The sequence below is a fragment of the Silene latifolia genome, chromosome 7, assembly GCF_048544455.1.
Source record: "Silene latifolia isolate original U9 population chromosome 7, ASM4854445v1, whole genome shotgun sequence".
In the NCBI taxonomy this organism is placed as follows: Eukaryota; Viridiplantae; Streptophyta; class Magnoliopsida; order Caryophyllales; family Caryophyllaceae; genus Silene; species Silene latifolia.
This window is the reverse complement of record NC_133532.1, coordinates 119,007,871-119,152,049: the sequence shown is the minus strand read 5'-3', so window position 1 is coordinate 119,152,049 and position 144,179 is coordinate 119,007,871. Positions and strand designations below refer to the sequence as shown.

The window sequence follows — 144,179 nt, the reverse complement described above, 5'->3', positions numbered from 1 at the left end:
ATGGGCCTCATATTTGAGTCTAGACTACAAAGTCTTCTTAACACATATAAGCAAACCTCGAGTCCAGAATCAACACGTGTCATCAATCCCGTCAATAAGGTTAATCATATAAGGGTCACTCCGTCAAAGTCAACACTCGAGTCTAAATTATAGTCAAACACTGTGAATCCAAACACGAGAAGTCGCTCACGACATTTCACAAATTCACAAGTCAAGTCTAGATTTTTCATCTTATCCCTTCCTTTGTTGTTTGCCTTAGTATGCGTGATCCCATGTCGAATCGAGTTGTAATGCGCGTCATTTCTGTCAAGTAGGAATCCAACAAGTTCCGTCAATCAGCAAGGTCACGAAGCGGTTCAAGCCACAATCACCATGTCTCTCCAGGACGTTTATGCCGTGGTCCTACGAGTTCAAGCTGCAATGGAAGATTTGAGCATTCGCGTCCTCACCCTTGAAAATGGAATGGTGGAAAAGAACATCCCAATTAGAGAAACCTCTAGTCTAGGTCATCCAAAGCTTTCCACTTGCAATAACCATCGTCCTAGAAAGCCAAAAATAGCTGAAAGGAAACCTGGGAGGCATCAAAGGGTGCTTACTGATTTAGGCATGTCTTATGCCGATGCTTTGAAGAGACTCTCTGCCCAAGGTAAGCTACATCCAATAGGTCCGACTCCGGATCCACCTTTAGAGAAACAAGTGAACCTCTGGAAGGGCAACAAATACTGCTTATATCACCAAGGTAGAGGCCATGATATTGAAGAGTGTTTTCTCTTGAAACACACCATTCAGGATATGATCGAGGATGGCAAGCTTCCAACGCCACCATTTGTGGAGCAATTCGATGGGACCGACCCTCCTGGGTCTAATAGCACTAAATACAATGAAGGATCGTTCCTAGACATTTCTCATCTTCTCAATCCTCGTGATGACAAAGAAATCAAAGCACCAAAGCAGGACGATGTTCAAAGTGGAATGCTCATGCTTTCCAAGTTAGAGGGGGCCATCGATACTCTAAACTCTCGGCTTTCCCACATGGGGAATCAATTTACTGAAATGGATAAGAAGCTTGAGACCCAATCTTTCAAGATAAAGAATGTCCAGACAAACCCTCAATTTGACAGTCCTAAGGAGAAAGCAATAAGTAGACAATCTATTCTTAGTTCTTCTTATCCGGGAATCAAAATCAATAAAGGCATCCTCATGGATCCTTCGTCAAAGAAACCTAGCAACTCTTCAAGGTCATTTACAAAGGCTACCGAAAATAAAGGCACATCTCCTAGGGAATTTACCAACATTGGTATTAGATACGCCGATGCCCTTCAGAGACTCATGGAGCAACGAATGTTGAAGCCAATCGGTCCTACACCCGACCCAAAAGAAATCCAAGTTCGGGATGGGAATTCCTCTGCAAATACCATAGAGGCAAAGGGCATGATACGAGAAAATGTTACAAATTAAAACATGTCATTCAGGATATGATCGAAAGCAGGAGGTTGTCCCTCTCAACCTTTAACCCACAAGGTAGCTTAGGCAATCCTCATGGATATACCACTTATCAAGAAACTCTTCTTGATTGTTATCCTTCCAGTGTTCCCAATAATGAGGACGGGGTGCTCAAATGGGTGAATGCTCAAAGCCGGATGCCGAAGCCGATCATTGGAAGGGAAAATGTTCAAGCATGGGCCGATGATTACGAGTCTAGTTCTAGGATCGAGTCAAAGTCCGAGTCCGAGTCCGAGTTTTAGGCTTTCTATCTCATATTTGTTCTAGTAACTTTCGTCGTGTCCATTTCCATTCCTAGTGACAACTTGGGGCATCCCACGAGTCACATGTCTTCTCGAGTCTATGTTAAATACATTCATTATTCATTTCAATAAAAGCACACTTTTCAATCCACATATTCTATCATATCTCTTACCTTCTACCCTTTTCCTGTGACAACAAGAATTGGTTCGAGACATTTTTTTTAAAAAAAAATGACAACAACAACGCATGTCAGTCGATGTGAGTACACTTAGGTGATGTTCCGTTCAAAGTTGTAGAGGACCTGAAACTCCGTGTTCTTTTCTTTACCTATTCCATGTCTGGCAATAGAAACCACAATATAACCCTAGTTTAGGACGAGCCTATCTCAAGAGATTCTAGGACGAATCCAAACCGTCTCCCTTGTTAACAATCCATGACGGAAGGCAAGCCCATTCCCCACAATAAAAAACCGTGTTACTAAAGACCAACCCGTTTCACACAAAAGGTGCTAGTCTGACCCAAATCCATGGTAGCAAGCAAATCCAAGACGATACGAGCCATGATCAAAGACAAAGGCTCAATCAAGAGAAGTACCCAAAATCAATATTCAAAGCTGTAGTTATGCCTATAGCCCAAGACAAAAGAAAAAGGCTCAATCAAACAAGTTAATATCCAAAGTCAAAGTCATCCTCAAAAACTGAATCAAGAATCGACCAAGAATCCGAGTCCAATCAAGAACGAGCCTGAAATCAAGTGCTGAATGAAATAATGCCGAAGTCTATATAGAATCAAGACATCAATGAAGATGGTCAGCTAGCACCTTCACTTAGCCTTTTACACATCACACACCCTAAGTCCTTCTCGAGACCGTTACAGGGAGATAGTTAGGAATTTTGAGAATCCTCTCAAGCTCGTCAAATATACCCATCCTTTAGGGCCAGGCTATGGAAACTTGATCCTACATCATTTTAACCTACCCTTTATGTGCTCAGGCTACATCAAGCCAAGAGACTCCATTTCCAAGCCACATTACAAGCCATAATCCCATCGAGCCTTAACACCACAAAATCAAAACTCCAGAGATTTGTTCATCAAAGCCTCTTATTACCGAGCTCCACATTCCAAATATCCAATCCAGTTTTACCTTGACCCATACACGGAGTCTTCAAATACTTTGCTACCTAGAACGGGACATACCCATATCATCCTTAGGGTCCACTTTTAGGTGTACTCACATGACAAGGAAACTTTTACAAACCAAGTTATACCTCTTTGGTCTATGATCATAGGGAGTTATCTCAAATCAGTTCTTCGAGTCACCAAAGGAATATTACCCTTGTGACCCCTGCACTTTAAGGTCCTAACAACTTGGCTTAGGCACACACTTGAACTACGATCCGGTTTGATTTCACCTCCTCGGTGAATACGTAGGCGATCCTCGGGGACACAACCATCCCCACTTCTAACTTTCAATCTCAATTATCAACCACCTCAACCATCAACTTTCAACCTCTATTTCAACCTTCCAACTTTCAATCTCAATTAACATCCCTTCTATAATCAACACCTCTATCTTTGGGGCTCCTTATTGTCGCCCGATCTCCTTGTTTACCAAATTCCAAAGTCATCTTCTCATCCTGGGGGCTTCTCTTCCAAGATGCCACCCTTTCTTTATTCCTTTAAGTCTAGCTAGCACTCGGTCCGGACAATGACGAAGGTCTTAGATCAATTCTCCAAGTCATCGTGCCTCAAGAGGGGTCTCTTTTACAGCAAACGGTGGTGAAAGAAGTCCTAGTAGACAGCTGATCCATGGCTCATGCCTTGCTTTTATATGCCCCCATCATTCTTACAATTCTTATACCTTTGGAACCGATACGCATTGTCACCCGTGCTTGCTGGGGTTGCGCATACTTAAGCAAAGTCTATCAAGGTTATCCTTGTGTCGCGTCAAATCTAAGTTAGTGTCGTGTCAGTCAAACTTAAGTCTACATTTCACGTCACGTCCATATGAGGTCTGCGTCATGTCAAGTCATGTGTCTAAAGCCCATTTGAATATGCATAACGCATTACAAATGACAAACTTCTTTGAACAAGTTTTAAACGACTTTTAAAAAAAAAAAAAAAAACAAGTTTTGCAAAACCTATGTGTTTCCTCATTCGAGGTCCATGTGATAATTGCTTACGTGCACATATTAGATTGCATCCTTGTGTGGCTACTAACCATGCGGGTAAGTATCGAAGCGTGCTCGCTCTAATCTGGGGGGCTTCGCTCAAGTCTCCATTCTCCCAGTCTGCGGATATTTTGCGATTGCTCAAATTGTTATGTCCAGTAGCAATATATTTTGCGATATTGCTCAAATTATTATGTCCAAATATGAAAAAGATATTTTGCGATATTGCTCACCAAGGGTTCTTCCATGACGATCAAGATGTTCCTAATCGTCATTTCTCTCCAACAAGTAGACGGTATTTTGCGATATTGCTCACCCAACGAGAGTTTGCTTGAGGACGAGAGACAGCAGATTCCCCAAAGTCATCGTTTTATCACCCGGTGAGAGTTTGCTTGAGGACGGAGAGGCGATTCCCAAAGTCATCGTTTTATTCCCTAGTGAGAGTTTGCTTGAGGACGAGACAGGCGAGATTCCCCAAAGTCATCGTTTTATCACCCGGTGAGAGTTTGCTTGAGGACAGAGACAGGATTCCCAAAATCATCATTTCATTCCCCGTGAGAGTTTGCTTGAGGACGAGAGACAGTGATTCCCCCCGTTAGGTTCCCTTCCAATCCTTTAGAGAGAAGTATCCTTGACCTTCCCTTTAGAGTGAATTATCCTTCATCCTTCCTCCGGTGAGAGGTAGCCTTGAGTTTAGCCTTGAAGTGTTAAGAAGTTTCTTGAGAATCCCTGTGACCCCTAATGCCTTGGACACCAAGTTATCTTCGATCAAAGAGTTTCTTGCCGCGTCTTGATCCGTTTCACCCGGGGGTATCTCGGGTATGGTTTCTTCTTATGGCTGGCGAGCTTCCTTACGTAGTCTAATGGACTTTAAACGACCCTCCCGATAGTCGACAGACTCTAAAATGTTCCCGACGGCAGGTCCTTGGCTCGGACCCCTTGAGTCGCCTCGCGTCGCCATAGTCGTCAGGTTGTAATCTTCGATTGACTTGATGGCTATACTTTGACTTTCGCCTTGTCCAAGCCTCGGTCAAAGTGGGGCTCTGTAGACACCTCGTTTACGCACCTCCCGCAAACCACCCAGTGATGATTGGGCCGCATGTTTGATTCGCGGAACGATTTGTGACAATTCGTAAGATTATCGTCAAGTGATTGCTCAAAAATTAATGTCAACCTCTTAGTTGTCATCTACGCGCCGATACGGTCGTTTTGGCAGTAATTAGAGTACATTTGGAGTCCGGGTCAAAAACCGTCTTCATTTCCTAAAACCGTCAAAACCCGAGTCAAAGCAATGTCCTTGTCTACCTAAGGTTAGGATGTCATAAAATGTTGAGATTATATCTCATTTTGAGTCTCATGTCACTTTATTAGGCTAAACATAAAGTTTACATTACAAAATGTGCATTTCATTTAGCTAAAATGACAACCCGAACTTTAGGCCCGTTTTACGAGGTCATAACGATTTTTGTGGGTCAGGCCTATTTCACATAAAGTTCTAGATCTTTCTCTTAGCTTTCCAACGCCACCGAAATCACCTTATTCCGAGTCTTGTAGAGAAAGTTATGCCTAAAATACGACAGGCTGTCAAACGCGTTTTGTACGCGCAGAGGAACCTACCGGGAAAGGGCGCGGCGGTGTGCCGCGCCTCTTCCAAGGGACGCAGATTCGCTGCGCCTCTTCCCCAGGGTTTTCTTTTTGTCCAAGTTTCCGCGTTTAACCTAAGTCGGTTGTTTCCGGATCTTTCTTTCCGTGTCCTAGTCTTACCATAATTCCTCCGCGTGATTAGTATAAATAGGAGCCTTCGCTCCTCATATTTCTCACGCGAGTGTCCGCCCTTCTCTTCTCCCTTTGCATTCTAGACTTCGTTCTTACTAATTGGCGCCTACGTGCTTGAACATTCGACCACGTAAGCTCGGATCTTTCCGGGTACCAGCCTTTCCGTTGCATGACCGACCAATTTGACCACTACACTCAATCAATCTAATTAATCAATCTTGTTAAATCGTTTTCCTCTTTCGAGGGCACTCTTTCCTTGCATTCGCGTCGAGCATTCACTAATCGATATCTTAGTCCATCTCGTTCCGTCAACATGTAAGTCTGAGGGTGTATTAATATTCCTTTTATTTATTGTATTTTAATTATTGTATAACAATTGTAAGATTTATGTCGGAAACACCATTAAAATCGATTTCTAAAAACCGTCTTTAAAACCTGTTTTCGCGGATTTCCAGTAGACAGACGTCGAGAAAAGACGCAGCAACTGCTGCGCCTCTTCGAAGGAGCGCAGCACCTGCTGCGCCTCTTCGTGAGGCCGCCAGATTCTCGCTTCTTTTCTTCTTCCTCCGTCCTCTCGTAATTCGTATCAAAATTGTTTCTTTTGTTTTGTTAAATCATCTGTTAATTCTTCGTCTTTATGTCATGATAATCCATATGTATATTATTCATTCATCTTTAATATGCTTAATTCATCATTGTTCCGACTTAAATCCTAGATAATCAATATTTGCGGGTTTTCGTCATTAATATTCAAACCCGGATTTTAGAGCTTCAATTCGTTCATATCGAGTCTCTGGAATTCGTTGTTGATAAATTTGCATCTGTTTATTTATTGTTCATCACTAATTCGTCGTCATCCATCGTGTTTAATCTAATTAATTGTTTGTTAGTTTAATTGATCGTTCATTAACATCGACCCTTCACATAATTAATCCGTTTAAATCAGTCTCATCCATGTTCTCTTGTTTTATGACCATATTCATATGTAAATAATCCATTAATCACTTTCATCCGAGTAAAAATAATAATCAAATCCATTAATTTATCAATCAACGTTAACAATCTGCGATTAGCTCTTCGGCCCGAACTCACCCTTGAAACAGACGCAAAGAATCGCTGCGCCTCTTCAAAGGGCGCGATGTCTCTTCGCGCTGTTCGGGTGATTTCTGCCTCTGAACTCCTTTTCTGCCTTGACCTAGTTTGTTTAGATTACGTGTTAATTAACTAATAATCGTATTATCACCTTCTGACTTGTTCGTATTTAATTCTTTTATTCTTTTATTCCTTTTTCTCAAATTATCCGTTTTAAAGGTATTTTCGACATAAATCGCCTATTCCAATGTAATTAATGTAATCTTCCTTATTGTAATTTTATATTTATTGTATTGCTTTTATTATTTGTATGTTTCCACATGTAAATTGACATTAAATCCTACTTCGACATTAATTGTATGCTAACTAATTGTCAACCGACTTAGCCTAATTCTCACATGTTAGGATTAATCAATGGATGTTGCATCGCATGCATATAGCCGACGATATATCGAGTACGAATAACTTCCCTAATCATTAGTAGAGGCCGCTATCGAGGCGGGCGGGATTAGGTGTTCGATCAAAAGAGCTTCCTAATACGTACCCTCACCCCTTACTCCAGATCTCCGTGAGCACCCGTGTTCATTGGCATCCACGAGAGTCATTCTAGACATAGAATGCTAAGGGTAACGATTGCTTAGTGTTCATGTCACTACTTTATGTCTTGACATGACATGAGGTATTCGAACGGTTCCAATTTCCCATAAAAATTGGTGGCGACTCCATACAAAATGCAAACGCTTGTTTTCGAGCCCCTTCGTCCAAGCGCCCCCGTGGGCGGCCCGCTGTCCACAACTATGACTCAATTGTTATCTAAATCTATTTTGAGTAATACACCCAAAAAGGAAAAAGATAACAACTGACCGAGACGGATGGCGTATGACTGAAATGTGGATATTTATCTATTTTGAGTAGTACACCGAAAAAGGAAATAGATAACAATTGACCGAGACGGATGGAGTATTACTCAAATATTATCTAAATCTATTTTGAGTAATACAATAAAAAAGGAAATAGATAACAATTGACCGAGACAGATGGAGTATGACTCAAATGTTATCTAAATCTATTTTGAGTAATAGAAGAAAAAAGGAAATAGATAACAATTGACCGAGACGGATGGAGTATTAATCAACTATTATCTAAATCTATTTTGAGTAATACAAGAAAAAAGGAAATAGATAACAATTGATCGAGACAGATGGAGTATGACTCAAATGTTATCTAAATCTATTTTTAGTAATACAAGAAAAAAGAAAATAGATAACAATTGACCGAGACCGAGACAGATGGAGTATGCCTCAAATGTTATCTAAATCTAGTTTTAGTAATAACATTTCAGTAATGAACCCAAAAACGAAATAGATATCAACAAACAGACAAATTTATAGTATCACTCAATAGTTATATTATGATAATTTTAGTAATATTTGAGTAATACACCCAAAAAGGAAATTTAGATATCAATTGACAGACAAATATGGACTATGACTCAATAGTTATCAAAATCTATTTTTAGTAAATAACATTTGAGTAATACATCCAAAAAGGTAATTTACATATCAATTGACAGAGAAATAGGTACATAAACCTAAGATCGAGACGAAATGAGTGAACCTTTTTTAAAAACAAACCCTAAAATAAACCTACCCTAGTAAAAAAACCCTACAAACCCTTTTTAAAACCATACCCTAAAATAAACCCAACCCTAAAACCACCAAAACCAACCCTAAAATAAACGTGACGTAGAAATAATTATACTTAACAAACACTAAATACAACCCCAACCAACCCTAAAACACTAGAAACCCTAAAACAACCAACCCTAAAATAAACCAAATCTAGAAACAAAGCGCCATAAGTTAGACCTACTACTTCGTACAAAAAATAGTTGATCAATTAAGTTGTATAAACGAACATTGTCTAGTAATGTTCACTTAAAATAGATATCATAATATTATATTTGGTATCTTCTCAAATAACTTAGTTTCATGTAACCTTTCATTATCTGCTACATTCTTCAAATAAACAGTTGTGTATTTAAGGCCACAGACCCATTACGGTCACGCATCTTAAATAAATACCTTATGCTTCCAACCTAAAAGACTATCTCAAGTTAAATTAAACATAATTTAACATAAAAAAATATTCAAATATGAGAATTGTTGACTGTCGATTTCATTCAATCAATAGATTGGAAGAGGACAAACAATTGTTCAAAGAAGAATATATCCCCAACAAAAAGCGCTCCATGCAAATGGATTTCGATGTTGAATATAGTGTTGAAAGAAACCGCGGAACGGGTTCACCTATTACCGAAGTCCTCGGCAATGTGGATATTATGAGTACTCATATATTCAATAGGTTGGCCACAAAATGATAAGAAGAATGTAGCAGAGGTATGCAAAGCTTGGGCTAAATGGTTTCTTCTTGGAGACCATGAACCATCATTTATAAGAGATTACCGTCTGTCCTTACGCCGAGAGGTGAAGTTTGGTATCCTTACTATAAGAAGAGGGACTAATTTAGTCAAGAAATATTGTCTATGCCAGGGGATAAGAGACCCAGTAACAAAAGATTTGTTTCATCTTGACCAAAGGCTTCCCATAATAGAGGATAGGGTTGCAAGAATTTTATCAAGGGTGGATCAAAGAGTTTACTAAATAATTTTCATGGATCCTTTTAATTTCAAGTAGATTCATAGTCTCGTTTCGATTTTAGATGGTTGAATTTGTTATGTTCCTATTTTCAATTCAGTATTAAGTCTTATCTACCAGTTCGATTTTACGTTTCAAATCCTTGCACTCTTTAATTTACCTTCAAATGTGCTAAATTAAAGTATTTAAAAATTATGCCAATTTCAATTATTTATATAATTTCAATCAAAATACAGCAATGGTACGCCAACAGTCACCAACTTATTTTTTTATATTTAATAGAGCAATGGTGAAGCAACGGTAATTAAAAAGTAATTTTAAATTAAATTTATATTAATTTAATTTAATTTAATTAATTTCTTTGATGTCATGGTAGTAGAACAGTCACCAACTTAATTATAAATAGTGGGGAGCTAGCACAAAGTAGCCATTCTAAAACATAACTATTCCTCTCTTTCTAAACCTTTTATCTTCTCTCTAAATAAATCAACTAAAATTTTTAGAATGAGAAACCTTAATGAATTGTTAATTGAATCGTTGCTATTTTTAGAAGAACAAGTTTCCAATCTTCGTGAACTCGAGTTCAAAGCAATGAAGGTGGTTGTCGGGGCGATTGAAACTCGTAACGATTGTTATTTAAGGGGCCTTAAGGAAACAGAAAAGGACGCGGATGATTTCATCAAATACGTGTTGGGTACGTATGAAAAATTTAACAATCTTAGAAAAGGGTTTGAAGAGGATATTGACGCTCTAAAGTTCATTATTAATAAGGATTAGGAGACCTTATTTTATTCCTGTTTGATATTTAGTTATATAATTACGTTGTACTTTTTTTAAAGTTTATCCTGGTATTATTTCTAAATTAGTTAACATTGTTGGGTTTTCTCTACTTCTACCTCTTACATTAGGTGTATCATTCATTTGATTTCTATGCAAGTGGCCATTGTTTTCAAGGTAAATGAAATTGGCAATCACCAACAGTCATAATTTATGAACCAATTTGTCAAAAATAAAAATAAAAATAAAAACGCAAGTGGCAATTTTTTTTAACTATTCAACGCACGGTTCTCCAAAGGTCATAAATTCAATTATAAATATTAAGTGGTTAACATCATTCTAAAAGAAAACAATTTAAAATAACAATAGTTATCTCTTTCTTCTCACTAAAACTACAAAAGATTTCAAATGACAAACCTAAGTGGTATGTCAATGGGTTTGATCGCCAATTTGGAAAAAAAACATTCAAACGGTACTTGAACAAGAGTTGAGAACGATGAAGATGATTGTTGGTGCGATTGAAACTCGGAACTATTGTTATGTACAGGGCGTTAAGGAGATTGAAAAGGAAGCGGATGATCTCATACAATCCTTGTTTGTTTCTTATGGAAAATGCATCGACCTTAGGAAAGAACTTGAGGATGATCTAAAGGCTTTAAAATCCTTAAATTAGTAAGGATTAAAAGAAGTCCTTAATTAGATATTCATGTATTTAATTTCCAATTAATATCTATGCATGTTTTATTTTTATAATATTATTATGTTGTACTTTTCTTATTTAAGTTTATCTTAATATTACTTCATTTTAGTACTATCATTGCTGGGTTTTCTCTTCTACCCCTTTTATATTTTGTTCGATTTTGAATGTTAACTATGTAACGTCATTTTAATTTCGTACTTGAACAAGAGTTGATAAATAAATATCGGTTTTAAATACTCGGAATTATATTAATTACGTAAGATTTATTAAAATACAATTCATTGTACCGGAAGATTAAAAGACAAGTTGTCATTTCCTATAAACATATTAATTTTAATTCAACTTCCACTTGTTAATTTTAATTTATAATTAAAAATCCTCCTGTGTGGCATATGAAAAGACACGGCCCACACTTTATTTATATATATGATACATATATTCAGTAAATCCTAACCACATCTACTACCCAAGCCATTATCTAATTTGATTTGTCTATCAATATTTCAAACCCTAAACCTTTAAAACCTAAACTGAAAACTCCCTTCAAAATAATGGATCGGAACATTACCAAAACATTGATTACAATCGAGTACAACAAATGTTTCATAAATCGCTTAGAGGAAATCGAAAGGAAGAACAACCTATTCCTTGTTAATGTTCGGATCCCACTCAAGGTGGCCAAAGATCGTGGCTTTATGCTGGGAGTTGAAGAAGATGCGGCGGATATTGCATCATGCTAACGAGACCTCAAACTAGCAAAGGAGGTGAAGATCAAAATCAGGGAAGAGAATGCCTCCCTAAGAGCCTCTATTTCTCGTTTAAGTTCTATTTAATTTAGTGGGCATGCATGATGTCACTTATATTAAGTATGTAAATTTTAAATGTGGGTTTTTAATATTTTCCATTTGAATCAGTTTTATTATCATTGATTTTCTTTGGTTTCGATATAACATATGAATATCTATTAATAGTTAAAAATGTGGATTGATTTGATTATTTTGATTTGACTAAACACAACACAAAAAGAATTACAATTGATTTGATTTGATTATGTGTGTCGTGTAAGCAAGCAACGAAACGGCAGAAATCTAGCATGCATGCATGTTGATTTGACTTCCAATTGACAGGATTTAAACACATCATCACTAATAAGAAAAATAAAAAAAATTGTCTTTCTCCCCATTATAAAAGGAAAATGGCACTATTTTACATTCCTCTACAAAAATAAAACTACCTTTAGATCTCATATATATACTTGTAAGGAGGACTCCAAACTTGTTCACAACTCTTGTGTTACTAATTCATTCATCAAGGTATTTAACCATCCATTCCTTTAAATTAAATCGTTTGTATAGTTTACAATTTTTGCATGTATGCGACAATCAATTTAATAAGTCCTCAATCATAATTATATTTTAATTGAATATAAACGGTTTATGTGATATGAAAGGTTGTTATATTTGTTTCTTTTTACATAACGCTTTAATTTTTTTAATTGAATATAGACGGTTTTAAACATCACTAATTACAAAAATTAAAAAATTGTCTTTCTCCCCATTATAGAAGGAATATGGCAGTATTTTACATTCATCTACAAAAATAAAACTCCCTTTACAACACAAACCCTAGATCTCATATATACTTGTAAGGAGGACTCCAAACTTGTTCACAACTCTTGTTACTAATTGTTTGATCATTCATCAAGGTATTTTAACCATTCTTTCTTTTTCTTTGCTCATTTCATCAAGATATTTAACCATTCTTTCTTTTAAATGAAATCGTTTGTATAAGTTTAAAACCGTAAACGATTTTTGCATGTATGTGACAATCAATTTAATAACTCGTCAATTATAACTTTTTTTTGATTGAATATAAACGGTTTATGTCCATATTGGCGATGGGATATGAATGGTAGTTGTCATCCAATTTTCCTTTTACATAACGTTTTATTTTTAATTTAATTAACTAGTATGAATTTCGAGATGGTTAGACAGGTTCATTCCTATATTAGTACAATACACTATCAATCGCGAGAATCAAACTAGCTCGGTTGCGAGAGATTGACACTCGATTGGCGATCTAATAGACCGGCGGAGGTGATAAGGCAGCGGGCAATAAGTAGAGGGATGAAGGACGTGCAGGAAAATATGGAAGCTCTTATACATGAAGTGAAAGCTAATCGTGAACAAGGGGTGATTGAAATCCAGAAAATTGAGTTGGAGCTTCATCAACTTGAACTTCTTGGTTTTTAGTTAGGTTAAATATGGTTTATATAGTACGTATTTTGTAAGGATTAAAAGGTTGGTTTATATTTTCCAATGGATCTATGATTATCAACTACCCATTTTCCTTTTCAAATTCCTGTTATTTTTTTTTTAATTACTATCATACGTTCTTCGTTAAAAAAATACCCGTAATTTTACCAATGTGTGATGACTAATTTTAATCCAAAATAAATCCGGCACATGAGGAGAACACGGCCAAGCGAGTAACAAACGCCACAACGAGATCTTATGCTGCTACAAATAATTATGCAATTTAACTTGGTAGGACTGACCATTATTCACTTGGGCCATTAATATTCATTTTCCATGTTTCTATGTTAAAACCAGACCATTAGGAATGTAGCCCCAACAGGGAAAAAGCCCAATCAAAATATAGGTCTTATATAACAATTTGGGCTCATTCTATTTATCAACTAACTTACTTGGGCCTTCGGTAATAACTAGACCCATTATTACTTCCTTAATTGGGCCATTTTCATCGATTACTTTTCGTCGACCCATTTACATCCTCAATTGGGCCATTTTCATCCATTTTTTCTCGTCGACCCATTTACTTCCTCAATTGGGCCATTTTCATCCATTCATTTACTTGGGACGTCAGTAAGTAGATGTCATTTGCAATTTGCAAAGTTAACACATTACAAATTAAATGTTTTTCTTTTTTGCAATTGATTCATTTTAAGTTTTTAAAACCTTACAGTAATAATCAAGCATAACAAACCAAGACCGAAATTATTTTTGATCGACAACGAATAATGGACAACTATCGTCAAAATACAAATTTAGATCAACAATCAATAACAAATTAAAGCTTCTTCTCTTATTTATTTATTTATGTAGTATTATCACAATAGAAATTGATAATAATAATACAAATACAATCCATGAATAATACAATAACCGACGAGCTAACTTTTCTGATTTAGTAGCACGTAACTTCTGAGATTTCAATTTAATATTTTCCGATGTCAATTGTCGTAACCTATCCTCCAAAGAGTTGTTTAGATCAATCAACCTGTTCATGTTCCGATCAACCTCCACGCATTCATCTCATACGAAGTAACCACAATCTTCAGTCTAAAGATGCATTAAAAATTAATTAGAGCAATAAACATAGATATTATACTAATTATATTATTTTGAGCTATAAACATAAATATACGTTCCATAAGGGACAACGATAAAAAAACCTTCCTTTGTTAGGTCCATTTTTCTTCACGAGTTGACGGATTGGAACCAAGTTATGATAACAATGTGAATCGCAAGAACAAGATTGATTAAAACTCATATTTGAAAGATGATGGTGGTGTCGATACAATTGAAATATAGTATGAGATTTTAATAATTAAATATGATTATTAGATTTGGAAACAAAATATACTTATTTTTTTAACGAATTATTAGATTTGGGAAAAAAATATCTTGATTTTTTTTATGGATTATTAGATTTGGGGAAAAAAATATCTTGATTTTTTAAGTGAGAGAAACGATTTTTTTTAGTTAGAAAAAGGAGGTTAAAATAAATAAGAACATAAAATAAATATAAGAAACAAAAAATAATTAGTATAGAGATTAGTATAAAAAAATTAGATTAATATTGCTAATGATCTTTGGAAAGTGTAGCAATTAATAGGTTGTCTCTTTTTGAATTTGAAATTCAAAATTTTCAAATTTATCCCTCTAAAAACTCATTTGAAAAAGATTCCATATGGTCCCTACCAAACTCCACTTGGCGTGCTCTCACTGGCCTGTGTACCAAGGCCCTTGTACACCCCGTGTACTTGTAGCCTTTCGCTTTACCATATAATACTCCTCTCCCTTAATTTTCGTGCCCTCCATGAAAAGGGAGGGTTATTAAGAGCATCCGCAAAGGTGTAGAACTACCTTCCCATATGCACTTTTTCTCCTCATATGGGGAACCTCACTAATGCACCAACCTCCCCATAATTTGAGGCTCCACCATTAATAGGGAGGGTTCCCAAAAAAAAGCAAGGGTAAATTATGTTCCTTTTGGGGAGGTTCCCAATTTTTTATAGGTAAATGGGTAAATTATGTTCCTTTTGGGGAGGTTCCCAATTCTTAATAAGTATCATCAAAATTAGACGATTTATCTAGAATTCATCATTGTTTAGGTTCTCGCCATGATTAACTATTACCATCAAATAACATAATCAATAATATGAGATTCACTACCAAGAAATTGAAAGAGAAAAACTGATCTTAACCTTCTAAATATCATCAAAACCAAACAATTTATCTAGAATTAGACTTCCGAGAGGCGTAATAGCACAAATTAAATTACTAATTTCAAAGACAAAGATGATGATTGATGAATAAAGAGAGAATTACCTGTAAAAGTAGTAGTTCAAGGGGCGGTGAACGACGCCGGAAGTGGTGACTGGTGACCTGCAGGAGTGATTGGGCCGGTGGTCAACTTGGTGCGTCGGTAGAGTATTTTATTTTATCCTATATATATATATAAAACTGGGTTAGGAAAATTGTGGATTGACACGTGTCATTGAAAAAAATATAAAAAATAAAATAAAAGTTGAAGTTACTAAACGAGGTTGACAACGCAATTACTCCGTACATACCTAATCAATCAATATATCTATCTATATTATTAAAGGAAGCTTTTTTCGAGCGATTATAGAGACTCCAACTTTTACAAATCACGTATGAGAATAATAATAATAACATACAATAAAAGATTGTTGAAATAAAAAAAAAAATCTATAAAATATAAAATATAAAATTTAATCTAAAAGAATCTTAATCAATTATATTATGAACGTCGTAGATCTTAGCTCACGTATTCCTTATACACTGTGTTTTACTTTGAAGCAATCTCAAACTGCAAAGTCAAACTAAGGATTAGTTACCTCAATGATAATGATAAATTTTAATTATAATAGGATTCATACTATATGTGTATATATATTGGTTTTTAGCTACCAAAACTCAAAATACCAAATTTTCAAACCTGAGATTGTCATGGTTTCCCCTTCCCTTTACAATTTTTTTTTATATTGGGAACGCAACTTTATATAGGGTAGATTTAAGATTTTTAATATCTCTCTCTTATTTTTTGTGATTTTTACTTGCTAACAAATACTCTTTCCCCTTTTGTCATTTTGTGCAGTACAATATAGTCCGATACGGTAATATTTGGCATGCTTAAGGTACTCATACTTTTTCCTCCTTCGATGGCATATTTATTGACGTTATTTGCAACTCTCATGTTCCCACCATTTATCCTTATACAAAAAAACTGCTTATTATGTTTTATTGTACACAAATACTACCGTCTCTCAATAACTTATTAAGAGATCTATTATTTATTATTTGTTTGCAGATATTATAATTGTGGATCAGTATGAAGATTGATCGCGATGAAACAACACATAAACACTTTGGGCTACCATTAAGGAACCAGTATATAAATACCATATATTTATGTCCATTTAATTATATTAGATTTATGTCATACGGATTATTGTTTTAATGGTATTACATGTAGGCAATATTTTTGTTCGATGGTGCTTTAGACGAGGAATACGGCATTTTTTTTTTTTGCATATTTATTCATAATTACGAGTATAATAATAATAATAATGTTCTTTGTTTTGGGAGTTGGGACAATGTAGCTTAATACTATAATTGACTAATAGGGCAAGTGAAGGTCTAGGACTCTAGGAGGATATGAAACTAATAGGATTTTTAACGCATGCTTCCTTCAACTTAGATCTATCTCGACACTTCCCTAAGTTAATAAACCGTTTTATATGATGAAAAATTGAGAATTGGTAAATGAATTGGGCACATGTTAACTTAACTAAAAAAGAAAGTTTAAAGAGAATATCATAGAAAGTGCATACAAAATCACATGTTCAAATTCGTATGAGATATCTATTGTCGATTTTCCTTTTTAAGTTACTAAGTTAATAAACATGTACCACAAGGTCAAATGTTGGAAAAATCGCTAATCTATAACCAATTTCTTTATCTCTTTTACGAAGGATAATCTAACTTATCTATGCTTTTATTAGATTGAATAATGAATAACTGAATAAAGTAATTCAAATAATACTTCTCATTATAAAAAAAAATTAAACGTAATACATAGTACTCATGTTTTTAAAGCATCACCAAAGTTGTAAACCTTATAATTAATAAGAATATTTATAATAGTTGGGTCTCAACCATCACCTTATCAATAATTTGGTTACGGTGGGCAGAAAAATAATGCACAAACTCAAAAGTTTTTGAATCGTGGTTAGTGTGTCAAACAAAGAATTTTAGTACTTTAGTTAAACCAATTGTTACATTTGTCACTATAAGTTGTTGATATTTTTAGGAAAAAGAAATATAAAATTTCAAAGAAAAGAAGGGAGAATATATCTATTTAAGAAAAAAGTTAATAATAAATAGATTTTTACAAGAATTTTAGATAATACATAATACACTTTATTATTTCTTTAGTCTTCATGCATGTTTGTTGTTCTTTCTATTCTTATTTTTGTTCTTTCATTACGTAACAATCCCTACATATACATAACTAAGAGATGTAAATTAAATGCATATATATAGACCCAAGACATGCAGTTAGTCTCCCTAAGATGAAAGTATTTGTCTTAATATTAAACGGGTAATATATTATCCCACTTGAGCATCTAAGATCATTTTTTTTTTTTGCATTTTCTTATATATACATTAGGTCTTTTCAGGATGGATGAACATATTGATTTAACATTCCCAATATTTGTATTACACGAATGTTTAGAAGAAAAAACCCCTACCAACTTTACGAAAAAGAGGAATAAAACTAATCTGTGCATACAACTATACAAGGTTTGATCTCTCTAAATCATGTCATCATAAGTATAACCAAATCATATATCACATGAGAGCAATACGCGTTAATATTTGATTTTTGGTAACAGAACATAACCAAATCATATATCATATGAAAGCAATAAGCGTTAATATTCGATTTTGATAACAGAACATGGCCTACTTGCAATAGACGTGTACTATTAAGTTATTGCAAATGAAAGTTTAGTATAGTACGAAGTTATACGTAGGCTACTATCAAGTTATTGCAAATGTGTAGGATGAGTAACTTAGTCAGTTTGAAGTTGAAGTTGAAGTTTTGTTAGGATATGTCGAATCGGCATACCCTAACAAGTTTGCATCGAGTTGAGCCTCTTTGTAAACGAGAGTTGACAGTTGTTGGGGTTATTTTATAACTTCACATTCAATTATAGTTCAAGAGAGATAAGGAGTATATTGAGTATATTGTATAGGGGATATATTCTTTGTAAGAATCTCATGTAATCCTCTTTTTTGGAAATATATGAGAAATAACATTCTTAAAAAAAAAAAAAAAAAAAAAAAAAGATCAAGAGACAGAATATTACAAGTGGCCCGTGCATCGCACGGGCATTAAATCTAGTATATATATAAAAGAGGCTTTTTTTCAGGCAATTCTAGAGACTCCAAGTTTTTTAAAACACTCTAATTAAAATAATAATATTAGTCGTAGAAAAAAACAGAATTTGTAAATATTAATCTTAATCTAAAAAGATAAGTACCATATTAATAAATACCAAAAATAAATCTTAATCTTAAAAGATAAAATAAAAGATAATATATTTGATTACCAGCATAAAAATAATCCTCCGTAAATAATTGAGATCAAACCAAACACTACAATTTTTTTTTTGATAAAAAATGGGTTAAACCCAAGACCTACAGCGAGTAGGGTCTAAAAAACGAACGCAAAACAAACAAACAAGGAACAAACTAACAAAACCAGAACAAAGAAAAAGGCTACACATAGCCAAACAACCAGCAACATAAATGAAAATAAAGTGATCATCAAAGCGCAATCCTATTCTTCTTCCAAGCTCTTATCGATTCCCAATTGTTTAGCCAATCCTCCAAAGAATATGGTAACCTTTCCTTCCAAGCTTTAGACCAAACACCAATCCTGAGAAAAACTTTGTTCGTAATATCACTCCAAACGGGCTGTTTTTTCTCAAAGATGGCCTCATTCCTCAATTCCCAGATCATGGTAACAATTGCAATAAAGAACGCAATCCAAAGACGATTCTCAAAGCCAACATAGGGAGACTCCACCCACAAAATAAAAGCATCATCAATCTCATTGGGGCAAACCCACGTCACACCCCAGGTGCCGCAAATATCCGCCCAAATACGCCAAGAAAATTTACAATGCAAGAGCAAATGGCTGACCGTCTCCAAACAATCACGACAAAATATACACGTCATCTCTTCACGACTCAAGCACTTCCATTTCAAAATTCTATCCCTTGTATTTAGTTTTTTCCATAGTATAGCCCACAGAAGAATTTCATAACGTGGAGGCGCAATTCCTAACCAGACATGCTTGAACCAAGGTTTCCCGTCTTCCTGATTGTATTTGAAATTGTAATAGGCATCAACGAAAGAATGAGATGTGAATTTACCTGATTTGTCAAGGGACCAAATAAGGCGGTCGTCTTCATCCCTCAAAGGTTTGAAACCATCAATGATCGAGTTTAGATTGTCCAGTAACGATAGTTCCCATTGAAACATACTCCGCCTCCAAAGAAGCTGCCAGCTCCAAACATCACCATTCCAGGTACCCATCTCAGCCACACTACAACACTTCTGTAGCGACAATGTAAAAAGCCTCGGGAATGCTTGTTTTAAGGACAAATTATCAATCCAGACATCCTCCCAAAATTTAACTGTATTGCCACAACCCACTTGTATCTTAATGCCTTTTTTCGAGACCTCACAAATATGGAGGTTCCACCCATTAACAGAGCAAATCGACTTCCATAACCCATATTTGGCCACCTTCTCCTCCCTTCTAAATATACCATCAGGGTTTAGCTCATGAATGGAACAAATGACCTTCTTCCAAAGAGTTTGATGTTCCTGAGAAAAGCGCCACCACCATTTAAACAGCAAGCTTGCGTTTTTAACTTGCAAATCACCAATTCCCAAGCCACCCATCTCCTTTGGCAGTTGAATGACGTCCCATTTTATTAACGGCACAACATTGCTCCTATCAGTATGTCCCCAATAAAATCGTCTTTGAAGATTGATAATCTTTTTCAAGACTCCGCTAGGAATCCGGAAAATTGACATGAAATAGAGAGGCAGCGAGTTAAGAACCGACTTAATAAGAACCACTCTTCCTGCTTTCGAAATTAACCCAATTTTCCAACTAGCTAATCTGCTCTTCACCTTCGCGATCACAGGCTCCCATGTCGAAATTCTATTTGGACTCGCCCCCAAAGGAATACCAAGGTACTTTACAGGTAGATGTAGTAATTGGCACCCCAACTTGTGGGCATTCGCCAAGCCCCACTGTTCGTCCTTACCAAAAATAATAAGAGCAGATTTCTTGAAATTGATACCGAGACCGGAACACCGACGGAAATTATCAAGTACTCTCCACAAATTTGTCAAAATCTGAGATTTAGCGGGGCAAAAAATGAGTGTGTCATCAGCAAATTGCAAATGGCTCAACAGAACTTTGTCCTTCCCCACCTCCAAACCTTCAATTAAACCCAACCTTAGCCCTTTAAGCATGACCTGATTGAAAGCCTCAGCTACTAAGAGGAAAAGAAAAGGAGATATGGGGTCTCCTTGACGAAGCCCTCTTTCCATCTTGAATGGTCTAGAGGGAGAGCCATTAATAAGGATGGAGATAGACGCCGTAGAGAGGCAAAGATAGATCCATTTTCTCCACTGTAACCCAAAACCCATAGCCTTAAGAATAAACATAATGACCTCCCAATTAATTGAATCATAAGCCTTGTGGAAGTCTAACTTGATTAAAACGCCTGGTTGCTTACGCTTCTTTAACCAATTCACCACTTCATTTGCAATTAAACCTCCATCTAAGATTTGTCTATCGTGCACAAAAGCGCTTTGAGTTTCTCCAATTAGACCCGGTAATAAGCTCCTTAATCTTTCTGCTAGGATTTTCGAAATGACTTTGTACACACAGCCAACCATACTAATCGGTCTGAAATCAGAAATCTCCACCGCAACCTCCACCTTTGGAATCAATGTTAGCCAGGTTATATTTATCTCTTCCGATAAATCATTATTCTCAAAAAAATTCCTCACACACCTAATAAACTCCTCACCAATAGTTTCCCAATATATTGTTATATAAACTCCATCTACCCAACATCTTTAATAAAGGGAAATTTTTTTTCTTATGTGCATCGTTAGGGTTATTCTCACACTCGCCACACAATTCATCACTTCCACCACCTTCATCAAACCCTAATCGAAGAGGAAACCCTAATTCCTCTCTCGCTCTTCAGTTACTCGACCAAACCTCTCGCCGAATCGATAATCGGAGAAGCGTCGGCGAAAGTGAAAGCGGCGCCAATACAATTAATGATGTCGAAGAAGATGAAGATGTTGACGGGGTTGAGTTTCGGATATTAGGACACCCTATGTGCTTGAAACGACGTCGTGATAGGGAGGATTCTGTATCGTCATCGTCAACAGCTATAGCGAAGCGGGTGATGGTTGAATCGAGTGTCGAATCGCGTAATTGTGTGGTTAAGGCGTGGGGGAATCAGTCTTTACTGGTGGGTCGACCCGCAAATCTTCGACATTATCGAAAAGGAGACGCAAAGGCAGTATAAAGGGATTGAATTAATCGCTTCGGAGAATTTCGTGTGTAGAGCGGTAATGGAAGACTTAGGGAGTCATTTAACGAATAAATATTCGGAGGGAATGCCGGGACAAAGGTATTATGGAGGTAATCAGTATATAGACGAGATCGAATCGCTTTGTTGTCAACGAGCATTGGCGGCATTTGACTTGAGTTCCGATAATTGGGGTGTGAATGTTCAGCCATATTCGTGTACCTCTGCGAATTTCGCGGTTTATACAGGGCTTTTGTTGCTTGGGAATCGGATTATGGGGGTTGGATACGCTTTCAGGAGAGATACAAGATAATATTGAAGAGTATTTTCTTAATTGATTCCATCTCTTAGTTATTTGAGAAATATGAATATAATTGTAAAATGAAATTCCGATACGAAAGTGTGTGATTAGCTCAAAAATTTCATTTGTGGCGAACTTTTGAAAATCTTCACTGCCTGAATTTTCCAAGCATAACCCCTCCGCTACAGAGAACAATCACAATTAATAGATGAGCGAGCTCACAAAAGTATCATAAGAAACAAGTATCATAAGAAACAAGTATTAACACGGAGACATTGGAAATTACCTATACAAAAGAATTTCCAGTAGATGAAAATTAGGGTTTCTGTTGTTTTGTGAGGGAGATGAGAGAGATTGAAGTTTATTATATACATAGAATCAAACATGTCATCTACAACATGTATTTCCAAGGTTGACGATTGATAATATTATGAGTCTAACTATTCTAAACTACTAGGTTTGAAAATATTACAATATAAATTCTATTAAGTAAATTAATTAGTTATATAATGAGTTTATTAAAATTTGATAAGATTGTATGAATACACGCACAAATAATCTATATCCCATATTTTCTCTTTGATGTTATCATTCTTCTCAATTATTGAGAAAAATTCTATTACTATAAAAATGGTACCAAAGTAATACGAGTAATATGTTAGCTCTTTCCCTTTAACTCCTACTAATTTAATATGGATGCATAAAATGTGAAATGGTATACTTAGAATATATAGTGTTGAGAAAGACCATTTATTTGTGGGCATTAATCCTACTGCCCTTATTCATATTAGTATAATTACCCACGTGTTAGTTAATTACCCACGTAAGAATTGTAGTATGATTCTAATTTCATAAACCATGCAAATTAATACACATTGATTGTCGCGATATCCGTCACAAGCTTGTGACGGATACCGTTTTCTCTAACAAAATACCAATTGAGAGTGGGGAAGCACATGGGGGATGCCCCACCTTATCTCCTCTCCCTTTTTGTGAGAGGTCTTTGTTATTAATTTGATATGGAGATAAATAATGTAAAATTAATCTCAATAAAAGAGCCCTCTCATAAAAGAAATTATCATTTTATTATTGTTCCGGGTGTAATTCCAGAGCAAGTATCGTTACCACCCGTGGCTTGTAGAGTAATGTCTTTGGTTGGATTCTTCTCGTCCTTATCGTTCCTCTCGGCCTCTCCTGCAACAATGAACGAACTGAGGGCTTGGCTTTGTGCCAAGCGTACTCACTCCGACGCTCAAGTCGATGAAACTCAAAGGATTAAGTTGTGTTACTTGGCTAGATATGTATTGTAGAGAGATAAGGGAGATATTACCAGATGAATAGTGTATTTAGGTTAAGTTGTGAGATCCTTTCCTCAATGAAGGTTGAGGAGTATTTATAGGCTTTCACCTTTTGTCACGTAGTGGCCAAGTGGCCAAGTGGCTTATCAGGTGGAAAGACCGTTCTACCCTCGGCCGATGGACCTACGGCGGGCCGTAGAGGGTCTTGGATGTGAGTACGCGGATATGTGCCCATTTGGCGGGTTGCCATGCCGATACCCAAGCTAGCAGGCCGATGGGTTTGCATCGGCTAAGCGATCTAAGTCGTTGACTTCTTTGTGGATATCTTTGACCTTGCTCGGTGTGTTGACTTGGTCGGTGGTGCGAATATGCCCCATCAATTTGCCCCCAGCGTAGTCTATGCCGTGGTATGGGCTCCGATGTATCTTGAGCGTATATTCTGCGAAAGAAATTTGAAAATCTTTCAGATCGGTGTCTTCTTATGTACCAGCGTGGCTCTTGCTAGGCCGTACCATATACCATATCCCCCCTCCACATGGATGCGTAAAGGGTATCCGATGTGGAAAAGAACATGACGCTGGCCGAGACCAGGGCTGAGAGCGCCGGTTGAATTTGATTGCCCCCGGCCGGTGCTTCCTGGCTTGGTTGATTGGTAGCCGGCGGAGACTAGGTACCTAGGAATTTGTTTGAAGGAGATGAACAGTCGAAAAGATGTGAATAGGCGTGTTGAAGACGCTTGGTCACTGTTGCATTGATTGACATTCAACTGTTGCGACGATTGACATTCCGCGGTTGCATGCTTGACACGTGTGTGTTCGCCGATTGGTTGACGCTTCATGGGTCAGTGCCCGATTGGTCCTTCTTCATGGGCTTCCCTCTATAAATAGGGTAGTTATTAAAGTGATTTTGGCCTCCATTTTATTTTCGAAAATTTTTCTCTAAAATCTTCATCTCTCCAAACTTTCAAGGGTTTTCTTCTTCTTAATCTTCGGAGTATTTGATCCGGCGAGTGTTTTTCTTTAAGGTAAACAAGCAAACTTTTCATTTTCCTTGCTAATAATTTGTTGTGAATCATGTCTTCTGCGATCTTGGACCTAGTAAACTGCGTCGGGGGCCCTAGGTCTCCTTCTCTCAAGTTGATCCTCAAATTCTGGAGGAATGGGAGGATTCTGACTCTTTTGGTGATCTTGGTGATGATGCGGAAAGGTCTCGTCTCGTCTAGTGAGGGGAGACGAAGACGTCATGGATCACGGCTACGTCTGTAAGATCCACCTTGATCGTGCTTGGTCCCGTAAGCTTGCCCGTTGTTCCGGAAACTTCTCGAGGATCATTTTTTTTTTGGTAGGGGGTAGTACGAAATTGTTATCCCCGAGGAGGGTCGGGCCGTATGTTGTCCTCCGTCGGTCAGATCTTTGCGTATACCTCCTGGATTTGGAGTACGGGCTCCGGTTTCCGCTGAATGGGTACGTTGTGGCCATAATTAGAGCCATGAACGTTCTTTGTTGCCCAACCGCACCCGCTACCGCCATGAGGACCATAATTGGTTTTGTCTGGCTTTGTCTTTTTAAGGAGAGGCTCGACGGTGGATTTATTCCGCCGGCTTCATCATCTCAAACCGTCACTTTACGGCCGTGTTGGATGGTACAAAGATATAAAACGGAGCGAGGTTATGTTTCGATGACAAACCCTCTTCTTGCAAGGACGGCAAGGTCGGTGGGTGTATGTTAAAGTGCTTGGGAGGACTATCCGCCGCCCGCTCCTTCCAAAGATCGGTTAATTTGCGGTGTGAGACTAGGGCGGAGCATGACAGATGGGTCACTCGGAGGCATCTTAAAATGGATGCTAGCAGGGTCCTTCTTAAGGAGGATGAGAGGTTGGCAATGAGGCTCTTTGAAGTGGACAAGAGGGGGATGCCGAAAAGATGGATTCCCCCGACGCAGATCATTCTTCAGGATGAGCCGCTTTGCTATGTCGGCCTCATACCGGCCCTAGCACGGGGTGAGTGGGGTCGGTGTGAGGCCCACCGCCGCTCTTGATGTTTCTTTATTTTCGAACTTCGATTCATTTCTTCTGCTTGACTCTTGCTTTGTTTCTTTTGTAGACCACTTTGGACCGGACCTATCCGAGGATCTTCTTCGGAGAATGGGGCTGCACAAAGATAAAACCGTTGACTTGCATCCCAAGGCTCTAGCCCATGATCGCGAGGATGTCGCCGAACGATCTCATGGAACAATGCCAAAGTCTTGAGCAAAGAGGAGGCGCAGCGAGGTTGTTAGCGGCGTGGTGCGTCGGACGCGGAAAACAAGGCCCTTGGTGGCAGCGGCGTCGACACCGGCTTCAACTCCCATCCCCTCCCTTAAGAAGATGGAGATTGTTGAGATTCCCGATGAGGGGATTCGACGCAGGGGATCTCCCCTTATCCGTAAGAGGAAAGGGACAACTTCTACCGCCGGCAAGGAAGTGCCTTCTCCGGTCAAGAAGGCCAAACATGGTACCTATCTAGCTCGTGGCTTAAATTCACCGTGCCACTAGGTATTTCGATGGGTCGATACGATCATCGATGTTTTAACCGAATTTGCAGATCGGCCGCGATCGGCTATTGCTCACGTTTAGCGGCGGGCGGTGGGGTCCTCTCGCACAGTTGGTGGTCAAGGCACCACCGTCAACCCTTCATCCCGAAGGCTTTCGTCTCCCGGCCCGCAGGCTGGTGGCCGTTGCCACCACCGTCCCTTCATCCCAGAAGGCTTCCGTCTCCGAGCTTATAGAGGAGGGTACGAAGCTTATTAGGGAGCCGGCGAGGTGGAACGTGGCTACCGCCGCTCGTCTCGGGGAGCAAGAGAAGGCCGTGGCTCGGGGCCGTTCATGAGCGTAATGCCACTAAGCGGTGGTCGCATCGGCGGCCGGGTCTCCTCAATGAGCGAGAGGCTTAGGGAAGAAGGCGAGAAGGCGCTCTTGGCGAGAGAAAACTCGGGAGGACGCCGAAAAGGAGGTCCTTCACGAGAGGGCTAAAGCCGAGATGCGGCCGCCAAGCCGCTGAATCTGGCGAGGAAATGTGAGCTCGCTCGGGGCGCGCCGACCTCTACCTCAAGCGAGGAACGAGTCCCGGACCTGTTTAAGGCTCGGGCGGAGGTGGTTCGGGCGGAGATGCCATCATCAAGCAAAAGGAGGCGGACATCGAGATGCCGCAAACCGACCCCTTCCCAAGTCCGTGCGCCGAGTTCCGGGATTTGGCCGAAGATCTTTGCTAGGGAAGTTATCGGGGAGCTTTTCCCTCTTGATGGTTCCTTCCCGTGGGGCAGGTTCGACGTGCTGCTTGATGACAAGCTTGAGGCTAAGGTGAATGCCGCGGCGGAGAAGGCCAAGGAGGCGGTGAAGGCGAAGATGGAGAGGGAGGCGGCCGCGGAAAAGGCAGCTCTTGCTGAGAAGGCTAGGGTAGCTAAAGAAGAAGCCGAAAGGATGAGGGCAGCTGAGGATGCTTTGAGGCCAAGGCCGAGGCCGCTAGAAAAGCTTTCTTTGGGTTGCTGTTGAAGAAGATGCGGCTTGATGAGAACAAGTTTACAAAGAGATCTGTTTCGACTCCTCACATGCTACCACGTCTGCTTGATGAGAACAAGTTTACAGCAGATCTGTTTCAGCTGTCCGGGGGCCAATTACTCAGCCCTTCCTCTCCGCTGTCTCTTGATACATGAACATAGCGCTAGTTTTTTTTTTTTGCCTCTTTTTGTACAACCTCGGTAGATTATGTTTCGGCGTGTCCCTATGGGGACGGCCGTCGTCTGTATTCTTTTCACTTGTAATTTTGTAACTTCTAATAATAATTTGTTTCCCTCGCCCTCGGCGTGGCCGAGGTCTTTGTCTCATCTTCGTCAGAGTTGTCTTCCTGTATTCCTAATTGAGTCCCCTCCTCTCTTTTTTTTTTTTTTTGGATTGGCTTGGCTGGGGCCGTTTTAGAGTGCGTATCTCAACTGTGTTTCAACGCTTCCAAGACACTTCGTCTGTTTTTGCGAGTGTAGTGTGCGATGACCGCTACTGTCGTGGTATCCGCCTTACGAGGGTGACTGCCGCTCTTGTCGGGTTGACAGTGTGAGCCGGCGTCCATTTCTCGATAGCGTGTTACGTGGCGTCTACCACTTGGAGTGACTGCGACGGCATCAAACCTCTTGGGGTGACTGCCGTGGCGTCTACTACTTGGGGTGACTGCGACGGCGCTAGGCTCTTGATGGAGACTGCCGCTCTTGTCGGTATGACAGTGTGAGCCGGCGTCTGTTTCTCGATAGCGTGTTACGTGGCGTCTACCACTTGGAGTGACTGCGACGGCATCAAACCTCTTGGGGTGATCTGCAGTGGCGTCTACTACTTGGGGTGATGCGCGACGCTAGACTCTTGATGGAGGCTAGCTCTTGTCGGTATGACAGTGTGGCGAGCGTACGTTTCTCGATAGCGTGTTACGTGGCGTCTACCATTTGGAGTAGCTGCGACGGCATCAAACCTCTTGGGGTGATCGCTAGTGGCGTCTACTACTTGGGGTGATGCGACGGCGCTAGACTCTTGATGGAGACTGCTCTTGTCGGTATGACGGTGTGAGCGGCGTACATTTCTCGATAGCGTGTTACGTGGCGTCTACCACTTGGAGTGACGTGTGGACGGCATCAAACCTCTTGGGGTGGCTAGCCGTGGCGTCTACTACTTGGGGTGATTGCGACGGCGCTAGACTCTTGATGGAGATCGCTGCCGCTCTTGTCGGTATGACAGTGTGAGCCGGCGTCTGTTTCTCGATAGCGTGTTACGTGGCGTCTACCACTTGGAGTGATCTGCGACGGCATCAAACCTCTTGGGGTGATCGCTAGTGGCGTCTACTACTGGGGTGACTGCGACGGCGCTAGACTCTTGATGGAGACCGCCGCTCTTGTCGGTATGACGGTGTGAGCGGCGTCATTTTCTCGATAGCGTGTTACGTGGCGTCTACCACTTGGAGTGACTGCGACGGCATCAAACCTCTTGGGGTGACTGCCGTGGCGTCTACTACTTGGGGTGACTGCGACGGCGCTAGACTCTTGATGGAGACTGCCGCTCTTGTCGGTATGACAGTGTGAGCCGACGTCTATTTCTTGATGTGGACCGCCGCTCTTGTCGGTATGACAGTGTGAGCCGGCGTCTATTTCTTGATAAATAACTGATGGGAAAATTTTGTTTTGATGGAAGGCGCGGGTGGTTTTTCACTAGGTAAAAACATGCGTTGGGGTGTCCACAGCTATCTTGGACACCTCCGTAGCTACATAAATTTTACAAGATTACCAATGCCCTAACGGCTCATCACAGCACATCCCCCCCAATCGCCCACTAGTCGTATCCATGAGGTCGCCTCCCTGCTGTAAGGACGGGCTTTTTCCTTTTTCGGACTTCTTCGCCTCTTTGAGGGATTGCATGTTGCAGCCTCGGGCAGCTATCTGGACGTTGACCACCTCATCCTTCTCGTCTTTGGAGACGAGCTTATGCGCTTCCCCGGTCCGAGACATACATCGTGTTAGGGCCGGATGGACATCATGCGTCGGCCTCGCTCGGGTGACTCGGCCTATGAGAACGTTGTAGGCGGACGAGCCGTCAATGACGACGAACTCAGCTAGGATGTTTTTAGCCGCGTTCTTCTCGCCGAACGTCACCGGAGTTTAATTGATCCCGGTACCCGGCCCGGCCCCGGAGAAGTCAGAGAGGGGTTGGTGCGGGGCTTAAGTCCTTGATCTTTAGGCCGAGGCCGAGAAAGCACTCTCTAAACATGATGTTCGTGTATGCACTGTGTCAATCGTGCACCTCTTGACCAGGTGGTTGGATATGTCCAAATTGACTACAAGCGGGTCGCCGTGAGGGGCGATGACCCCTTCGTAGTCCTTTTTCCGATAGTTATATCGGGATGCTTCGAGGGGATCCTCGAGTTGGGCACAAAGTTGATGGCCTGATATAGCTCGTTTAGGTGCCGCTTGTGCCCATGAGCGGACCCTCCGTTCTCGTTGCCCCCGATGATAACATGAATCACGCCTATCCGCTCGAAGACGGACTTCCTATCTGAACCGCGGCGTCGGTTTTTGGCCTTTTGCAACGTACTTGCGAGGCTTCCCTTCCGGATCGCTCCTCCTATAGCATTCTTCGGTGGCGGCGGTCGTTGGTTAAATGGCCGGTGTGGCCGTGGTACTCAAAGATCGGCTCGTGTCACCGTCACTTTTTGGCTTGGGGTCTCTCCCACTTCCCGCCTCGCTTTGCTCGGGCGAAGACTTCGGCGGGCGATACGACGAGAGGGGTTTTTCACTATACCGCCTCGGTGGTACGTTCTCGAATTCCACCCGGCACCTGCCGAGTCTTGCTTCCGGTCGGATCTGTCCGATCGTGATCTGTTATTCTCACGGCGTCGACCGTCGGACCGCGAGCCGTTGTTGTCGCGGCCTTCCTTCGTCCCGACCGTCCCGCTGTGACTCTTCTTTTCGATTGCTCGGCTTGGCGAGGGGATCTTCCCGTGTCTTGTGGTAGTCTTCCACCTTGATGGCTTGGTCGGCCAACTCTGGCGGCGTCCGGGCCCGGGCCTCCGCTCTTGATGAGCTCGTTTTTAAGGCTCCCCTTGGGAGGCCCTTCATCGATGCGAAGGCCGCCCGGCTCGGGGTTAATTTCTCGAATCTGCTGGACCTTTCCATCGAACCTCTTCACATAGCTCCGGAGAGACTCGCCCCCTCTGTCGATAGTCGGGAGGTCGGATGTCTCTACGGCCCTTCTCTTTATTGCGGAGTATCTTGGGCTAGGAAAGCGCCCTTCAGGTCGGCGTAATAGTACACCGAGCCATCGGGAAGCCCTTTGTACCGCTCTCGAGCCATCCCATGCAAAGTTGTTGGGAAAATTCGGCACCGCACCTCGTCGGGCTGCTCCCATACCGACATGTAAGACTCGAAGGCCTCGGCGTGGTCGATGGATCACCATCCCCCTTGTATGACGGGGGTGGCGGCTTGAGCTTATTTGGCACCGGGACTTCTAGGACGTAGGCGTTAAGGGGCTGCCTGACCATGTGTCGAACGACACGCGGCGATCGGCTCCTTGCATCCCTAACCTGGCTCCTCCCCCGTAGCGGGAGGGGCTCCTTCTTCGACTCGGACTTCTTCTCCAACTCTGCCGAGTCGGACTCCTCCGCTCCTTCGGGGTGAACCTCGTTCGTGCGGCGGGACGCCGTCCTCCCACGAGTGCGGGAAGGACTTAGGTCTACCGCGCCCACTTTGGGCTCCCCGCGACTTGGCTGGGTCGGGCTTCTCCTAGTGCTCCGTTCAAATTTCTCGAGTCACATTTTGGGCCCTGGTCTCCCGGACGCTTTCCGCCGCTCTTGTCGGGCGTGATGTGTGAGCAGCGTACTGCGATTAGGTCTAGGAGCATTTTCGGTTTTGCTATGTCAACCACATGTCCCATGATGGTGACCTGTTTGGTCGGCGGCGTGTCGGGTATTGATGGCATCCCGAACTCCGGTTGGACTACACCGCGGTGGAGGGCCGTATGACTCGCACTGTTGAAAGTATCATCTTGGTAAAATGCGCTTTAGTCGATTCTGATGCATCTTAATGTTTCGACATTTTCTTAGCTTTTTGGGTGGGTTTTTGTTGGTTTTTTTTTTTTGTTTGGGAATGAATGTGACTAGCTTCTAGTGTCTATCCCCACAGACGGCGCCAATTGTTCCGGGTGTAATTCCAGAGCAAGTATCGTTACCACCCGTGGCTTGTAGAGTAATGTCTTTGGTTGGATTCTTCTCGTCCTTATCGTTCCTCTCGGCCTCTCCTGCAACAATGAACGAACTGAGGGCTTGGCTTTGTGCCAAGCGTACTCACTCCGACGCTCAAGTCAGTAAACTCAAAGGATTAAGTTGTGTTACTTGGCTAGATATGTATTGTAGAGAGATAAGGGAGATATTACCAGATGAATAGTGTATTTAGGTTAAGTTGTGAGATCCTTTCCTCAATGAAGGTTGAGGAGTATTTATAGGCTTTCACCTTTTGTCACGTAGTGGCCAAGTGGCCAAGTGGCTTATCAGGTGGAAAGACCGTTCTACCCTCGGCCGATGGACCTACGGCAGCCGTAGAGGGTCTTGGATGTGAGTACGCGGATATGTGCCCCGGTCGGGTTGCCATGCCGATACCGACTAGCGAGGCCGATGGGCTGCATCGGCTAGGCAGTCTAAGTCGTTGACTTGCTGTGGATATCTTTGACCTTGCTCAGTGTGTTGACTTGGTCAGCGGTGCAGAATATGCCCCATCAATTATCATTTTTTTTTTTAGATTTTTCCTTGAACACAATTAGTGTAATATTTTATTGTGTTTTTCCATTTATCTAAAAAACAGATAAACTGAACTTAATAGAGCTTATCATAAATGAAATGAGCTGAAATTAAGCGAGAAAGAACTTATAGCGAACTGATTAAAAATTTAACACCCCTGCAAACTTTCAATTCGGAATTAAAATGAATATCAGAATATGTACAAGATTACAGTTAATAAGTTAGAACTATGTTCATAAAGGCAATGTTAGCAAATGCAAAAAAACAGCAAGAAACTTTCTAATTAAGACCAGTCCCGGGTTTTTGGGTTGATACTATCCGAACCTAATTAAAGAATTTGAACTAATATCGTAAAACCTGAACTGAAACTAAACGGAACTAAACTAAATTTAACTCTAGCTCGAACTGAATTAAACTAAATTAATTTTTTTTATTTTTGTAAATAGGATAGAACTACATTATTAGATGAAGCTATTCCCCTTAATTTGATATTTCTACGGTTCTACCGTTCTAATGCTCCTTAATTAACCAAAAAGTCCAAAGAAATTGCTAAACAGCTACGAGTTTTGAGGGGTTTGTACATTTATTATTTGATATGGAGATAAACAATGGGGATAAACAACTTGCAGTTTTGAGGAGTTTACATTGTATAATGAGGTGATAACAATCGCTGAGCTAAGTATTTGGGTGATACGCAAAGTATTCAATGAAAGTTTCATTTACTATAACTATGTGATGTTTTACGTACGCATAAATAACTTAATTTACAAATTACTAAATTATATTCCATTAAAAAATTTATCTATAAATTTGAAAAGTGAAAACTTAAAGGATAAAACTTTAAAATAATTTGTAATTATTCTCTTATTCTAACAAATTGTAATTCTTATTCCTAGAATCCTTACATAAATGTAATTCTTAATCTTAAATAAAATTAATAAGATAAATTTTTGAAAAGAAAGAAACTTTATTGAAAGGTGCTCAAATTAATAGAATAGGAAGATTTATACGGAGTATCTTATTTGAGTAATTGAAATACAACTTTTACGTATAATTCAAAATGATATTAAAAAGTCTAAACAATTAGAGGAAGGACAAATTTGAAATCCGTGCAACGCACGGGCACAAAATCTAGTATATTAATGATCGTAGGTTTTCTATAAAGTCAAGTCTAATGAAATCAAGTCTAATACTACAAATTAAAGTGGCACATACATGCACATGCAAAAAAAAAAATTGGCACATACATGAATATGCAAACCAAAAAAATATCGCACATATATTCAACGGATTATCATAAATAACATATGACTAATAATACTCCGTATTTGGCACACAAGTTTTCTCTCTAAGAGCTGATTATAAATACTCATAAGACATTTTTCGTTCTCATCAAAAATGCTTAGTCTTTTCTCTATGGCATTCTTTTCATATTTTCATCACTGACAAGTATGCGAACTCTATAGGAGAAGATTAGTTCTTTCATATTCGTTTTCAATCGGGCAACAATACACAACGGTTTTATAGATCCTACGAGTGTTCATCTTTGTTCATAGCATTTACGGAATACATGTATGTCGAAGTTAGAAACCGACAAACCGTAACCTGCTCACCGTTGTAGGATGAGTTTTAAACTTTTATTTGGGATATGTATTTTGATAGTGTATTTGTATATATGTAAGGCTATAATTTTATTATGGTCTTTTGAATTTTTTCAAGGTCAGTACTCATTAGTATGCTCTATTTGTTTTCTTACTTATTGGCTTTTTGAGGTTTTGTATTTTTAAGTTCAAAAACAAATAAATAAACTGGGTTGAGAATTCTGAAATTCTTTAATTTTTTTCTGCCTACCTAATTAACGCCTTTATTAGATATTATTACAGAAAATTATCTTTGTTTGTAACATTGACGGGGTACATATAAACTATAGCTTTTTGCATTGAACAATCCAAAGGTGGTAACAAATAAACCAACAATAATATTATGAGTAGTGAGTTTGAGAAAGTGGCATGCAAAATCCCAACATCTTTCTCGAATTTATTAAAGATTGTGTTTGATAAACTTTTTTTTTTTAAAGATGGTGTTAAAAAAAATTTTTATAAGGTTGTGTTTGACATTAAAAAAAACATTAAATAAATTATAATGCATTTACATTTAAGATTATAGTATCTTATATAAGTTCCAATCAATTGAATATGGTAAGTATTTATAATATTATAACCATGAAAATGAAGATTCAAGAGCCATTGTATATGCTAATAAAGTAGCTTACCACTTTCAAAATTCTATGAAATTCTTATTTTATCGACAATTACTAAGGCCGATTATTGGCATGAATGGGAAAATGTAAAGTCAATAAAGAAACGTTACCACAAGAAAAACACAAATAATAGTCAAATTTAGATAGTGTAAAATAAACAACGGAAGAAAGTTATAAATTGTTTAAAGACATAGTTCAGTTAAATGAACTAAATATACACACTGACCGTTCGGATCGCCCATGTGGCGTTCTAACCTTGATTATAATCATTAACTACAACTAATCATTAAATATGGGCACATGAAAATAACGCATAAATCTCAAAAAATATTAATTATAATTTAACAAATATTACGGTATTTACTAAATTACATTAAATAACCTTTGGTATTTGAATTTAATTTTATTATAAGAATATTTTGATAAAAGTTCTAAAATGTAAATAATTTCGTTTATTGCAAAAACTACTTTCAATTGAGTATAATTTCCGTTATAATAGACATTTTGTAAGAAAATACGTGAGAAAGAGAGAAAAGATGCTTTTTTTTATTATTATCCTTAAAAAATTATTGTATACTTATTTATAAAACATTGATCATGCATAACTAACTAAGGCCTATCACTTATGACACATATGTATTTTATTTGAAAGCTTTGAAGTTAAACCTAAAAAACAAATATTTGAAAAAAATTAATCTATTTCTATTTATAATGAAAAATATTAAAAGTCATATATCAATTATAATATTTTTCTTCAATTATAACAATAAAATAATATTTTACTTCAATTATAATAATAAAATATTCAAACAGGCCGCGCGAAGCGCGGAATACTACCTAGTTTTATTTTATTTTTGAGGGAAATGTATTTGACTATTTACTTTTCTAAATAAACTTGTGTAGTACTGTAGTTATGGCCTTGTGGGTAACTCAGCCACTCAGGTAAGGGTGTGTAAAATTCGGTCTGGACAGGAAAAATGGATCGATTTGAACCGGAATTCATTGGTTCGGAATCAAAATTAAAAGTTACGGTTTGGTCTCCGGTTCAACATATCTAAGATTTTGGGAACTATTTTTTCCAATTTAGAACGAAATTATCATTATTTGATTTTTCTCTTAAAATTATATTTTAACCCGGTCAATCAATCGACCGAAATTTTTGAACCAAATTGGAAAGAGTGGACATATAATCACATAATCTAGTGCAACCGGTTCGTCTTGGACCGGAATGTTTCCTAACAGGACCGGTTCTAATCCAACTTTTTGTCGATTTCTATTTCGGTACCGGTTTTGGACCGGTGCACAACACTATATGAGACATCCATAAGGCTAAATCTGCGCCTGGTGATTTTTTTTGGGTCTAACGGAGCGTGTATTTAGTGACAGTACAATAGAGAGCAGGGCTATTGTCTACAATATCTTTGTCTTAACCATTAGACTAAGACATTTTCGATAATCTACCCCTGAATTGATGACTGATGAGAGGAAATAATTATCAGTTTGTACAATCAGTTTTTTTTCTACATTATGATACAGTTAAATGTTTGTAATTGTAAGATCATAGATCCATATTAGACTCTCTAATAAAATTAATTTATCTTCATAAATTGTTATTTAGGTGATCTATGTAACATGCATGTTAATATAAAAGCATAATAAGAAAGTATAAGGAAAAACAATTTCCTTACATTGATTTTGTGGTAAAAAGGGCACAAACTAGTTCACCTTACTAGCTTGTTCTTGAGCTTAAACCAAATGGAAGATCCTCCTTGCAAATCTTCAAAAAAGAAGATCTCCCTTCTTGTTGCACCCAAGAACTTACCCAAAAACCTTACTAATATTAACTAGATATTAAGTAAGATTACCCTTGATAATATGTACCAACTTTGTTCATATGCAAAAAACACTAATGAAGTAGTATACAAAAATGAACAACAATTTGGAGTATATATGGAGGAAGTGGCGGGTGGAGTAGGAAAAATGGTGGAGTGCATAATGTACCACTAATTAGTGCACAATGCACCATAAATTTAGTGCACAATGCACCACCTTAATGCATAATATCATAGTTGTGTTTTGTGCACACAACCATATACACAATTTACACGGTCCGTATTACCAATTTATGGGTCCATTTTGGTTCTTATATTTGTCACACAAATACGTGTAAATTTTATTTAAACATCGTTTTATGTTTAAATGCTTCCCGATTAATATTGTCAAACAAACACTCCGTAAATATATGTGTACAGCTACAAATATATTTTACGTACCAATACTAATCTCATTAGTCAATTAGTACCTATCTTAAAAATTAACTGCTTAATTATTAATTCCCGTCTCATATAATTTATTATTCAATTATCGCATAATTAAATAATAATTTCCGCGCCTCGAGTTCACAACTCAATATCTCTCTATATCGACTAACTTTTCAGTCTATTTATCAAGGGACTAAATACATTGTATCTCATACAATTAATTAGTAGTCAATTGGGTTCCGTTCCTTTAGGTGTGACCGAAAGGGGTCAGTTGATCACCGCCGTCTCACGACAATAACGTCAAACTCTAGTCAGCCAACTGCTATCGATTTTACGTTAATCAACTGGCGAGTATCAAATAATTAAATATCCGATGATATTCCATTAATGAGATTTAATATGTTAACGCACTATTGTGCGTGGAGGACACTAACTCCAACAGTAATATGTATGTTTTTCTCGCTCGTCGTATCATTATTGTTGAATTATAAACAATAATGATAAAAGAGAAAATCTATTCGAACAAAATTTAACAAAATAAAGTGTGCGAATAATAATATTGTTATGACCCATTCTAGCACGACACATGATTCGCACGGCCCAACACGGACACGACACGACATGGGTCGTCCTTAGGCTGCAAATTGAGAAAATAGGTCGTGCCTGGACCACGATTCTTGACTCTAACTCAATCCAAAATTCGTATAATTCCGACCAGTACGAACTCAAAGAGATCTGAGACGTAAAGAATCCAAAATAAGCGAACCCAAAACCTGCTCTCTTGACCCGTTGGACATGTCTAGGTAGGAAGTATCAAATACGAAATACTCTTATTAACATGAATTACCTTATTTAACTCGAATTAGGAGGAGTGTCCGTGTTACCTAGGTGGGTTTACTAGGTTAAATGTTCGACACGAGGAGGCCGATTAAAAGAAGTGTCCGTACTTGCTTAATCATGACTCCGTATATATTTTTCCTAATTACCACACCGACATCCCACCATCCGAGTTATCAGAGTGAACCACCCTCTACCAATTGATTAATGTGTGTCAGATGGCACATGGACCTCGGCCGTTTTGAAAAAAAGAGAGTGTCCACTTTAATTTCAACGAGATTATATCCTAAAACCAATCGACAATGAATAAAATAACTCTTTTAACTTACAAAGTATATTGCATCTCTCTTTTTGACGATTTTCACGCTAATATTGTTCCATCTTAAATTCTTAATGCCATTTGAGTAGATTGTAACCAAAAAAAAAAAAAAAAAAAAAAACTTCAATCAAAAGCATATGCAGAAGATGATGAGCCAAACCCTTAGATCTATCCCTCGTTCACACTTTTTAATTCCTTCAACAAAGATACACAAATTCTGCGCCCACAATTTTAAAATCTGGGTAATGATAATTACCTGATTTTGATGATTTAAAATAGACAATTTAGAAAATCAACTGGGTTTGAAGGAAACAGAAGATGAGCAAATCAAGTTTGGGTAATGATGATCGACGCGGTTGATTGAAACGACGCCCTTAAATCCGGGAAAAATTATGGGTAAGGATGGTTCATTGTCTCTATCTCTTTTTTTTTTTTTTGTTTTTTTGGAAGTTGATTCGTTTAACGCCAATTAATTTAAATTGTTTAGATTAATTAAAATTTAGTTTAAGAAAACCGTCTAAAAAATTCTTCCAACCAATTGTTTGAAGTAATTATTAACATTGTTTCTACTTTATTAGAATTGTGAAGATTCCTAAATTTGGCCCCATTCCAAACGTTAGTGTAATTACAGTCTTACAGTAGACAATTGCAAGCTCATTGACGTTGAAGTTGATGTGAACACTCTTTTTGACAATTTGACACTACAAGTTTTATGTCGGCATACACCAAAAGACAATTTTCCAACTATAGGCTAGGACCCAGGACCACTACCAGTAATATTTCGTTTAGGAAAATTCCTGTCTCTTTCGGGATGGAGTACGGTACTCTTTACACCTAAGTCATTAAAATATTTCATTTAGTGGATTGGCTTGAGGGTAAGGAGTACCGTACTCACGGACACGAGAATTTTTCTTTCGTTTATAAATTTTCATAAATTGTAAAATGAGACTGTTTCATTCAGTTAAATGGCCTAAAAGTTTGTTTTTTAATGATCGATAGTCCCACCGAATCATTACTGATAAATTTTAACTTAGACCTCTTAGATGTTCCTTGTATTTTCCCCTTTATTTTATTTGAATGTAGCCTTAAATAAGGACGGCCTTAAACTAAAAATGATGAAATAAATTCCACAAATTCTTATTAGTAACGAGCATATTCGTTTGAGTCAAATATCACCTACATAGAGAGTATAACGATAAATCACTCGTCACTTCCTGGCCACTCTTATTTTTGTGACGGATATAGTGTACTTGCCATACTGTACAATTACCGAAGAAATTTAATGTCCGACTTTTCTTCATTGATTTTTTACATGTTTTTTTAAAGAATTCTACTACTAAATATCCAACTCTTATCTTTTACTCTTTCTGTGCTCTGTACTTCTTTCTATTCCCAACCCATCCCATAAACCATCAATATTGAAAAGCTTGTGTTTACTTGAACCTTATTAATACATTGTGATGGCTGAAAAGGCGGCCCTCAGCTTGGCGACTGATGCCGCTAAGGCCATAGGTCAGCTGTTAATGGATCGAACCATAGAAGAGATGCAGTTGATGTGGGGTCTCAAGGATGAGCTTGAAAAGCTTAAGACCAAATTCTCAAACCTCCAGCTCTTTCTCAAGGACATAGAGAGTGCCAAACATGCTGATAAGAGAGGTCAGGTCAATGATTGGGTTCTGAGAGTCAAGGATGCGGCTTATGTTGCTGATGATATCATTGATGATTACGACTATGAAATCATCCGCAGGGAACACGAGCAGAAAGAGCGATTTGTGAAACAGTTCAAAGACTTTTTCACTCGTAACAACTCCATCGTATTTCGCATTAGGATGTCTCGCAGGGTTCGTGATGCCCTAGCCATGTTTGATGAACTCGACAAGAACGCCCAAAACATGGGTCTCAAACAGTTGCAGATCACAGCAGGCGGGATCGCAGGGACATCTGCAAACAATGACGAAGGTAGCGACATATTGAGTCAAGCTCGACGACATGCATCTGCTAGTGCCGCTGAATTTGTGGGAAGGGAGGAAGAGATGAAGAAATTGATAGAAATAATGTGCCGCCCAAGTAATGAGGAAGCTCACATTTCTACGGTTGCCATCCGCGGAATAGGAGGTAAACTTACTATATGACTTCAAACTTCAATTATTTGTACTGTCTTCCATTTTTGTATGCCAAATCATGTCGTATTAATCATCTGTCATTACCATGAGTCTTGACAACATGTAATCATGTATGGTCAAGTTATCAAAAGACAAAAGCTACCATTACTGCATTTTGAGGTTATATTGAGTGCATATTGGGGCTAGAGTAGGCAACGGGCCGTGCTGGGCCGTTCTGCGTGCCGGTCCGTCGTGCCTTCCCCCAAAATTGGCCGGGCTTAGGCACGGATTTCCGAAGAAAATTGCGTCGGAGCCCGTCTCAAGCCCAGTCATGCCCTTGCCCGTGTTTCCTCGATTTTCTCGTCGGGCCATGCTCTAGGCCGTGCTGCCTACCAGCCCGCGACCCTTTATGCCAACTCTAATTGGGCTGGTCAAACGTACGGGTGGGCTTGGGTTGAGCCTGGCTAGCCGAACCCGCACACGGCCCGAGGTAGGAAGCGGGACGGGCTACTGGCCCGGCGTAGCATTAAACTACCCTAATGACCGAACATAAAGATCGATTAAATCCAATGATAATCACCTCGATCAATTTGTGCAATCTCTTACTCGAATCAAAATCATAATTCACGGAAACAAATCACCATCGATATTTATCTTAACATGGTAAATTCTTTTTCAACAATTATGATCTATTATGGGCGAAATCAATGTCTAGTGTTAACTATTCGAAAATTATCATGAATTCACTCTTAGGATCACTTGCCTAGTTGCCTGCCATCTCATTAGTTTTTATTATGCTCACCATCTTCAAAGAGAGAAGAAAAAGGGTACTTTTATACGGGCCGGCCGGGAGATTGCAAGGCCCGATACCAAATATAATATGGGCAACACTCAAAATAGCACTCTTATATTTCCTTACTTACAATCCAATAAATTCACAAATCACAATTACAAAACTTCTAGAAAGGGAAGCGTTTCTTTTAGGGTATTGCTCTTTCATGCACATGATTTACTCAATTACTAGCATTGATCCCGCGAGAATGCGTGGTTTTTTAGATAGGCATATTAGAGAAACTAATAATAATTACTAATAGTATTAACTTCAATTGAAATCTAGTTATAAATTTTACTATTAATAATGTTTTGTATTAAGAGATAGAAAATAGAAGGTTCAATACTTTTAATTCTTGTCGCTTTTTATCAAAAAAATAACATTTTATGTAATTTTTTTTATAACAAATCTATATATAATAATAAAATTTTAAAACAGGCCGCTCGAAGCGCAGATACTACCTAGTGTAAAATATAAACGACTTATAATATGAAATTGAGGGAGTATAGTATAATACGGAATATTAATAAATTGGCGGACTAACTACTAAAAGGCGCAAATGCCGCAAATTTTAAGGCACTAAATGAACATCTTTTATTTCAAAAGTTTCATGCTAAACTAAATTTTGTAATGACAAAACAATTATCTATTAAACTACTTGTGAATTGACGAAAAAGAAAATAAGAAAGGTTATTAAGAATCGGAGGGAGTATTTCTTTTGATAATCAATCTACAACTTTTAAGAAGAGTGTTCTTTTCGGCTGCCAAAAAAAAAAAAACTTTTAAGAAGAGTGAAAATTTAGTGGAATAGAAAATTATGGAAGTTTAATACGGAGTATTTTGTTGGGGAAGATACGATTGAGGATGGCTAAAAATAAAGAAATTTTTAATAGGGTAAATTTATATCTTATACCTAGAATACCAGTTGCTTGTTTACGTTTTTTTTATTTAGATGTCTTAGGTATTTTAGATTATGTATTTTCTGTTGTGAAGTTGATTCTTCTCATTCCATGAATACTTTTCACTTTTCTGTAGTTTATATTACGTCTCTCATTTCTTTAATCTTGCTTTGTGCCAAAACTTTTGGTATGTGATTCAAATATTATCCTGATGATATTTTACTCAAACTTCTAAAAATCAAAATCTATTACGTATGGAAAGACTATTTCTTTCAAACGAATGACGGTGGTGTTTAGCTTTCGTAAACTTGAAATTATAATTGACACGCAGTATTTTGGTTTTTTAGTAATTTTAGCTTTATTATTACTCCCACCGTTCCGGTTATTTGTTTTCCTATTCCATTTTGTGTGTTCTGTCAATTATTTGCCTTTCTATTTTAGAAATATCTTTGATAGGCAATTGGATCCTTCACACTCAATTTAGGACACTCAATTTAGCCTAATGCACTTGACATCTAATGATTGTCTCCCTCCTATTTCCTTGGTTTTTGTACCAAATCAAGGCAACAAATAACCGGAACAGAATACTATATACTACACTATTAAGAGATTCTCATGTACAAATAAAATACTCATCTTCAAAGTCATCAATCAATACTATATATTAATTCCAGAAATCAAGGGACTTCAATGTAATTAAAGAAAGTTATACAAATTAATTATACTATATAGTTTTAAATCAATAACACCGTGTGATGGACCCGATTAAGGGATCTCAATGCAAATATTATATAGGTTGGGTTAAAATTAAATTATATAAGAGCTTGGTAATTTTCTTAAACATGGTCAATTTCCTTAAAATAAAATAATTAAATAATTAATTAATTTTCCTTAATATTTATAGAAGACTAGAAGATGGTAATTTCCTTAAAATAAAATAATTAATTAGTATAAACATGCACACTTATGGTATTAATTATTATCATCATAAAATTATATATTAAATTTAAAATCTATGCAACTTTATTAAACTTTATAGTTTATTAGATGTATAGAGATGTTAATTATTTAACATACAAAAATATAATAAGTAGGTTATAAATAATTCAATTTAGATTCCATAATATATAATAGGGTTATTTGATATGAATAATCCAACCTATGCTTGTCCTTCTCATAATAATCCATACTTAAGTTTAACCGAAAAAAATCCGAATTATCGCATCATTTAACTTCGGTTGAACTTGTGGATAGGAGACCTAGTGTACCGGTTCCCTTAACTTCTTAAGCATAGATCACCCCTTCCTACCTCGCTTAAACAAAGGAAACCCAAAAATTAAAAGAAAAACTCTACCAGTTTAGTTGACCCTTAATTATAATGCTACCCTTAATTATAAATTTATAATTACCCCTTCATCCCTTCACAAGCTCACAGAACCCACCCCTTATCCCTCACCATATCACCACCGCCACAACCACCCACGACACTTATGCCCACTTCACGGCCCATCTGCATCTACTCGAACACCAATACCCCACTACTCTGTAAACTATGCCACCCATCAGCGGCTTCCATTTTTATCTTTTCCGACCACCACTAAATGCATCATCACCATCAATACAGAACCCTTCCTCAGATCTATTTTTTTACCCCCTTATCCTCGCCGTCAACTGCCTCGCTTACCGCTTACCGATGGTGGTGTTTAAGTGAGGGTGTGAGTGCGGTGGTTACTGGTTAGCTTGGTGGTTGTAGTGGGGACGAGATGTTGGATGGTTGTCGAATAAATGGAATTAATGGATATGATTGTCAAATAAGTGGAATTATGTGTTGTGTTTAGGACGGGAAGGATGTTTCTTGGGTTTACTTGTTTTTGGCTGAGAGTGATTGAATTTCAGGAAAATTTAAAATAAAGGAGGAAAGTGGAAGAATGGAAGATTGACAAAATGAGGAAGAATGGAGGAAAAAGATGGGCGGACAAACCAGGAGAATTAAGAAGAAAAAAATGGGACCACACCAAATGACCTGATAGGATAACTGTTACAACAGGTCAAAATTTGGCCAAGTTCAATAGAAGTTAAATGACGCATTAATTCGGATTTTTCTCAGTTAAATTGAAGTATGGATTAATATAAGAAGGTTAGACATAGATTGGATTATTCCTATCAAATAACCCTATATAATATTGCATAATTCTTTCGATTTGACTTAATGCATATATGTAATATATTTATATAAATATATAATCCTCTTAAAATTACATGCCTAAGTAGTAAAAGTAATTTCGTCAGTAAAGAAAAGAATTGTAGTAACATTGAATATAGTTATATGATAGTAATCACTCATTTGAATAGTAAAAGTAACAATATTATCAACGAGATTAGTGAGGGTGGTAGAAACAACAACGGGAGTAGTGAAATAATCAATATTAATGCGACAATAGTGAAAGTAACAATAATTACGGCGGGAGTAGTGAAATTATCAATATTAATGCGGCAGTAGTGACAATAACAATAATTACGGCGGGAGTAGTGAAAGTAACAATGATTACGGGCAAGTAGTGAAACGTTATTACTATTGTTTCATTAATAAGAGTAAAATATTAATAGCGGGAGTACTGAATTTGTCTCAAAATTTATTTCATCGTAATTTTAGGATATGATAAAAAATATATTAATGATAAATTTATGGGTTATGCAATTTTAAGTAATTTTATTTAATGAAAAAAAAAATTAATGGTAAGTAGAGGTAGCCCGGGAACGAGAGTAGTGAAATAATCAATATTAATGCAGCAGTAGTGAAAGTAACAATAATTACGAATGCGGCAGTTGTGACAGTAACAATAATTACGGCGGGAGTAGTAAAAGTAACAATGATTACGGACAAGTAGTGAAATGTTATTACTATTGTTTCATTAATAAGAGTAAAATATTAATAGCGGGAGTAGTGAATTTGTCTCAAAATTTATTCCATCGTAATTTTATGCTATGTTATAAAAAATATATAAATAATAAATTTATGTGTTATGCAACTTTAAGTAATTTTATTTAAAAAAAAATTTAATGGCAAGTAGAGTAGCCCGGGCGAAGCCGGGCACCAATACTAGTATAGTGTAATCTTTGTACCATAGTAATAATTAGTAATATTAGTAATAGTTTGTAGTTAAGTAAGACCATCTAACTATAATTAGTGTAATCTTTAACCCTTCTATTATCGTTTCATCTAACTATAAGTTGACTAATGATCATAAAATTGTGAGAACGTGTTATCTAACATTAATTTTTACATCTACGGAGTATATTATTATATTTTATCATGCACTTCTTGAATGATTTATACGTGTATATTGCAGCAATTGTAAAATAAAAGTATATAACGAATGTAACAAACTCATAATCTCAGGTGTGTTTGCTAGGTGTGTTTGGTAGAACTAAAAAGGTAGCTAAAACCTTAAAAAGATAGCTAAAACCTTAAAAGATAGCTGAAAACTGAAAAACTAACTGAAATCTGAAAAGGTAACTGATAAGGTAGCTGAAAAGTAGGGACTGATAAAGTAGCTGATAATGGTGCTGTTTGGCATTGCTTGTGTAAAATAGCTTTTCATTTTTAGAAGGAGCTCATTCACAAGCTACTTTTGGAAAAAGTTTTGGTTGTTTAGCCATATTTTTGTAAAAGTGTTTTCTTATAAAATTTATATGTTTGGCCTTACATGTGTGTGAGTACTATTACTTTCACTTCTCCCGCCGTCATTATTTATTCTTTTACTACTCTCGCATTTATTATTGTTAATTTCACTACTCCCGTTACTGCTAGTATGACTTTCATTACTTCCGTTGCTATATATTATTGTTGTTTTTATTACTATCATAATAGTTGATTATCTAGCTGTATTAAAGTTATAAATTTAAATAAATCCGAAATATTAGATTAGAATATTATTTAAGAGCAATCATTATTATTACTAATTAAATTACAGATCTAATGAATTATGAAATATTATATTTTTTGGAAATCTGAATTGATTTACTTACCTTTTAATAGTTTCCAAAATATAACATATAATTATATTATATTTATGTATGTTACATAATTAACATATTTATACTAATTAATACCATAAGTGGGACCTATTTATTTAAGGAAACTCGCCATATTCTAATATTCTCTAAATTTATACTTTTAACCAAAACTAAATAATATTTACATTGAAGTCCCTTGTTCAGGTTCATCACATGGCGCTAGCGATTTAAAACTATATAGTATAATTAATGTGTATAGATTTATTTAATTACATGGAAGTCCATTGGTTTCTGGAATTATATTTAGAGCATGTTTGGTCTTGATTCTCAAAAATGAGTTTTTGTTTTTCAAGTTTAATTTTTCTAAAGCAAAAACAACAAATAGCTGCTTCTATTTCTATGAACAAAAATATGAATTTTTAGGTTTTGATAATTTTTTTTAAACTTTTAGAAAACCATGTGTTTGGCCAAAAAGTATTTTTGAGTTCAAAAACACTTTTACAAACTAGGCCAAACACACACTTAGTATTGATAGTCATTTGCATTTTTATTTTTGGTGAAAGAGAAGCGGGATTGACACCATTGTTCCTTAACTTATTCATGAAGCAAATTGACACCATTGTTCCTCACTGTGTAATCAACCTCACATGATCATATCTGTCTCTAATACTTTGTTTGAGAGTTAATTTTTGAGTGTTAGTATATCTCTCTGTATTCCGACAAGACGTATCAAAGTACAAATATGTCTCTATAAAATGAAAAGCACAAATTGTTATTTAAGACGGATTGAGAGTTAGTATATCTCACTTTGTAATCGACAAAACGTATCAAAATACAAATATGTCTCCATATAACGAAAAGTTGAAGATAATTTTTGAGAGTTAGTAAATATTTAGATACTTTGTTTGACTGACTATTTGGTTTGATCCTATACGCGTTAATAGGTCTTGGCAAGACGACCTTCGCAAGATGCCTATATGACAGCAAGGATATTGAAGCTCATTTTGAGAAAAAGCTTTGGATAACCGTGTCCGACAATTTTACCATCCTGAGAATCCTGAATGAGATGCTTGAATACGTTACATCAAATAAAGGAAATTTGTCCAACATAGATGCAATCATAAACAAACTTCAAGAAAATTTGAAGAATAAAAAGTATTTGCTTGTCCTTGATGATGTATGGTGCGACAATCAAGAGCTATGGAGTTCCCTGAAAAATGCATTGGAGAGGATCGGGGGACTTCCGGGATGTCTGATTTTAATCACCACTCGTCTCAAAGAAGTCACAACGGGATCCCAAGCTGTATACACACACTCGTTAAGAGAACTATCACAAGGGGAAGGTTGGGCTCTTTTAAAGCAGAGAGCTTTGGTAGGTGTGACGTATCCAAATATATCTGAATTTGAGGAAATTGGAAAAAGGATTGTTGAAAAGTGTAAAGGCGTCCCTTTAGCCATAAAAGCAATCGGAGGTATACTTATATCGAAGCGGATTCCAAGTGACTGGGAATCAATAGAAAAAAGTGAGATATGGGATTTGCCACAAAATGATGAAAACCAGATCCTCCCATCACTAAGATTAACCTTCGACCATTTACCATCTCCTGCTATAAAGCAATGTTTTGCTTACTGTCCTGCTTTTTGTCATAAAGGCAGGTGGATGCAAAAAGATAAGTTGGTGGATATCTGGTTGGCTCAGGGTTTCCTTCATGGATCTGAAATTAAAAACTTGACAATGGAGGAAATTGGCAAGAAGTATCTAATGGTTTTGCTGAATTATTCATTGCTAGATGAAGTAAAGGGTGTAGAACAGGTATATATGATGCACGATTTAGTTTACGATCTTGCCGTGGATGTTTCTGGGAAAGATTTGTTGTTCTGGAAACCAAACGATCATCAGCAAATTGACAGTTGTCGCCATTTAGTTATTGATACAAAAGATGTTGAAGCTCTATCCAACATTCCTATAACAAAGACACTAATAAAGCTGAGAACAATTTCTTATGGACTCCCACACAATGTGTTAATCCATGCAAAGTACCTGCGTACTCTATCAGTCGATGGATGCGACATAAAAGAGCTGCCTTCTTCCATTGGTTTGCTTAAACATCTTAGATTCCTCAGTCTTTCAGGTAATCCAATCGAAACATTGCCAGATTCAATCGGGAAACTTTACCTTTTACAAACACTCAGACTTCTTGGTTGTGACTCTATGAAGGTCCTACCAAAAGTATTGTATAGGTTGACCAACTTAATTCATATCCCAACAACTACTCCCATGATCGCATCTCAAGGATTACGAGAGTTAACTAACCTCCACACCTTACCTCATCTTGCTTTGGGTGATGATGAAGATGGATGGTCTATTGACGAACTCGGGGGTCTGCATAAGCTTATGGGCGAGATCCATATCTCTGGTCTAGAACATGTGAAAACTAAGGAGAATGCAAGGAAAGCTGACCTTGCTGGAAAAGCTAAGGTTTCAAATATAACCCTAGCTTGGTCCAGGTACAGAGAGGAAATTAGCGGTGGGAGCTATGATGAAGATGTTCTGGATGGCCTTCAACCTCACCCAAACATAACATCTCTGGAACTTCAAAACTTCTTTGGTCTGAAGTTTCCTTCTTGGATGGCGAGGATGGCAGTTGTGTCAGAGGGTGGTTCCCCCTTGCCGCTTAAAAATCTGACATCTTTGAAGCTACTGAATTGCAGTAGATGCGAGAGGCTCCTTACACTAGGACATCTACCTTGTCTGAAATATCTGGTTTTGCGTAGACTCAAAGTGGAAAGCATAGGAATCGATTTCTATGGTGCTCCTCTGAACGAGAGCAATAACAAGGTTAATCGTGTGTCATTCCTATCTCTGACAGAGCTTGAGATATCCGATTTCAAATCACTGAAGACATGGGTCTTGCCATCCACAGGAGAAGAAACAATTGTATTTCCTCTTCTTGATGTTATTAAACTTGAAGATTGTCCTGAGCTAGAAACAATTCCCGCCTTGGATTATTTCCAATCCCTTAAAACACTACAACTTTCAAATGTTGGCATCCAATCGTTGGAGATTACCAAACAAAATCCCTCGTCTATGTTGTCACCTGAAGTGAACTTGAAGCTTCAGACACTGGAGATAGATGAATGTGAGAATCTTATGTCTTTACCTAGTGAGCTGCAGTTCGCTGGATCTCTCCAGACAATGATTGTGAGAGATTGCCCTGCCCTTACTTCCCTGAGCAACCTCTTTATTGGTAGATGTGAAAAACGCGCTTCTTTAGCAACGTTCACGATAGAGGGTCGAACACCAGATTTCAGCAATAGCAGTGTCAATCATGTATCATTTCCATCTCTGATAGAGCTTCAGATTACTGGTTGCAAAGCGTTGAAGACATGTGTCCTGCCACCCTCAGCAGATGCAACAAATGTTTTTCCTCGTCTTGAGGTTCTTGAAGTTATAAATTGTCCTGAGCTGGAAACATTGCCTACACTGAATTCCCAATCCCTCAAGAAAGTAGAGATAAAGAATCTTGGTATCCGATCCTTTTCAATAGCGTCACCAACTGCGAACATGAAGCTTGAGATTCTGGAGATTTATAAATGTGAGAAGCTTGTGTCTTTACCCAGTGAGCTGCAGTTCGCTGCATCTCTCAAGACAATGAAAGTGAGATCTTGTCCTGCTCTTACTTCTCTTCCAAATAATCTTTTCAACGGACTCGCTTCCCTAAGCGACCTCCGTATTTCCAGATGTAAAGCACTAAGTAATATCCCTTCCAGCTTGGAAAAATGCACGTCTTTGGCGATGCTCATGATAGGTGACTGTCCATCTATAAAAGATCCAACGCCAGATTTCAGCAAGTTGAAGGGTCTAAAAGAGCTATCTAAAAGTGGAAATCCCATAAAGTTGATGATTTCCATGTTCAAGGCGGTTGAACATCTTCCTAACCTAACGAATTTGACAACCGGCGGGTTCAGTGACGAAGAGGAACAAGAATTATACTTCTCTGATGTGTCTCCCATTCTACAAAATCAATCTCTCCGTAAATTAATTTTGAAAGGAAGCCCAAATATCAAGTCTCTACCTGAACAGCTTCAACTTCTCACTCAGATTAAATATTTGTGGATATGGGACTTTGATGACTTGGAAGAACTTCCAGAATGGGTGGGTCGTCTTTCATCTCTTGAGGTATTATGGTTGATACAATGCAAGAAATTGAAAGATATACCATCAAAGGAGGTTTTCTTACAGATGACACGATTAAGGGAACTGGATATTTCGGATTGTCCAATCCTAGCTGAAAGTTGTGACAAAGATAATGGCTCTGATTGGACCAAGATCTCGCATATCCCCTCTATTGAGATTCTATAAATTTAGAGGCAATTCAAAACATCAAGTGAATCGTAAGTATATTGACTATTTACTTTCTAGACTTGTGTAGTTGTGTCTTGTGTGTAGAGCCTTAGAGGTTGGCAAAATTTGTTCCAGACCGGAATTAAAAATCCACAGCAGTTTACGGTTTTGATTTTTTTCTTAAAGATTATATTTTACGGAAAATTTACGTGATAATCTCGAACTTTGCCATTTTAGATGTGTTATCCAACTTTTTAAGTTTGTGTACATAATACCCTCTATATTTAATTTTCATGCACAACATGCCCTTTTTATCGCTATAAAAAAACTCAATTGCGCATAACTCCTAGACTTGAATTTGGAATCGACCAATTTTTTTTTTTCCTAAAATGATTATTTCTTCATAATGTACAATTTGAGAAAAACAATTGTCGACTGACATTTTATAGTGTTTTTTTAAAGAAAATCTCAAATCAACCATATCTTCGATCTTAAATTTCTGAATGACCATTTTTGTTTTATCAATTTATAGATCCCAAAGAGGTAATTATTAGAGAATATTAGGTAGAATATTATATTAGGAATATTAGGAAAATCTATTATGGTTGAGATAATATATTTGTTAGGATATTATCCATGTGGAATATCTTTGGATTATTCTACAAGGCAGTCTACTATATATTGTAATCGTCTAAGTCAATAATGATCACCTCATTCAGTTATAATCTCTATTATATTATTAACATGGTATCAGCTTAATCGATCCTCTAACAAATCCTTCCGTGCTTAATCCGCCGGCCGGAGATAGCGTTCTTATACCATCTCCGGCGGGTATTCCTCTACGTAAAACAGTAGGAGCCGTTTTCTTTCATTGTTCAATGAATAAAAGCAGTAGTATTATTATTTTTTAATAAACAATAAATTAAAGGCCCTTTTCCCTAGCCTTTCGTCTCCCTCAACTATACTCCACCAACCCTTACCACTCACCCACCAAACACGGCCAACCGCGCCACCTTACCTGACCACAAATCCCGCACCAATACACCCTAGCCAAACCCCATAACCCTACCGCACTCACAACCCCACCCTTCATCCGCCACACGATCTGACCAACACATCGCCTCAGCCACGATTTCTGGAACATTGAACTTATCTAAGTCTATGTTGAACTCAGGTTTAATTATTCTTACGGGTACATCTTCCTGCAGTACCACGACTTAAAGTCTCCTTTCCAAAAAAAAAAAAATATGTAAACCACGATTAGTTTTTTTTTTGTTTGGTTGCCTTGTTCAGCTGTGCCTGATTTCTAGTCTGAACTGAGCACTGTTTCTTTTATGGCTACCAATGGTTAGGTTACGGAAGGAGGGGAGAACTTTAGTGTTGGACAAAGACAACTGTTAAGTCTTTCTCGAGCCTTGCTCCGTAAGTCCAAGATTCTTATTCTTGATGAAGCAACAGCTTCTGTGGATGTTGGAACTGATGCTTTAATTCAGAAGACAATAAGAGAAGAATTCAGATGCTGCTCAATGCTCACTATTGCTCATCGACTCAACACCATCATTGATTCTGACAGGATTCTAGTGCTTGATGCTGGTCAGGTAATTTGCAGATTTTTAGTCTTCCATGTTTCAGAAACTTGTGGTGGAAAGGGCTGTTAACTCATGCTAGGCACATTAATTTGGGATGGCGACGGTATTTTTATCAAGCAAAATGGTTGTTTCATGGCACTTGATTTTCTGGTATCCTTTAAAGACACTCTTGTTTTATCGTCAGGTTGCTGAATTTGATACTCCAGAGAATCTATTGCTAGATGAGAACAGCACTTTCTATGACATGGTTCAGAGAACTGGCAGTGCCAACGCTCAGTATTTGCGCAATCTAGTACTTGGAGGTGGAGGGGAAGACAACTCATCCATTTGAAGTAGCCGCATAATGCGAGAAGGATGCAGCTACGACTCTCCAAGAAGTTCTGGAGGGAAGGCATGTGAAACCATTGATGAAATTTCGATATCAGCTCGATCTGCACTAAATCCAGAATCTCTTTTGAAGCTCCATTTACTTTAGTGACTAGCAACAACTTAATTATGGCAAGTCTTGATTCTCATTCTTCATTATTTAGAAAAATATTGGAATTTGCACATTAATGGTACGGAAAACTGGTCTCTCAATAACTTATTAAAAGACCGTCTCTGCTAAGTTTTAGTGTAAATAAATATTGGGTGTTGAAAAAAGCAATATCCTATAATAATGCATACGGAAAAATAAAGAGAGATTTTACGGAAAAAAAATCAGATTGTACTACAATAATATGAAATCAAATTCGAGATCAATGATCAAGCATCGGGGAAAGCAATTCACTCGATAACGTTTTTCCTCAAATTATTTACTAGCTCCAATATCTCTGTTCTCATTGTCGATTCGATGGACTGATGAACATCTGTCGCTACTACTGAAGGCACATCAGTAGTGTTGCTATCGCTTCCATCTCCGAAGCAATCAATAATGGCCTTGACAATGGCTAATACATAGATTCCACAGTCGATTGTGTTTGTCTGCTGAGGGGTCTCCGCCTCCTTGAAGACGGGCAAACCATCAGGTGCAGCAGCATTAGCAACAACTTGACAAGGCTTGGAGACAGGTTGGCTGACAGCGCTCGCTTTTTTGTTTTTATTCTTCTGTTTCTTCATCAGGGCTGCTGATGGAACTTGACCACCTACACCGATATATTTCTTGACTGCCTCGTACAGCTTCTCTGCAGGAAGGTTATTCGTTCCTGCAATGCTATCAAAGTGCAGAAACGCATTCATAGACCTAGAGTACACCAAGACGCTCCAATGACTTCCACGGTCACCCTCACTAAAATCGTAGCAGTCATTTACAGGAAAAACGACGAGTCTCTTGGTTGACAGTTTTTCATTCTCAGCGAACGTACTCACACCGTTATCATCCTCGTAGTTTGCAAGCGAAAACGACTCAGACGGTAGAAGAAGCATGATATCATCAGTTTTACAGAGAGACGATAGATACCTGAAGTAGAATGCTATAATGTCTTCAGTCAGGAAGCATGATTTGTTTTTTAGGGGGTCGAGATCCGATTCTCGAAGAATATCCTTGTACTTGAACACCTCTCCGTTACTCATGTCTGTAACAAAACAACCGTGTCGGTAACAGGAACCGAAAAAACTCCGTATATAGTTATTTGAGTTATGCCTATGTTGCTAGTTAGGTTTTTCTTTGCTTTTATACTTTTATTTTTTTCCTAATTCTGCCCTATTTCCATAACACGTTTTTATTTTCTTAGTCAAATTATGATTTAGATAAAACTCCTTATATAGTTATTTGAGTTGGGTTCGTGTCTGTAATATTCAACCCTAACAAGATCAAATTAACTACTTTCGTGTCATGTTCAGGGTAACTTAATTATGTAAAAGATAGTGATAAAGCGTCACCCGGTAGTATTGAAATTCGGTACCACCTTAATTTAGGGAAAAAGGAAAAAAAAATCTACTGTTATTGTGCGACAGTCTTATAGGAGAATTAGTGATCATCCAATTAAACTATTGACATTGTTCTGCAACAATATACGATGTACGCAAAACAGAAGCTGATACAAATATTAACTGATATCCAATTCCAGAAAGTCAGCTAACTAATTAAAACAAATGATTTATTACAGACTAAATTACAAACTCCGTATATAGTCATTGATCGGGAAATTAGATAGGTCGTCTAAGGTGTTCTCTCAAGTTGTAAGTTAATCCATCAAGGCCAATCGACGAGAAGAACTTAATGGCAAATCGGGTGTTCCTGGGGTGATCTTTAGGGAAAACAGACTGAAACGAATGTGTCATGGATGGATCACTGAGGCGTTGACAGAGTAACGAGATACCCATGTGTTCTGCCAACTCCTGGAAAAGGAACTTGATGAAGATGCGGGATGAAGAAGTCGTATCCTCCTCTGTCAGCCTGATGTAACTTAATATGTACCACGGAAGAGCATCAGTCGCTAGCAAATGAGCAAACAAGCTGGCCACATTACGTATCTTGTTTGTCTCTAGACGATGAATCATCGAATATTGTTTCGCAAAACATTTCTCAAAATTCTCCTGGTAGACTTTATTGATCATACAGAATCTCTGAGCCAGAAGTCCGTAAAGTCGAACACAAGTCTTTTCTTGGCTGCAGCATTCCAATATCATCATACACAGCTCGATTTCTTGCCCCGCTTCCAGCTTTATTTTCAATAGCTTATGTCCGACTTCTTCAAATTGAGCACCAGACATAATTGTCAGATATATAGTTCTGCGGAGTTCTACAAGGTTTGTATTTGTAGCATCTTCAATATCATCAACTTCATCAGAATCACACGAACCACTGTCAGTATCATCTTCCACATCCTGATCCAAGTCGTCTCCTAGCATCGACGTCTTAATCTTTTCATATTTCCTTTCACCTTCCATGAAATCTGAACCATGCCTGAAAACATCGAGATAGGTCTCTGGATCAATCTCATCATTCAGGGATATCTCATGAGTAAACTGATTTTCTGAGTCGACCAGATCTAATTCAGGCTGAACTGCAGGAAAATCGCTAAAACTCGCTCTTCTGACAGCGAATAAATCCTCGATCATAAACTGAACCCTCTTGTCAATTTCTCCTTCGTGCAAGATCCCTCTAAAGCGATCAAACACAGCGTGCGTACCCTTAGGACAAACGTCTTCAAGAATGGAACCACATTCTTTGAAGTGAACAAAAAGAAGCGACAAAAAATTAGAGAACTACAAAAAAACTTATTAGGTTCAACAGTACAATAAAACTTACTTCTAGTTTTTTACACAAAAAATAGGATTCAAGTCTCCATGTGCTTCAACATTTTTCTTCCTCTTCTTAGCCATAACAATCGAAACGGAATTCATGTCTATGTTCTCTTTATCCGGACAAGTTGTGATATTGTGGCCCGACTTTTTGCACAATTAGTAGATTATACAACTGGTTGTATGTAGTTTATGTACAACCTTTTCAATGTTGTCGAGTTTTGTTATAAAGTTGTCGAGCTTTACTAACAAAATTGTCGAGTTACAATACAAAGTTATTGAGCTTAAGAGGAATAATTATTAAACTCAATAACTTTTTAAATTAACTCAATAACTTATAAAATTGCTCGACAACTTTGGGTAAATAACTCGACAACTTTGAAGCGGTTGTACAATACTAATATATAACTGGTTGTAAGATAGTATTTGTGCTTTTCGCACAAGGTGCAACTCCTGACTTGCTTTTGTGCAGCTTCTTTCCCTCCTATTTCTCGTCTAGATTTTGGACGACCTTTGGTTTTTGAAATCGGAGGATTACTAATATTAATGATACCATCATCAACTTCACCATTTACAATTTCTTGGTCGGTCACTGAAATAATTTTCTCATGAAATTCATCACGACACCAGCGTAGCGGTAAGTACCTCATTGGAATTTTAAAACAATCCTTATGCATGAAAACAGATACAACATGTCGGCAAATAATACCCCAGAACTCGAATAGCTTGCAAGTGCAACTAATCGTTTCACCGCTCCAAGTGACCTTGTGCTTTTGTGTACGGGGATCTTTATAGTGTTGCACAACAAAAACCACATTACCTGCCTCACATATCGTGTATTGAGTAGCCCTTCTAAACCACATTACCTGCCTCACATATCGTTTCACCGCTCCAAGTGACCTTGGGCACATTATAGAAAAACCGTATTTTAATATGCAATCAAAAATAATTCTAATCTTCGATCCTTCCTTCTTGCTGAAGGCTAAATCCTACGTTCCTTGTACGTAGGCATCGTGATCTTCTTTATTTTTCTTGTTTATACGGTCTGTGCTAGGGTTTGTTTTGCTGGTTCTCTTGCGAATTCTCGTAGTACGGTTTCTGTTTTGTAATAGGGTTTCATTGTTTTTCGCTTTCTTGGTGTGGTTGGTGCGTGATACCTGGATTGTGAATGGAGAGGGGGGGTTGTAGTACGGGGAAGGGTGTGATGGGGGTGACTGATGGCGAGGGTGCGGGCGTGTGGTTGGTGCGTGATACCTGGTTTTTCGATTTCTACTAATAAAGTCATTTGTTTAAACAAGCTAGGATGAAGAAGTCAATTGACATTACTGTTGGTGATTTAAGTGTCATCGTGCCGTTTAAGTATAATTGGATATCGTGGTAGAATCATACGGAAACTCGTAACGTTACAATATGAATCGGGAGTGTGGAGTACACGTTCATATATAAACAATTATTGAGTTAACGGATGTACGGAAGAAGCGGAAAAAGAAATAAATGGTTATAGAATTGGTCAATGCACCAATTAATGAACAAATGGTTGAATTCAATGAATGTTTATTAAATTCAATGAATGTTTATTTAATTCAATGAATCTTTCGAAAATGTCAAACAGTGGCAATTCGAAATATGAGCATTTATTTAATTCATTGAATGTTTTCCGCACCAAAAGTTGTCGGTCTTGAATAGGTACGTGCCTTTTCATAGATACTCCGTATCATGTATATTGCCCCTTATAAATATAAGGAGTTTGTGAAAGAAAAACATATACAACAAAAATTTCAGATTTCTACTCTCTACAAATCAAACAAAAACATTAAAGTTCTTCTTTGTTTTTAGCCTAAAAATCAAAGGGACTTTGTAGTTTTATCCTACGATTGATTTCGCGGTCTCCCTAAGGCAAGTAAGGGGCGAAATACTTTCTAAGGAGAGCAGTCACTTGCGACTCTACAATTATCCAAGCACTAATTTCTTTCATACACAAAACTATTGTTTCATACATTATTATCCGACCGTCTCAATCTAACATTCTTAGAAAGTATTTGTGAAAATAGTGTGTGTATGCCATGGATGATATGAAGGGAAAAAGCAAGTTTGAAATACTAGAGAAATTTGAAGGAATTGATTTTCGTAGATGGCAGAAAAAGATGCACTTCAAACTTTCCCATCTAAAAGTAGCATATGTAATTACTACTCCGTGTCCACCGGAACCGGAAGATGATCAGGCTATCGATGCACTCCGTAGGAAGGCAAAATGGGAAAATGACGATTATATATGTCGAGGACATATATTGAATGGGATGTCAAACGCTCTTTTTGATATGTATCAACATGTTGAATCTTCTACTCTACTTTGGGATCAATTGGAAAAAAGGCATATGGATGAAGATGCCACAAGTAGCAAGTTTTTGGTAAGTCGTTTTATGAATTATAAGATGACTGATTCCCGTTCCGTGTTGGAACAATTTAATGAATTAATTCATATAATTAATCGATTTTCTCAATATGATATGCCTATGAATGAGAATATGTCAGTGTCTAGTATTATTGAGAAATTGCCACCGACATGGAAAAATTTTAAACATGAATTGAAACACAAAAAGGAAGTCATGACTTTGGGTGAACTTGGACGAAGTCTCCAAGTCGAGGAAGGCCTTAGGGTGAAGAAAATGAAAAATCTCAGGAAAGGTAGATGCTAAGGGTTCCTCCATTAATTTGGTGGAACAAGGGGAAAGTTCTAAATGGAAGGACAAGGACAAAGGCAAAGGCAAGAAACGACCTTATAATGATACTAATAATGAACCGAACAAGAAACCAAAAAGTGCTTGTTGAATATGCGGTAAAACCGGACACTTTAAGGCGGATTGCCGAGTAAGGAAAAAGAAAATGAAAACTTCGGGGAAAAGCACCGGACAAGGGTCTAAGGACCATGGTGCTTCTACTAGCCAAGGTAATATTTTAACTTGTATTAAAAATAATTCTAGTATGAATTATGTTACATCTATTGATGAGGCAAATTATGTCAAGGATGATGAAATAATTTGGTGGATTGATTCGGGTGCAACAAGACATGTTTGCAAAAATCGTTCTTGGTTCAAAAATTTTGTACCGGTAGAAGACGGTTCCATTCTTCACATGGGCAACGAATCAACCGCAAAAATACAAGGTCGTGGAAATATTACTTTAGTATTTAGTTCCGGAAAATCCGTAGTATTAAAAGATGTATTATATGTACCCGATATAAGGAAAAACTTAGTATCGGGAGGATTATTAAATAAATCCGGTTATAAACAAGTCATAGAATCGGATAAGTATGTATTATCAAAATCCGGAATATTTATAGGTTTCGGTTATTATTGTAATGGTATGTTTATGTTAAATATAAATAAAATAGATGATTGTGTGTATATGGTTTCTACATCTACATCTCCGTCTAATTTATGGCATGCAAGGCTTGAACATGTTCATTATAAGCGACTTCTTCTTATGTCTAAACATGACTTAATTCCACCATTTGATTTACAAACTCGTAAATGTGATACATGTATGCTTACTAAAATTACTAGACAACCTTTTAAAAACATCATAAGTACATCACAAATGCTAGATTTAATACATAGTGATTTATGTGACTTGCATTCTACTCCATCTTTAGGAAATAAAAGGTATTTGGGAACTTTTATCGATGATTATTCCCGGTTTTGTTATGTCTATTTAATGCATACTAAAGATGAGGCTCTTGATAAATTTATCACTTATAAAAATGAAGTAGAATTGCAAAAATCTAGCAAGATTAAAAGACTTGAACCGATCGAGGTGTGGTGAGTACTTGGATCCTAAGTACTTTGCAAATTGTGGAATTATACATGAAATTACTCCTCCATACACACCACAATTAAATGGTGTAGCGGAAAGGAAAAATCGAACTCTAAAAGAGATGATGAATTCCATGCTATCATACTCGGGTTTGAGTGAAGGTTTTTGGGGTGAAGCCGTGTTAACCGCATGTTATCTATTAAATAGAGTGCCAAACAAGCGGAATGAAATAACCCCATATGAACTTTGGTACAAAAAGAAGCCGAATCTAAGTTATCTTAGGGTTTGGGGATGTCGGGCCGTTGTAAGACTACCCGATCCTAAAAGGAAAACTTTGGGAGAAAAAGGAATAGATTGTATATTCATTGGTTATGCTATGCATTCAAAAGCATATAGATTCTATGTAATAGAACCTAATAATTCAATTGCGATTCATTCCGTGATTGAATCAAGGGATGCAATTTTCGATGAAGAAAGATTTACATCGATGAAAAGGCCTAAAGACTTAGTGCCAAATATTAATAATAATACTAACAACTTGTCACAAAGTTCGGTCAACCCCTCCCAAGTGGTCGAGCTTCGGAGAAGTAAAAGAGCTAGAAAAGCAAAAGACTTCGGTCCGGACTTCCAAACTTATTTAGTGGAAGGGTCTAGGAATGAACTAGGACTTCAATATGCTTATTGTTACAACATAGATGAAGATCCTAAGACATTTAAAGAGGCAATGACATCACAAGATGTTGTTTTTTGGAAAGAAGCCATCAATGATGAAATGGATTCCATAATGGGAAACAATACATGGGTTCTTTCTGATTTACCAAAAGGATGTAAACCCTTAGGTTGTAGATGGATCTTTAAGAAAAAGATGCATGTTGATGGCTCCATCGACAAGTTCAAAGCTCGATTAGTTATTCAAGGCTTTAGACAAAAAGAAGGAATAGACTATTTCGATACTTATGCACCGGTTGCTAGAATTTCTACTATAAGGTTATTAATAGCAATTGCTTCCATATATAATTTGGTAATACATCAAATGGATGTGAAAACAGCGTTTTTACATGGTGAATTGGAAGAAGAAATTTACATGAAACAACCGGAAGGTTTTATTATGCCCGGACAAGAGCATAAGGTTTGCAAGTTAGTGAAGTCCTTATACGGACTTAAACAAGCACCAAAGCAATGGCATCATAAATTTGATGAAGTTGTCTTATCTAATGGTTATAAACTTAATCAATCGGACAAATGTGTATATAGCAAATTTGATAACTCCTATTAATGGTGTCATCATTTGTTTATATGTTGATGATATGTTAATTTTTGGTACGGATCAAAAGCAAGTTGATCTTACTAAGGCATTTTTATCATCAAGTTTTGCTATGAAGGACATGGGCATATCGGATGTGATTCTCGGAATTAAGATTAAAAGAACTAATCTTGGCATATCCTTGTCACAATCTCATTACATTGAGAAAGTACTTAAAAAGTTTAATTGTGAGAATAGCAATCTTTGCTTATTCACCAATGGAGGCAAACATAAAATTAATGCCTAATACGGGATTACCATTGTCACAATTGAAGTATTCTCAAGTCATAGGATGTTTAATGTATGCTATGACAAGTACTCGACCGGATATTGCATATGCAGTTGGAAGGTTAAGTAGATACACAAGTAATCCAAGTAGTCATCATTGGAGCGCGGTAATGCGTGTTTTAAAGTATCTTAAGAGTACAAAAGAATTTGCATTAACCTATAGTGGGAATCCTTCGGTGTTAGAAGGCTACTCGGATGCAAGTTGGATCACCAATATTGAAGATCATTCTTCAACTAGTGGTTGGGTCTTTTTGCTTGGGGGAGGTGCCATTTCTTGGGCTTCCAAGAAGCAAACATGTATCACGACATCCACTATGGAGTCGAAATTTGTAGCCTTGGCAAGAAAGGAAAAGAGGCGGAATGGCTTAAGAATTTGGTATATGAAATACCTCTATGGCCCAAACCGATATCTCCAATATCAATCCATTGTGATAGTGCAGCAACTTTGGCTAAAGCTTATAGTCAAATATATAATGGGAAATCGAGGCATCTCGGAGTAAGACATAGCGCTGTTTTCGAGAATTAATTTCCAATGGAGTTATTTCGGTAGACTTTGTAAGATCTCAACAAAATCTTGCGGATCATTTAACTAAAAGTTTGGCAAAACATTTAGTTGAAAGATCGGTTCTAGGGATGGGTTTGAAGTCCATTAAACCTTAAGTATTGGGATACCCAATTCCCCTCTAATACAATGTTAGAGGTAGAATTCAATGTGGAAGGCCTTTTATTTAAGATTGAAGTACATCGAAGTTTTGTCCCGAAAGGTATGTACTTGGACTGCTTTGTGGGTTAAGGATGAAGTGTTATCTTCTTAATGAATTCTTTGGAAAAATGTACTTGCAGGTGCATGATAAAAGAATTCACCTATGTGAGACGTGAAGTATAGCCGACTTCGGAAGCTTTTGGACTCAAGCTTTTATACGCTCATGAGAGGATTAGGATACTAGGCTTGTAATAAGTATCAGTATATAACTTTATTGTTTAAATGGAATTTGTGTGTATTTTGCCTTCATGTATTCAAAATGTTCAAGGGTTCGATCCTTAGAGACACCCTTTTTACTAGAGTATATGGAACGTGCATTTTACTATGTGAAAATTCAATCTTCGTGACATTTTCATTTATGCGCAAATTTGATGATTGGTAGGTATTAAAACGAATCAAGGATTACACTTAAATGGGGGAGGAATGTTGGTGATTTAAGTGTCATCGTGCCGTTTAAGTATAATTGGATATCGTGGTACAATCATACGGAAACTCGTAACGTTACAATATGAATCGGGAGTGTGGAGTACACGTTCATATATAAACAATTATTGAGTTAACGGGATGTACGGAAGAAGCGGAAAAAGAAATAAATGGTTATAGAATTGGTCAATGCACCAATTAATGAACAAATGGTTGAATTCAATGAATGTTTATTAAATTCAATGAATGTTTATTTAATTCAATGAATCTTTCGAAAATGTCAAACAGTGGCAATTCGAAATATGAGCATTTATTTAATTCATTGAATGTTTTCCGCACCAAAAGTTGTCGGTCTTGAATAGGTACGTGCCTTTTCATAGATACTCCGTATCATGTATATTGCCCCTTATAAATATAAGGAGTTTGTGAAAGAAAAACATATACAACAAAAATTTCAGATTTCTACTCTCTACAAATCAAACAAAAACATTAAAGTTCTTCTTTGTTTTTAGCCTAAAAATCAAAGGGACTTTGTAGTTTTATCCTACGATTGATTTCGCGGTCTCCCTAAGGCAAGTAAGGGGCGAAATACTTTCTAAGGAGAACAGTCACTTGCGACTCTACAATTATCCAAGCACTAATTTCTTTCATACACAAAACTATTGTTTCATACATTATTATCCGACCGTCTCAATCTAACAATTACCTCCCATAGTCCTTATAAGTATGGATCTGATGACCCTCTAGGCTCTATCCTCTGTCTTTCAATTAGGAAGGGTAGAGTCTTCTCGAATAAGGATCTTCTCCATTTCCTCAAAAGAAATGGAGGTCCATTACCTTTCAAGGGTCCGACTCTAATTCTGGATAGATTGGGTGGCGTTTGTAAAATACATTTGAGTACACTTACAAGACGTACTCCATAGTTTGTCAATTACCTACTGTATACATATTAATGGTAATTAGAGAAGTATGTACATCAAAATCAATTGATTTTGTAATTTCATCAAAGCTCTACTGGAACTCTTAAGCCGTCATAAGCTAGTTGAACTGGTACTCCTTCCCTGAAACATTAAACGGGAAAATGGACATCAGTTCTAACAATTCCGCCCAGAGTTATTCCTCTTTCTGAAGACTCCCAAAATTCCGGTACCTACCTGCATAGTCATTTTGGAGTTAAATTACCTTTGAGACCAGTCCACAAGTGACGCATTGATCCGATCATGATCATAGGCATGATTCATACCAATTAGAAATGCATTCTTTGGCCGAATCTTCTTTATCGCGTCTAGGGCCTATACAAGGACCAACTTGATTAGTCATACACTACTCTAGTCGTCTCTCGTTGGTCTAGGAACGAGATGTTCTTCTTTGATGAACCATAGAGAAAGTTGCATCATGAAATATACATTTTGAAAAATGCAGGATAACTCATAAAGAAAGACACAGGTTTATAATGTAGAAAAACGTTTACAATTTCAACTTTTCGGGATTTATTTCACATTGCTTCATCGTTACACCAAAGCAAAAGAGTTGCGAGTTTTTAACTATTAGAAATGGTGAACCTAAAAGAATGAATATATATATATATTCTGAAAGCATGCATGAAGCTCACCTTAGGAAAGCAGAAGTGAGTACTCGGGCCTTCTATCTGAAATCGGACAAAGAAAAAATTAGTACAGATGTTACCAGTGATGCAAGGTCAAGTGACATTTCTTTTGTAAATTTATCGACTATAGGACTCTCCCAATATAGAGAGTCCTAACATTTTTCAGAGAGGTCTTAATCTAGTAATTGGCAAAGTAATCGGTAATATGATAGCCTTTAGTGAGAATCAAGGAAATGCAAGTATATATGTTACCAAATGAATAGTGTTTGTATCCAAAATAAGAAGGTCCAGCTGCCCACCTCCACTCTCAGAGATAACTGCAAAATGACATCTTTATGGAACGATATATAGAAGCGACATCAATATTCTCTTTCTTTTCAGGATTCTGCAGACAGTGAATGTTCTGAATAAACATGTAATGCAGCAATATGCAAGAATGCTCACCAGATTCTGTGCTGGAAGGAAATCGCGAAACATCAGATACATATGCTACTTTACATTTGTCACCAAACAAATAACCTAGTGAAACATAGTCTTCACCATGCATAACCTGTGAAAACATTTAGAAATCAATCAAAGTGATTAGCGAAGAACACGGCCAACATTCAAAATACAATCATATGATCATTTTACCGGCAAAGGGTTAAATTGCAGGCCTGAAGCAACGAATGGGATCTCGTATTGGGCTTGAATTATTCTCCAATCAACCTGTGGTGACTCTTGTCTTTGAACTCGACCTTTTTTATGTGCGTCCATGGATAGATTGGGAAATCGTGATAGAACACTAGCCCAAGAAAGGACACACAGTTACAGTTCTATAAGCTTGAGGAAATCTCGATAGAACCTCCAATAATGGAGTAACATAGTTGAAACGGTAATACCTATCAACACACTCCCGTGTGGCGTAAATTGGAAGTGGACTAACACTGTTGGTGACTCCAAATTGGTTAACAGAATGAATATCATCCAACCCATGGACTGCATCAGCATGCTCATGAGTCAATACCACCTGCAAATTATCAACTAATAAAACTCGATGTGCCTGTCATGTTATTTTCTTGAGCCGTGACCCAGAGAGTCGTTTGCCAATAAGATGAAAAGAATTAACTCACGGAATCAAGACGAGGAATTTTGTATAAAGTGAACCATCGTAGTAGTTGCTCCCGGAAGGTCTTACCCATATCGATCAATATATACCTGTGTTCACCATTTTTCTGACAGTAGTCAATCAGAAGAGATGTGTTGCACCTGTACGTTGTACAACTAAAATCGATCATATCAAATTTCCTTAAGACGATACCAGTAAGTGGATTATACATCTGATGTACTACCACCACTTTTGTAGTCTTTTTGGCATTATAATAAAGTTTCCGAGTTTTTTTTTTTAAGTTTTACTATCAAGTTTCTGAGTTCATTTACTTAAACATTAAGCTCAAAAAATTACAATATAACTCAGTTAAATTTGAGTTTTGAAGGCAAAAAAAATGTAACTTATAAACTTTAAAAAGCTCAGAAAAAGTACACATAAGATCAATAACAAATGAAAGTTTGAGGTACTACAATCCGATGTAGGTTCCTATTTCTCCATTACTTGAGTACGTGAACAGCTAAAATGGATAATATCAAATTTCCCTAAGACGATAATGTTACGTGAGTAGGTGAACAGCTAAAATCGATCATATCAAATTTCATCTCAAACAATAATTAATCATATTTCGTAATAAAGCAAAAAGAATTTGGATTTGACATATGAAGTGGTGAGGAAGAGAGGACTGGACCTGTAATTAGGATTAAAGTGAGGTGGAATTGACAAAGACTGAGAGCAAACAGGGCAGGGGGGATGAGAAGGCTGGATCAAACACCTCAGGCTTGGCACGCCACCCGAACAGCCGGTACCCATGAATATGAGGGCTGATTGATTCTCGGGTTGTGGCCGAAGCCTGGTGTTTGTCTCCATTTCTGTCAAGTGAGAGAGATCAAATCTCAAAGTCCTTGAATATTAGTTAAGAATGACTAGCGCCAGTCAACTATATTTTGAATTTTTTATTTGTACACCAACTACCTAGTAGACTAGTAGTTGAATGACGATAAAATTGGAAGGATATAGGTAGTTCAATGACTTGGAAAAAACCGTAGGGAAAAGGCCAAGGGTGCAACATTTTTTGTGGACCACTTGGTTACCACAACTTCAATTGGTCTCCCTTGTGACGGGTTACCATTTGTGACGGATATTTTGTGAGATAAAATGGTAACAAAATGGGTTAGTGGAGAAAGGGGACCACATGAATAGTGTTGCAGAGAGAGAAAAAGTGGGTACATTGTGAGGTAAAATGGTATCCGTCACAAGCTTGTGACGGATATGTCATGTCTTCAATGAGAATTTGTGCCACAACTTGGGGTTGGGCATTGTTAACGACTCGTTTATGATGGTGGAGTCTGGCGGTTAAAATCTTCTTGAGAAATGCCGGGATTTTAGGTTTGAATCTTTGCAATAGTAATTTTGTTGCGATTGTTAACTTCGAGCAGATGACCCTTGAAAGGCGCTGTTGTTTTTGGCTGAAAAGAGCTGAACTGAACTAAATGGAGCTAAACTGAATTGAACTAAACTAAAATATGAAGCTAAACTGAATTGAACTAAACTAAAATGAGCTGAAATTAAGATAAAAAAACAGGGCCTAAAATGATACTTGTAGTTGATCTTATATGTGTGATTTGCAGGCTATCATGTATTTTTGGAGGTCTATCTAAAATGCACCAAGTAAAAAAGGTAACCGGTGCGAGTTTTCTTGTTATCAGAGGAAAAAAAATCACAAATTGTTGTGTAAGACCACTTTATCTATAAGACTAGCCTAATAACTAAAAGCCCAAATAAATTAGTTAATAAACTTGTAGAAAATTATTTTATTTTGAGAACCTAAAATTTTATATTGGATAAATTATATACTCCGTATTTAGATTTGTTAGTTTTCATCATAAAATGTCGGGCCGTTAAAAATAAAATTAAACTATAAATAAATTTAATTGTTTTGTTTGAGCTTCTCTTCTTTTGGGTCAGTCATATGCTATAGCACGGTCCTATAGGAGAGTTGCTGAAAAAAATAGACGTTTACATTTAGAGGCACGGAAAACAAGCAAGACGGATGGCTTTATTGGTTCACTGTGGGCCTTGTCTTCTTATTTCCTGTCATATATGGTGTAGAACTATGGGCTTTATAAAGCTATAAATGGTTTTGGGCAGCGTCATTTTGGATGTCATGGTCTTGTTCCATGATCCAGTTGAAGGCCAACTTTTTTTCGACAGCAGTAAATTTTCATAAATAAAAACTAGTACAAATCGTTCATTTAAAATACAAACAAAGGGGGATTGAAAACCCCCGAACCACCTAGTATTACCGAAGAAAAGGTACATGTACTGTTAACGAAAGAGAAAAGACGAGTTTTCTTAAAGGAGGATGAAAGTAAGTGTCAAATTCGATGGAGTGAATCTCCTTTCGCTTGGTTCTTGTAACGATAGTTATAGAGTGAGGTAATCTACCCAAAGAGGTTGAAACGTTGATCGAAACCAAAGATCGTTTCCTCGAAGTATCAAAAACTGAACCTTGTCGACATTGACCTTGTCGACTTTTACGCTGTGGACGGCCCCCATTACGTCGCCCTTTGTTGCCTAACTCATCTGCTGCCGCTGCAAATTTAAACATTGTCAATGATACGTTACTAACAAGAGAGAAATCAGTAGATACCGTGTCTTCTTAGTCGCTTGGAAAAAGCCATCTTCTTGAACCAACTCAACACATTCGCTTTCAGCCTGCTTGTCCTCACATCTTGTATGAAGGCTCTTCGACATAGGAGAGGCATTGGGAACTTCTGCTGTCCCTGAAATATCTTCCAGGGAAGTTCCCGTCTGGATGGTTTTTGAGATGAGGGGACATACCCTCATGGTAGACATGGATCTTGGGTGAAAGAACTCTAAATTTTTTTCCTTGCATTAAACTTTCATAGTCTTGAGATGAGAGATTTAGTTTATTATGCGGCTTCGTCTTGTTGGTAAAATTGAGTTGAGATGAATTTAAGGAGGCTGAGGAGATGGTGTCAGTTGCAGGCTCATTCACAACCTTGCAAGACACAGAACCACTCTCGGAATCCATACACTACTACAAATCCAAGCAACTACAACGACCCTTTAACAACGTTTATGCACGAAAATCACAATAGACGTTGTAGAATGTATGGCGCGATTTTTACTAAACTTAATTACAACGGGTATAGTTATATAACCGTTGTTATACGTTTTAACAACGGGTCAAATTTGCACAACCGTTGTTAATAATTTGGAGCAAAATTGGCGCAATGTTAGTGAAAAGTAATCACAACGGGTATTTTTAAACCCGTTGTTAATAAGTATTTGACAACGGTTATTTATTTACAACCGTTGTTAAAACTTATTTGACAACGGTTGTTGTTGAACAACCGTTGTCAATACTTTCAATACTATAAACCACACAAACACAGATCAGCTACAGCCACAAAACACATACATAACCTAACACAAACACAAACACAAACACAAACACAAACACAAACACAAACACAAACACAGACAAACACAAACACAGCAAACACACTTTCTCATCGTCTCTTTCTCTCTTTCTCATCGTCTCTTTCTCTCTTTCTCATCGCCGCTTTATCATCTCGCCGTCACTGTTGTTTTCATCGTCTCTTACTTTCTCTGGCAAAACCGTGCTCCTACCGGCAAAACCGTGCAAGGATTTAAAATGTCTGGCATCCGTGTTTTGCGGTGGGCATTCTTGCCCTCACGGCAAAACACCTTCTTCAGGACTTCTTCTTCTTTGTTGATGTGTGAAATGCCGGTTGACCGGCTGCCGGTGTTCCTACCGGCAGTGAGGTCAAGCTTGTTTTTCACCAAATTCTTCAATTAATTCCACTTGTTTGTGCTTTTTACCGGTGGGCGGTTCTTGTCACGCCCGCCGGCAAAACACGATCTTCAACTTTTCTTCAAAAACTTGAGGGATTCTGCGGGTGTGTTTTGCCGGTGGCTAGACCCATTTCTTGCACGGTCTGCAAAACAAAAACACACAGTCTTCATTTCTTCACCTCTTCTTCATGTAAAGGCAATTGGGTGCCTTTCTTGCCCCAATTTCTCCATACTTGGATCGTTTCCTACAAAAGGATACACAAGGTAACAAGTACGGGCATTGGGCACAAAATGCAAGGAAAAACGCCCGAAACCGACTCGATACGAGTCGGTATGCATAAAAGAAAGAGGGAATTAGAAGTAAATTAATCGTATATCAGCTTTAACGTTTGAAGGATCAACCAACAATATCAAAGAGCAATACCAACAAACTTGTTCATAGTCAGGGGTTTTCAGATCATAAGCTGCCAAATTTAGGAAGATAGAGAGGGCAAGAGTAGTGGCAGAAGATTCGTCATAAATAGCTGGGGTACCCATAAGCAAGAGAAATTTAAGAGCAATTTTGTAGTGAAAGAAAGCCAGTGGTATGATGCCCATTTTAAAAAACGTGTTACCCTTATCTTTGAGGATGCCAACACTTTGAAGCGACGGATCCCCACATTTCATAATAGCTGGACGAATGAGTTCATCCATCTTGGAACAATCATCTCCACGAAACATGTCTTCGAGACCGATTAAAATTATTTGATACGCCATAAGTAAACAAAAGAGTGAAGAAAGTAAAAACTAACGGGGTGTTTGGTTCGGGGGCTTTAAGAAAGGGAAAGAGAATGAAAATGGTCGATTCCTTTTCTTGTTGTTTGTTTGACACAAACAAAGGGTAACCCATACCCTCCATTATCCCCAAAACCATTCTCATCCATACCCACTCACCCCCCCCCCCCGCGCGCGGTAACCCCATAACCCCTTTTCCCAGTTTCCCTCCTACTCCCTATTACCACTACTACATCCGTACATCCACCGTCAAACACTACCACCAACACCCACCACAGCCTCCCACACCGACACAACCACCACCAGCGATGCCGGCGGTCCCTTATTCCGGCCCACTCACCGGCCCACTCATCGCCTCTCCACGCCACCCTTGCTTTCCATTTGCACCCCACATCCCCAACCACTAAACACCACACCAACACCTTCAATAACTCTCCCACCCCACCGAAACTCCCTCCCTCGCCGGTAATCTCTCTTCCCCAACACCACACCAACACCAAATCTTGTGTTTATTAGGGTGAGGAAACGACGGTTTCGTGGGTGGTGGCTTATTTTTAATTGTTTGTGGGGCTTTGGGTTTTGATGTCCGACAAGGGAGAGGGGAATGGCGAGGTGGTTGTCGGTGAGGAAACGATGGTGTGCCGTCGGCGACGCTACTGTTGGTGGTATCGGTGTGGATAGTGGTAACAGGTGGTGCGTGATGGCGGTGGCAGGTGGTGGAGTTAGTTCTAATCATGACGATTCCCTTTCTCTTTAATATCCAACCAAACAATAAAGGATATTAGGGGTGATCTCATACCTTTCCCCTTCTTACCCTTTCTTGATCTCATTCCCTTACCCTTTTCTCGTACCAAACGCCTAAGGATAAAGAAATGGAGAAAGGGTAAGGATGCTGAAACAGAGAAAAGGCACAGAAGAAACCCTCTGCCCCCAATTTATTCACCGCCGTTACCAGGCCCAAAACACCACCTCCAAAAAGATCTTAATCACAGAAAGACAAAGACCGATAAGCCACCACCATAAACCAGGCGAAGACGAAGATCGCCAAAAGTCGCAAACCATTTGTGAAAACATTCAATAAACTAAATAAAACCAACTCCATCAACAAAGAAAGCATGACATAAACTCAATAAAAGCAGCAAACACAAACCAAAAGAGAAGTAAAGACAAATGAGATCGGAGTAAGACCTAGACACAGCCAAATAAATTCGATATTGAGGTGAGTTGACGTCAAAGATTGAGCAAATCATAATTTAAGAGCTATGAAAAAGACAACCGCCGCTTGAATTAAAGTCATAGTTAAGAGAAGAAAGGAGGACGAGCAAAGCTATGAAACTGATAAAAGGTTCTATAAATCAGACAATAAGAAGAGCGGCGGTGTAAACATCTGCGATGAACCCAAATAAAAACGCATCTGACGAATTACAAGGAAAGAACATACAACGAGTTGACGGAGACGTACAAGACCGGTGGCTTAAGCGGCAAAGAAGAAACCATGATCAAGCATCTGGACCACCAGAGACCGGCCAAGGAACGGCCGAATCTCTGGTGGAGTCGAAGGGGGTTAGGAGTGGTAGGGACGGAGAGGATGAAGGCAAGGAAGAGGTTTCTTCAAGAGGAGGGAAAAGGAAAAGAGGCGGTTTATTAGAGAGGATTTTATCTCTCTAGCCTTTTATCTCTAGTCGTGTCACATCACATTAACTTTTGCCAACTTGGGAAAAGAAAGGAGGTAAATAGAGCGGGTATAAGTAGGTACGGTATTGTACCGCCTTAGTTTCAACTTTTCAGGACTTGTTCCATAGTACTTCCTCTATCTCGGTCATTTGTTGTCCTTTTTCATTTTGGGTGTCTCAGTCAATTGTTGTCCTTTCTATTTTAGGAATGCATTTGATGAATAATTTGGTCATTCACACTAAATTTGTTCCACATGTCATTTAATAATTGACCCTCTCCTTTTTCCTTGGTCTTTGTGTCAAAACCAAAGGACAACAAATGACCGGGACGGAAGGAGTATTATCAAAGAGGTCTTAATTTAGTGATTGACGCAATAAAATGAATAATGCGAGAGAGATCCAAAGAAAGGCAGGTATATTACCAAATGAATAGTGTTTGTATTCATGATAAGAGGTAACTCCCATCATATAATAAATTGCTGATTTGGATCGGGTATTAAATTGGTTGTTTTAGGGACGAAGTCATAAATACCCTTATATTAAATTTAAGTAAGTTTTTTTTCTAATAGATATTATGCTAATCTGTTTTATTGTGTAAATAATCATAATATCTCATTTAGTTAGGATAATATTATAGAGTCAATATTCTCCCTAACTAAATGAGATATTATGATTATTTACACAATAAAACAGATTAGCATAATATCTATTAGTTTCATTTCGAGATGTTTGTACACATTCTAATGGAATCCCCTTACCTTACGTAGAGCTTGAAGAAGTTTTACATTTATCAATATGTTATCTTGTTAGACACTCATGTTGTGAAGCTGCAGGCCAAACATTCGAAAAAGTAAGAACCAAAATAAAATCACAAACAAATCAAAATCTAAATATTTTATGATGATATACAACTTTTAGTTCCTGGATATAAGTTGTATAACCTATTTTAATAGTTTTTGGCCGGATCACCAACCATGTCTCTTAGCACGACCAACACAAAGAGTAGATAATGAAGGAGTAGGCTACATGTTTGGATGCTTGCCTTGTTTATGAGTCATTAATTTTGATTAATACCACTACCTCACATATATTCCCCCGTTCCGATTATTTGTATATCTATTTCATATTTTCATTTTGGAGTGTTTTAGTCAATTGTTTACTGTTCTATTTTAGGAATGTCTTTGATGAGCAATGTGATCCTGCACACTCAATTAAGTCCACGTAAATCGTAATTGTTATGTAATAATTGGCCTATTCCTCTTTTAATTCCCTTGGCAAAATCAAAGGTAAACAAATGACGGAAACAAGGAAATGAGCCGTACCAACCGTACCCAAGCTCACTTAATATATATAACACATTTAAACTGATGAGCCAAGTTAACTCTACCAGTGAGAGTTTACAGTGGTAGTATTTTAAGATTGCCTACCAACGAGGATATATTTCACTAACACTATGGAAACGAACCCTAACTTCGATCAAAGTCAAAAGCTGAACTCTGTACTATTCTATTAAGATTACAATCACAAAGAAATAAAAGAAATGATATATTTTAGGAGGTAAGAGCTGGGTGCAAGCTAAGCTAGTATATGTAATTTTAATGCCACAAGCCGGCTAGCTGAATATATAGTCTCTATACCAATAGTAGTATATAAAGGGGATGCATGAGTGCATTATATACCATCCTCTTTGTATCAACTCTTACATACCTTAAAATATTCCATATATTTCTAAAGCACTTATAATATAGTAATAGCAAAGAAGATGATGAAGATGAGTAAGTACTCATGCGCATTGTGGTTGGCTATAGCCGCGATTCTGGTGACAGTGGCTTTCTCGGTTGAGCCTATCGTTAAAGGGAAAGTAACACTGCCGGCCGGTGTTGGAACGCTTCAAGGCACCTCAAATAATCCATCTACTCTTTGCGGTAAGTCCTCCGCCCTTGATGCTAAGGGGTGTGGAACTTTGGATGATCCAAACCCGAAGGGCGACCTCAAAGTCGGAGACACTAAGATTTCCGGAAACCTTGATGCAAACCCGGATGGCAAACTCAAAGTTGGAGACACTGCTAAGATAACCGGAACCATTGCTCCTTAATACGGAATACCTAACAACACCACATTTCTACGAGTTAGACTTGTGTCAAGCGGTTTTACACACTAATATAATTGTAAAACAGATCCGAATTAAACACAACCCTATTAGTGGGGTAGAAGTGTTTATTTAAAGAATCTCGTTTTATGATAAATTTGGGTAAAACCGTCTTAATTACACAAGTATTTACATTTCCGACAATTTCTTCGTTATGTTAATTATTTTGATACCATCTTCGTTCCTTGGTGTAAAAGAACTTTCCTTACTTTATCAATCTAGTTTGTTCCTCGTTCGTTGCTTGTTATATATACTTCTAATATACACAAATATTTAATGAATAATCATTATTTTTAAAGATTAATGCGTTTGTAACTAGTATAAAACACGTGCAATGTTTAGTAATGAATAATCATTACGATTCCTTATAACATAGTAATTCAAGCTCGCAAAGATGAAATTCAGTAGTTAAAACTTGAGTGAAAGGTCTTTTAAATCGACCTAACCCGAATGTCCCGTTCCTAATAATAAACCGACCCGACACCCAAACTCAAGTTCCGAGTTTCACACAAACCCGAATTGACCGAACTAATATATATATATATATATCCGGATATTTATTGGTACAAACCGATTATTATCAATCAATAATTTAATAATAGTCAATCTGGAAATGAGTTGGTCCGGCCTGACCCGACCCTACTCTTGTAAACCCGAAATTGTCCCGACCCGAACTAACCGGACACCCGGTTGAACTGTTTGCCAAGTTGTTAGCAAAAGCAATCGTGTGAGAGTTATTTATGGCCTCAGACTATACATTCTAGATTTTCAGTCTATCACCCTGATAAAAAGGGTAGTTAACTTGATATACGTGGTTTGCATGTTATTGTCGTCTCGTGTAGGCAAGAGATAGTGCCTTTGCTTCAAGTTTTCTGCCATACGCCCATACATGGCATAGAACTATGGGCCTTGTTATAGCCTTATAGGCAATAACTGGACTTGGGCAGCATCATTTTGGGGTCTAGACCCCAGACAGACAACATATCATGATCCATTTTAAAGCAATCTTTCTTCAGAAAAAGGCAGGCTATCCCTTGTTTAAGCACTCGTGTTATGCATGGTTAACATGAGTTCAACATCGTCCAGAAGGACCTCTTTAAAGATACGACTATAATATAATTTGTATACATTCGTATCTTCAAAGAGATCCTGATCTCTCAGGCACTTTTATATATTAGCTACGACGGGTAAAGTGAGTCGAGCCTTACACAAGCCCTCGAAAATAGATAGAGGCTATTAGTTTGAATATACACGCTCACTGTAATACGCAAATACATGATACATGAGGTCATTAATCAATTCATTGAGTAGTAACACAATATGCTCGGACGTATAATGCAAGTGACTTTTTAAGATAGACGAATCTTGAAGAATTTTCAACGTGTCTAAACTTTGAGAGGTATTCTAATACAGGGTACATAATATTCGTATTATTAGTTCTCCAGCTCCGACAACTCCGAGTCCCTAGATATAAACCAGCCAGTAGATTCATTATATTCACACCTCATCTACTTTGATTTTTTATTTTCTTCAAGATAAGACACAAAAGCCTCGATATACCCATCATTTAACTTATTATCCCCAAAAACACTTGTCATATTCCTACATTTAATCCTCACTTCTTCCCCCTCTTTCTCAACCATTGCTAACCGCACTGCCTTAATCACACTCTCCGATCTCAATGCCCCATCTTTCTCACCACGCTCAATCTCCACACCGAGTCCTTGACCGACCAACAACCTCGCAACGAGTCCTTGATCATTCATCACAGGTAGCAACACCAACACCCTACCTAGTCCAAGTCCCTCTATCACCGAGTTCCACCCGCAATGACTCAAAAATCCTCTAATCGCCTGATGCCTTAGAATCTTCACTTGTGGGGCCCAACCTCGATGGACTAATCCTCGACCCGCTACCCGGCCCACAAACCCTTCCGGTAGCATATCAATTACATTTTTATCGGACCCAGGTGGGTCCTGGAGTATTAAAACAAACGGCACACCTGAATGCTCCAATCCAAAGCCCAATTCATACACTTCCTCTTGGGTCAAACTAGACTCACTTCCAAATGCAACATATAAAACCGAACCCGGTTCATGCCGGTCCAACCACTCCTTAAAAAAAGCCCAATTATCACAATTTAAATCTTCATTATCATCATTATTACAATCCGGGAAAAGGAACCCAATTGGAAGAACAATTTTCCCATATAATTTCTCAAGGAGATTAATCCATATCGGTTCGAATTCGGGAGAGGTTCGAATCCCTACAAAATCACATCCTGCTATAGAGTTACCAAACCGGACCGTATCTGAGGTAGCTATCCTTGCATCTACCGAATGTTCAAACTTGACAACCTCATACGGTCGATAAGCAATATCAGACTCAAAAGGAATCCAACAAGGCACAACAGTATAATCGTCTAGCGACGAGCGAACATTTCCTAACAACGCAGACGGAGGTCCTATGAACGAGAGCGAAGCAGCATTAAACAATGCTATGTACGCACAAGAAACACCCATCTTAGCTGCCATAGTAGGGATCCAATACGAAGTGAAATCGTATAGGATCCAATCGGGTTGGACCTCTTCTAGGAAGGCAGAGATGGGTGATTCGAGCAAGTCAAATCGCATTTTAAGCAAGGGTTGGAGTATGCTTGGTACGTCCATGGAAGACTCGGCTTGGTCGGGTACACCGTCTAGGTGAGGTAAAGGGATGCTTACTAAGGTTATAGAAGATGTTAAGTTTGGTGGGAGTTTCGGGAGTCTAGCGATGTTGTTTGGGGTTGTTACGAAATATACTTGTAGACCGTTTTTGGCTAAGGACTTTGAGAGCTCTAAGAATGGTGTTAGGTGACCCATGGCTAACCATGGTACCATAACCACCTTGAGAGACTTGCTAGCTTTCATTGTTTTGAAAGTTCGGATATCAGGATTTGGGGAAAAATGAAGATGATGATGAATTCATGGATATGCTTTAAAAAAAGTGAAAAAGCAATTTACAATTCTGAAAGAATATTGTCAACTTTTCCTGTTTAAAATGAAAACGTAAATAAATAAATGAGACACTCAAAAAAGGAAAACGTTAAGGAAATTATATTGAAGAATATGAATGAAAGCATAGCCGTCTATACCTTTGGCTACTTGTATATTCAATCTTGGATGTCATAGTCTTATACGGAATACTTCTTGTTGTTTATTGCAAATTGCAGATCACAGGAAACAGGAAATACCAAATGATATATTTGTTTATTTGGTTGGTCCAAATGAATTCCTGTCTATATGTCAGCCAGAGGATAAAATTACTGCTAACACAAATTCTCATTATAGACGGACACTATCCGTCTATACGTATAGACGGATACCATTTCCCCTCACAAAATACCCATTTGTCATACTGCTAATGGCCTAATGTCACAGGGTAATCATTTTAACCATGGATCATTAATTATAAAGAGCGCGAGACGCGCGACCCCATGGCAGTATATTCCTACTAATCATACTATAGGGAAGAAAAAGAAAAAGAAGAAAAGGAAGAAGCATTGGTCATTCCGTCATTGATATGAAAGGGTAATAAAACCTACAAGGGCTTTCAGAGAGCTTGTAAGGCCAAAGTAGCAACTGAAAATATGACAGCATTACAAAACATTGCTTCAGGTAACAGACATATAATCCATTTGACCATACTCGTCTAAGTGATGATTATTCTATTGAGCAAACCAGATCATTCTTCCGGTAATTTCTCCAGCATTTCCACAGCTTTCCCTACACGAAACTAAAAACAAAAACTGAACAGTCATGTGGGTTAACTATAGTTATTAAAATTATGCGGAAGAAATTTTGAAAAATGTAGGAGTTCAGTTGAATGGAAGGAGTTTACAGTTAAATGGAAATTTAGTAATTAGTATGCAAAAGTAGTCGAGAAGGGTGCTAATAGAATATCGTAAATATGTTAATTATTTGCTAAATGATTTCGTGTATATCTTTTGCATATTCTCTAGGATATTAGGGGTCGTTTGGTTCAAACATGTGGTATGGAATGGAATGAATTCTAACTCCAAGGAGGTATGGAGTTAGAACCCCATACATGTTTAAAGTTGTTTGGTTCAATCCGGGAATGAGAATAATAATGTGTTGGGTGGAATGGAGTTGGAAACTTGGGGGGAGATGTGGGTATGGGATTCCAGGGGTTGGAATGGAGTTAGAATCCATCAGGTATCTAACTCCATTCCAAAATGCTCCAACCAAACATTGGAATGGACTGAATCCATTCCAATCCATTCCAAAAGGTCCAACCAAACACCCCCTTAGTTCCTTATTTATCGCTACCTAACTTGTACATATACTGAGTTTTGATATCAATACAATTCAAGCAATTATATTCTAATATGGTATCAGCTTCCTAGGGCACGATTCTCAAAATCGCTTCCGCTAAACCCTAGTGTCGATCTCCTCCTTCGACATCTCTCTCTCTCTCTCTCTAATCTCCGACCTCACGTCAAATCATCATGGCTCCTGATGCAAAGTCCTCTTTTCATCCTGCACTTGCCGTTAACAACATCAAGAACCACATCGCTGTCACACTCGGTATGGACAACGATCAGTATCCACTTTGGGTTGCTCTCTTCACCAACCACGCGAAATCCAATCGCGTTCTCCACCACATCATCAAGCCTAAGGCCCCCTCTGCCAAGAGTCCCATGACGGCTGATGAGAAGGAACTCTGGGAGACTTTGGATGCTACAGTTCTTCAGTGGATTTATTCCACTGTCACCACCGAACTGTTGGAAACAATTGTCGAGGAAGACTCCACAGCCATGGACGCGTGGGATCGTCTTGCAAACATCTTCCAAGACAATAAAAACTCTCGAGCCGTCACACTCGAACAAGAGTTTTCCCACATCTCAATGGGGGATTTTCCATCTGCTTCCGCTTACTGTCAACGCCTTAAGTCGCTGGCGGATCAATTAAAAAATGTTGGCTCTCCCGTGTCTAATAGTCGTCTTGTATTACAGTTAGTCTCGGGTCTTACCGAAGCCTATCATGGCGTCGGCACCATCATTCGTCAAGCAGATCCGCTACCAGCTTTCTATCGAGCCCGTTCCATGCTTACGCTCGAAGAGGCAGGCTTAGCGAAACAGGCTGCCACGGGTTCATCTTCTGCTAACTATGCTCGTGGATCAAGTGACAGTGACAGCGGTGGACCTTCGTCCAAACCCGCGTCTGGTAACTCTGGCAAGGGGAATAAAGGCGGCAAAAAGAAGGGTAACGGATCCAAGGGAGGTAAAGGTCAGGGTAATTCTTCCAAAACCGCATCCTCTTCTCAAGGTACGACACCTCTTCTGCCGACTCAGGGCACGGGACAGCCACAATGGCCCGGTGGTTATGGTCCTTGGTCGTGGACCCCTGCTCCTTGGGGATACCCGCCTTGCCCATATCCTACCGCTCCTTGGTTTCGACCAGGGATGTCTCCTCGCTCTCAGCCTGGTATCTTAGGACCTCGGCCTGCCCAAGCATACGCCGCTGCCGGGTCTGCCCCATCTCAGACAGATATTGAGGCAGCTATGTACACTCTTGGGTTGACGCCTCCAGAGCCTTGGTACATGGACACAGACGCGACATCTCACATGACGGCGGATCAAGGTAATCTTAAGTCTTTCATTAATTCGAGCAAACGAAATGGTATAATTGTTGGTAATGGTCAATCGATTCCAATTTCCGGTTACGGCAGTACCCACTTACCAAAACCGCACCCTCCCCTTATTCTGAAAAATGTCCTACATGCTCCTAAACTAGTCAAAAATTTAGTCTCAGTACGAAAATTTACAACCGACAATTCCGTTAGTGTTGAATTTGACCCTTTTGGTTTTTGTGTGAAGGACCTACGGACGGGGACACAACTAATGAGATGTGAGAGTCGGGGCGCACTTTATCCCATTTCCGCTGCTAGCAATAAAGCCTTACCTGCCTCGTCGTTTGCTGCTCTGGCCTCATCGCTTTGGCATGATCGACTGGGTCATCCCGGTGCTCCTGTGTTAGCTTCTCTTAAACAGCATAATTTAATTGATTGTAGTTTGAACTCTTCTAAACTCGTTTGTCAATCTTGCTCTCTTGGAAAGCATATTCGTTTACCTTTTACCATGTCAACATCTCATATTGTTTTGCCTTTTGATATTTTACATTGTGATTTATGGACTTCGCCAATTTTAAGTTCATCGGGTCACAAGTATTATCTTCTTATTTTGGATGACTATAGCAATTTTTTATGGACATTCCCTATTGCAAAAAAATCACAGGTGAGTTCTGTCCTACTAAATTTTCATGCCTATATCCAAACCCAATTTGAGCGTAAAATAAAATCCCTACAATGTGACAATGGAACCGAATTTATCAATAACCTTTTTCGAAAATTCTGTGATGCGCATGGACTCGTTTTTCGATTATCTTGCCCTCACACCTCTTCTCAAAATGGAAAGGCTGAGCGTAAAATCCGTTCCGTAAATAACATTGTTCGTACCTTATTATTTCATGCTTCAATTCCCGTCTCTTTTTGGCATCACGCCCTTGACATGGCCACTTATCTAATGAACATACTTCCAAGTAAGCCTATAGCCTATCAAACACCGCTCCAAGTCCTTTATTGTCGTCAACCGACTTATAATCACTTACGCGTGTTCGGCTGTCTATGCTATCCTCTTATTCCCGCAACCACCATTCACAAATTGCAACCTCGGTCCACTCCGTGTGTGTTTCTTGGGTACCCTAAGAATCATCGTGGTTTTAAGTGCTTTGATATTTCGCAAAATAAACTAATTGTTTGTCGACATGTAATTTTCGATGAATCAATTTTTCCTTTTTCCCGAACTCATCGCTCCGACAATCACACCTATGACTTCTTAGATGACGGCTTCTCTTCGTATGTTCTTCGCCATATGATACCATCCCCGTCCACTCCTGCACACACCGACCCCGGTTCACCGTCCCCTGGTGTACACGACCAGACCCCTGACCACCATCAGCCACTTATCACACCAAACCCATCCACCCGTGTGTCACCTCCTCCCTCGTCCTCCATGTCACAGCCTCCACAAAACGAACCTGCCCGGATTTCTAAGCCCGTTACACGCGTTGATCGTGGCATTTTTAAACCCAATCCCAAGTATGTCAAGCCTACCCAACCTCACAATCTCAGTCACACCGAGCCCATATCCCCGATACCTCGTGATCCCATATCGGCCCTCCGTGACCATAATTGGAAGTTGGCTATGAACGACGAATATGCTGCTCTTATTAATAATAAGACTTGAGACTTGGTTCCTCGTCCTCCGGATGTTAATGTCATACGCTCAATGTGGATTTTTCGGCATAAAATAAATTCTGACGGTTCTTTCGAGCGATACAAGGCTCGTCTTGTAGGTGACGGAAAAACACAACAAGTTGGTGTCGATTGTGGAGAAACCTTTAGCCCCGTGGTTAAGCCCCCCACCATACGTACGGTTCTTTGCCTTGCACTCTCCAAATCTTGGTCCATCAACCAGTTAAATAACAAATTTTTACCTAAACGTTTGTCTCACGAAATAGACTAATATTTCCATCTATTAATAATAGAAGGGAATTTCATCATCTGAGTAATCAGCATATTGATCATAAGAACCCCAATAATCAACATATTGATCATAAGCACACAAATAATCCGCACCATTATTTTCATCGTCTGAATTAATTTCACCACAATAATCATCAAGAAAATCTATAATAAAATGGTCATAATCCACAGCTGAGCCACACGGATAAAACTGCAAATCCTTGATTTGTTCCAACAATCTCTTCCGTAAATTTTTTGTAGGTTTCAAGTGGAAACATGCTCGTATTTCAAGGGATTGAAGATGAGGACAGGCATCAAGGATTGCCGTTAGACCGACTATTGTTATGCTATTTTCAATAAGCTGCAAGTGGCGCAATTCAGGCATGCTTCTTGCAATTGCCAATGCCTCCTCATTACACGGCTTACGGGTATATATGCTGTTGGCCAGCTTGTTGAATTTGAAAGTGGTTAGGGAGGGACAAGCATTAATAATAGGGATTGGTTTTTTATTTTGAAAAGAACAGAAATTAAGTTCAAGTTCCTCCAAATAAGATAGCTTTTCAAGCGCTTCTATCAAAGCATTATCAGATATGTTTAGGTAGTGTGAAAACCGAAGGCGTTTAAGTTGAGTCGATCTGCGATCATCCAGTAATAATGTGGTTAGTTTTATCCTGCTAATGGACATAAATAACACACAGAAAAGGAAAGAATCCACAAATGTACATAGCATGTTTTAAAATGGAGAATCCAATGAAAGAATCCACAAATGCTCATCACGTTCATTCTTAAAATAAAAAAGACAACAATTGACTGACAAATTCAAAACTAGACAGAGGGAGTATTTTTTAGAAAAACTATTTTTTTTCATTATCTAAATTAAATCAGGTCTCTTAATAGGTTACGGAAAGAGAGAGGAATCGAGAGGTCTACATACACCTCTCATTTAGGTTATTTTTTGTATAGACCATCCGGTTGAGTCCGGATCAAGACAGGTAGGACTACTAGTGCGGACGACGGCAAAGTTCACTCATGAGTTTTAACAATGTTGTAGTCTCAAAGCTCAAACACAAGATCTTTGATTAAGATCAACCCCTTATCTAAGTGCTCATGGTACATCTATTAATTAGTAATCCGTATGTCTCACACTATTTGGAAAACTTGCTCCAACACGAATAGACTGATAAAAAAAAGCTATTTAGTTGTAGTAAGTCTCCCATTAAGACGGATAGTCTTACGATCAAACGGATCAAATATACACTCAATTGTATACATAGGACAAACATTTTGTTATTATTCTATGCATTATTCTTTTGTCTTACTAAATAAGAATTTATGCATTGGTTAACCGAAAGTGATGCGAAAATATGACCAGTATATATAGTTAGGCCATGTTCTTTTGGACTGAAATTATCTGCACTGAAGTGAATTTAATGGAGCTAAACTGAATTGAACTGAAGTAAAAGTATAATTTCGAGCGCATTTTAATCATGAGTAAATAAATGATTAAGACAGGATTAAACATACCGAGATGCAATGTAGGAACAAATCTCATTGGAACCAAATCCCACGATATGGAGATCGGTTAAACGACCATCACTACGATCAATAGCATTGAACAACATCTTCTCATACTTAATCTCCCTATTAAGACGAACCTGGTTGCGGATATAGATATGGATAGTGCGCCAAATGGAGGGCTCTTTGCACAAAATGTACCACATTTTGCACACAAATTGAACCGATTCAAGTATTTCCAAAGACCCTAGTTTCATAAAAATCATCAGAGATACGTCGAACGGTAAATTGGACCAGTTTCGGTAATTTTTCATAGGTGATTCGGAGGATTTAACTTCATTTGGGATTGAATTAGACGACATGATTTGAATGTTGAAGAAGTTTGACGAAAAAAATTGGCATTTTTATAGTAGTAGTCGAATTCTAGTCTCTTGTGCATGCCGCCCTTGGGAAGTGTTTATCGGTTACACTTTTTACAGGAAAAAATTACTCGTACGGAGTACTACCTTTGCTCGGAAATTAGAGTGTCAAAACTTCAATTCGGTAACACAATTGACTTCTTGTAAGTTGTAATGCCTCGAAAAATACGGGGGGAAAAAACAAAATTACGAGTACAAGGACACAAGGTTACCCTATTAACTAGACCTGACTATGGATAAGCGATTAGAAAAAAATTCATCGTAAACGGACATTTGAGTGGAATATTTTGACCATTAAAAGTTATTTTGTTCTTTTTTTTTTTTGTTTAAGGGAGGGGGGTTAAGTATATTAGAATTAAAAAATTTTATGTGTTACATCTCAACATATATATTTGTACACAAAATAGCATCCTAAACTAGTTCAGTTGCAATTGTTGAAACTAGTTTTGATCACGAAGCTGACAATTGCTGCCTCAAATAAACTGCACTATTCAGAATCTCTGCTACCCATGGTACCCTCGAACTTTGGCAGATTACACATGGTACCCTCCTTTTAACTTTCTACATATGGTACCCTGTATTTACGTTTTTCTTTTCCAGAATGCCCCTAGTCAAACTTCCGTCATCACTCCGTTAGTTTTTTTACTAATGACCTTTTTTTTTGTTATTTAATTCACTAATTATACATAAATCACAAACTCACTTGTTTTGTCTCTTTCGTTATGCTGCAAACTCAATCAACAATTTCCATACTTCAATCTAATAGCCAGTTAATCCACCATGAAATCCCATGTTATCACCTCCAGTTTCAGTTCTCATTTAACGAAACACCATTGCCATATTCTTCGTCTGAAAACCCGACATCAGAACCGAGTCAACAAGCAACCAACTTTTCACCATCGTCACTATCATTCAACCACCAGCTACTCCTCTGTTTCCGTCTCCATCCAACGCGGCCTCGAAATCAAGCCACCAAGACTCGTGCCCATCAACAAGCACCAGCAATCAACAACTTCGCCACCACCGCATCACTATCAATCATCATTACCGTCAATTACCAACCACCTCCTTCTAATTCCAGATCCCGACCACCATCAACGACCAATTCAACCATTCACCTCAATTCATCACCTGCTCCACGCACCTCTGTCTACAACAATGAGCAGCCCAGAAATGAACCCAAATCGAGTCGCCATGACTCGATTGAGGCATCGAAATCCGAGTTGAATTTGCAGTCGATGCTTTTAAGGAAGGAGGAAGAAGGAAATCAAGAAGGAAATCAGATCTGAAAAAAATTTCACCAAAAAAAATAGAAAGACGACGACATCACCAACCGCCATTTCTCCACCAGCCACACCGTCAACCACCTTCCCCCCTCCAACCACCAACAATCGTCAGATCTATTGTTTTTAATAAAAGAATGTCGGCCGCAGTCGGTGATGGGGTGCGTGAGTGGTGGCGATATTCAGAGGGTTGTGCGGTGGTGGATGTGTGGTGGCGTCGGCGTGGTGGTCGTCGAAGGCATGACAAGTGGTGGGAGCTATGAAGATTATGATGGTGATTGGTATGGTGGTGGGTGAAAGAGGAGGATGTTTGGGGTGATTTTGAAGATGATGATGATAAGGGTGGTTTGGGGATTTAGTTATTAAAATTAGTTTATTGTATAAATTAAGGAGTTATGTATTATTAGTGTATTAAATAAACAAAAAAAATGGGTCATTACTAAAAAAAAACTAACGGAGTGATGACAGATGTTTGGCTAGGGGCATTTTAGGAAAGAAAAGTGTAAATACAGGGGTACCATATGTAGAAAGTTAAAAGGAGGGGTATCATGTGTAATCTGCCAAAGTTCGAAGGTACCATGGGAAAAAACCGTTAAAAAAATTCTCTCCTTTCCCTCCCCCAAAACCTAACCAATTAAACAATTATGGATCTTAATTTGAACAAATAACAAGTAATTTGACCGTTTTATCAACAAATCTATTAACACACATCGTTTAATCGATTGAAATGGCTGTTTTTTTTCTTAAAAGATGGAATTTTACAATTAGGGTTTGGATTTTGGGTTGTTGAACGAGCGGTTGTTGGTTGTCGAATTGGTCGGGGTAGGATGGTCAGAGAAGGGTCGACGTTATGGGGAAGGCACAGTGAGTAGGCGCTTGTTGCGGTTGCGGTGGCTGTTTAAGAAGAGTATTGTGGTGACAAGATTATTTGAAGTGAAGATGCACAAATTGTTATGAATTATTATCTTCATATTATGAAATTTGAAGAAATCAACGACTCCTATTAATCGAAGGCACCTATAAAGTTGGTCAAATACGAAGATAGCTTTTCCAAGATCGAGAAACTTTGCTACATCATGAGCTACATTGACATTAATTCAAGCGATGTAACCATCAGGGGGAGTGTGCACGCGCTGTACTATTTTTCCTTATCCATGGTTTTGTCCCACTGGGTTTTCCATAGAAAGGTTTTAACGAGGCAGCTGATTATGCATATATGAAGATTATTGTAGTCTTTTCCTTCACTAGTGTTTTTCCAACCGAGGTTTTCTAGGAAGGTTTTTTAACGAGGCATGTTATTCGGTAATATACATCCAAGGGAGAGTGTTATGAAATGTCTTATGTGGATGTCCATTGGCTTTGTGGTCCATTATAATACTGATGTAATTAGGTTTCTCTCTTGAGATGTACTATATATATGCCCCTATTGAGATGAATAAGATGACCGCTATTGAATCTTCTCCTTCTATTATCTCTCTACAATTTCCTCTATTTCTTATTCTCTAACAGTTTTATTATATATTGTATATATTCAATTATTATTACTTGTTATGATGTCAATAAACTCGGTAAGGCTGGCTTGAGACATGAAAGTGACCCGAAATCCGAATTGACCTGGCCCGCCCTTGACCCGGCTCGAACCTTGTCCGACCCAATGTTGACCCGACTCGAGATGATATGGCCCGAAAGACCCGACTTATAATTGTACCGATCCAAAATGATTTGAAATGACTCAAAATGACTTGAAACAACAAATACTAAGTTATATTAATATTATGTATATCAAAATAAAATTTCATTGGTTACACCATTCTCTAATTGATAGTTCAACTTGTAAAATAGTATTAATTAAGTGTTTAGCCATTAAATTGAAAAAGTCCCAAAATAACCCATACCCTAAAGTGACCAGAAACCCAAAATGCCCCGTTTTAACCCAACCCGATCAAAAACGTGTGACACATCCGAACCGACCGACCCAAACTAACCCTACCTATACGGCTCTACCCAATTCAAGTGACCCATTTACCACCTCGAGTCAGGCCGTCACAACTCACAAGTAGGGATGTCAATTTCCCCCGCACCCGATCAAAATTCGATCCACCTGATCCTAAAAAACGGACGAAAACCCGACCTAAATGGATGATGGATGAAACGGATGACGGATGGGTTATTTCACCCGTCATCCATCCACCACCCGATTTTATTATTTTTGATTTTGAAAAAAATATATGTATTTCATTTTTAAGATACAAAATATTCAGTTTCTCTTATTTTTCTACCCTCATTATACATATTTTGTGAAAATACACACTAAAAAGTTACATTAAAATGATTATATAACTTAATTTTTGTAAAGAATAAAAAGTCTTATCATATTTTTAGTCTTAAGCATACATATACACTGTCACCCGTTTATCACCCGATCCACCTGTTTCATGCATGGATGATGGATGGATGGATGACGGATGATAATTTTAATGAATGACGGGTGGGTTAGATGAGATTTTAATGTGACGGATGAATAACGGATGAGGCTTCACTCGAGCTGAACCCGATCCATTCACATCCCTACCCACAAGTCAGTGAGTAACTTAGGAGGTCCGTCTCCTCCAAGTTTGAAGGTAAATGGGGCGTGTCTACTGTCTAGTAGCAATTATAATGAGCGCACAGAAACCAGAAAAGGAAATGCCAGAGAGAAAAAAAGGCATCAAAACCCTAAAACAGTGAACAAGGAAAGCAATCAATATGTGAGAAACACCAGAATCAATCAACAACGGGTATACTTTCTTAATTCTCTCCTTTTTCAACTTTAATTGTTGTTTTCAACTATTTTTTGATTCCAATTGCACCTCTCTTCCCCTGTGTTATTGTTCAATTGAAACCATACTGGAATATGATGGTTGAATTTGATTACTTTTGTTTCGGTTTCGGCTCGTGGCGGTGGTTGAACCTCTTCTGATATACTGCAGTTTATTTGAGGCAGCAATTATTCCGTAAAACCTACAAAATAGTTGGTGATCATCAATGTGGAGTCTAGGGAAGGATATTATTTTCGGAGAAATTCTGCCAAAATTACCTCCCAAATCATTAATTCGTTTAAAATGCGTCTCTAAATCCTTACAAACCCTAATTTCATCTCGAGAATTCATCCAATTGTATTTCTGCTACCACTCGCGCTCCTCTGATGATGATGATCTCCTTATTATCCATAAAAACGGCAGCGTTCTCTGCTACCGTCTTGATTCCTCCACCCCCGTCGCTACCTTCACTTGGCACGACCAAGGTTCAATGTACATCATTGGCTCCTGCAATGGTGTTTTGTGTACCGATCCCCCTAATGTCTACACCTACTGCCTACTCAATCCCACTACCCGAGTTTACTGTGATATGACACGCAGCGTAAATCCTAACGATGGCTTTGCCTTTGATCCTGTTAACCACGATTTCAAAGTCGTGGGTTTCACTGATGAACGTAACCATGAAGGTATTGATACCCGGATTACCAAGGTTTATAGCTTGAATGCTAATTCTTGTACGACACTGGATACCCAATTTCCCTCTGATTCAGTGGAAGGATGGCACAGACACGGGGTTGTAATTAATTACTGTTTGGTGCATTGGATGTTCTGGAGCCCGTCTTTGCGTAAACGTAGGATTGGTTGCTTTGATGTTTGTAAGATGAAATGGACAGATGATGTGCTATTGCCTCGCTATTATTACGACCCAACTCGCAGGAACTACCTCCTTGATTTCGGGGTACTTGATGGTCTTTTGTGTTCCTCGTTTGAAAATAAAATCGATTCTTGCTTTGATGTGTGGGTAATGATGGAATATGGGGTTCAAGATTCGTGGTTCAAGTTGTTTAGCATTCCTATTTCCAATAATTTACAAGAGGGGGTCATACCGGTTGCCAGTCGCAATAGGTCCGCTGAAGTTTTAATCCGCCAGCGTCATACTTCTAAGTTTTACTGGTACGATAGGGCGGATGGTCGAATGAGTGACGCAAAATTTGATGGAGTTCCGATTTCTTCGTACTTTGAAACTTATATGTGCAGCAGGAGCATGGTTGAACTTCCTGGTGGCAGACTATTTGACGATCGTTAGGAAGATTGAGGAAGTATATGATGTCTGTTTTGGTAAGATTGAAGGGATGACATTGTGGGAATGAAGTTTGATGCTTTGTTAAAATTGATTAGACTAAGATTTGATGTAGTAATTCTAAAAGCATGTTCTCTGAAAACCCAATGTTGATAATAAGATTGTAGAAATGAAATTGCGGTGATGAAGTTTGATGTTTTGTAGAAACTATGTTGCTCGCATCTTCAATATTACCTTGCGTACCTGTATATGAATATGCCACCTTATCCCTATGTCAAAAAAAAAAAATTGACTATTTTCGGACGATCAACAATGAAAATTGTCACAAGATACATGCACATCATGCCACTTCACGATACAAGAAGCAGACGGAGACTAACAAATCATCTTTCGGGCACAAAAAATACAAGACGGCCACTATTAGTCGCAAGGGAGCCTTTACTATATCTTCTGCCAGGAGCCTTGAGCCTTGACTATTATGAAATTGTGGTGATGAAGTATGCTTATGATTTCTAATAATCATGCCGTAGATAAGAAGATGAGGAAGAAACAATGGTCATTCTGTCATCAATACAGACCTGGTAGTCCTACTGAACAAAACAGAAACATGCATGTATGCAAATCGGAAAGTAGCAACTGAATATTCAACGACATTATAAATTTTGCTACAGAAAACAGACTACTAAGCCAATTAGTCTAATACATGCTGATTATCACCAGAAATACAGTCCATGTAGATGATCGCTATATTCGTCTAACTGGTAACCCGTAATACTACTGAGCAAAACAGATCATTCTTCATGTCTTATTTCTAGCATTTCCATAGCCTTCCCTACAGGAGCTCGAAAACAAAAACTGAAGAGCGTCAATAGATATTCAAAATACGCAAAACAAAGTTCCAAAAATGCCAAAATTTCAAATGAATGGAGTACAGTTTAAATGAAAATGACAAATTTTACCTAACCGTTTGTTTTGGAAATAGACTAATATTTATTTCTGTAATAGTCTGCAATTTCATCATCTGAATATTCAAAATCATCATGACCGCCTAAATAATCAATGTCACTATATTCATCTGAATCACTTGATGAATACTGTAAATCCTTGATCTCTTCGGATAATCTCTTCCTTAAACTTGGTGTAAGATGCAACTCATAACACTCTCGTAGTTCGAGGGATTGAAGATGAGGACAGGCATCAAGGATTGCCGTTAAACCAACACTTGTCATGTTATTTTCAATAAGCTGCAGGTGTCGTAATTCAGGCATGCGTCCTGCAATTGCCAATGCCTCCTCATCACACGCCTCATAGGAACCTTCAAAGCCGCCGAGCTTGTTGAATTTGAAAGTGGTGAGGGAGGGACAAGCATTAATAATAGCAACCGTTTTTGCAACTTGAAAACGGCAGAAACTAAGTTCAACTTCTTCCAAACAAGAGAGCTTTTCAAGTGCTTGTATCACAGCATCAGCAGATATGTTTCGGCAGCGTGTAAGCCGGAGGCGTTTAAGTTGACTCGATCTGCCGTGATCAAATAATAATATCGTTAGTTTGTTACTTAATTATACATTGGTCGCCCCGTAGCCAGATATGAACTCATAGTTTCAGCTATGGGTACGAGTATTACTTGTAGAATACGAGTCAAGATCCTCTTCATTTCCCATTTATGCCCTATGGCCTATTTACTCCTAATGGTTAAGAATTAAGATAACATTGGTAAATATTATCAGTCTATTCGGATAATCAGGTTACATGTTAAACATAATTTCGAGTATATTTTAATTATTACAGGTAAATAAATGATTAAGACAGGTATACGGGATTGAACATACCGAGAAGAAACATAGGAACAAAGCTCATCGGAACCAAATCTATTGATATCGAGATCAATTAAACGACCATCACTACGATCAATAGCATTGAACAACATCTTCTCATGATTAATCTCCCGTCTTGCTCGAGCGAGGTTGTGGATACGGATAGTGCGCCATAAAGAGGGTTCTTTGCACAAAATGTACCACATTTTGCACACAAATTGAACCGATTCAAGTATTTCCACTGCCCCTAATTTCATCAGAATCATCAGAGTTACATCCAACGGTAAATTAGACCAGTTTCGATAAATCTCCGAGGGTGAATCGGGATTATCCATGGATTTAACTTCATTAAGGTGAAAATTAGACGACATGATTTGTACATTGAAGAAATTTGACGACAAAGTTGGCACATTTTTATAGTTTGGAACTTTCAAGCGTACAGTATTCAAGATTTCTAGGCTGTTGTGCATGCGCGCCTTGGAAAGGAGTTAATCAGTTACGCTTTTATATGGCGTATTTATTTACCCTTTATTTATTCCCTTTTCTCGTTAATTGGAGTCAATTAAGAGACAATACGGCTTACGAACTGCCTGTTCCTCTCCTAAGGAGTACAACTGTACAAGTGTACAACGACCATTTTTTCCGTGATTTTTTTGGCAAATTAATATCACTTTTTTTTTGTAAATAGTAATCTTTTTCTTTTTTTGGATTAAGACGAACTTAGGTAAATAAATGTACAAAAGTCGATTACATCAAGGCGGCCGATCAGGAGTTAATGGCGTATTTGCCAATACAAAGTCACTCGTACGTACAAAGATCTATTACAAAGGGTGGGGCAAAATGCCACTCAAAAGAACCATTAAATATGCTAGCATTCGAAACAGAGTTCGGCAAAATCCTACTCAATCATCATTAGACGGTTTATTATGTCCGTTCCTAACCCTTTTGTAGGAGTAGGTAGCCTAGTTGAGCGATAACTTTAGGAGTTGGTTGAAATGATCAACAAGAGACCAGGGATGTCACACATTGGTGACCCATTTGTGTAGAAAAGAAGAACGGCTCTTTAGCCGGTTTATGTGATTTACATGGACCCGCCAAGACTAGTTCGTGTAAAGCACATGAACTGATCTGGTCAATTAACTTTTTTTCTTAGTAGCGTTCGTTTTGTCAGGTTAAGCGATTTGAAAAAAAAAACATCGAAAACGGGAACTAGAGCACAACATTATGAATTACAATCATTTAAAGTTTTTTTTTTTCATTTATAATCGTCATAATTTTTTGTCCAAATTTATATCGTTGTCGTAATTAAATCGTGGTTTGATATTATATAGAACTTACTTAACGGGTCATTCGGTTCGGTTTCAAAGAGTGAGGGTTGGGTTTGGGAGTTAGGCCCTGTTCTTTTGGACTGAAATTGTCTGAACTGAACTTAATAGAGCTGAACTGAACTGAACTGAACTTAATGGAGCTTAACTGAACTGAACTGAACTAATCTGAACTGGACTGGACTGAACTGAACTGAACTGAAATAATAATAAAAATATTATATTAATAATAATAATAATAATAATAATAATACTAATAATAAATATTATAATAAAAATAATACCAATAATAATAATAATAATAAATATTATTATAATATTATTCATTAATAATAATAATATATAAATATAATCTAATAATAATAATCTCATAAGATATATAAAAAATAAAATAGTAATATAATAATAAATATAGTAATAATAATAATAATAATATATTAGTAATATAAATGATAAAATTATTAATAATAATATAATATATTAATAATAATAACTACTAAATAAATAATAATAAAAGGTCTAATATAATAACTTATTAATATAATAATAATAATAAATATGTGATTAATAATATTAATAATAATGAGTATATTAATAAAATAATAAATATAATATAATAACTTATTAATATAATAATAATAATAATAATAATAATAAATATTTTATGAATAATATTAATAATAATGAATTTATTAATAAAATAATAAATATAATATAATAATAATAATGATGATAATAATAATAATAATAAAATATTAAATATAATAATATAAACAATACAAATTAATTATTAATAAATATAATAGTAATATCATAAATAAAAAAATAACATAATAATAATAATAATAATAATAATAATAATAATAAATATAGTAAATACATTAATATTAAAATAATAATAATGATATCAATAAAAATAATAATAGTAATGTTGAAATAAACTAATATGAACTGAACTGAACTGATCTGATCTGAACTGAACTGAACTGAACTTAATGGAGCTGAACTGAACTGAACTGAACTGAATGGAGCTGAACTGAACTTATTAGAACTGAAATTAAGTCCAAAAGAATAGGGCCTTAGGCTTTGAAATTGAATGGGGGTGAAAGAGTGACGGGATTGTGAAGTGTTTGGTGATAATGTCATAGTATTATGTTATTAATACACTAGTTGAGATCCTGTGCTAAAGCACGATATTTGTGAGGGCTAAATTAATTGAGCTTTAATTTTTACATAAATGGGTTGTTGTTATAATAGTATGTATGCTATTTAAAAAGGCAAAATTTATTTATACATCAAAATTTATTTATACATCATAAGATTTTGGAGATTTTATTTGTATTAATTATACTCTATAATCTATATTATATTTTATACAAACACTATAATGTTTGGAGCTAGAACTTTTCTGTGTATAGAAATATAGGATACTGAATATTTTACTTGTGATAAAGATTGCACAAATAAGTATGGAAATTCTATTAGTATTAAATAAGGTAATATTAATATGAAATATCAATGTTTGGGGCCCACCGAGTTTCTTGTTTTACAGACAAAATTATACTTACCCATTGAATTTTTCGTTGGCCCACTAATGTATTGAATGGTAGTGAATTAAGATGACAAAAAAAAAATAAGCCACTTATAGGAGAATGCATTTAGGCGGGAAAAACATTGAGTTTTCTTATTCTTTTAGTTTAGTGGGGATGCGACGGAATATCCGTCACAATTCCTTACTTTTCATTTTTTTTTCTGACGGAATATTCGTCACAAATCCTAACTTTCCATAGACAACTGACGGAAATTCCAATAGAAACCCGTCAAATTGAATTAGCGCCACTGTCATTGATCAACGTGCCAAGTTTGTCTGACGGATAATCCGTCAGAAATCCAATCTGTCAGTTAATCCGTCAATTTTCCTTGTTAACTGACGGACTATTTTTTCGTCATAATTGTCCGTCACATTACCGATATTTTAGTAGTGGTGTAAAATCAGCTCGGTAAAATCGGGTTCATCTTTATTTCGGTTTCAGTTCGAATTCGATCGGGGTGTGACCTGACCACTGTGAGAAGTAGTAAAGAAAATTTACAAATTCTTGTTTTAGACGCAACTATCAGTCTTAAGAGGACGGGCTTAAGTTGACTCATATTACTTATAAACTAGGTAGCACCAAAACGGACATGGACACGTGACACGACATCCCATGAAATTTAGGACACGGGACACGTTATTTAAATTTAATAAAAAATATATTTTTTAGTTATAAACGTTCGATTTTATTTTTGTATAAGTATTTGATATTAAATTTAAATAAATGAAAGTAAAACTTGCCTTGATTTGAACTCGTTTGCATTTCCCAGCCAAACCCGTATTCTAATTAATCTCTTTCAGCCACTCATTTCTTCTTTAAAAAACATCATTCACCCCAAATGATGTCCAAATACCAAGGACACGCGTCGTACACGTGCCAAAATACCATGGACACGCGTCGGACACGTGCCCTTGATTTCGGGGTACTTGATGGTCTTTTGTGTTACTCGTTTGAAAATAAAGTCGATTCTTGCTTCGATGTGTGGGTAATGATGGAATATGGGGTTCAAGATTCATGGTTCAAGTTGTTTAGCATTCCCATTTCCAATAATTTACATGAGGGGGTGATCCCAGTTGCCAGTCGGAATAGGTCAGCTGAGGTTTTAATCCGCCAGTGTCATACTTCTAAGTTTTACTGGTATGATAGGGCGGATGGTCGAATGAGTGAGGCAAAATTTGATGGAGTTCCGATTTCTTCGTACTTTGAAACGTATATGTGCAGCATGAGCATGGTTGAACTTCCTTGTGGCAGATTATTTGACAATCGTTAGGAAATTCAGTTTGTAGAAATGAAATTGTGGTAATAAAAGTTTTATGTTTTGCGGAAGTTATGTTGCTCGGACTCTTTAATATTTCCTTGCGTACCTGTATATGAATATGCCACCTTATCCCTATGTCAAAAAACAGATTGACTATTTTCGGATGATTAACAATGAAAATTGTCACAAGAAGATACATGCACATTAAGCCACTTCGCAATACAAGAAGCAGACCGAGACTAACAAATCATAATAGCGCCACTCTAAAATTTACCGAGTAAAATAAAGGGTGTGGCAGAGTATTTCTTAAAGTCTAATGCAATATAATGTTGCTCGCTCTACTCCTCTAATCTTCGTCATAATCCTAGGTGAACTCATATGGAAGACACTGTATAATCCTTGATCTGGTCGTATACTCTCTTCCTTAAATTTTCTGCGCTAAGATTCTGTTAGGAATTTATGCCTTGAATTTGTGTTGAAGACGGTCTAAATTAAGGTAAGAACTAAAAGCGAGGACTGGGAAACAGAAGTAGCCACAATATGCGCGAGTATCACATATTGGTCTACAGGTCGCGTGAGTAGCTGATTAATTCAGCTTATCTAACGCATACTTAGCAATTTAGCTTTGGAAACTTAGTGGGTGTGGGTCCCACTAGAGATTTCCTAATTGTTTTGTGCGTGAGTTTTGTGCGTGAGTTTCCGATGGATTAGGAAATTATTTAATAATTTCCTATTAGTTTATTTCTTAATTAGACTAGATATTTTATCTTGGGTGGAATAAATATATAAAGACCCAAGTTTTATTCTAGGTTAATTAAGAGAGAGATTTGAGAGCACAATAAAGAGGGTCGATTTGTGAGGTTCCTTCTGAAGAAGAAAACTCAATTTGTTCCGGGCTCTATTATTGGTGTTCGTCTGTCTTTGAAGATCGGAGGAGTTTGTTCAGATCTTGGTAGGCCTCAAGATTATTTGTCCTTCGTCTTATTGGGGTAGTCTCTTTTGTTCCTTTGAGACTACTATATTTGTTGGTAGAATAAGGTATACTTTTGGCTCATATTGAGCGCGTGTGTACCTGGTCTCATCTTTGTACTATTTTCTCCACTATAGTGAAATTTGATCTCCTCGCAGGTGGACGTAGCGCTTATTTTACTTGGTGAACCACGTAAATCTTTGTGTCAACTTTATTTACATTCGTTATTTATTGTTCTTATCGCCTTATCAATTAACTGTTTAGGTAACGGGACGCCTCCGTTACAACAATTGGCACCAGAGCTAGAGTTCTGATTTGGGATCTGCTTCCGCTGTAATTGTCTTTTAGGCGTTATTTGGGTTTCTTGATTTTCAGGTGAAAAGATGTCGGCTACGAATGTTTTGAATGTTGAAAAGTTCACCGGGAGAAATAGTTTTGGGTGTGGCGATTAAAGATGAGAGCTTTGCTTAGACAAAGAAAGGCGTCTGTCCGTTATCTCAAAGGCAAATTCAAAGCAGTAGTTCGTCGATGCAAAGAAAGACAAAAAAGACAGATGCAGATGTAGTCTTGGAGGAGAAGGCTCATTCTTTAATTCTGTTATGTTTATCTGATCACGTTATGGTTGAGGTTGCCGATGAGGAAACTGCTATAGGTTTGTGGTTGAAGTTGGAATCTTTGTATATGACAAAGACGCTAACCAACAAGTTGCTTCTTAAGCAGCGTTTGTTTGGTCTTCGTATGCAAGAAGGTACGTCTCTCAAGGACCATCTAGACCGTCTTAACTCTATTTTACTTGATCTTCGTAATTTAGATGTTAAGGTAGATGATGAGGATGCCGCCTTAATTTTGGTAGTTTCTTTGCCAAATTCGTTTGAGACTTTTGTGGAGTCGTTTGTTGTTGGTAAAGATTCTTTGACCCTAGAGGAAGTGAGGTCAGCGCTTCACACTAGGGATTTGCGCCGAGTAGCGTCAGGTGGTGTTGTAGACAGTAGTCCTGTAGGGCTTATTGTGAATTCAGAGGGTTCTAGTAAGGGTAAAGCCAAGTCTAAGGGTCCTCGTAAGAATGTCTGCAATTACTGCAAGGAACCCGGTCATTGGAAAAATCAATGTCCTAAGTTGAAGGAAGCTGGTGTTTCTGCTGTTGCACAAAAGGTTGCTAAATACGATTCTGAGGAAGATTATGCTCTCGTTGTTGATGTTGTTCCACGTTCTTCGGATAGTTGGATTTTGGATACGGGATGCGTTTATCATATATGTCCTTTTAGAGAATGGTTTACTTCTTATGAAGCTTCACATGGGGTCAATGTTGCCATGGGTGATGGGTCTATTTGTGAGGTGCTTGGAGTTGGTACTATTCGGGTTAGGACATGTGATGGTGTTGTTATCTTCCTAGAAGGTGTTAGGCATGTTCCACGTTTGAAGAGAAATCTTGTTTCACTTGGAATGTTAGTTGATCAGGGCTACAGTTTTCAAGGTGATGGTGGATCATTGTGCGTTGGTAAGGGTTCTTTTGTTACTTGGAGAGGTGTTAAGGAAGGAACTGTTTATGTCCTTCAAGGCAGTGTGCTGACTGTTGGAGCATCAGGTAATCATTCTTCTGTCTCTCTCGAGTCTAAGTTGGGGCATATGCAACTTGGATATGTAAATGATACTTTGAAGCACATCCAGTTTGGGTCACTTGGTGATATTCTGGATAATTCGGGTTTGGATAGCTTTAGTGAGAATGGTAGTGTTGACAGTAAGGTGGAGTCTATTCCGGTACACGTCAAGCTACAGGGTTCTCAAGACAAGCTATCTACTTTTGTCTCTGCGTCTCAATGAGGCGGTCTGCGCCCCAAGAGGTGGGGCGGTTTCGGGCTCCAGGTGGAGCCATTTGTGGCTCTTGAAAGAGAGCCGTTTGGGACCTCGTAAGGGGTCATTTTGAAACTTCGACGGGAGTTTATTCTTTGGAGCTTTTGGGTTGGACTATCTCGTCTAACAATTTGTACCTTTGATGGAGGTAATTTGTGCTCGCTTAGAATGTTTGTTTTGTTTTGGTTTCGACTTGAGTTTTGTTGCCTTGGTGTAGGCATTTTTGTGGTGGTCATGACACCTAGTATACTCAAGTGAGACATTTGTTTTGTTCGTGGCGTTTGTGTTCTTTTTGGGACAGTTTGGTACGACGGTACATTTAGCCATGTAGTTTTGGAGGAGATTTTGTTTTGGAGATCATGTGTGTGTTGTTTTGGTACACCGTTCCATCATAGTGACATTTGGTATCTCATATATTTGTGTTGGCGTTTGGTAGCTTTTGCCCTCTTCGGAGTTTGCTACGTTTGGCCTTCCTGCTGGTATGAAGATATGTTGGATACTTAGTACAATTGGTAGTTTTCAGCTTACTACATTGGGTACTTCGTATATTGGTCACATTTGTTGCACACTTGATTCGTTTGTCCGTTTTGTGAGTTATGTTCAAGTCAAAGTGGAGACTACTGGGACAGGTAGTGACTTGAGGATCGACTCTGTTGAAGCTGGTTGGGTTTGGTTCTTCTATATTGGGTTCGTGTTTGAATAATTCAAGTCAAGGTGGAGATTTGTTAGGAATTTATGCCTTGAATTTGTGTTGAAGACGGTCTAAATTAAGGTAAGAACTAAAAGCGAGGACTGGGAAACAGAAGTAGCCACAATATGCGCGAGTATCACATATTGGTCTACAGGTCGCGTGAGTAGCTGATTAATTCAGCTTATCTAACGCATACTTAGCAATTTAGCTTTGGAAACTTAGTGGGTGTGGGTCCCACTAGAGATTTCCTAATTGTTTTGTGCGTGAGTTTTGTGCGTGAGTTTCCGATGGATTAGAAAATTATTTAATAATTTCCTATTAGTTTATTTCTTAATTAGACTAGATATTTTATGTTGGGTGGAATAAATATATAAAGACCCAAGTTTTATTCTAGGTTAATTAAGAGAGAGATTTGAGAGCACAATAAAGAGGGTCAATTTGTGAGGTTCCTTCTGAAGAAGAAAACTCAATTTGTTCCGGGCTCTATTATTGGTGTTCGTCTGTCTTTGAAGATCGGAGGAGTTTGTTCAGATCTTGGTAGGCCTCAAGATTATTTGTCCTTCGTCTTATTGGGGTAGTCTCTTTTGTTCCTTTGAGACTACTATATTTGTTGGTAGAATAGGGTATACTTTTGGCTCATATTGACCGCGTGTGTACCGGTCTACTGCTGTACTATTTTCTCCACTATAGTGAAATTTGATCTCCTCAGCAGGTGGACGTAGCGTTATTTTTCTTGGTGAACCACGTAAATCTTTGTGTCAACTTTATTTACATTCGTTATTTATTGTTCTTATCGCCTTATCAATTAACTGTTTAGGTAACGGGACGCCTCCGTTACAACAGATTCAAGTTGAAACAATCACGTAGGTCAAGGGATCGAAGATGAGGGCAGGCATCAAGGATTTTCATTAGACCCACATTTGTTAACCTACTTTTGTAAGATGCAGGCGACGCAATTCAGGCAATTTTCCGGCAATCACAAATGCCTCCACATCATCATGTGTCTCACTTATTAAACCAAACTTGTCGAATTTGACAGTGGTTATTACTTTGTGATTTTGAAAGGGGCAGTCAGTAAGTTCTAGTTCCTCCAAAGAAGATAGTTTTTCGAATGCTTCTTTCACTGCTCTAGCGGATATATTTCGGCAACGTGCAAGCCGAAGGCGTTTAAGCTGACACGATCTGCGGTTAGAATACGGTTAGTTTAATACTGCTAACGGGCATAAATAACACATAACATACATGTATACTTGACAATTTGTTACAAAAAAGACTTGTTTTTTTAATATTACGGTTAAAGTTTAACAAGTTTGACCTTTAAAAAGCAAGCGTGTAGAATCGTTCGGATGCCCGCTATCCACAAACCTCCTTCCTTTCATTTTTGAGGTGCCTCACTATAATCTTCTGCTTTTCTTTTTAAATACTAAAACTATGTGAATATAAAAAACATTAAGAAATGGAAGGAGTAACTAAAATGCATGTAAAACTAATTACGTTTTCAGCTATGTGTAATAAAGGACTATGGAATTGGTAGAATAAGTCTCTCAATTACTCCTTTCATCACTAAATAAGGTTCATCCTTTTGTTTTAGGTAGTCTTTAAATAAGTTTTTTTTGGAAAATAGAGATTATTTAGGAAATTAATTGGGGAATTAGGGCCGTTTGAAACTATTTTGCCCTAATGACTCACGTCATCACTTTTTATTTTTTTTCATTTTTTATACGAAATCGCTAAGAAATCTAGCGGCTTCACTTAATTTTTTTTATATATAAAAAGCGAAACCGCTAGGAATCCTAGCGGTTTACCATATCACTACCATTCTATAGTGTACCTAATGCAAGTTGTTGGAGGAAGCCAAACTCAGCGTTATTCCCTACATTTTGTTTTTTTTTTTCAATAAAACAGAAAAAACCGTCAGGTATCTTAGCGGCTTATCCTCTACGCTATTATCCAAAAATTTCTCCAAATAAAGTTGGGAAATGAAGTTTTGCGGTTTTCTATGTTGTATCTAGGGATGGCAGTGGGTCGGGGACCCGACCCAGACCCTGAGGGTCGGACCCTAATGGGTCGGGTATGGGTCTCATTTTTTCAGACCCAATGGGTATGGGTCGGGTATGGGTCTTAAGAAAATATTTCGGGTCCGGGTCTAAGTTATGAGACCCATACCCGACCCTTAGACCCTTTATTAAAGAAAAAAAATCAAAATTAAAACTTTTCTGAATTCATACTGACAGACTGTAGAAACTCAATTAAAGTCTCTTTCTCTTCCCTCATCCCATAAAGTGATAAAACTCAACCAAACTCTTCTGACAATACCACCACTCCACCACTAACACAAGAAAACCACCACCACAGCACTGACACGCGACTGACAACCACCTCTCTAATAGCCGGCGACCGACAACCACCATTAACGGCAAATTAATAAACTCATAATGTTAAAGTAGTATGATTTTTTTTTTAATATTATACACCCTATAGCTGTTAATCTTGTTACTAAAAAGTGGTAAACTCGGACCATGGTAGACCCAGACCCTACCCTTACCCATAGGGTCCTGTATGGGTCCTCAAATTTTAGACCCTTGCATGGTCCTGGTCGAGACGGGTCTAAAGGGAAAATCTCGGGTCGGGTCCGGCTCTAGGCGGACCCTACCCAGACCCTACCCATTGCCATCCCTAGTTGTATCCCGTATTTTTGAAATTCTATGGTATTGGTGTATCCTAAATTCTATACATATATCATGACCTTATTTATCGTATTTGTTAACTTAGTTTCTTAGTTCGCGGAATTAAAATTACTAAAAATTTAGTATACGAATCTAACTAAAAATTTATGAAATACTCCCTCCTATTCTAAATAACTGTCCCATTTGTCATTTCCGTCTATTCACATAATTGTCCCATTTGCCATATTTGGACATGGTTTTTTACTTTCCTACCCTTACCTCTTTTCTTTATTTACTACCCTAACCACTCATAAATTTGCACGTGGTCTATACTAATACTAGTTACAATAAAACGCCTTAAACTCTTGAAATAATGAGTATTCATTAAATATTTGTGTATATATAACAAGCAACGAGAATCAGACTAGATTGATAAAGTTAAGGAAAGTTCAATTACACCAAGGAATGAAGATGGTATTAAGGAAACGACATTCATTGAAAACATAGAAAATAATTAACATAATAATGAAGAAATTGTTGGAAATGTAAATACTTGTCTAATTGAGACGGTTTTACCCAAATTTATCATAAAACGAGATTTTTCAAATAAACACTTTTTACCCACCAATAGGGTTGTGTTTAATTCGGATCTGTTTTACAATTATGTTAGTGTAAAACCGCCTTATACAAGTCTAACTCGTAGAAATGAGGTGTTGTTAGGTATTCCGTATCAAGGAGTAATGGTTCCGTTTATCTTAACAATGTCTTCAACATTGATTTTGCCATCCGGGTTTGCATCAAGGTTTCCGGTAAGCTCAGTTTTTCCAATTTTGAGGTCGCCCTTCGGGTTTGGATCATCCAAAGTTGCACAACCGGTAGCATTAAGGGTGGAGGAGTTACCGCAAAGTTTAGATGGGTTATTTGAGGTGCCTTCAAGTGTTCCTAGAACCGGCACTGTTACTTTCCCTTTAACAATAGGCTCAACCGAGAAAGCCACTGTCACCACAATCGCGGCTATAGCCAACCACAACGCGCATGAGTACTTACTCATTTTCATCATCTTTGCCATTACAACTTATAAGTATGGAATTGTTGAGGTTGGTTAATATAAACTGATGGATATGATAACATGATTCTAGAGAGAATGAGAATGTAAGAATATGATTTTATTATTATGAAAAGGTACGTATTGATTTGTACATCATCTGATATATATAGTAGTTACTTGTAACAACTTCTCTAACAGCTTCTAACTGCTTCTCTAACTAACTCAAGTTAGCTTAACTCAAGTTAGCTTAACTAATCATGAGTCAGCTTAACTAATCATGTAACTAACTAGTCTAAGTTAGTTATACTATCTAATATTCCCCCCTCAAGCTTGAGTTGGTGAGAATATTAAACCAAGCTTGGACGAGAGAAATGTATGCTGATCAGAACCCAATGCCTTTGTCATCAAGTCTGCAAGTTGTAATCCCGTCCTGACATGCTTAGTTAACAGAAACCCAGATGTTTGTTTCTCCCTAACATAGTGGCAATCTATTGATAGATGCTTTGTTCTTTCATGAAATATAGGATTGTGAGTCAAGTGTTCTGCTGCTTTGCTGTCACACATCAAAGATATAGGCTTTGGCACCTGAACCTTCATGTCCTGTAGAATGTTATCCAACCAAACAATCTCTGATGAGGTATAGGAAAGACTTCTGTATTCGGACTCGGCAGAACTTTTACTGACTGTTCTCTGCTTCTTAGTCTTCCAAGAGATCAACGAGTCTCCTAAGAATATGCAATAGCCACTCAGGGACCTACTGGTGAAAGCACACTGACCCCGTTGGGCGTCACTATAGGTCATTAAGGTCAGTCGAACTTGCATCAGTAAAATAAACCAAAGATTAATGGTGCCCCTGAGATATCTAAGAACATGTAGAGCTGCTTGCAAATGTGGCATCCTGGGTTCACTTATAAACTGGCTGAGGTGTTGCACTGAGTATGATAGATCAGGTCTAGAAGAGTTCAGATATAAAAGCCTGCCTACTAATCTTCTATACATTTCTGGATTTTCCAGAACTTGTCCTTCATCAGTAGACAATTTTAGCCCTCTTGGTAAAGGAAACTTGGCAATCTTGCAGTCTTCCATCTTCATATCCTTTAATATATCTAGGATGTACTTTCTTTGATTTATAAGGATTCCTGACTTATTCCTGGCTATTTCTAAACCAAGGAAATATCTCATATGCCCAAGGTCCTTGATTGAAAACATTGAATCTAAGCCTGCCTTGATCTGTGCAATGTGCTCTTCATTATCCCCAGACAGTAGGACATCATCCACATAAACTAGTGCCACTGTGAATAACTTAGTCCTTGGATCTTGTCTTGTGAATAAAGAGTAATCAAACTTTGACTGTATAAAACCAACTCCCACCAGATATTTGGTGAGCTCTTTGTTCCATTGTCGACTTGCCTGCTTCAACCCATATAAAGATCTCTTTAGTTTGCAGACATGCCCTGGCTGTGCTTTATAACCTTCAGGAGGAGTCATATATACCTCCTCATCTAAATACCCATGCAAAAATGCATTGTTAATGTCCAGCTGATGTAGACTCCACCCCTTTGCTGCAGCTATAGCTAACAAAGTCCTTACTGTGGTAAACTTTGCCACAGGAGAAAAAGTGTCCTTATAATCTTTATCTTTCACTTGGTTATAGCCTTTAGCAACTAACCTAGCTTTATGTCTTTCAATTGAGCCATCTGCTTTGTATTTAATCTTGAAAATCCATTTTGACCCAATTGGTTTCTGACCAGCTGGCAAACTGACCATTTCCCATGTCTGATTTTTCTCCAGGGCCTGAAGCTCTTTATTCATTGCATCAATCCATTCAGGCTGTGTGCTTGCTTGCTGGAACGTATAAGGTTCTGACTCAGCTAGAACACTAGCCATGGAAGCTATATATTCTGAAGAAAACTGCCCCAAATCACAAAGTATCTCTGCAGTATTTGAGGTAGGGGCCATGCTAGATAGCTTCAAAGGACAATGATACTGCTGCAATAGAACAGATGGTTGCCTTGGTCTTGTTGATTTTCTAATATTATTTTCATTGGGAATCCCAGTTGAAAGAGACCCATCAGTGGAATGGTTCATTGCACTGTCATTTGTATGTATTTGAGAATTAATGGTAGACTGACTTTGGCCATGTGAGAGCTCAAATGTGCCAGTATGTATTGTACTATGTATATTACTAGTAGCTGTTGGATTAGAACCTTTGGGTAATAGAAAAGTAGAAGTAGCTGGATTGACCAACTTATCAGTTGAGACTGTGTCAGTGCTTTGCTGCTTAAAAGAAAATTCCATTTCCCTAAAAATAACATCTCTATTCACAAAAATTTTATGAGTTGACAAGTCATACAACCTGTAACCTTTCTGCTGGTGTGGGTATCCAAGAAATATGCATTTCCTAGCCCTAGTACCCAGTTTATCAACATATGTAGGAGGCATGGTTGCATAGCAACAACACCCAAAAACTCTTAATGTCTGTAATGGGGGATCTTTCCCAAAAAGTAATTTGTAAGGTGTTTGCCACTTAAGAACAGAAGATGGCATCATATTAATTAAATGGGTAGCTGTCAACAAACAATCTCCCCAAAATTTTATAGGTAGTCCAGCATGTATCTTAATAGCTCTAGCAGTCTCAAGAAGGTGTCTATGTTTACGCTCAACCCTCCCATTTTGCTGAGGCCTGCCTACAATACTGGTTTGGTGAATCAGACCCATGTCTTTGAACAAATTGCCACACATGTGATGCAAAAACTCAGATCCATTGTCTGATCTTATTATTTTCAATTTAGCATTAAACTGTGTTCTTATGTAAGCAAAGAAATCTTTGATTAACTTATACACTTGATCTTTTGTCTGAAATAAAACGTCCATGTATTGCGTGAATAGTCATCCAAAATGGTAAGAAAATACTTAGCACCAGATAAAGCAGGGGTTTTATATGGTCCCCAAACATCCATATGCAATAACTCAAACAAATTGGAAGCTCTAGAACAACTGTCAGGGAATGGCAACAAATGATGCTTTGATAGAATGCAGGATTCACAATTCAAGCTCTTATTTTTATTATTAGTTACAGTTGTTACAAACTTCAACTTATCATAACCAACATGTCCTAATCTTGCATGAAGCAATTCAACAGACTGAGAATTTGAACAACTATTTGCAGAAAGTAAAGACAATGGCTTAGATGCTAAAACCTTAGAAACTAAAGAAACGACCTTATTCACTAATTCTTTTGTACTAAAATTTTGAAATCTATATAAATCTCCTATCCTGCTGCCAGTAGCAATGATCTTTTTAGTTGAAAGGTCCCGAAATGAACAAGCGACGAAGCAGAAAACACAAAAAACAATTTGTTATTGTCAATTAGCTTACTGACAGATAGTAAATTTTGTTTAAAATCAGGAATGAACAGTACATTAAGTAACACCACATCATTAGTTAGCTGCACACTACCAATCTTAGAAACATACTTGATGCTACCATCAGGAAGACCAATAGGTAAAGGTTCAGACAAATCACGAACATTATGCAACAAATGAACATTAAAAGTCATGTGATCTGAAGCACCAGTGTCAATTATCCAATCATGCAAAAGTAAAGGATCGTGAGCAAAGATTAGCATGAGAAAGAGAAAGAATACCTGCAAAATTAGAGGAGGAAAGAGAAGGCACATTATCAGAGATCCTCTTCAGTACTTGATCAACCACAGAATTAACCAGTCCATCCAACATAGTAGAATCAAATGCCTGGGAAGTACTTGCACCATCTGAAGAAACCAATGGATTGTCTTCTTGATGATCTTCCAACACCTCAGCATTATTTGCAGACTTCTTGAAACCAGGCTTCCCTTTAAAGAACTTAGGCTTAGGCTTCGTAGGTTTGTCAGCTTGTTTGCCAGACTTATCAGAAGGAAAACCCACTAAACGATAACACTTGTCAATCTTGTGACCTGGCTTTCCACAGTGTGCACACCCATTAGCCCAAAAACACTCATCCAGATTGTGATTGTTCATTTCACAGTGACTGCAGTATTTTCTGACCTTCTTATCAGCATTAGTATTATCAGAAGACTTGAAAACAGCATAAGCAGAAGCTTCATTCAGAACCTCAACAGACTCAACCACTTGTTTTTGTTTCTCAATTTTTTGTAGTAATCCTAATGCTCTATTTATTGTAGGCAAAGGATCTAAAGAAAGAACACTACAAGAAAAAGGCTGATTTGCAACGGACTAATTGCAACGAACTGTATAAGCCGTTGCTAAGTATTACTTGCAACAGATATTATTATATTTGCAACGGATATTAAATTATGCAACGGCTAAATGAAAATTTGCAACGGATATTAAATTATGTAACGGCTTAATGAAAATTTGCAACGGATATGCGTCATATCTATTTACCCGCCTAATAAATTTAAAGCTGGTTAATTTATGCAACGGATTTTGTAATGCCTATCCGTTGCATATTGGTTAAACTCCTACAATTCCCAATAAACCATCATGCGTGGGTTATTTACGACAACCGTCTTCTTAGTTTTTAATAGTGCCTATCAAAATTCCCCACTACATACGTTACTCGATTGCCTTCCCTCTATTCAAACACATCCCGTCTTTATACCCTAGCACCAACAGTCCAACACACGACTATTCACGCTACCACCAAATAGCGCCACCACCAAAGACCACCACGCTATCCTTCATCATTGCCCTAACGCAACACCACTTGTTCGCCTTCTTCATCCGCCTCACCGAGGTAATTTCAGTTTATCCCTTTTAATTTTCTTGCAATAATACTCTTATATTTTGTGTAAATTGAGTAATTTTGATAGACTTTCACCAATTAATTATTGGGTTTTTGTAAAGTTGAATTTTTCTTCTTCTTAATTTAGTTGATTTGGGTTTTTCAGCAATAGATTGTGGATTATTTATTGGGTTAATTATGTTTGTGCGTAAGATAGTTGATAGTTCTTCAGATGCCATTGTTAGATGATTAGTCATTTAGATTTGTGAGATTGACTTTATGTCTAAGTGGGAGTTAGTTAGTAGGGCTCAGATTTCACAAAGGCGTGTTAACAAAATATCCGAATTGCACAATGTATGTTTTTCGTTCGTGGATTTAATGACTATTGCCTAATTAGTATATAAGTGAAAATTCTTTTGGTGGCTGATCATCGCTAAAAATTCACTGTTTTTTGTTGTTGGAGTCATACGTATCTTGTTAATTACCAGTCCATTGCTTGCTCGAATCGCTCGTCTACGATTCGATCTACATCAAAGTGATTATATAAATCGTCCGCAACTGGTAGGCGGAAACCTTAAGAACACTAGTGCTATTGTGCTTTTTATCACGATATAATTTTACGGTCCATTAAAAGAAGTGTCTGAATACAGTCGGTAAAACATGATTGGTAACCGATAGTCAGTCGGGAATTATCATTACCAACCACACTCAAGGCGAGGTTGTGGTCATAGAAAACAGTCGTAACTGGGACGTCCCTGATCTGCTATGTAAGGACATGGAATATGATATATTGAAATAAAACATTGAAGAAAACTAGTAATCCGTACTCGATTATCTGCATGGGTTAATGAATTATCTCGAGATATACATAATTATACCTATATTAGCTACAGTGCTACACAATATATAATGGTGCGTCTATCATTTGCAATTCTTTTCATCCATTAATCGTCCTTTCCTGTCAATGGCTCACGTATACAACCTATGCATCTCATTCAAATTTCTAGACTCTTCTCATTCAATATTTTGGTAATATGGCCTGTTAATACCTGATCAAGTACCTCATTGTTATCATTCTCGGATTCTTCTTTAGAACTAGATTCATCAGAGCTATCTTCACTAGATTCAAGATTACTTGAGCCAAATTCATCATTATTTCTCAGCTTTCTTTTAATCTTGGTAATAAAGCTTCCTTGCTTTACGACACGATTCGTTAATGCTTGTACCTGATCCTTTATTTGGCGAATAAGATACATAGAAGTCGTCTCTTCATTTATAGACACATTTAAGCCTTTGAAGTAAATTGAACGAGATAATTCTGATAAGTCAGTTGGCTTAATACCAAGTCCAAAGCCTCGAACCCATATTGATTTGCCTGAACTTCTTTTAGTATAATAGTTTGATTGATGCCCTTATTACCCTTCTTCAAGTAGTCCCATCTTGTATAACTTAATGAACAAAGATCTCCATTCCTTGTAACTATCCCACAAAAATGTCCTAGCACCCCACCTTCATCTCCAATAGGTTGGTTTGATTTACTAATCTCCACTATAATATGATGCCATGCAACTTCCATATATCTCGCAAAAAATTTTTCCCACGAGTTCTTTGTCCATTGGGATCTGCATTGTTGCGTTCACCCTAATATAAAATTATATCAGAATCCACAAAATCAAAATGTGTATCTCTGAGTTTGACATACCTTTTACAACGCACTCATATGTTCTTCCCTCGGTTTGACATTGGCTATTAGGACCAGATTCAAAATTCTGAACCCGATTCGATCATTAGTTCCAAAGACTTGAACTTCCGTTGACATAGTTCTGACCTTGTTCACGATTTTGAGGCTCCAAACTTTCTTGCTCCTCTTGAAAGATACTTCTTCGACTAATCTTTAAATTCCTACGCTTAGCCATTTTCCCTGACAACTTCCAAATTTCATCTATATACTAACTATACTTCTGAAAATAAATGAGCCATACAACTTAGCACCCCCTCATAACTTTCATTAGCACTTGAAACTTCCAGTAAGCAAGTAATCTAATACGTCTTTACACTTGTCTAGGAATAAAGCCATAATTGTCAAATCCGAATGACTATCACAAACATAATCAATTATTACTCCCTCGGTCCCCTATCATTTATTTATCATATAATCAATAACAAAATAGAAAAGAAAAATATACTCCTATTATCAAAAAATCTAGTACTAAATGAAAACAAGCTCATAGTAAGCACTAATTAATTTGAGTTGATTACAATGCGAAAAAAGAAACATCTTTTATTCCTACAATAGTGATCTGTTACAACTCCATTAATAATATGCGTTTTAAAAAACAAAAAAATGCAATTTATATGAAAATTGGCAAACTTACCAGGGGACAACCTAGGTCACTAAGAGCAACAGACCATTATAAGTTAAATGATAGAATAATTCGGATTTTTATGGGTGTATAGTTTGGATTATTTTGAGCAGATACAGTCATAGTTTGAATTATTCTCATCAAATAACCCTTTTTATTTTTTTTAAAAAGTATTAATAATAAGATTAAATAATTTAATTCCAATTCTTTTTGATATTTTCAACGGTTCGTATGTAATAATTGTTTTTTTTTCTCTTGTTATTTTCAATATATTCACTGTATATATATACATTTATAAATTTATTTTGTGTAACCATTTGTAGATTTCAAATGAAGAGAGTAGAGCGTGAGTGGATGTACGAGAGAGTGGATGCTAATAAAAAAATTAGGGCTGAATATGTAAATGGCGTAATCGAATTTATTAATTACGCTAAGCAACAAAATGAATATATAACCAACAACAAAATTCGCTGTCCTTGTAAAAAATGCACCAATTTCGTACTATTAAGTGAATTGGAGGTGAAGAAACATCTTTCGTTAAAGGGATTTTGCGATAATTACTATTATTGGGTGTGTCATGGAGAAGAGTATCCACTAGAAGAACCAATCACTGAGCCTAACAACCCCTATCAAGAGATGGTTAATAATGCGTTACGTGATAACATTGAACAAATAATGGAGGAGGCCCTTTATGCTGAAGAAGTCGACGAATCTCCTAACCCTAATGTGACTGCTTTTTTTTAGATGTTAAAAAAAGCAGAACAACCTGTGTATGAAGGCAGTAAGATATCTTTGTTGCAATCTGCGGCGCGGTTATTATTTTTGAAATGTGAGTTTAATATGCCGCATAAGTGTGTAGATGGTTTCGCGTCATATATGCGGGATATGATTCCTAACAATAATTGTATGACTCGGAATTTCTATGAGACCAAAAAAGTGCTTAAAGCTCTCCAGCTACCCCATCAGAAGATTCATGCATGTCCCACTGGCTGTATGCTTTTTTGGAATGATGATCATCAACTTGAGCAATGCAAGAAGTGTGGGGCCGATAGATACAAATCTAAATCTAATTTAAATGGAAAACGAGTACCCGAAAACCCATTATTTTATTTCCCGATAGGACCTAGGCTCCAAAGACTTTATGCAAATAAAGATATTGCGGCACAAATGAGATGGCACTACGAGAACCCTCGTGCCAATGGGATAATGTCTCATCCAAGTGAAGGAGAGGCTTGGAAGCATTTTGATAAACAACACCCTGATTTTGCGAATGACCCTCGAAATGTGCGATTGGGGCTGTGCACTGACGAGTTCTCACCGTTTAATAGATTTGGAAAGCAATACTCATGTTGGCCGGTGATGTTGACCCCATATAACTTGCCTCCTTGGTTGTGTATGAAGAGACAATTCATCTTTTTGTCTTTGATTATATCCGGTCCCAAGAATCCCAAGAAAAACTTAGACATATATTTGCAACCATTAGTTCAAGAGTTGAAGGATTTGTGGAAAAATGGGCTGCTAACGTACGATGTGTCGAGGAAGCAAAATTTTGATATGAGAGCTGCACTTTTGTGGACAATCAACGATTTCCCAAAGATATGGCATGTTATCCGGGTGGACTACAAATGGTCGACATGCATGTCCATATTGTTTGGTTAATGAATGTAAGTCTTTTTGGCTTAAACATAGTAAAAAGTGGAGTTGGTTTGATTGTCATAGACAATTCTTATTGCCTGACCATGTTTTTCGGAAAGATAACAAACATTTCCGAAAGGATAGACCCGTGGAGGCTGATTTTGCTTCTACTAGACTAACCGGTGAAGAAGTTTGGGAGCATGTTCAAAGATCTACCTTCTATTGTTGATGCAACTGATGAAGAGTTGTTGAAGTTGAAAAAGAAAAGGGAAGGGTGGTGGAAGAGAAGTATATTTTGGGATCTTCCATATTGGAAGACTTTGTTAAGTCGATATAATTTAGATGTGATGCATATTGAAAAGAATTTCTTTGAACAAATGATTCACACGATTATGGATGAGAAAAATAAAACAAGTTTTAAACCGAATGCACAAAAAGACTTTAAATTAATTTGTAAGGCCCGACGGAAAGGAGATATGATTGTTCTTAAAAAGGAAGAGAAGCGGGTACTCTGTAACTGGATATGCAGTTTGAAGTTTCCGGATGGATATGCTTCTGATTTGAGTAGGTGTGTAGACCTAAAGGACTTAAGACTACATGGCATGAAAAGTCATGATTGTCATGTATTTATGGAGCGTCTACTACCTGTTGCTCTAAAGCATTTGCTTCCGAAGAATGAATGGTGTGCAATAACTGAGATTAGCCAATTTTTTCGAGACGTGTGTGCATCAACTCTTCAAATTGATGACATGACACGTCTAGAAAATAATATTGCTGAGATCATGTGTAAATTAGAGAAAATATTTCCACCGTCTTTTTTCAATTCCATGGAACATTTACCGGTTCACTTGCCTTACGAAGCCAAAGTTGGTGGACCAGTACAATATAGATGGATGTACCCTTTTGAAAGGTAATCATTGACACCTTGATTTTTACTTATTTATATTAGATAAATGCACCAATAATTTGAAATCTTATATACAGTTACTTAACACGTAGGTTTCTTAATCATTTGAAACGAAAAATTGGTAACAAAGCACGGGTCGAAGGCTCCATATGCAACGCTTATTTACTTGAAGAAATCTCAAATTTCTGTTCACTCTACTATGAGAAGCATATAGACACAAAAGCCAAACAACTCGATGTTTGTGACGAAGTTGAGCCTGAATCAAATTTACCTGAACTTTTTCAAGATCATATGGGAAAACCCTCGGGGAAGTGCCATCTGAGATATCTTGATGACAAAGAATACCAATCTGCTCACATGTACATTTTAAGTAATTGTGAGAAAATGAATCCTTATGAAACGTAAGTAAAATAATTGATTTCAAACTTTTAATTTTCATGTTAAAACTAAACTTACTATTTGTATAGTGATTAAAATTATAAATTCATTATGTGATGATCAGGGTGTTTAAGGAATTTCTAAGTAAACTTACTATTTGTATAGTGATTAAAATTATAAACTTACTATTTGTATAGTGATTAAAATTATAAATTCATTTGGGGAATAAATTCGAATCAGAATTTGCACAATGGTTACGAAATCAAGTAAGTGAATCCTCCAACCAAGGGTTATTTTACAATAGCCTTAATAATTTAATAAACATAAAATTTTTAAATCTTGTTAGGTGAATGATGATACCATGACCGATGATCTAATAATATCTCTAGCAATGGGCCCGTCAAGAGAAGTAAGAACTTGGAAACGCTATTCCATCAATGGTTATAACTTTAGAGCTTTTAAAGATGGGAAAGATGTATCTAAAGCAACGTTAAACAATGGGGTATGTGTTAGTTCCACTGAAGGAGCCGACTATTATGGAACCCTTGATGAAGTTATTGAGTTGACTTATACCGGTGATCACGGCGATTATGTGGCTATATTGTTTAAATGTGATTGGTTAGATAATTCTGCTAGAGGTATGGTGATTCATGAACAATATAAGCTTGTAGATGTCAATCGTAAGAGAAAATATACGAAATATGAACCATTCGTGTTGGCATATCAAGTGGAGCAAGTTTGCTATATTTCTTATCCAAACACAAAAAAAGACCAAGTTCAATGGTCAGCTGTATTTAAAACTAAAGCTAGATCACATATCGACGCTCCCGTGGATGAGCGAATCTTTCAAGAAAATGTAGTCACTCCACTGCCAGCATTATCAATAATAGAGGATGAAGAAGAAGAGGAGGAGGAGGAGGAGGAGGAGGAGGAGGTGGTGGTGGTGGAGGAGGAGGAGGAGGTGGTGGTGGTGGTGGAGGGCGAAGAGGACAACGAGGAGGAGGAGGAGGAGGATAGGGGGGATGAGAAGGATAAAGAAAAGGAGTGGGCAGAGGAAGAAGAAGATGAGGAGCTTTTCCCCGATAGTGATAGAGATGAAAATGCTGACATTAATAATGATAGTGACGACGACGATGATGATGATGATGTTTAGTATCGTTTAAAGAATTCTGTAGTTTCTATAGTTTTTGTTTTTTCATATATGTCCTCTAGCATATCTTATTTTGTTTAGGACCTAATTACTCAAAGCAAGAAACTGAATCAACTAGGCAAAGACAATGTTGCTTGATTTCAGTCTGATTTGAACTTCTGCAATTGTTAGAGGACCTTCTGAACTTGCTTGCATAATCTTCCCTGGTATTTCTTGTAGCTTAGTACCTTAAGGATTATGGAAGGTAAGCTGGATAAATAATCTGAACAGTTTCCTTAATAACTTGGATCATTTCCCCTTGGTGAATCGGGAACTGGTTCAAATGCAATCGGGTTTTAAGTCGTTCCTTCCGAAATTCATATCTCTTGCTTTAGGTTGAAATAAATTGCTAGTGATAGCTTAAAACAAAGCTAAGGATGTCAGCTTCCCTCTCCAAGAATAATAAATCAAAATTATTGAGCAAATCTTCAGCTATTGAATTTTAAACACCGACAGTCATTTAAAATGACAAAGATCCTTCCTCCACAACTCTCAGAACTTTGAAAATCCATAACTCTTAGTTCAGGAAGGCTAAAAATACCCAACATACATCAAATGAAAGCCAATGATGTTAGATTTCATCTCCAAAAAGAATTACCCTAAAATATCCAGCAGGTTTTGAGTTATTCAAGTTGGAACACACACAGTCAATTTCAAAAACAAAGATTGCATTAAATTGTGACAACTTCTTTGAAGGCTTATTGTGAGGCAAATTATCGTAGTTAAGTGACACCAACATGAATCAAACAAATACAAATGTGTGTCAATGTCATTCATATCAACCTATTTGTATAAGGATGTGCTAGTATTTTTTTTAACTCACTACTATTAGTTGGTATGAGTAAAATGGTGTAGGATTATATGTAAAAGTTAAAAGTCGGGACCTTGTTAGTTTCCAAGGGATGCCACTCGCAACCAATGCAAACACCTTCGTGACACTTCATAGGCCGCAACACCTTACAAGTCTTCCAATCCCAGTACCACATCTTCCCGTCACCGTCCCCCGACATAAGAAACCGTCCATCGGGCGAAAAATTAACCTCAGCAAGCATACCCGGACGTAATATGCCCAAAAAACTCTTCTTATTATTAAGTTGAAATCTATCCCTAGTACTATATATCAAAATCTGGTTATCTATATACTCGAGCAGCCAACCATAGTGTGTTAGGTCTCGCATTTCGAAAGCGACCAATCAAAATATGGCCTGCATTTACGAAAGCAACAACCGGTTAGACGAAATCAAATGCATATGAGGCTCACTAATATACTTATAACAACAGGGATCCCGAACTCCCAAATTCGAAGACTCTTATCGTCACTGGAAGTAATGAAACGACGATTATCATCAACAAAAGTAATGGTATTAACAGCACCTAAATGCTGATCATACTTTTGAGTAATCTGCCCGCTATTGATATCCCATTGCTTTATACTAATTTCATTCTTTTCTTCTTTATATTAGTTTTAAGCTTTGCATGAGTGTTCCACTAGCCTTCCTGGTTTTTTTTAATGATATTTAATGATTTCTTTAAACACTTGTATGGTTTTTAGTTGATCAATAATGACAGATTCAAGACGAAGCAACCGACGAAGATCTGGCGAAGACGATGATGAGCTCCGTGAATCACCCCCTCAAAAGTTGAGAATATCCATCGAGTATAAGTGGTGAGTGAAATGGGGGAAATTTCATGTAAATATGTATTATTGTAGAATGAAACGCACTGCCTTTTGGAATATGCATTTGAATTACATGTACAACTGATTTGCTTATTAAATATAAACATTTAGTGTGATTGTAATAACCTACAGGTTTGAACATCCGGAGGTATCGAAGTTAGTGACCAAGACAGTGAAAGGCAATTATCATGAACATGGCCCAAATTGGAGTGAAACTAAACCTGCCCGACGAGAACAGTATTGGAAGTGGTTTAAGGTACATCTACTTAACTGATGACACTAAAGGTTATGGTTAGTAGTTCAGTATAAAACTTTTGATTGTGATATTGCTATGGTCTGCATTTCTGTGGAAATTGTAAATGATAATTTGAGGAATTTTTGTAATTAATTTTGTACGTAACTCAGGTTTAACTTATTGTTGCTTAGAATCTTCAATTCATGTTTTTTTTTTTTACTTTAATTAATGATGAATTATCCAACTTATTGGTGCGTTTTTTACATTACTTTTCGATGATGGTAAGTTCTCTATTTTTGAATAAACAGAGCAAAGTGGATTATCCTAAAGATGAGGAAGACCAAGTTAGAGATGCTTTTACCAAACTCTTCAAAACACGGCTAAGGACCATGGTTTGTCGGGCCGTAAAAGCGGCAAAATGGATGGGTGATGCACTCCATGCTGAATTGCTATTTGATAGACAATCAAGAAGGGAAAAAAAATCAGCTCAAGCAGAGGCCAATCGCAAATCAAATGCAGAAGGTGGAAAAGCTTTAGGAACGCATACCATGGGCCGAATGAATTCTCTACTAGTGATGGAGAAATTAGTAAGTAACAAATTTATCATTATAAGTTCAATTATGGGATTTCCTTCAGTGTTTGTGTGTTAAATTAAATTTGTTACCATGTTTAGGCTAATGGAGGAGATTACCCACCTGCAATTGAGTTATTGAAAGCAACAAAAACGAAGAAGACGGAGGATACGTTTCAAAGAAAGTCAAGATTACGTTGTAAGTTTTGATTTTTTAAATGTTTTTGAAACTTCGTCTTCTTTGGTTGTCTTTGATTCCAACCCGAGTATTGAAATATAATGGAGGGATGTGTCGGGGCTTGTGGTTTGATGGTGTAAAGCCGAGTATATGTGTTTCCGTGTCTGCTTTTTTTCATGCCTGGTTGGGGAGAGTGAGAGACCTCTTATAATGAGCGGGTGAATGCGAAAGCTCTTTTGTTTCTGAAGCAAGTATGGTGGATTGTTGGGCGTATATTGTTTCAGGTGATAATGTTGTGGGTCCCTTTTTTTTTTTTTTTTCTTTTTCTTCCTAGGTCTATCATACTTCCCAGTTCCCAGATCTCCTTCCTCCATTTTAATCGTTCTTAATTCCACCATCTTTTTTTATTTCTTCATTTTCAAAGCTCCATTTCTTAATTTTTTTGTTCCTCCTTCCCCAAATCACCATTAATTGGTTTCTTGTTTAATAAATGGTTTCTTGTTTAATTAGAACAAGCAAGCTTATTCATGGAGCGATAAGTTCTTTCTTACTAAGCCGCGATTAAAAATAAAGTACTTGCTCCATTTCATTGAATTCTATATATTTACTTTATACAAATATATCAATGCTCATATTCTTTTGCTCATTTCTTTTAGTTATACATATTAGGGCCAGCTAGGTAGTGGTTACTGGTTAGTTGTTGTAAGTCTGAAAGTATAAGTGATTAGACATTCTAAATTTGTTGAAAATGGTTTAGTCTTGAAGAGTTACAAGGACCAGTTAATTAATATTAGGGCCAGCTAGGTAGTGGTTACTGGTTAGTTGTTGTAGTACCAAGGCTTCTGTGGAAGAGGAGGCTATTCTTTCTTTTACAGAATACATAAATCTATGACATGGTCTATATTGTAAATACCTTGCCTTGCCTTAGTTGCGGATTTATGCATACAAATTGTTAGATACCAGGTTAATGGTACATTTCTAGACAAGTATTCTAAAATGTCACAACTTCGTTGAAGCGATCTGTGATTGACTTTTGATATTTGAGTTTTATTTTTATATTTGTGTGTGTATATACTGCAACAAAGGTAGTTTGTTTGTTGACAAAAGAAGGTAGAAATAGTAGTAGCATAGGACATAGAGCATTTAGAGCTACCATTTTATGAATCCTGTTAGTTGAAGCATATGAATCCGGTGACTTGACTAGGATATAGAGCCCCGGATTGTCTTAACTGATTCATTATCCGTTATGTTTCGTATCTATTGAGGCGTAAATTAGTGCCCTTCAATCTCAAGGTGAAACGGATATCAATAAAGATAAAATCTACCTTGAAAAATGCGGCTTTAATAAGAAGGGGTTAGTTTTTGGTACGGAGCCGCACGCGAGCATTACTTTGAACGCTCTACTCGAAGTAGAGAGTCCAACAATATCGACCAGGATTATTCGCCCGGAATACTACCTCGACTTGTGAGCAAGAATGTTGAAACTGAGCTCCGCAACAAAGTGCTCGAAGACAAAGTACAAAGAATGGAGGCGTTTCTACAAGCAAAGTTTGGGTCTGACTTTGACCCAAATTGTGATAGCAACCAGTTCCAAAATCGAGACGACTTCAATGATGATGGTGGAAGTGGCAACTCGACATCAATTCCAACTAATTAGCTAGATTACTCCATAATAGCTAGACAACGAAATTGCTTAGCAAATTACGTATGGATTTTTTTTGAGGATGTTTTCAATGTATGTACTCTTTTAAATTTGCTAAATGAACAATTCCAAGTTTCTATATTGTTGGCTTCTTTAAAGTTTATTGTTTAATTGTTTGATATCGTAACGAAATGGAGGAAAATGGATGCAGGATTGCTTGAATCTCCCATTTGTGTTTGCAACGGAAATTACAGGTTTTGTGACAGCTATCCATTAATTGAAAAAGTCAATGCATTTGTGTTTGCAACGGAAATTACAGGCTTTGTGACGGCTATCCATTAATTTAAAAAGTCAATTTGTTGACTTTTCCCTCTACTATGCAACGGAAAACATTTTTTTTGCAACGGAAATCCGTCTCATAATTGACCAAACAAAGCCACGTGGACCTCATTTAAGCAACGGATCATTCGTTGCAAAAAATACACGTCCGTTGCATCAAAATTAGCAACGTCGATCCGTTGCATATTTTTTCATTTGCAACGCCATATAAGCAACGCACCAGTTTGCAACGGCTATCCGTTGCAAACTGTACATAAGCAACGGATTAGGGTTATTTCGCAACGGATTGGTCCGTTGCAAATAGGCCTTTTTCTTGTAGTGGAATTTGGGTTCTGACAGTGTCAAATCCATTGTTCAATCCCATTAAAAACTGAATTAATTTGGAATTGTTCTCTCTTGCAACAATCCTTTTCATGATGGTACAAGTACAGAGTGAAATTTTCCCACAAGAACATTGAGGTAGAGGGTCTAAACTGTCTAAAGTCTCCCAATAGTTCTTCAACTTGCTGTAATATTCAACTAAAGACAAGTTAGACTGACTTACAGAACCAAGATCTTTTCGCAGCTGATAAATCTCAACTGCATTAGCTTGACCATAGCGTTCCATTAATTCCTCCCAAAGTTCTTGTGCAGACTTGACATATTTGAGGTTATCACGGATAGACTTGTCCAATGAATTGAGGACCCATTTCATAACCATCAGGTCACAGCGAACCCACTGATGGAACTTCTTGTCAGTCTTTGGTGGCCTGGTAAACGTGCCATCAATGAAGCAGTCCTTATTCTTCGATGCCAGTGCCATCAATACATCTTGTTTCCAACCCAAAAAATCCGTGCCATCAAACAGTGGAGTGACCAGATGAGAGAATGGTTGATCCGATGAAGATAAGTAAAGTGGATCATCATAGTAGTCGTAACTATGATCATTGTTTTCTGTTTCTTCAGGCATAATGACTGATTGAAAGAAAATTTGTTTTGATTTATAAGATTTTCTTGATCTTTTGTGAAAGCGGAAGCGAATTTATGATGATGATGAAGAATTTTGATGAGAAAGATGAAGATTGTGATGAAGAATCGGTATGAAGAAGATGAAGATCTTGAGGATCGAATTCTAACTGGTAACTGATACCATATAAACTGATGGATATGATAACATGATTCTAGAGAGAATGAGAATGTAAGAATATGATTTTATTATTATGAAAAGGTACGTATTGATTTGTACATCATCTGATATATATAGTAGTTACTTGTAACAACTTCTCTAACAGCTTCTAACTGCTTCTCTAACTAACTCAAGTTAGCTTAACTAATCATGAGTCAGCTTAACTAATCATGTAACTAACTAGTCTAAGTTAGTTATACTATCTAATAGTTAAGAGGAGGTTTAATTTGTAGTTAGAAAGATATGTATGAGTTGACTACTAATGCATCCTCTTTATATACATACAGCTAGTCAGTGGACGGATATATCCGTCTATAGTTAAAGATGAGTCAAATAGCTTGAAAATGGTGATATTTTTTGCCCCACCACCCACTTGTTACTTATCCTATTATAAATGTGGTATTATATTTGACCCGTCTTTAATTATAAACGAATATGTGTCATCTATAATGAGATTTTGTGCTTTATATACTATTGGAATATAGATTATATACCCGGTTGTGAAACGTCGCCGACGTTTTATAACGAATCGTCGACATTTTTCATAAAAAAAGACGTCCTTGCCCTTCCTCGGCCTCTCACTACTCAACTCCCTCCTCTCTTCTTCCTCCAAAAACCCACCACCTACAAACACGACTGCCACCATCGTCGATCACCGCCAGACCCAACCCCGCCGCACTCGCCACCTCCGACGACCAGCACCGCAGCACCAACACCGACCACCACAAGTAAGTATTTCGATTTAATTTTTGTAATTAGTTTATGATTTTGGTTATAGAAATTGATTTTAATTAGGTTAGATTTTGTAAAATTGATTTTATTTTTGTAATCTTGATGGATTTTTTGTTGTTGGTCGTCTTTGTTGTTGTTTGGTTTGTAGATTAGGATTGATTAATTATATTTTTTAATTATTTCAACTCAATTCGAAGTAGTTGTTTTTGTTGTTGTCGTTGTGTCGTTGTTGTCCTACCAGTGAGAAGGGGGATGGGATGGAAGGTCGTGGGTGTCGGGGTTGGTGTTGGACGTTGAAATTCACCGTCTGGGATGGTGATGGACGATGAATTTCAACGTCTGAAATGGATATGGACGATGAAATTCATCGTCTGGGATGGATAGAGACGTTGAAATTCACCGTCTTCGCTGGTGAGGGACCGTAATGGTCATGGACGTAGAATTCATACGTCTGAGTTTTTTTTTTTTTTTTTTCCATCATAATTTTCGTATTAGATTGGCTTTTATTTTCATAAACGTATTGTTTGTTTTATTTTCATCATAATTTTCGTATTAGATTGCCTTTTATTGTTTGTTTTATTTTTTATCGATGTTTATCTAACGTTTAATTCTCGTAAATGCAGATGTCGGATAGCGTTTGATGTAGATTGTTCGACAATAAATCGGATGAACAAAGTGGATTTTTTTTTTAAGTTTGTTGTTAGTTTGGGAGGGCTTGGGAGAGAATAGAGTAGAGAGAGGGACAGGAAGGGTAGGGAGTGTCTTTTTTTTTTAAAATGTCGACGATTTATTATAAAACGTCGACGACGTAAAATATTTAGATTAGCTTGCACCCAGCTCTTACCACTAAAACTACATATTCTAGCTTAGCTTGCACCCAGCTCTTACCACATAAAATATATCATTTCTTTGATTTCTTTGTGATTCTACTAATCTTAATAGATTAGTAAAGAGTCTAGTTTTTGACTTTGATCGAGGTTAGGGGTTCGTTTCCATGGTGAGTAAAATATATCCTCGTTGGTAGGCAATCTTAAAATACTATCTACCACGGTAAACTCTCACGGGTCGAGTTAACTTGGCTCATCAGTTTAATTGTGTTATATATAAAGTTTGTTTGGGTACGATTGGTACGGCTCGTTTCGAGTTTTGAGTATGTTTCAAGTATGATTTTACCCGGTGGGTCATTTCGATTATGGCTTATCTGAATCGGGTTATTTCGCATTTACCTCATTCTGGTAGAGTCGGGTTATTTTGGGCTCTTCTAATAAAGTGTACTCCCGCTGTTGTCATTTGTTTACCTTTTATTTTGTCCTCAAAGACCAAGAAAAGAGTAGGTCCCAATTATTAGATGACAAATATGACATAAATGAGTGTGGAAGCACAAATAGGATTATACATCCAGTTGTACCATAAGCATGGTACATAAGAATCCGAGCTTATGTGTATTCTTAAGTAAGAAATTTAGGGCTACAAGCCTACAATATAGAATATTAAAGAAAAGAAAAGGTACAACATAAAAAAAACCGAAAAACTCATGGTAGAACTAGAATGTGACTACATACAGAAATGCAAAGTAGGAACAAAGCTCGTCGGAACCAAATCCCTGGATATCGAGATCAATTAAACGAACATCACTACGATCAATTGCATTGAACAACATCTTCTCAAGTTTAAGGTCTCCATTTGGTTGACCGAGGTTATTGATACAAAAACTGTGCCAAATGGACGGCTCTTTGCACAAATTGTACCATATTTTGCACACAAATTGAAACGATTCTAGTATTTCCACTTCCCCTAATTTCGTAAGAATCATCAGAGTTAAGTCGAGCGGTAGTTCTGACCACTTTCTGTGATTTTCTGGGGGTAATTCGGAGTTATTCATGGATGATGTAGTTACATTCAGTGGCGGAGCCAAGAATTGAACTTAGGGGGGCGAACGACAAATTTCATAAGGTACACTCGAAAAACTTCGAAAATTTCATCCGTCAGGGAGGGCGACCGCCTCTGCTAGCCCCCCTAGCTCCACCACGGGTTACATTAGGGTTTGAATTTGACGACATGGTTTTAATTTTTATATATTGAAGAGATTTAACGACAAAGCTTGCTCATTTTATAGTAGTAGCCGGATTGTAGGCGGGTGTGCATGCGCAAGCCTTGGGAATGTGTTTATTAGACCCGGCAAAACTGCCCGAACCCGAATGACCCGATCTGATAAGGCTAAACCAAGACCCGAAAGCGTGACTCAAACTTGAGTCGATATACCCGAAATGACTCGACTTCTTTCAAGTGACCCGAAATGACCCAACTTGAAGTGGCCTGAAATAACCCTAAATGACCCGAAGTGACTTATTTTAAGCAGAATCCTGGCCTAAAGTAACCCAACCGACCGAGAACAAACCGGCCTAAATGGCCAAAATGGCTTATTTGTTACTCCCTCCACACACACCTATGTTCAGTTGTTCACCACCATCTAATTAAAATACTTGCATATATTAGTCAGTCCTGACCATGTAGTGCACGTATTATTTTCGAAGTATAATAAAGAGCAGTTTCATCATCTGACGCATAATCCTCACTGTAATCAGAATGAACTTCATCATAGTTCTCGTATGGAAGTTCCTGTAAATCATTGACCTGTTCGGAAAGTCTCTTCCTTAGATTTTCTTCTCTGTGATATAAGTAGAAACAAGAGTATAGGTGAAGGGATTGAAGATGAGGACAGGCATCAAGGATTGCCGTTAGACCGACATTTGTGATGTTATTTTTCATAAGCTGTAGGTGGCGCAATTCAGGCATGCTCCCAGCAATCGCGAATGCCTCCTCGTCACATGGCTGATACGAACTTAGAAAATCTGGATAGTGACACGGATTTAAAGAACCTACCTTGTTGAATATGAATGTGGTGACGAGGGAGGGACAAGAATTAATAACCGTGGCTATTGTGTGAAGCTGAAAGGAGCAGCCAGTAAGTTCAAGTCCCTCCAAGGAAGTTAGCTTTTCAAGTGCTTCTGCCACAGCATTTGCAGATATGTCTTGGCAATATGCCAGCCGAAGGCGTCTAAGCTGAGACGATCTGCGATCAGAAAACGGTTAGTTTAGTACTGCAAACGGACATAAATAACACACAACTTACTCCCCTCATCCTCCCTAACCAATAAGAAGCATTCATTTCCAATTAAAAGCTACAAATATAAATGTAAATATAAGGAAAATATTAGCATTAATGCTTCTTATTATACCGCCTTTTGTCCCAATTGTTGGAAATAGAGGCTTTGAGAGCCATTTTCTTAGTTTCCAATTGTCCCACATTGGTGAGGAAGTGGGTGTTTTATGGGTTTATATAACACCCCTTCCCTTACCTTATCACTAGTGGTCATGGGGAGTCTTTTGTAGAGACTTTGCGAGGTGCTTAATTCAGCTCGCACACGTGCCTGAGCCCGACCCGAGCCCGGCCCGGCCCGGACCCGGACCCGGGATTTGGCAATCGCCTGCGGCGGGCTGTGCCTAATCTTTTGGGCCGCGGGTTTTGGTGCAGTTGTGAGATTGTGTGTCTGTCCAGATTCATTCTGGCATATGTGTTAATTCTCAGTCAATTGAGACTGTTAGTGGGGAGAGTAATGCTCCTGGTCTCACGTTTGTTGACCGGGTTAAGGGGCTACGGTTTTGGCTCCTTAACAGCTCTTATTTTCTGGTGTAATCCTTGGGGACTACCGGTCGTTGCTGATCGCCACCACGGTCGCACCGGAGAAATAGTTTTTTAAGGCAGCGGTTCCGCACCGCGTCACTACCATTTCCTCTTTCGGTATTTCTAATTCTGATATTGGTTTTGCTACTGTTTTTCCGTATGAATTAATTACTGCTTCGGATTTCAGTAATTAGTTCCAACAATTTAAAAAACTATTGAATTAAGTGCAGTAGCCATGTCTGTGATTTCGAAAATTGTACCTGATATTTCGAAAATTGAGCAATTAGATGGTCGAATTATAAGCGTTGGTCCCGAAACTGATGATGTTTTTGAGCGGTTGAAATTGATTATGTTTTATTTAATGACCCGCCTAAACCTATTGTTCCGTCGATCTTTGAGACTACCCCTCCTGCGGCTAAAGCGATTAAGTCAAATGAAGATGAAATTGCTAAATTTGTTAAGGACAACAAAACCGCTAGGTGTCACATACTTAATAACATGATTAACCCATTGCTCGATTTATTTGCGATAATAAATCGGCTAAAGTCATTTGGGAGTCCTTATTGAAAAAATATGGGGCTGATGACGCTGGGAAAAAGAAATATGTTGTGGGTAAGTGGCTGCAATTTAAGTTGGTGGATGGGAAATCTATTATGGAACAGTCCATGTCTATGAAAATTTGTGTCTTGATATTGTTAGTGAGGGCATGAAATTAGACGAGCTTTTTGTTGCTAATGTCTTTGTTTGAAAAATTCCCTCCCTCCTGTCCGAGTATAGAAATCGCTAAAACACAAAAAGAAAGACATGTCCCTTATGGAACTTATCGACCATATGAGGACCGAAGAGGCAAATCGCCTCAAAGACAACCTGTCTTTGTTTACCGATCCGTGAATGCATCTGTTCTTTCTTTGTCAAAGCTAATTTCGTTGAGTCCGGTGGTCCGTCAAATCTTTGCTGAAAAGTTCAAGGGTAAGGGTAAGGCCAAGGTTGGTCGGGGTAAGGGTAAAGGAAAGAAGATCGATCCGGGAAGTACACCAAGCCGGTTGCAAAGATTCAGAAGCCTAAGGGTCCTTTGGTTTGCTATGTTTGTGGGAAACCGGGTCACAAAGCCTACCGATGCACCGATAAGAAGATCGCTGAAGTGAAGCCAATGTTGTGATGATGATGTCATTGCTTCGTGGTTGTTGAAGCTAATCGGTGGGTAATCTTTCTGAATGGGTCTTGAATCTTGCGCTTCCAGACACCTCTGTCTTTGATAAGGGGTTATTTGCCGAGTTCGAGAAGATAGGCGATGGGGAATGCGTCTACATGGGTAATTCTTGTTTGCAAAGATCACGAGCAAAGGCAAGATCTTTCTCAAACTCACCTCGGGGAAAACACTTGCCCTTAATAATGTTTTATTTGTACCCACATTGCATCGAAACCTCGTGTCTCGGTGCCTTGTTAAACAAAGGCGGCTTGAAACTTGTTTTTGAGGCTGACAAGGTTGTAATGTCGCGCAATGGGGAATTTGTGGGCAAGGGTTATCTGTCTGGGGGTCTTTTGTACCGAACACCGATTCTGTTTTTAATAATATTGCATCTACTTCTGCTTATATCGCTGAGTCTATTGATGTTTGGCATGGTAGATTAGGTCATGTGAATATCGACTACATTAAAAAAACTTAGAACCATGAGTTTAATTCCAAGTTTGTCGAGTCAAGAATTCTCTAAATGTGGTAGCTGTGTTGAGGCTAAATTCACAAAGAAACCTAGTAAACCTGTGACAACTAGGACTACGAGTCTTCTTGAGTTAATTCACACCGACCTAGCTGACTTCAAAAATGTTGCAAGTAGAGGTGGCAAGAATTATTATGTGACTTTTATAGACGACTGTTCGAGGTACACCCGAGTTTATTTGCTTAAGACTAAAGATGAAGCAGAACAATCGTTTATAAACTTTAAAAATGAGGTCGAAAATCAACTCGACAGGAAGATTAAAAGGGTAAGGTCTGATAGAGGTGGTGAGTGTAAATCCAGTTATTTAGCGGACTTTTGTGTCCGCAAAACGGTTTAATACATGAGACTAGTCCACCTTACTTACCCCAATCCAATGGTGTAGGCCGAACGTAAAAATAGAACTTTAAATGAGATGATGAATGCTATGCTTTTAAGTTCTGGCCATCGACGATATGTGGGGGGAAGCAATACTTTCTGCTTGTCACATTCTTAACCGTGTACCTCATAAGAAAATTGACAAGACACCCTACGAGATTTGGAAGGGCTATCCTCCTAACCTGAGTTATCTTAGAGTGTGGGGGTGTTTGGCTAAAGTGGGTTTACCTGACTTTAGGAGACCTACCGTTGGACCTAAGACCTATGACTGTGTTTTTATAGGTTATGCTCAAAATAGCTCTGCTTATAGATTTATGTCTTTGAGTGACCGTTCTATATCTGAGGCTAGAGATGCCGAATTTTTTGAGCATGTTTTTCCTTTTCAGAAAAATGTTGTTTCATCTACTTCATTACCTGTTGCATCTATTGATATGTCTTCACATGCTAGTTGTAGTAGCACTCCTATTGATCATGCTGTTGAACCTAGGAGGAGTAAAAGACCTAGATGTCCAAAGGATTATAGTGATTATGTTACAACACATTTATCTGAATATGGATACTCTGTTTGTGCAAGTGATGAGTTTGTTTCGACTTTTTTTAATAGAGGATGACCCAAAAACCTATAGTGAGGCAATGAAATCCATTGATGCTAATTTTTGGAAAGATGCTATTAAAAGTGAACTTGATTCTATTGTGTCTAATCGGACTTGGGAGTTGACTGATTTACCTAAAGGTATAAACCCATTACGAGTAAATGGATCTTTAAAAAGAAAATGAGACCTGACGGTACAATAGAAAGGTTCAAAGCTAGACTTGTAGTTAGAGGCTTTACACAAAAGAAGGGCATTGATTACTTTGATACCTATTCTCCTGTGACCAAAATTTCGACCATAAGAACTCTTGTCGCTTTAGCTGCTATTCATAACCTTATTATACATCAGATGGATGTTAAAACTGCTTTCTTGAATGGTGAGCTAAAGGAAGAGATCTATATGTCGCAACCTGAAGGGTTTGTGGTTAAGGGTCAAGAGAATAAAGTGTGTAAACTGAACAAGTCACTTTATGGTCTGAAACAAGCACCTAAACAGTGGTATGAGAAATTCAACACTACTTTGATGAGTAATGGCTTTATGATTAACAATTCTGATTCATGTGTTTATTCCAAAGTGATAGAATCTGATTGTGTTATTATATGCCTATATGTGGATGACATGCTTATTTTTGGTAATAATTTAGATGTGATAATTAAATCCAAAGAATTTTTGTCATCACACTTTGAGATGAAGGACTTAGGAGAAGCTGATGTTATCCTAGGGGTTAAGGTTATCCGAAACTCCAATGGAATTTCTTTGAGTCAATCTCATTATGTTGAAAAGGTGTTGAAAAAATTTAACTGCTTTAATGTTGTGCCTGCTAGAACACCCTATGATTCTAGTATACATTTGAGTAAAAACTTGGGTAACAGTGTTTCCCAGGAAGAGTATGCTAAAATCCTAGGGAGTGTGATGTTTCTTATGAACTGTACTCGACCAGATATTGCATATGCGGTTAGTAGACTGAGTCGTTATACACATAACCCTGGTAATGAACATTGGAATGCTCTTCGTCGTTTGCTAAAATACCTAAGAGGAACAGTTCATTTGTGTTTGCATTATGGTAAATTTCCTGCTGTGTTAGAAGGATATTGTGATGCAAATTGGGTTGCAGGTAACGATGAGATTTGTTCTACTAGTGGTTATGTCTTCACCATGGGTGGAGGTGCGATATCGTGGAAGTCTTCTAAACAGACTTGTATTGCACGCTCTACCATGGAGTCGGAGTTCATAGCTCTTGAGTTGGCAGGACAAGAAGCTGATTGGCTGAAAAACCTATTGGCTGATGTACCAGTATGGGGAGGACGGCTGACACCGGTCTCCATGCTGTGTGACTCGAAAGCTGCTATTGGCGTTGCAAAGAATAGTGTCTACAATTCGAAAAAGAGACACATGCGAATAAGGCACGCTGCAGTTAAACAACTCCTTGAGAATGGAGTGATTACTGTGGACTATGTGAAATCCGAATGTAATCTTGCTGATCCCTTTACTAAGGGGTTGACTAAGAGATTAGTCGTTAATACGTCGAGGGGAATGGGGCTTAGGTCCTTGAGTCAAGGTTGAGATTGACTAGGTCCAAAGTTTTCATTCCTATGGCGTAGTATGATTCATAGCCTTTATGGTGGTGCTTTTGAGACGCACTTGATGAATTATACTCTAGGTTGGACTTATGTCCTTAATGGCTCGTGTGAGAAGTGCTGATGAGAAGCACTTGAGCCACCTACGTAGGTGTAATGATACTAAGACTATGAGAAGTCTTGTGGTCACACCTATCAGTACCAAGGTAACGCATAAGCTCTAAAAGAGCGCGTTGCACTCTGAAATCGCGGGACGATCTTAATTTGAAGGTATGATATGTGTAGTGGGGGGTATCGACCGAAGTTCAGCTAGGAATTCAAATCGCAAGATATTCTCTAGTTGTAAGTAAGTTGTTTTCTCATTTCACTAAAGTGTCAATTCAAATCGAAAGATATTGATACCTAAGTATCCACCCTTCCTTTACCCAGGAATTCTTCTTTCTCTGGCTCTGGCGCCTCTAGTGGGGGATTGTTGGAAATAGAGGCTTTGAGAGCCATTTTCTTAGTTTCCAATTGTCCCACATTGGTGAGGAAGTGGGTGTTTTATGGGTTTATATAACACCCCTTCCCTTACCTTATCACTAGTGGTTAGACCTGGCAAACAGATCGGGTCGTGTCGTGTTCGTGTCCGTGTCAACTTTAAACGGGTCATCATTACCCAACCCTAACCCAACCCAATTACATAAACGGGTCATTTGTCTCAACCCTAACCCAACCCATTTAATTTTTCTATAACCCAACCCGACCTGTTTAACCCATTTATCTTTCAGCTGGTCATTTTTAACCCATTTAATCCGTTTAACCCAATAAACTAACAAAATAAGCTAGGCTTTATAGTCTGTTATCACAAAAATGATGAATGAAAATGTTTATTTTTATGTTGTTTGGTTGGATTATTGATTAAATCCAAATATATTATGACAGTTTTAAATAAATGGGTTATTCGTGTCGGGTTCGTGTCAAAAGAGCTCAACCCTAACCCGACCCATTTAAGTTTCGTGTCGTGTCCGTGTCAACCCAATTACTTAAATGGGTCACAATTCTTAACTCTAACCCGCTAACTTCGTGTCGGATTCGTGTCGTGTTTTCGAGTCGGGTCAATAATTGTCACCTCTACTAGTGGTCATGGGGAGTCTTTTGTAGAGACTTTGTGAGGTGCTTAATTCAGCTCGCACACGCGCGCGCGCGCGCGTGCCCGAGCCCGGCCCGGCCCGGATCCGGATTCCGGATTCGTGATTCGTGATTTGGGAATTGGGAATTGGGAATTGGGAGCGGCGGGCTGTGCCTAATCTTTTGGGCCGCGGGTTCAGTCAATTGAGACTGTTAGTGGGGAGAGTAGTGCTCCTGGTCTCACGTTTGTTGACCGGGTTAAGGGGCTACGATTTTGGCTCCTTAACAGCTCTTATTTTCTGCTATAAATAGCACTCCTCTTCACTACTCCAAAACACAACAACACAACACAACTTTTCTTCTCTGCTTTCTCTATAGTTTCTGGGTTAAAGTAAAATCGTTCCAGGTCTTATAAACTCGAGTGGGCGAGTTTGTCAGGCAGCAGTAGTGTAATCCTTGGGGACTACCGGTCGTTGCTGATCGCCACCACGGTCGCACCGGAGAAATAGTTTTTTAAGGCAGTGGTTCCGCACCGCGTCACTACCATTTCCTCTTTCGGTATTTCTAATTCTGATCTTGGTTTTTGCTACTGTTTTTCCGTATGAATTAATTACTGCTTCGGATTTCAGTAATTAGTTCCAACACCAATCACATTTCTTTCTTTTTTATTTGTATTTACTGTTATTTTTAAAATATGATTAAATAAATGATTCAGACGACCTTAAAAGGACGGGAATAAAAATATTACATTACATACCGAGATGCAAAGTAGGAACAAAGCTGATCGGAACCAAATCCCTCGATATCGAGATCAATTAAACCACCATCACTGCGATCAATAGCATTGAACAACATCTTCTCATGCTTAATATCTCTATTTGGTTCATCGAGATTGAGAATATGGATAGTGCGCCATATGGAGGGTTCTTTGCACAAATTGTACAACATTTTACACACAAATTGAACCGATTCAAGTATTTCCACTGCACCTATTTTCTTAAGAATCATCAGAGTTACGTCCAGCGGTAAATCGGACATATTTCGGTAATTTTCCGGGGATAATTCGGAGTTATTCATGGATGCAGTATCTACGTTAGGGTTTGAATTAGACGGCATAGTTTGTATATGGAAGAAATTTGACGACAAAGTTTGTACATTTTTATAGTTGTAACCATATTCTAGATTTCTAGGCTGTTGTGCATGCGCGCCTTGGAAAAGAGATTCGGGTACACTTTTTAATATGAAGTAGGACTATATTTATTCCCTTTGCTCGTAAATTGCAGTAATTAAAAGAGACAATACAACTTACGAAATGCCCGTTCCTCTTCTATATACTCCATCTCATTACGGAGCCTAAGAGCATCTTCAATGGTTGACAAAAAAAACTTGTTTGCGATTTTAAGAAATTACTAGCTAATAACTTAACCATTGGAGTTGTCCATGTAGATTAGCTTTGCTCAAATAATTTTGAGCTAGTAGCTCCACGAAGCTACTTGCTTAAATGGACCCAAAAAAAGAACATAACCAATAGAAAAATAATGGTCTCATTTATAAAGTTTTAATTTTATATTTAGAAAGTAAGAATTGAATAAATAAAAAGAAGATTGTATTAGGTGGATCTCATCAAACTAGTGGTAAATTGGTTTCACCATTTGAGTAAATTGTAGCTTGAAATTATTGTAACTCAAAAGAATGATGTGGCAAAGATGAGCTGATACCAACTAGATTATCATTGGAGATGCTCCAATCACTACTACAATTTAAGGCTACGAGAACGCCTCTAAGAGAACGGTTGATAGCGGAACCGGTCTCTTTGTTATAAATTAACAAAGATAACGGTTGTTTCTTCCAACCGTGCTCGTAAATTAACAAAGAGAACGGTTAGGTTTGACCAACCGTCTTAAAAGAAATAAGAGACCGGTTAATATTTAGAACCGTTCTCCTTGAAAAACAAAGAGCACGGTCCCTCTTTATCAACCGTTCTATTTGTTAATTTGTAAATCCTAAATAATACTTTCGAACTTCACCGCACATACAACTTCCATTGCTTTCTTTCGAACACCAACAATCCAACCTTCTTCTCTTCATTACCCAAACCTGGTGAACACCAATCTCATCCACGCAAACACCACCCATTATTGCTCCTCGCCTCGGCGAGTCTCGATCAGACTCCATCGTGACACCCCATCCACCTCGACGAACCCTTCAATCGCACAAGTTCGAAAGACACAAGTTTCTGGATTATCGCCATTGAAGTCGTCACTGGAAATGGATACAGGTTATTTTTGTTTCCTCTTAATCGTTCATAATGAGTCTCATCTTAAATCATGGGTACTAATACTACTTGTTATCAAAATCGCCAGTTTCCGACTTTCCATTTGCTATCAAAATCGATTTGGGAATTCAGGTATATTTCATCATCTAGGTACTCGATTTTCAGTTTTGTATATATATTTGAGGTCTAATTGAATTATATGTTGGCTGTCACTGCCAACAACGGCGAGACAACAATGACGAGGCAACATCTCTTTCCTCCCAATTTGAGGTCTAATTGAATTTGTGTGCCTTTCTCTTGTGTTGTTGGGTGATATATTTTTTTTTGCTCTTTGACTCTTCATTTCCTTTGAAATACTGTCTCAAGAGTAATTTGTATTTTCTCTCTCTTTATTTTTGTCGTAGTTTCCCTGGCCAAGCTGTTGGAGTGAGATTCTCAAGCCAACAAGTTTCTGCTTCCGCCGCTCCCGTTGAAGAGAAAAGGTTTGTTTCCTGAATATGTTTTTCAGCCTAGTTATCTTTTTTTTGTTATTTTCTTACTTGTACGTTACATGTTTTCTAAGGATCTAAGTACATGTTATACAAGTTTATTGTTAATGTTGATTTTTTCGGGTTGTGATGTCAACTTTTCTGAGTGTTGATTTTGGCTATTATGCTTTTTTTACATGTGTAGTCATATTTTTCAAATTCTTGTTTATTAATTTCTTGTTTTCTTGCATTCATAAGTGTGCCTCTTAGGCTCTTGGTAATGATCTTTTGCAAACCTTCAGAAATTTCTACAGCAACAACCGCTTTGTATACGCTAGCAGTCTAGGTGCAGCTTGCCAATGTAGAAGTGAAGTGTTGTGTTTGAATCTAGAATGTTGTGTAGAGACCATGTTTAAAGCTAAGTCCTTTGCACTTGTCAGTGTGATGTTAGCTGACTCATGAATCTTTTTTGGATCACTGTCTCTGTATGTCTCCTCTACCACCCTCTTCTCACTTTCTTCAATTATTTATACTCTTTATTTATACTCTTTCCGTCTCACTCATTTGTTTACCTTTTATGCTCATTGTGAGGATAGATATGTTAATAAAAGGTAAACAATTGATTGAGACGGGAGGGCGTAGGATTTAAAGTTTTTCTTTTTAGCATTAGTTGCTTGCACCCTAAAACTAAAAATTCATGCACCCTAACTGTAAATTATGGGCTTTTTTTGTAGATAAATTTTGCTATGATTGCATTTTACGTTGGACCAAAGTTGTTTCTAGCAAGTCATCTTCTTCTCAGCACCCTTCCTCCATCAAATGCCGTTTATGCAAGGTCCTTATTTACGACATTTATTTCTCGTTTTATTCTTTGAAAAAGTTGTTTTAATCTTCGGTAATGCGCATACGGTTTAATGTTTTTGACATGAATTGTTATTATTTTCTGCTTACTTTGGATATGAATTTGTTTGTCATATTGTGTGTTTGAAGAGCACTATTTTTTGTGACTAATTTGTTTAATAACATGGTGAATACATACTCCATCACACTTGTACAATGTGACCCTAATGGGTATGAAGGTAAGTTATGCTCATATTGGTTTAGATACGTTGAATATTTTGTGATCCTATTATTATCTTTCCATTAGATTAGTCTTGTATGTACTAAATAGTTGCTAAGTTTTTTGAGTTTCATCTTTTATTGGGTTATATTAATATTTCTCATCATCCTTCTAAGATTAAATAAGAACCCACGACCGTAGTCTGCTTTCTTCCTTTGATAATTGAATTCGGCAGACGTAAACAAATATGCTTCTCATGTCGCTCTTAGTTCCTGCCAGGTTTTTCGATGAAATATTAGTAATTTATTGTGATTGTGTATGACTTATTAATATTTTGGTTGGTTTGCTAAACCATGAGACGAATCATGATATCTGGAATGGGGCCAAATTAGTAATGCGATAGAGTGAGCCTCTTGGTAGGTTTTAACAGATTAAGGTTGCGGTTGTTTTTCGGCCAAATGTTTTTGTGTTAACTTGAACTTGTTCTCATGCTTTCAGTATCAACAATGAACTATTGTCTAACATGTTGGCTACACCTCAATGTTTCAGGTTGTTTTATTGATATAATATATGACTGATAGCACTCGACACCCATACGTCTTGGATTCTACACCTGCTTTCAGGTATCTGCTCTCTCGTGCCATTAATTTACTTCCAAACTGTAAACCGAAGCCATTATCACTCATCGACATAATATAAGTGACCTTATCTTTAAACCTAGTCATTACCCCTCTTTCATTCTGTTTCCCATTTCCCGCAACCCCCATTATTGCTCCTCGCCTCGGCGAGTCTCGATCAGACTCCATCGTGACACCCCATCCACCTCGAGAACCCTTCAATCGCACAAGTTCGAAAGGCACAAGTTTCTGGATTATCGCCATTGAAGTCGTCACTGGAAATGGATACAGGTTATTTTTGTTTCCTCTTAATCGTTCATAATGAGTCTCATCTTAAACCATGGGTACTAATACTACTTGTTATCAAAATCGCCAGTTTTCGACTTTCCATTTGCTATCAAAATCGATTTGGGAATTCAGGTATATTTCATCATCTAGGTATTCGATTTTCAGTTTTGGATATATATTTGAGGTCTAATTGAATTATATGTTGGCCGTCACTGCCAACAACGGCGAGACAACAATGACGAAGCAACATCTCTTTCTCCCAATTTAGATCTATTTTTATCTACTTTTAGTATTGTTATTGTTATTTTATTTTAAATTCTTAGATTTAAGTGTAGAATTTGTTAGATTTTATTTTAAAATCTTACTATAGTTGATTTTATATAGGATTGTTGCATAGTTCCGTAGTTGTATTTTTGGTTTAATGCGAGAGGATGGACTGTGAACTGTGAAAGGCTTCACTGGATCTTGTATGCTTGTTATTATTACAATAGTTGTAGCATTAGTATCTGAATATGATCAGTTTACATTTTCAATTGGTTACTCCAATAAGATTTTTGCTCTTCCATTCACATTCTGCTACCAAATTTTCCTTATAAATGCGAAAACTCAATCTTCAGGGAATTGAGGAGTTGCCATTGTGCATCGTTACTCTCCGAAGTTTAACGTTTATAATTGAATTTGTTATTGATTTGCCTACAGGAGTTGCCATTGTGGTATGCTAAGAAGGCATCTGCCAAAAAGAAAGAGAGTGGTTTAGGATGTGGTTTATGCTCTAGAAGGCTATATTTTTGAGGTGTATGTGCAAGAATATGATTAAAGAAAGATTTTCATATTTTATGTATCTTAGCAGAAACAATTGGTAAGTTAGCTGGTAATGTTAAAAAATTTCACTAATTTGCTGTGATATGTGGTATGCTCATTGTAAATTTATATAGTCGTATAGGAACTTGTATGTCATGACTACCTTTCATGTGGTTTAGGATCCAAAGATGCTCAAAATAAAAAATTGAAGCCAATGAATTAGTTGAAGCTGACCAGAGCAATGCAAGGGAGTTTATGGGTTGAGAACTAGAAGCTAGGAGAATCCTCAAAGTATGTATTTGTTTTCTTGTAGCGCAGAACCTTTTCTGGTATATCTGGTATTTGAATGATGATTAATCTACATATGGCATCATCTCTAAGTTTTGAGTGTTGTTCAGGGAGAAAGGACATTAAAACCGAGTTCAATGTGATGGCCTCTGCTCTATCGAAAGAAATGGGAATGTTGGAGGCTCATTTAAGTCGTTGGAAATATATTGCTCAAGAGTCCCTGTCTTTATGTGAACAAACAGTTTCTCATAAAGCATTACTGAGTGAGAAGGTATTGTTTTTCTTAGGTTTATTAGAGAATCTCAGTAGCTGTCTAGCCGATGTTCTTATGGTGCTTTGCTCCTTGGTTTTCATGCAAACATATGTTGGTAGTAACAAGTTTAATTCAATAGGAAGGTTTGTATTTTGTATTTTGTATTTTTTTTCAATAGGATTTGTCCTAATGGTTCAAATTAAATCGGAAGGTTTTTGTGTAAAAATTGCTGGAGTTTCTGAATTGTAACAGGTTTAATTCTTATGAGCTATACAATTCAATCATGTAGGGTTACGATAAAAATAGAATTTTTTTTTTAAAAAAAAACAAAATTAACAACCAGGACGGTTAGTACCACACAACTGTTCTCTTTGAAAAGGTAGAACTAAGGCGCCAAAAAATCTAAAATTCTAACAAAGAGAACGGCCTTATCAAAGAGACCGGTTCTTATATGCAACCGTTCTGTGTGTTATATCAAAGAGAACGGTTGTGGAGCTTGGCCGTTCTGATTGTTGTTACAAAGAGACCGGGTTGACTTGATTTCAACCGTTCTCTTATATCAAAGAGAACGCTTGGCCACAGGACGGTCCAAAGTGCCTATAAGAACGGTTAGAGACCGTTCTCTTTGATCATTTTTGTAGTAGTGAATACTCCATATTCTATAATACTTTCTCCTATTTTGTAAACATATAACCCAAATGAATCTACATTAATGATTAATGGTAATATATGTTCATAGTGTAGAGTTTTCATAAGAAAAAACCTCTATGTGAAGAGTTGTTTGCCAAAATTAATTTGAGTTATTTAAGTTTAAAATTAATGGAAGATCTATGGATATATATAATCGTAAAATGAGTAAATTAAAACAATGTTAGGTCGTAATAAATTATTGTCATGTCACATATTTTTTGCCATGTCACAATAATTTTAACTTCATTCGTAAGGGTGAAATTTAGTGATTAGTACTCGAGTGAAAGGTCTTGGGTTCATTGCAAGAGCTTTCGTGTTAGAGATATTTATGGCCTCGTTCTATTCATTCTAGATTTCGAGTCTGTCACCCCAGTAAAATGGTGATTAACTTGGTATAGTAGTTTGCATACTATCACATATACAAGAGATAGGCCCCGCCTTCAAATTTTTGGAAGGGACCATTCGCCAGAAATAAACCCAATTTTATTCTTAAAAAGGAGCGCTAATTGGATGATCTCTCGCTGCCACTGGCGAAAAGTGGAGCCATCGAACAATGTTTCGGACAACTTCAACCCAGGTTGATCAGTTGTAGATAGAAAGAATGGATCATCGAGAGGGGAATAAAGAGAATCTTGGGAATTTGATTGAGAATTTGATTCAGGTTGCGACATAATTGAGATTGATTGATGAAATTTAATGAGATTCAATAAGAAGATTCAAAGATTTAACAATGAATATGTTTGATATTACGTGCGGAAGCGATTTTTGAATCTATACCATTAATACTATATGAACTATGATCACTCTAGATCATGGTACAAGTAGTAAGATTGATGTAAGAGCAGAGAGAAGAAAGATTAAGAGAGAAGGATAAATTGTATATTATAAATCTTGTGTAACAGAATACAATGACACGAGGTATATATATAGTTAGTTAAAGTCGGTTAGTTAATTCTAACTACCTATATTCCACAGTGTTAGGTGACCCATGGCTAACCATGGTAGCATAACCACCTTAGAGACTTGCTACTTTTCATTGTTTTGAAGGTTCGAATATCGGGATTGGTGAAAAATGAAGAAGATGGTGATTGTTTTGGTAAATTTCTACCAATTTAGGGTTAAAGTAGTCTTAACGTTAGGTCTGAATTGTGACTTGATTGTTAGTTGTATGCTAATTTGAATATGCAACGTAAATAAAGAACACAAGCAATTTTGGTGACGCGGAAAACCCAACTTGGGAAACAACCGCGGGGGAGACGGAATCCCACCAAGATTTTCACTATAATTCGGGAGGAAGTACAGTTCGTGTGCTATGCTATGAATGCTAGGGTGTAGTTCTCGTGTTTTTCCATGATCCTTCTTCTTTGCGTTGAAGCTCTTTATATAGGGGAGCTTGGCTAGCTAGGGTTTCTTGCGTTCCCTCCATGTTATTTCTAATTTAGCACAGAATAGGACTCTCCTTCCTTGAATATGGCAAGTGATTGAACTCCCATATGCTTCCTCTATGCGGATCAAAGCCCACGTTCTGCGCTGCACGCTGATGCTGCCACCCTGGCTCCCTGATGTCCTGCGTCCCACACTGCTTCCAGACTTGCTGCCCCAGATAAGCCCATATCCAGATTTTGGGCCTAACAGTTTGCCCCCAATTTTCCGTGAAAGCACAACCCTAATTATTTAAGCGGGAAATTGCAGTGTATCGTTGAGTGACTTCTCGCATACTCCATTTCAATTCACATTTTTCAAAACCCCAACTACTCCCTCCTATTTAATCTCACCCGCCCCCTTCTTTCTCTTTCATCATCATTTCATTTCCTCAAAATCTTCAAATTTCCGTCTCCCCAAACCCTTCTTCAACGTCCTTTCACTGTCAGCGCCGCCTCCTCCCGTCTTTTCAGGTACTCTTGCTTCTCTCTCCTCACTTGTCATGGCCAAAACACGTCTTACGTCATCTTCATCTGCCACCATTGACCTTATAGAGGACGACGACTTCCCTTCGCATGGAGTCCTCAAAAGACCACACTCCGGTGATTCTCACTTAACCCAAGAGGACATCCCTAGGATCAAAGCTTTGCTTGGCCTAGGTGACAATGTGGTGATCCTCATCCCCAAACCCGGTCAAAAAGCAGACGCCTTTCGTGCGGGGTGGATCTACTTGTACACCTACCCTTTCGTCCTTGGTCTTAAATTTCCCTTTCCCCCGATGATCCAAGAGTTCATCCGCCTGAACTCTCTTCTCATGGCCCAAATTGACTCTTATGCATGGAGGATCCTCTTGTCTACTGTTGCTTTGAAAACATTCTGGGCGCCGAGATCGGATTGTCAGATCTGGCCCATAGGTTTGAGTGTCGGTTGTTGGGGAATGGCCAATACACCTTCAGGGTCGTGGAGAAGACTTAAAACTTCCTCCAGTCGGCGGCTAAAGGGAAGGACGATGGGTGGTACGAGGATTTCTTCTATGTCGAGCTTGAATCTCTTCCCATCCATGCTGATTACTTGTTCGAGCACTGGGTTTTTGCCAAGAGTAAGTGTATTTGCATGCCTATTTTTTATTGCCTCTGCCGCTCACTGTTCTTACTCTTTAATTTGATGCAGAACTCAAGAACCCTGAGAAATATGAAGACGAAGCAATCTCTGTTGCCAAGCTTTTCTCCATCCCTGAAGACCGTAGACTATATCCCCTCCTGCTCTCTGGTTTAGACGATTCTGCCACTGAAGAAACCATGTCTTCTGGTAAACATCCTCTTTTGATCTTTAGAAGCTTCCTTACCCATTGGTTCTCTATTCTGATCTCTTGCGTTCTGATGCCTCCGTAGGAAGTGCTAGACCCTCTGCTTCCGAGATCCTGATGCGTCAAGCCAGGAAAAGAACTGTTGACTCCTTTACCTCTCCTGCTTCCTCAAGAAAGAGATCCACCTCAAGGCCTGCTCCTGAACCTATCGAAGTGACTCCAATATCACGTGCCCCTGGGTCCCCTGTCCATGCTGATGAGCTATTGTTGCGCCTCCCTGCTAACTTTGGAGATGCTGATCATGCAACTACTGGCCTGCACTGGAGAGGCTCCTGACTCCGGCTTGCTCCAAGGCAATTGATTCGACTGCCCTGTAATACCCGCCTTTTTGAGACCCTTTGACCAGCATTGACCGACCTTGAGAGCGGGAATAGTCTTAGAAAGGCGTGCCAAGTTATCTTGGGGTTACGGGTTGGGAGTGGTACTCGATAGAGTAGAGGCTACTCGATCGAGTAGCTTAGTTACTCGATCGAGTAGGGGGCCACTCGATCGAGTATGTTGGGTACTCGATCGAGTATCGAGTTTTCAGCGAGGGTTTTATATCGCGTTTTGTTAAATCCGCAAATCATTTCCGCCTCTTTCTTCCCATCCATCAGTCGCCTCCTTCCCTTTCCTTCACCACAAAACCTCCATGGAAGCCCCTTTGAAGGTTCTTGTGCCTTAGGAGAGCGTAGCTTGAGTCGGGTAGCGGTCTTTTGCCGGGTTTCTCCTTATAGGTATGTCATAATCATCATCACTTTTCCCATCGTGGCTATTAGGGTTTGCTTGGTAGTAATAGATGGTCGTGTTGTCCTTATAGGCTTTGCTTGGTTGCTGATTATGGCATGTGTCGGCATGGATTGGTTGCGGTTGCTTAAAGGTAGGTTCGCCTACTTAGTTTCTGTAGATAGTCTAGTGTGTCGATCGTTGTATCGTTGTTGTTGTGTCGTGATGACGATGTTGTGATTGTGATTGTGATTGTTTGTCTGTGGTTCTCGAGATGCGTTCTCGGCTGAGTGGAGTCACTTGCGGGAGTGGCTTCACGCCCTAGATTCGCCCTTCGTGGAACCCGCCACGGAAGGGGATGTGCACATTAATGGGACAGGGTTATCGCTCGGTATGATGAGCGGGGCTTAGGTGGGAACGGCTGCGGTCCCCCACTGGCAGGGCTGGTCCAGTGGACAGTCGGTGACGGAGATGGAGTGGAGTGCCTGATTGTGATCTGATGTCTTGTGCTGTTTTGATAGCTGTTGTTATCTTTGTTATGTCTTATCTCAGTACTGACCTTGTGTGGTTGTCTTGTTTGTTTATGTGTCTGCCGTGATCCCTTATGGTGAGCAGTCTGTCTTAGCAGGTGATGATGTGGTTGCTAGGCCGGAGTCCAGGCGGGGATGAGTCTCCACGAGAATTAATAGTTATAGCGAGTAGTCTTTGAATTGTATCTTTTATATCTTTAGTTGGTTAAATCACTTGTAAAGTAACTTATTAGTTCTTTTATCGACATTTGATTATTGCTAGCCTCGGGTAACCAAGATGGTAACGTCCTTATATGCTAAGGAAGGCCTAGTTAAGGCTCCTCTGTATATGGAGGTGTTACAAAGTGGTATCAGAGCGACGATTTTGGAACCTGTAACAAATGAAAATAATGAACGTAGTGAGTCTAATAAAATGAACCTGGTGTATGTGTAATGGGAGCCCCGCTGATGCTAGATTTTGGGTGAGTAGGCGCCCTCATTTCAAAATCTTGGCCCCATAACACTTAAGCCAGTCACATGGTATGGGAATGTGGAGTCCGTGTGTGTATGTGTAATATGTATGTTAATTAAACCGGAGCTACCTCTGGTTAAGTTGTTGCTAGAGTTAATAAGTGTGATAGTGGTATTTGGGCCGTGTCAAGTAATCTTTGGTTTTTGGCGTGATTAGTAACGTGGTAGAGATGCGTGGGAATGTGGAAGTGAATGTCGTGACATGAAGAGTGAAGGTGTTGGTATACGTTATAAGTTTACGGTAGTCATATACGAGTTTATGAATTATACCGTAATTGCTATAATGATAGTTATAGAATAGTCGAGTTGTAATTTGAAGCATAGCATGTAGCGATGCGTTTATGCCTGTGTTGGTTGAAATTTTCCGCTGCGTAATAATTGATTTGTACAAAATGATTTGAGTATGATTGAATGTAGAACATGATAGATTAATTTGTTATGAAGAGTATGCATTTATGTGATGTGTGAAAGAAAGAATTGAAGTTAATTATACGCTTCAAATTGAAGTGAATACGAGTTTTGTAGTAACATGTAAAGTAAGTTTAAGTGTAATATGATGGCATGATTATGCTTAATCAATGATCTTTCATTATATTCTCAAAATCATCAAGAATAAAGAAGAGTAAAGATGCTCACCACAACCGGCCAGTACGTCAACCTCCCGTAGAGGAACGTCGAGTAGTCCTCATCCGGAAGCAGAAGGGCGTCTCCGCCAACGCCTGCCAAGTCAGCCTCCATCTCAGCCTCAGAAGGCTCCCTGAACATCGTCCTAGGAGGATCGATGGGAACCGTCAACACATCCTGAGAGCACTGACGAGCCAAGCGCTCGCCCAAGTACCACACAGGACCCATCGACGTCCTCAACAGCAGCCGACTCGAGCTCCTAGGTCGAAGGACCTCAGCCACGAAAGGAGGAGCGTCAGCGTACTCCGCCCAAGGCTTGGGCAGCCACTGAGAAAAGACAAGCAAGAAATCATTCTTATGATCGGTTAAAAAGTAATAAAGAAGCAAAACGAATATAAGTGAGATGCTTACGCTGTCCAGCTGAAGAGCGTTCACGTCCCGCCGGTAGACACCGTGAGAGGAACGCTTGCTCCTCGTGCGACACATCACCCAATCCCTCACAACGGGATAGGCCTTCTCCAGCGGCTCCGTCCTCTTGGGCGAGAGACTCGGAAAGTAGGAGTACACCCACGCCTGTGAAGCAAGATAGTCAATAACGATCTTTCGTAATTCGATAAGGAAAAGAAGTGATTTTAGTCTAAATGAAGGTTCATACCTCCAACAGTAGTCCGGGTAAGCGGCACCGGAGAGGTCCCCTTCTCCATCAACTTCGGACGAACCATGGCCCTCATGAAGCGGATGAGGACCGCAAAACCAGCAGTGACCCAGTCCCAACGCCCTAGGGAGCTCAGGTCAGAAAGGAAGGGAAGAAGCTTCGTCGACAACCTCTCCCTTTTGTATCCGAGATAGATCGAAGACAGAAACCACCAAAGCCATAAACGAGCCCTCTGCTCAGCTGTACAGGGAGGAGGAGCCGTCTCTCTCCCATCAATCGTCACCCGTAGCGCCGGTCTTCCCATAAAGTAGTCTCGGACATAGGAACTGGGCACCAAACCAGGCACTGTAACAGCCTTCGGTGACAAGTTCCAGCCGATCAACCTCCTAGCCTCGGCCGATTCCACCCTCATGGCAGTCTCCGGCCACTCCACAGCCTCAATCCCACATGGCAGACCATAAATCATGCCGTAATCCTCCAACGTGACTCCCACCTCACCAAAAGGCATGTGAAAAGTGGAATTCGTATCCCAGAATCGGTCCAAGAAAGCGCGGACCAGGCTAAGGTTAGTCCGCAGCTTCCTCTTCGCGATATCCCTCCAAGCCTGCACCAAGGCACCAAACGCTCCACGCTCGATCATGGCGCGCTCCTCCGCCGACAGCCTCTCGTAGCACTCCATCGCTGTCGTGTAGCCCGAGAACGACCTGATGTTCCCAGCCTCATATTGAGATTTGAAACAAAAGCTATCTTTAGTTCTGAATGAAATTTGAAAATATGAGCAAGTGAATCGAATGAAAGAAGATGAGTGATGAGTGATGAATTCAAGATTACCAAGCTCTTCACCGTCCTGTAGGACAGGTGACCCTCCACAGCCCAAAGCAAGTGCCTGTTGTCCTAGGTCTCAGCCCACGCGGGTGCTCCCCTCAACTGACGACCTCCTCGTCCGACGTTGGCCCGTCTCGGGGCCTCCTCCTCCTCAACAGCCTCCTTCTCGTGGACCTCGTCCTCAGCAGCCGTCACCACAGCGGCGAAAGCCTCCTCCAAAGCCTCCTCGATAGCATGAGAACGGTCAACAGCAGCGTCTATCTCCATGGGAGCTCTCCCAGAAGTAGAAGCCTCATCGCCTGCAACATTAAAGTAATTTAGGCCGCGTCACGTGACGACAAGCCTTAGTTAAGGGATTTTCGAGCCTTCGGAAGCCCTGAAATCGCTCTTTTCTCGCCATCTTTGGCCATATTCTCACAAATCCGATCACTCATGTGGTAATTAGGGTTAAGTCAAGCCTGAGTTGAAGCCTAGTCATGGGTTCGAGTCGAAATTTCGGCAGCATTTCGTTATAACGGCGATTATGCCCTAGAAAAGTGTCCTGAAAAAGCCGTCACAAACAAAAATTCCGAGATGGTAGGAAGTTTACCCATCGTCCAAGGATCCCAAATATCAAGTTTAATCGCAAATGGGCAATCCTAAGGCTATTTTCGAAGCAATTTACGGCTTAGCTGTGAAACCGTCTCAATTTCACTCAAATGCTCAAAACTCAACGAAAATTCGAAACAAATACATGGTTATGTTCCTTATATTACCAATTATCCATTTCTAATACCAATTTTACAAGGCAAATCCGTTTGGGGGAAAAGCCCCAAATTTTCGAATTAATTGGGTTCAAACCCTAATTTTTTCGATCCAAATTAAGCAAATATAGAAGATTGATGCAAGAATGATATACATACCTAGATTAGTCATGATGAATGCAAGCTTTTGGATCAAATTTTGGCGGAAATGGTTAAGATTTGAGAGAGAATTTGAGGAATTTGTGTTTCGAACAAATGAAATTAAACCCTCTGTTTATCGCGTTTTTACGCAGAAAAGACACACTCAGGAATAGACGCAGCAGGCGCTGCGCCTTTTCCAAGAGACGCAGCTCTTGCTGCGCCTCTTCCTGGTGTTCCCTCCACACGAGTTTTCAAAAATTCGTTATAAGTTCGTTATTTGTGGGCCCATCTTTGGTGCGCCTCTTCCCCGATGCCATTTTATCTTTTTTGGTCCGTTTGACGATCATTCTTCGTTCAAACCCGCATTTCTAAGCCAACAGCAGACTATTATACATTATTCATCGCTTCCAAGACCTTGTTTGTCACAACGAACAAGTATTCCTTCACAGGTGTTTCGACACGCCTTCATTATATTTCCCCAGCGAGAGCACACGGATAGACTTTCCCTCTCGAGATATGGAGATAAGTTCCTGATTAAGTTCTCCGACGAGAGTTCACGACCGACAGTCACTTCCTCTCGAGACAAGGAGATCAACATTGACCCCACATTCTTCTGAAGTTTGTTTGAAGACGACCCAAGCGGATTTCTCCCAGCAGTTCCCGCCTGTGTCCTGCTATTCACAATATTTCTTGTTTCCCCACGGAGTACGATAAAGGTTTTGTTCTCCGGAAGTTCCCATACCAGCCGTCCTTTTTGGTTCACACACCTAGCATTTTAGGTTCCCAAACCCGTAGAATTCCTACACCCAAGCCTTAGTTACCCTTTAGGTCTTACCCTTTAGCTCCTATGCACCTTCGGAAGTATTAAGAGATTCCTTCAGGATTCCTGTGACCCCCTATTGCCTTCAGACACCAAGTTATCTTCAGACCAAAGAGTTTTGCCGAAGCGTCTTCAATCTCGTTTCACCCAGGGGTATCTCAAGTATGGTTTCTTCTTATGGCTGGCGAGCTTCCTTACGTAGTCTAATGGACTTTAAACGACCCTCCCCGATAGTCGACAGACTCTAAAATATTCCCGACGACAGGTCCTTGGTTCAGACCCCTTGAACCGCCTCGCGTCGCCATAGTCGTCAGGTTGTAATCTTCGATTGACTTGATAGCTATACTTTGACTTTCGCCTTGTCCAAGCCTCAGTCAAAGTGGGGGCTCTATAGATATCTCATTTCTGCACCTCCCGCAAACCACCCGGTGATGATTGGGCCGCATGTTTGGTACGCGGAACGATTTGTGACAGTTCATAAGTTTATCCTCAAGTGATTGCTCAAACATTTATGTCTACCTCTTAGTTGTCATCTACGCGCCGATACAGTCGTTTTGGCAGTAATTAGAGTACATTTGGAGTCCGGGCCTAAAACCGTCTTCATTTTCTGATAGCCGTTAAATCCCGAGTCAGAATGTTCTGGAATGTTCCGGATATTTCTATTCCATGTTTTATAAATATTTCACAATCTTTAATCTTTGGTAAACAATTTCCCGTAATATTCATACAAAATATTAAGGAAAACCAAATTAATCCGTTATTCCATAACTTAAACACGGAAATCTTTCTTCCGCAGGAGGAAACCACTTGGGAACAGACGCAGCAGGTGCTGCGTCTCTTCCAAGAGACGCAGTGACTGCTGCGCCTCTTCCCAGGTCCTATTCTGCGTATTTTTCGTATCTTTTTCATATCTTTCCGAGATTCACTTCCAAAGTTTCTCCGAAAACCATATTCCTAATGTGATTAGTATAAATAGGAGCCTTCGTTCCTCATATTTCTCACGCGAGTGTCCGCCCTTCTCTTCTTCCTTTGCATTCTAGACCTTTGTTCTTACTTTTTGGCGTCTACGTGCTTGAACATTTGACCACGTAAGCTCGGATCCTTCTGAGTACCAGCCTCGTTTGCATGACCGACCAATTTTACCAACTCCACATCAATCAACTTAATTAATTAATCGTCTTCCTCTTACGAGGGCACTTTCGTTACATTATATTTCGAGTCGAGCATCACTAATCGTAAACTTAGTTCATCTCATTTCGTCAAACATGTAAGTCTGAGGGTGTAAATCTCTCTTTATTTATTGTCATTTACTTTTTGTATCATTATTTTAAGGTTTATGTCGAAAATACCTCTTGAAACCGATTTATAAAACCTTGTTTAAAACCTTTTTTTACGGATTTCCAGTAGACAGACGTCGAGAAAGGACGCGCGAATGCGCTGCGCCTCTTGAAGGAGCGCGATTCTGCTGCGCCTCGCCTCTTCGTGAGGCCGCGATTCTGCTTGCTTTTCTTCTTCCTTAGAATCTCTGTAATTCGTTTCCTTTTTATTTGTTATTTGTTTGTTCGTTAATTCTTCGACATAATATCATAATAACTCGCATGTATATTATTTATCATTCATTAACACGTTTAATTCATCATTTGTTCCGACTTAAATCCCAAGTAATTCGTATTTGCGGGTTTTTGTCATTTAAATTCAATCCGGGTTATAGAAATTCGATTCCTCCATATTGAGTCTCTGAAATTCATCTTTGATATATTTCCATCTGTCTATTGCCATTAATTTGTCATTAATTTGTCATATTTAACCTATTTCGTTCACCCATGTCACTAATCAATCTTTTGTCCATGTAAATAATTCGTTTGCATCCATCTCATCCATGTTTTATTGCTTTTATGACTCATTCATATGTAATTAATCCATTAAATCACTTCTATCCGAGTCAAATATTGTAATTAACCCTTAAATTCAC

The 144,179-nt window shown here is 38.2% G+C and overlaps 9 protein-coding genes, 2 long non-coding RNA genes and 1 pseudogene across 18 annotated transcripts; 4 read left to right on the top strand and 8 right to left on the bottom strand.

The window, feature by feature from the left end:
- Positions 1 to 37,496: 37,496 nt before the first annotated feature.
- LOC141592737 (putative disease resistance protein RGA3) lies at positions 37,497 to 51,829 on the top strand. 3 transcript variants are annotated; one of them, XR_012521215.1, is made up of 5 exons: positions 37,497 to 37,859; positions 38,936 to 39,578; positions 46,258 to 49,708; positions 51,011 to 51,256; positions 51,432 to 51,829. XR_012521215.1 is itself a non-coding variant. In XM_074413527.1 (2 exons), the coding sequence occupies exons 1-2, from the start codon at positions 38,924 to 38,926 to the stop codon at positions 49,674 to 49,676; spliced, it is 4,074 nt and encodes a 1,357-aa protein (XP_074269628.1). In that variant the 5' UTR covers positions 38,638 to 38,923; the 3' UTR covers positions 49,677 to 49,874. The 3 variants fall into 3 exon arrangements, 1 of the variants encoding a protein (XP_074269628.1); XR_012521214.1 differs by lacking the exon at positions 37,497 to 37,859 and having other exon boundaries at positions 38,638 to 39,578; XM_074413527.1 differs by lacking the exons at positions 37,497 to 37,859; positions 51,011 to 51,256; positions 51,432 to 51,829 and having other exon boundaries at positions 38,638 to 39,578; positions 46,258 to 49,874.
- Positions 51,830 to 51,906: 77 nt separating this feature from the next.
- On the bottom strand, positions 51,907 to 52,880 carry LOC141592739 (NEDD8-specific protease 1-like). Its single transcript, XM_074413528.1, has one exon. The coding sequence runs from the start codon at positions 52,796 to 52,798 to the stop codon at positions 52,013 to 52,015; it is 786 nt and encodes a 261-aa protein (XP_074269629.1). The 5' UTR covers positions 52,799 to 52,880; the 3' UTR covers positions 51,907 to 52,012.
- A 387-nt stretch (positions 52,881 to 53,267) lies between these two features.
- LOC141590626 (uncharacterized) lies at positions 53,268 to 55,383 on the bottom strand (annotated as a pseudogene).
- Positions 55,384 to 57,320: 1,937 nt separating this feature from the next.
- LOC141591315 (uncharacterized) lies at positions 57,321 to 57,887 on the top strand. Its single transcript, XR_012520802.1, has 2 exons — positions 57,321 to 57,419; positions 57,497 to 57,887. It is a non-coding gene; the product is annotated as an uncharacterized LOC141591315 (long non-coding RNA).
- A 3,804-nt stretch (positions 57,888 to 61,691) lies between these two features.
- On the bottom strand, positions 61,692 to 64,657 carry LOC141591314 (putative hydrolase C777.06c). Of its 2 annotated transcripts, none has more exons than XM_074411638.1 (9): positions 64,447 to 64,657; positions 63,781 to 63,916; positions 63,550 to 63,677; positions 63,302 to 63,452; positions 63,113 to 63,218; positions 62,921 to 62,985; positions 62,675 to 62,710; positions 62,217 to 62,354; positions 61,692 to 62,123 (listed from the first exon to the last, which is right to left on the bottom strand). In XM_074411638.1, the coding sequence occupies exons 1-8, from the start codon at positions 64,623 to 64,625 to the stop codon at positions 62,241 to 62,243; spliced, it is 915 nt and encodes a 304-aa protein (XP_074267739.1). In that variant the 5' UTR covers positions 64,626 to 64,657; the 3' UTR covers positions 61,692 to 62,123; positions 62,217 to 62,240. The 2 variants fall into 2 exon arrangements, with proteins under 2 accessions (XP_074267739.1, XP_074267738.1); XM_074411637.1 differs by having other exon boundaries at positions 62,245 to 62,354.
- Positions 64,658 to 73,456: 8,799 nt separating this feature from the next.
- On the bottom strand, positions 73,457 to 75,317 carry LOC141591313 (UDP-glycosyltransferase 91C1-like). Its single transcript, XM_074411636.1, has one exon. The coding sequence runs from the start codon at positions 75,104 to 75,106 to the stop codon at positions 73,706 to 73,708; it is 1,401 nt and encodes a 466-aa protein (XP_074267737.1). The 5' UTR covers positions 75,107 to 75,317; the 3' UTR covers positions 73,457 to 73,705.
- Positions 75,318 to 79,794: 4,477 nt separating this feature from the next.
- LOC141590625 (putative F-box/LRR-repeat protein 9) lies at positions 79,795 to 81,658 on the bottom strand. The gene is made up of 2 exons (XM_074411200.1): positions 81,306 to 81,658; positions 79,795 to 80,452 (listed from the first exon to the last, which is right to left on the bottom strand). Exons 1-2 carry the CDS (start codon positions 81,656 to 81,658, stop codon positions 79,795 to 79,797), a joined length of 1,011 nt encoding a protein of 336 aa, XP_074267301.1.
- A 4,000-nt stretch (positions 81,659 to 85,658) lies between these two features.
- LOC141592735 (uncharacterized) lies at positions 85,659 to 87,303 on the top strand. Its single transcript, XR_012521213.1, has 2 exons — positions 85,659 to 85,775; positions 85,968 to 87,303. It is a non-coding gene; the product is annotated as an uncharacterized LOC141592735 (long non-coding RNA).
- Positions 87,304 to 88,079: 776 nt separating this feature from the next.
- LOC141590624 (F-box protein SKIP19-like) lies at positions 88,080 to 89,281 on the bottom strand. The gene is made up of 2 exons (XM_074411199.1): positions 88,926 to 89,281; positions 88,080 to 88,614 (listed from the first exon to the last, which is right to left on the bottom strand). The coding sequence occupies exons 1-2, from the start codon at positions 89,279 to 89,281 to the stop codon at positions 88,080 to 88,082; spliced, it is 891 nt and encodes a 296-aa protein (XP_074267300.1).
- Positions 89,282 to 116,443: 27,162 nt separating this feature from the next.
- Positions 116,444 to 117,121, bottom strand: LOC141590623 (uncharacterized). The gene has a single exon (XM_074411198.1). It carries the CDS (start codon positions 117,119 to 117,121, stop codon positions 116,444 to 116,446), a length of 678 nt encoding a protein of 225 aa, XP_074267299.1.
- A 3,444-nt stretch (positions 117,122 to 120,565) lies between these two features.
- On the bottom strand, positions 120,566 to 128,243 carry LOC141590622 (putative F-box/LRR-repeat protein 9). The gene is made up of 2 exons (XM_074411197.1): positions 127,885 to 128,243; positions 120,566 to 121,142 (listed from the first exon to the last, which is right to left on the bottom strand). The coding sequence occupies exons 1-2, from the start codon at positions 128,241 to 128,243 to the stop codon at positions 120,566 to 120,568; spliced, it is 936 nt and encodes a 311-aa protein (XP_074267298.1).
- A 908-nt stretch (positions 128,244 to 129,151) lies between these two features.
- On the top strand, positions 129,152 to 133,452 carry LOC141592734 (uncharacterized). 5 transcript variants are annotated; one of them, XR_012521211.1, is made up of 9 exons: positions 129,152 to 129,405; positions 129,491 to 129,534; positions 129,807 to 129,884; positions 130,172 to 130,354; positions 130,604 to 130,704; positions 131,479 to 131,966; positions 132,534 to 132,582; positions 132,815 to 132,926; positions 133,034 to 133,452. XR_012521211.1 is itself a non-coding variant. In XM_074413525.1 (4 exons), the coding sequence occupies exons 1-3, from the start codon at positions 129,455 to 129,457 to the stop codon at positions 130,329 to 130,331; spliced, it is 318 nt and encodes a 105-aa protein (XP_074269626.1). In that variant the 5' UTR covers positions 129,152 to 129,454; the 3' UTR covers positions 130,332 to 130,354; positions 130,604 to 130,910. The 5 variants fall into 5 exon arrangements, 1 of the variants encoding a protein (XP_074269626.1); XR_012521209.1 differs by having other exon boundaries at positions 131,479 to 132,582; XR_012521208.1 differs by having other exon boundaries at positions 129,152 to 129,534; positions 131,479 to 132,582.
- The last annotated feature ends 10,727 nt before the right edge of the window (positions 133,453 to 144,179 follow it).

Bases quoted from the DNA above. Each gene is read 5' to 3' on its own strand.
- LOC141591314 (XM_074411637.1), bottom strand. From the start codon at position 64,625: ATGGAGACAAACACCAGGCTTCGGCCACAACCCGAGAATCAATCAGCC. The intron at 62,986-63,112 runs GTGAGCATTCTT...GTCATTTTGCAG, and splicing joins TCCTTCCAGCACAGAATCTG to TTATCTCTGAGAGTGGAGGT. The intron at 62,355-62,674 runs GTGAGCTTCATG...GTCCTTGTATAG, and splicing joins CTCACTTCTGCTTTCCTAAG to GCCCTAGACGCGATAAAGAA.
- LOC141592734 (XM_074413525.1), top strand. From the start codon at position 129,455: ATGGGTACTAATACTACTTGTTATCAAAATCGCCAGTTTCCGACTTTC. The intron at 129,535-129,806 runs GTATATTTCATC...TTTTTGTCGTAG, and splicing joins AAATCGATTTGGGAATTCAG to TTTCCCTGGCCAAGCTGTTG. The intron at 129,885-130,171 runs GTTTGTTTCCTG...GCAAACCTTCAG, and splicing joins GCTCCCGTTGAAGAGAAAAG to AAATTTCTACAGCAACAACC.
- LOC141590622 (XM_074411197.1), bottom strand. From the start codon at position 128,243: ATGCCGTCTAATTCAAACCCTAACGTAGATACTGCATCCATGAATAAC. The intron at 121,143-127,884 runs GTATGTAATGTA...TTCTGATCGCAG, and splicing joins TGTTCCTACTTTGCATCTCG to ATCGTCTCAGCTTAGACGCC.
- LOC141592739 (XM_074413528.1), bottom strand. From the start codon at position 52,798: ATGAGTAACGGAGAGGTGTTCAAGTACAAGGATATTCTTCGAGAATCG.
- LOC141590624 (XM_074411199.1), bottom strand. From the start codon at position 89,281: ATGTCGTCTAATTTTCACCTTAATGAAGTTAAATCCATGGATAATCCC. The intron at 88,615-88,925 runs GTATGTTCAATC...TGATCACGGCAG, and splicing joins TGTTCCTATGTTTCTTCTCG to ATCGAGTCAACTTAAACGCC.
- LOC141590623 (XM_074411198.1), bottom strand. From the start codon at position 117,121: ATGCCTGAAGAAACAGAAAACAATGATCATAGTTACGACTACTATGAT.
- LOC141592737 (XM_074413527.1), top strand. From the start codon at position 38,924: ATGGCTGAAAAGGCGGCCCTCAGCTTGGCGACTGATGCCGCTAAGGCC. The intron at 39,579-46,257 runs GTAAACTTACTA...ACGCGTTAATAG, and splicing joins TGCCATCCGCGGAATAGGAG to GTCTTGGCAAGACGACCTTC.
- LOC141590625 (XM_074411200.1), bottom strand. From the start codon at position 81,658: ATGTCGTCTAATTCAATCCCAAATGAAGTTAAATCCTCCGAATCACCT. The intron at 80,453-81,305 runs GTATGTTTAATC...GTCCATTAGCAG, and splicing joins TGTTCCTACATTGCATCTCG to GATAAAACTAACCACATTAT.
- LOC141591313 (XM_074411636.1), bottom strand. From the start codon at position 75,106: ATGAAAGCTAGCAAGTCTCTCAAGGTGGTTATGGTACCATGGTTAGCC.